The sequence below is a fragment of the Caloenas nicobarica genome, chromosome 1, assembly GCF_036013445.1.
Source record: "Caloenas nicobarica isolate bCalNic1 chromosome 1, bCalNic1.hap1, whole genome shotgun sequence".
In the NCBI taxonomy this organism is placed as follows: domain Eukaryota; kingdom Metazoa; phylum Chordata; class Aves; order Columbiformes; family Columbidae; genus Caloenas; species Caloenas nicobarica.
The window spans coordinates 189,105,567-189,215,017 of NC_088245.1; the positions used below are offsets into that span (position 1 = coordinate 189,105,567).

Consider the following 109,451-nt stretch of genomic DNA (forward strand, 5'->3'; position numbering starts at 1 on the left):
CATAGCACTGCTGAGCAATCCATGGTAATAATGTTTGGAAATGTTAATGTTAACTCCATCATACTTCATGTCAGTCCTATGGGTGCTATTACCTTCCTCCTCTAAAAGCTCTCAGTCTCAGAAATGCACACTGAGCAGAAGCGCCAACCCACCACAGTTTCCACGGGCAGGCCCAGGAGGCTCAGTGCATGTTCTTCCCTTCACACAAGACTTTGAGGCTGATCAGAGAATCTCTGAGATGCCAAAGGGTCAAAAAATTGAAATAATATTCAAATATATGTCTCTTGCTTAAATGATAGAGTTTCATCATTACCCATGTGTCTCAGTTCCTGGAGAAAATAACAGATGGATGGAAATAAGCTGCCTTGAATATAAACCAGGAAAAAGATATCTGATGGTGATATACAAAAACAATTACTTCCAGTACCTTGTGACTACAGCAGTCTCAACCTCAGTCATGGACTGTAATTTTGTATAAGCAATGCAGAAGAAAACCCAGGACTGACACAGATTCTTCACTACTACACCATCTATAGAGTGACAAGGAATGTCTTCTGCTTCTGTGGCTCATCAAATGAATTCAGTTACATACAAGAAATCTGTGACACAGTGACTCATTCTGTAACCTCTGCCTTTATGTTATGCTGCTTTCAGTCACTGAACCTCCAGTTACGTGGCTACTGTGCAAACAGCCCGTTCAAGCTGCTGGTGTCAGCTTCATTAATGACAAAACTAAGCACTGATAACCCACCTCCATGCAGACAGCTTCCCTACCTTCCTGTTTGCTTCTGCCCCTAAGCCAAAGCAGTAACGTTAATTTAAGGCCCTTGGAATGCTAGGGCCTGATAGACTGAGGTAGTTTGGCAGCTACTTAATCTGCAGAAACACTGCAAACAGAAAAATGCCTGCAGGTAGGCTGCAGGGCAGGGGATTCTCAGTAAGAGGCTATCAAGTATTAATACAATATTCCCCAGTTTTCAAATACGTTGCTAAGAATACAAAGCCCTCTCATTTGCTAAAACTTTTCCCAGAACGAAAAAGAAGACAGAGTAGAACAACTCAGGTACTGAACTGGAAAGTCTGAAAGTGCAAGGAAGGGCGAATGATGCTTTGTTCTGTAAGCCTGTAACATTTCCCTCACAACAAAAGAGCAAGCACACTTCCACCAACAGAAAATTAGGCCTCAGTTTTAAACCTATTTAATCTTCATTAATTTTAAGCCTTTGTACTATTTTTCAGGCAGTGCAAACATATGTTGAGTCATCTGCATGAAAAGAAAAATATCTGTCCTTATAAGTATATATGGACTGATTTAACTCCTCCATTCAACTTAGCTGAGTTACACCAGCAGACCATCTTAGACGTGCAACTGTGAAGAAGGTGGGAGCAGAGGGAAACCACCAAAACATTTTTGTCTAAGTGCAATCCATATTTGCTACATAAAGTTTTTTATCTCAGCAACACTTAGTTTGCCATCTGGGTTTTTAGTTGGCAGATTTGTTGCACATATTCTTGGATATACAGGGGTTGGAGAGCTATGAGTACAGATCTAACAGCTCAATTTGTTCCCTGTAAAACAGTGTGGCCAGCATGGGGATCTCCTCTGTCCAAATGACAACCCGCAGACTGACTTCCCTGGTCACTTGCTGCCAGCTTCTACAACATGTGCCTTGTCAATGACAAGAAGACCAGTTTACAGTTTTACCTTTACTTTTAAAGGAATAGTTTGTTTCATTCAAAAAAAAAAATTTTTTTTGTGATCATCCCGGGACTGTTTTTGCCTGTTTTTCAGATCATATTTCTTCATCATACATAATACATACAGAAATACATACAGAATACAAAATACATACAGAAAAGTATGGCCTGCTGCCAAAGTAATTTCCCACTCAAACATGAAAACACTAAGACATGAAAAGTCAGTGAGAAAGACATACAGTGACCCAGCAGGAAACATGTAAAACACAGATGAATGTGACTCGGAGACACAGGGTATTTATTGACAGTACTGACTGCTACGCCTCCCTCCGCAAGACATATGTCAAATCTGAACCATCCTACTCCCAAACTGAAAATCCAAAGTGAAGAACGATATTTCATTCCTAAGAAAATCTGCATGGATTTGAAAATGAAGGTGTAATGTTAGTTAAAGCAGGTTTTAACACATAAAGTACTCTAAAAGTGAGTACGCTGTGGGAACCCAAGAACGTAAAAAATGCCCTTCCAGCTACAAAAACAGGTTCATTTGATTCCATCAGTGGCCACTAGCTCCTGATTTAACAAAAAGAGCACAAAAATCTAAGGATAGAGGGATCTTCTTTTAATAATATTTTCTTTGGGCCCCACAGTCATCAGTCCAGAGACGCGCTGACCCAGAGTTTGTATCTAGATCACCACTTCTACCAGATAGGCAGAGCATCTTTCATCCATCTACCCAATCAGAAATGCCTATTTTTGCTCTTTTTGTGTGAAATTGTGCAAAGTCATTCTCTTACTCAATTTCTCTACTAAATGGTAAACAGAAAGCATGAAAATTAATCACTGGAAATGCCTTTTCTTCTTTTTACCACTGAATAAAAATGATTTAGTAAAGTTCAGAAGTTTCTCCCTATGTATGGACATATTTTATCTTTCTTCCTTTTCTTTTTTTCCATTTTAGCATTTTTCCAATGAAGAAGTTCTAAAACCTACAGAGGAGTAGAAAGCGGTGGAAAGGGGGTAAAGGGTTGGAATCAGAGAAAATAACATCTTAAATGTGATTCTATTTCATTCTAAGACCAAAAGGAACGAAGAAAAAGTGGTAAAAACAAAAAAAAGAAAAGAAAAAAAAAAAAAGAGCCCTAAACAATTTGGTCTCCCTCTTATTGGGTTTGCAAGATAATTCCAGTTGGAAGCCCTAGCTAGACTATATTACACACTATGTGGTTTTATCATTTATCTGTCCAAAGTATATCTACTATATCTGCTGTACAAGCCACGTGCAATTTGCACGGTGCACAGGATAGGAAGAGAAAGGAAAAGCAAATCTATCAGCAGCAAATCAGGCATTCCCACAACGATGGAATGACAGAATTTGTTGGGGGGTTTGGGAGTTTTTTGGGTTTTTTTTCTGAAACCTCTCCCCTTCTTTCAGACAATTTTGAGCTTTCCATTTAAGTGCTTGGCTAACTTTTTCCAGTAATTGCTCTTTTTCTTAAAGTGGAAATGATTGGAAAGGGATTTTTTTCTAAAATCACAACTGGAAATAGGAAACAATTATTCCTTCCTGGGTACATTTTCAACTGTTTTTTCTTTGGATAATTAGAACAACTCTAAAGTAATAAAATTAAGAAATAAAGTTTACTGGTCAGTTCAATTTAATTATGTGTTTTACGTACTGTCAATCAGTTGCAGTAATCATATTTCTTTTATCTTGTATTTCAGTGCAGCTGTAAAAATGAAATACTTTAAGCTATTAAAAAAAGCTCCTCTCTATGCAACCTTTTTGTTACACAAGACTCGCTAAGTCAGGACTAGACGGACAGCCTATGTGAGGAGCAGCATGTGACACTGACCCAAAGAAGACAAAGGAAAAATTATCATAAGGACTCCCAAAGAGGGAAAGAAATATTAATGTTAGCTAAACAACTTTTTCTCATACAGTTCCATGGGCAGATTTTCCTGACTGTACTAATTAATACTGATAAAATTAATAGAGTACCAAACTGATGAAAGTAGGCAGAAATCTGGAAACAAAACATGCAATATTCACCAAACAATAAAATAGGTAGCACTTTTCAAAAAACTTCTGCAAAAAGCATCTGTATGAAAAAGTGCACTGGATACACAAGAGAAATCTGGCGCTTGCGTGATGCGGATTTGCTGACATCTGCAGAGCAGATTTTCCTCAGCCAGAACTGCCTTGTTGCAGAAGCAACCCCTTGAGATAAAAACCACAGTTGGCATGGCAGTGGAGGTGACCTCAGCTACAACACGATTTCTGATTACCAGACCACGTAACCATTCATTTTCTACCAAATCGTTTGTCACTGTCTCCACACACAGACCACCGATGTGCCAACAACCAACTGTTTAATGTGTTGTTTACTCTGGGTTCACTCTCATGCATTATTCATTGTAGGCTATTCAACAGTGCTCTCAAGACAAAACTCTACATCTGGATAATTTTTCATGGTTATTTACAGTAACCGAAATTGCATCTTTCCCCTTACTGTATTGAGCATTACCTGACACTTCAAAGGAAAAGCTCCCATGGACTTCCACCCAGCTGTGAGTCCTTAACACTTCTGCAAATATAACCATCAGCTCTCAGACTGAGCAGCCATTTGTTGACCATTTATCAGGCACCAGAAAATTATTTTTCCAGTGATGTAGCACAGCCATGACAGAAACAGGGATTCCTCCAGGGCTGCAGTCATGCATATAACTAATAAACCCAACTTTCTTCTTGCAAATATTTACTAAGAGAAATCTTCCTATTTCAATAACAAGCTTTGGGTCCTGCACACTCCTGCAGATAAGCCTAAAGTGGACAGACTGTTTAGCAGGGCCTGTTTCAATAGGACAATGAGTAATGATTTTAAACTAAAACAGGGAAGGTCCAGGCTAGACATGAGGAAGAATTTTTTTACAATGAGGGTGGTAAAATATTGGAACAGGTTTCCCATAGAGGTGGTAGATGCCCCATCCCTGGAGACATCCAAGGCCAGGCTGGACGGGGCTCTGAGCAACCTGATCTAGTTGAAGATGTCCCTGCTCATTGCAGGGGGGTGGGACTAGATGACTTTCAAAAGTCTCTTCCAATCCAAACTATTCTATGATTGCATGATTCTATGATTCTAATTAATTTCCAAAGTAGGACAGGAAAGCATTGGAAGATTAGTGGTATACAGTATGTAAAGTCTGTCCCACAGCTTGTGACCAAACCTTTATTTCTTGTGACTTAGACGCAAGCAGGCTTTTTCTGTAAGAGTAGCATCTCTTCAATCTTCCTGCTTGCCCTGTTGGGAGTCTTCCTACAACATCTTGGACTGTGAGTGATACAGCCTTGACACATTATTTGAGTGTTACCTGATATGGGTCAATCAGCAAAACATTAAAATAAAACCTGAATCTAAAGGTGTCTTTATAAAGAAACACAAACTTAGGTCCCTCACACTCTGACCACTTGCTGTAAGTCTCTGAAGTCCAGGGAGGCAACCTTAGTACCCAGACAAACTCAAACTGAGGCATTTTTATTTCTTCCTCATATTGCATTCTCACTCATTTATTGCCATAAAATGTTGTATACTTTTTAATATATTATACAGTAAACAGTGCATTTGAAAGAAGTAGCTGTCCGAAATGATATAAAATTTGCAGAAGGTATTAGTTTCAGACAGAAAGAGCAAAAGGCAATGCCAGAGACTTCTTCAGCTCACAGCTGGACTGACTTCAAAAACTGATTTTTTTGTCTAGCAATTCAGAATATTCTTTGCTGAGGAGAAGAGTGAGGTTTTATAATTAAGCCTGTTCATAGCATCTGCAGAACTGGATAGCTGTCATCTACATCAGAATAATGCTGGAGTTGCTTAAAAGATTAGGTTATGGAGTCAAGAGAAAGGACATCCAGTATTTATAACCCACATGATTAGACAAATTGTATTGGTGGTAAAACCCTTATTTAAAGCAAATAAGAATGACACAGATGACGCTAAATCAGAAAGATCCCAAAATGTCAGTTAAGAATCATTTCACAAATAACTGAAATACAGCTTAGAATTATAGTTGAAAAATTCTGTTATACTATTCATAGGGCATTTCCAAAGGAGAACATATAGTTATAATATCTCTGATGCAAATTTCTAAATAAAAACTTCATCAGTATGCTTAACTGCCTGAGTATCACCATGAACTTAAAACAGGACTATTTACATGATATAAACTGAAGTTTAAAACATCCATGCAGGACCAGTGCCCAGCACTCTGGGTATGATACAAAAATCTGAGGTAGATTGACAGAAATTAGCAAGACAATGAAGGACGAAGGCTGTAATCAGTTTCAGATTTTGAAGATGACATTTTGATGTTCCCTTCCAAGTTCTAGAGTGGGATTCAGTGGCCTAAAGAGAGATTTCCAGTGTCACGGACAATCCAAAACATCTGCACAGAGCCAGCAGCTATGTCACAGAACTCACAGGAAAAACAGAGAGTAGCAGCTGAAGTCCAGGAACGTACCCCTACCACCAAAAAGGACATGAAACTCATATGCTTAGGAAACTAAATCTTCCTCCAACCTATATAATCAGTTGAGCTTATAAAGTGATCCAATTTATCTTAAAAGAAATACCTACAAGTGATCATAATAGACTATGATCAAATCACATCATATCATAATAGACTATGATCATAATAGACTATCAAAAAGACTAAATAGTCTTCTTAGACACTCGCACTTGATTTAGACAGCTGAATCTCACCCTGCTCTCTATATTGATCTCTCGTTACTGTATCGGTATGTGAGAAAACTCACATATATGTGGAAACTTCCATTGAGACACATAAGAGAAGGTATCTACAGCCTGAACAAGACTCCCATCTTAGGTTCCTGAAGAAACAAATAATTGAATGATACATGCAAATCTATATAAGATCTTAAAATACAAATAACATCTCCTGTCTGGAGCTCCACGGAGATTGCAAATGTACCAAAACATAGGAACAGATCTGAGGTTGGAAGGGACCTCTGGAGATCATCTAGTCCAACCCACCTGCTAAAGCAGGTGCAACCAGAGCAGATGACACAGGAATGTGTCCAAGTGGGTCTTGAATGTCTCCAGAGAAGGAGACTCCAAAACTTCTCCACAACTGCTCCAGGGCTCTGCCATTCTACAAGTAAAGTAGTTGTTCCCCATATTCAGACGGAACTTCTTATGTTTCAGTCTGTACCCATTGCCCCTCATTCTATTGTTAGGTACCACTAAGAAGAGTCTGATCCCATCCTCTTGACACCCACCCTTGAGATATTTATAAGCTTAAATTAGATCCCCATAGCTGTAGATAACAAGTCCTGAGCAAGAAATGTCCATTCTTTGCTTTTAAAAATACCAGAAGCCATGATACACTTCTTATTTTCCATACTAAATGTGATACACTTAATACAAAGGACCAGAAGCACCAAAAAATAGAACTTGCTTCATGATATATCAAGGGCTTAGGTAATAATTAAAAATACCATCAAGTTGAGAATATACAAACATGTATGATCTGCAAAGTCAAAAAGTATGTTATTCCCTGGGCAGTTGTTTGTCCTGGACATAGCAATTAACATTTCTAGCAAAACAAAAGAGAGACAAAACAAGAGACCTCAGATTGTGGAGAGACCCAGGTTAGCAAAAGGTGCACTACGCTTCTTCTAGGGCCACAGGCCTTCAGCTGGCCAGTCTCTTCAATTAGCCTTCCTGGTTACACGGTCTTCCAGGACTGAGGTGGACTCCATAGGAAAAAGTTCTCAGAATCATGTGGAGTAGGTGTGAGTATTGATAAGGTGTTTATTTTAGCACATAAACAAAATTATAACTTGTCATGACCATAATGGAACGAATTGGCTTTGTTCATGTAACACAGAGTCAAATACTCTTCATTTAAGTATCAGTTCAAGGTTTTGGATGTATTTAGCATTTACAGCATACTGTAGAACAATAATAACACATGAAAGAAAGAATATAAAAGGCCAGAATGAAAAGGAAGCAAATTCCAACATGAAAGCTTTCTGGATTCTCTATACAAAAAGAAGATGCAGTGACTATTCTATCTGGAAAGCAACAAAAAGAAAATGGCTTTGAGTCAAACAACTTCTTAACAGACACACTTGAGGCTCATAAAGCTGAAAAGCAGAGTCTGCCAATAGCTGGAAAGAAACATATACTCTCAAACAAAATTATGACCTGATATATAAGACAAAGTTACATCATAAGGATACTTGGCCTTCTCACCAGGTGATTTTTTCCATGCTATGTCAATTGAGCAATATTTAATTTGACTTCTTTTTAGAACTACTTCTTCATAAAAATAGCGTTATTTATACTGAATAGCATGTTAAATTGACTTAAACCACAAGCACATTGAAAATTTTAAGATTCTGAGGCATGTGAGGGGAAGCATAATGTAATGGCATTCTTTCTGGGCTCGAGGAAAAAAAAATGAAGGGCCTTGATTCCACCTATTTCAGTGATCAGTTATTACTTTTACTATAGCTAGAATTAGATTTAATAACTTCATCCAGATTTCCTTTAAGTGCCTGAGTCTTGCTGTAGATGAATCCCAGCTGCCATGTTAGGTGTGCTAATTGAAACTGTAGAAAACTTGAGCTATTTTTGATATTAATAGGTCCATTCAAATTGGGCAATTTTTCATGGATAAGAAAATGTTTTTCAAACCAGATAGGAGGAAAGAACATGGAAGAAGGTGAGGAAAAATTCTAGAGAAAGGACTGATAAAATATGAATCTAATCTGTGATCATCTTTTGAGAGAAAGGACTCAGAAACGCCTCCTCAGCTTTGCTATGAGGACTCTACTTTCAAAGGAATTTCTATGCAGTGATTCTGCTGCTGAGAAAGGTGGGAAAAGCTACAATTAACAACGTTGCTGTTTTCAACACTTTCAACAGTGTAGCATATATGATTTCCCAATCAGCATATTGGCATTCACGAAACATCTATAGGTACTTAGCTCTACCTAATTTGGACATTACAGTGTGTTTCCACTAGTAAAATGAACATGTCAAAGCTCTTGCTCTGGCCCTCCAGCAGGCTGGCACAGCATGATGTGCACCCAGGCTAGTAAACTCATCACCTTCCAAAAAAGAGTGATCTTGTGCCAGATGTCAGTTAGGTGGCAGAGGCCCAGGCACAAAATGTACCTCTCAGACCTCTGAAGTTACCCACACACCTCTCTAGCATGTCATACAGCCCACACGCACACTCATCTGCCCCACACACTGGGTAACTTCAGACTCAGAGAGGCTCTTACACGGGCAGTTATTGAGCACATTGTGTCTTAACATGCTGCCTCGGGATGTTCATAGTCCCAAAACTTTGAGTTTTTGTTGCTTAGATCCCTATTCCCAACTGCCGCTGCTTTGAGTTTTTGTTACTTATACCCGTATCAGACAGCCCTCCATACTTTCTCAGGCTTGCCTTCTTGGTTGGAGCCAACAAAACTGTTACTCAGCAGAGGCTCCACAACACTCATCCCATGTCTGGTTCTGGGATGCAATGCACAAAAGAAAACAGCTATTGAGGCCCACACCTCCCTGCCAAGGCCAACAGCAACAAGGAGGCTTCAAGTCTGCTACACATTACCTCTTAAGAGAAGGGAGGTCTAAGGCCTGAAAGACTGACACCCATCGGCAAGACTACATTGTGCTACGAGTGGGATGACCAGCAATGGATGAAGAACTTCCTCGTACAGAGGGCCAGCTTTGAAACTCTCAGTGGAAATCTGGCCCTGGATATCCAGCCTGAGACCACCACAAGCCATCAGCCTATCCCAATGGAGAAAAAGATTGTCATTCTTCCCTTTTCAGACCCTCACCACCCCAACTCTTGTCAAATACTGGGTAACCAAATTAGTTTCAGAAAGCCTCTGACATGCAGGAAGTTGTATGAGATTCCTAAGTCTAACAGCTACATCATGACTACCATCAGCTACACATAACTGCTATGTAGCAGCAATGCTTGATATTTACTTTGGCATTTATTTTGACGTAAGTAGGAGGACAAAGATGCACTGACCAAGCAACTCTTCTTAAATTGGGTGTCCTGAAAGGCAGTATCATGGGAAAAGTAAAATATGAGAGTCAAAAGGCTTAAATCAACTGAGGTTTCAGAATGGCAATTTGGTCACAGGGTAGGGCAGACAGACCTGGCAAAAAACAAGAGAGATGATCATAAACTGACAATGTTCTATAGTAAAAGCTGGATAAAGTCTATGATGCCAAATAATCAATTGGTCAGTGACTCTCTTACAAATCACTTCTCTGATTTATTCATCTTCCTTATCTACTGGAACTGCAAACTGTCTTCCAGAGACGATGCTGTACCATGTAACCATTTTTCCCTTGTGGGAACATGTAGCAAATAAGCTCCATGCACAGCATATCAAACTATACACTTTATCTGGTAGAATTCAAGCTATGACACATTCACAGTTCATTTTACAGTGTTCCTAATAAATACATTACAGAAAAGGTTCTCTGCCTTTTCTTGTGACAATATAGGCTACCCTTCATGCTGAAAGAGGTAAACAAGTTTCTTCTGCAGCATCTTATAATTGTGAAGAATTTAGAAGTGTTCACCTTGCGTTTCCCAACTAAGACAAGATGAAAATGGAAGGCTGACAAATCCCAGCATACAGTCAAAAGGATTTCCTTTGCTACAGAGTATTGCCAAATGTGCAAACCCATTACATTATATTCTCCCACAAATATCATTATCAGAGCTGCTCAAACATAATGACGACTTCCTTTGTTTGAATTTAATCAAGTTCTGTAAATGTGAGATTTTTAAAAGAATCATTAAGCCAAGTATCATGGGAAGAATCTCAGTTGTTCTGGATAAATACACAACTACATATGTGAAATTTTAAGTTATTGACCCTTTAAAAAACTTAAGGAAGGAGAGAGGTTTCACCCTATGAAAAATAATAAAAACAAATACTAGCAGATCTGTCAAACCTCTCACACTCAATTTAAAACTCCATCTTCTGGGTCTGCCATGGTCCCTTCAGTTTGTGTTTTTGCAGCTTCACTGCTCCAGAGCCCCATATGTCACATGTTACCCTAATGTGGGATTTTCTGACTACTGGTCGGGCAAAATGGCCACTGGGCTGGCATAATGGCAGCAAAGCCAGGAGCATGATCCCACTACCTGGCTCTCTATAGCAGCCTCTCTGCACTATCAGCCCTTCCCTGTGGCACCCCCAGCACACACACCATAGAGCCACCTCCTCCAGATGCAGGCGAGCATCCCTCCTGTGATGCTACATGCACAGCAAGGAACTGGCGCTGCTGTCACCTGCCTCCACTTGCAGACATAGATCCATCATACAAGCAGACATCAATCTGACAAATGAATCCTTTGTGTCTGAAGTCTGGTCGCTTGAGAGAGATGTTTTAGGTATTTTAGACACTGACCTCATAGCAAACAATGCCAAAGGAATGAGTGTCACTACTAGTCTCAGGATGAATACTGAATTTCTTATCTGTTCAGGTTTTGTTTTCTTGTCACAAGGTGGAGATAGCTATCTTGGGCTTACAGGCAATATAGCAGGAAAAGGATGTCTCATTTCTTACCCCAGAAGCGATACCAAGCTCTCCTGTCTGCCTCTCCTTGGCTTTGATTTATACTGATGCTTTCTCACAGTAATGTGGACAAAGTAATCAACCATTTGTATAGTTTTGCCATGAGCATTTTGCTTCCCTTTTACTTTAGCATGTATGAATTATACAAAAAGGATGCTATTAAAGAGCAGAATAAAACATTTTTAACCAAGTACTGATCATGTGCTATGTTTTAGTCATTCGTAACCAGTTATAAATTCTTATAACCGGCAAGTAAAGAGCGAAAGTTCCTGGACTGAGTGTCAAGCTATGAAATGTCAAAGACCTTGCCCATCCTTTGGATTACAAACTATTTCTATTGTAACCCATTCCTTCAAAACACAGCTGAGAAGGTTACATGACTGGAATTAACCCCTGTTCAACAGAACTAAGAAATGTCCCTTACATCTGTCTCTGATCTTCTTTAAGTAGACACTTAAATAACCAGCACATAAAATGCAATCACAAAGCTGGAAATAAAGCTTCAACAGTAATCAAACAGAAATTTAGAGATAGAAGGATTTTTTAAAATTAGGTATTTTTTTGTCATTGCTATATCAAGCTACATAATTTTATAATAACCATGGATCTGTCAAATGAGCCTGCTTCATCAGTATTAGACACAATGGGTTATTTAATATTAACTGAATAATATATACAACATCTTTTTAATCTCTGAAATTTAGAAGCCTCTGACAAAATTTTCACTTCTGGCAACATACTAAGAGAGATTTCTTCCTGTCTGATTTTTAACCATCTACCTTAGCAGTACAGCCCTGACCTCTAGTGGGTTGAGTGAAACAGTCATTGCAGGCAGGACAACACGCTAATTTGGTTCCATAAATAGTTTAATTCAAAGCTGGAAAAGGTAGAAGTTCCAGCAAAGCCATACAGTAAGCCAAGGACTAATTATTTTATTAAAGAAATGAAAATTAATTACAGGCCAACAGCAGTAATGTATTTGCCTTATGCCAACATCCATCTGATTGATGTGGTGTTTATGACACTCAGCAGATGAATGCTCATCTCTGTTGGGAGCTCTGTATTGAGTAAATCCCATTATTAGTTTCTTAGCTATCTGCATAGTTTGGTCAACTTATCTTTATTCTTTTTTTGTTAACTTACCTTTTGCCCAAGAAATATGTATCGTTGGATTCAGAAAAAAAAATAAGTCAGGTTAGGGATAGGTACGTTGCCATTTTTTCATAATCTAAGCATATCTGATTGCTGTGAAGACTTATGAACCCCTATCACATTGAGTGAAAACTTAACAGCTCCATGATACACTCCAGACATCAAAGATTAAGGATCTTAGGTTTCCTGTTATTTTTGTCCTACAGTGAAAATTAAATCCAGAGCTCTGAAAAGATTGCTGCAATGATTTTCCAGTGAAATATGGGAGGCTTCCATATGAAGAACACAGAAAATATGCAAGACACAACATTAAATTCAGTTGTCTCCATCCAGAAGGACAAAGAAAGACACAGAGTCATGGAAATGAGGGCTGTGTCTTTCAAATTCCTGACACAGGGTAAATGATGTAAGGACAGTCTTCACCCGATAGCCATAGTTACTCTACTATGCTCCTCCCTATATATCCTACAGTGTCTAGCACAGAAGTGCTAATGAAAGCACTCATACAGTTCATTCTCTTAGTCACATTATGTACCTACATTGTTGTAAATAATGTTGTTCTGATTTACCATGAAATAAGCAAAAGGGAATCAGACCAAACTAGACAGGCAGACCATAACAAGGGCATCATTATTGGAATAAAAAATAATAAAAAAATAAACCAAAGACAACTCTTCCAAAGAGTCACAAATGTGCTGCACGTTAACATCACCTGTATATGTTCAAAATACAAATAAGCAGAAATGTTTTCCAGACTCTGAGTATTGCAAGAGAAGTCCAACAAATCTGTTGCTTTTGAAGTCTGGAAAACTCAACCAAAGCAGCTCATCCAAAAATTAAATATGTAGAAATGGCACATTTATTTGCTTACTTATTACAGAAGCAGCTCAATAAAAGATGCATTTTTTAATCTTTGAAGGAGAAGAAAACAGCTTTTTTTCTACCATTATTATAGATTAATTAACTCAACATGCACATTAACTTTATTCACAATGGAAGTATGTACATGTATTTTGCCAAATGAAGAATAATTTGACAAAAATTTATAGGGATTTCTGAGGCTGTCCTAAATTTTGTTATGTTGAGATTCTTGCATTTAGACATCATTTTATTTTTCCAGTATGGTTTGCCATGGAAACCTCACTGTTTAGTAAAGCCAAGTTGACTGCTATGGTCTGTCGTGTGGTACCAACTTGTACTGGACAGATTCTTTCCCCTGAAATACTGAACATGTTAGAGATGGTTTCAAGGTAACCCTCTCTTTATATGCTAGCATGCTGCAGTCCATTGCATAAGCTTGGCATCCTAGATTCATACTTAATTTTCAGCTGTACCTATATTGCCTTAAGTTGTTCTCGAAGTGCCCTCAGTGCCAAACTCCTCCAACCACTGGTTCCCTGGCTTTTGGAAAGAGAATGACAGTTATCCCGACACCAAACACAAGCAAAGGATTAACCTAGCATCATGGCTGAATCCTGCAACAACATCAATTATTAAAAGCACGCTTTAGCCTTCTCATAAACGTTTCTATGTAAGCACAGGGCAGGAAAGTATAACTTGGACAGCACAGCCTCCTCTGGCCCTAGCTAACCATGACTGCCTGCCTCCAGATCATCAGGGAGCTGATCTACTCTGACCATTCTCCATCTCCCCTGTCCTCACTTCCTTCGCCCTCCCTTTCTCAAAGAAACAGAAATATCCAAAAATCACTCCTAGCAACCTCAACCTCTGGCTCTGTGGCTCACGACATTTCCAATTTACCATTGGTCTGCTATTAAATCTTCTTGCTTTATTTGCTATCCTGAGGAGGATGCTAGCTCCTAAATTCAGTCTCCGATCTCCGCATTTCTGTGTACAGAAATCCCAGGAATTCTTGCCCCATTTCATCTCGTATTGACCAGTTTGTGCTGTGCTCAGTAGGAGCTGTTATATTGAAGTAAGGGGGAAAAAATGAAGAAGGGATGGCCGGGCTGCCCATCCTGCTCCTCCTTTGTGTCTGTGAGATGCTGGTAGGAGTAAGACAGGACACAGTCCCGCCTGGACACATTCCTGTGCGATCTGCTCTAGGTGTACCTGCTTTAGCAGGTGGGTTGGACTAGATGATCTCCAGAGATCCCTTCCAACCCCAACCATTCTGTGATTCTGTGACTGAAACAGCTGAAAGGCTGAAGGAGCTGGGTCTTTTTAGCTTGGAGAAGAGGAGACTGAGGGGTGACATCATTAATGTTTATAAATATATAAAGGGTGAGTGTCACGAGGATGGAGCCAGGCTCTTCTCGGTGACAACCAATGATAAGACAAGGGGCAATGGGTATAAACTGGAACACAGGAGGTTCCATTTAAATTTAAGAAGAAACTTCTTCACGGTGAGGGTGACGGAGACTGGAACAGGCTGCCCAGGGAGGTTGTGGAGTCTCCTTCTCTGGAGAAATTCAAAACCCACCTGGACACATTCCTGTGTAGCCTCATCTGGGTGTTCCTGCTCCAGCAGGGAGATTGGACTGGATGGTCTTTCGAGGTCTCTTTCAATCTCTAACATTCTGTGATTCTGTGATTCTGTCACTGGGAAGTAAAGTGTCAGAGGTGCAAATAAGTTCACGGAAGAGCAAGATGGAGATGTTGAAAAAATTTAACTGGACTGTGGAACAGACGTTGTCTCTGGGTGTCCCATACATCTGTGATGTGAATGCCCTGTTCATCTTCCTAAGGCTCCGTAATGTCCTGCAAAGTGGACAAGGTTGTCCAGCTCTAGGTAGCCTCACTGCAACTGCCATGAGAAGAGAAAATTCAAAATAATACATGTGATTGGAACTGAGTAGCTTTGACTGTTATATTTTTCTGATAGAAATCATAAATAATTTGCAATGATAAATCAATTTCTTTAGTCGTTAAAGCAGAAACCCAACAAAGATGAGCATAAGTCAGAACATTCTGAAATTCAAGGCTGTTTTTAAGGTGTGTCTGGATGAATACCCCAAAACTGAAGCAGGAGAGCTCTTGCAGAAAGACTCAGTTTGAGATGGAGATACCTAATTTTAGGTGTCTACATGTGTTAATGCTCCCATAGTCAGAGGAGCTCATCAGCACAGTCAGGAAGTCCAAGAAAATGACTTGGTTGACCAGCTACAGGTTGACTAAAGACAGGCATGTAGTGCCATTTTAGACACTGTTAGCTAGCCTCTCCAGCTGAAGAATACAAATCTCCCTCAAGTTCCGTGTCATATTTGTCAGTCCTGAAAAAGTGTCTAAGATACCCCAGGGGAATCACAAAAGGAACTAGATACTTATCTTCAAGCAACCGAAACTTATCCAAAATACCTACTTTTGAGTAAGCTGAATTGATTGTCTTCGGTATGTTGGGCAGGAGAGAAAGTTATGAGGGTTGGTTATGTTGGAGTGCTAAAGGACACGAGACAGTATGGTGTGACTCACTGCCATTCTGACCACTTATGAACATAAACTGTTTACCTATGAGTGTTGTGAAGGATGAACTATCTTAGTGTGATATTCCTTCCTTCTCATTTCTGGTGACCAAACAAGATACTCATATTGCTTCATGGCAAATGCTACAGGCTAGATTGTATGGGCACTAGGGAATCTGTCCCCAAAGGTGCCAAGGTGAGCTAACATGACTCATGTAGATTTAGCCTTTAAGACGTAGGCAATCACAGCACCAACTGATGGACTCAAAGAAGTAATGTCATGTATGAATTTGTTTGATGAGCAATCTTATATCCAGGAAAAGAATGAGAGGAAAACATAATTTCCAGCTTCTTATAGGTTTGTTAGAACGTGTAAAATTTAAAGGTAATGTCTTACCATAAAATAGTTGAAGGTGCAGGAGGCATGGGTTTGCTTATTTTCATTTTATTTACAACACCTGCTTGGGGTGAGGGGGTGTCAGCAGAGGGCATCAGCAGGTTTCCCCAAATATTTCCAAACTCCCTATTGAATGTAACGAATACCTGTGCTTCTAGCTCAACTACTTTATGTGTCTTAACTATGCACTGAATCCTACTCCAAGTCATTTCAAAACATTTACTCCACAGTATTTCATGTTTTCTTGACTCCTATTGCCTGAAAATAAATGAAGGGGTTTCTCTATAACCTTCTGTGTGAGCTTTTATGAAGCAAAACCAAATGTTCAGACAACAAATTGAATATAAATTGAATAAGAATGCTGTTCATCTCTATTCACAAACTGTAAAATTCTATTTAAACAGTCAGATTAGAAATACATGCCTACAAAAGAATACATGGTTCTACTTGACAAGTTGTGTCTGATCTTAAAAAGAAATAGAAGCTTTGCGTCCTCAACATGTCTGCAAATCATCTAAGTCCTAAATATGGATGTACATACCCAGGGTAGGAAATGTTAGCCACAGGGATTTATAAGTACCCACACAGAAAGTAAATGACATAACTGAATTAAAATTCAGGAGTTCATGGCTCTTTGCCCTAAGTTTCATTCACATGACTATAGTCTGTCTGATCTGAATAGTTTCCTACTCATAGCATGTTGTCATTTCTTTTTTCATTTGTACTCAAATGAGAGGGACCATACTTGAGTCACTGCCTCAGCCTGAGCATATAAATCTGACTCAGATTCATATGTGTCATTTGCTATATTAACTGAGCCTTCGCATAGGAGATCTTAGGAAATGTGTAGTTGTCCTACTGCTACTTGTGTTGCCATTTCTCTGCAGTGAATCCCTGTGGGACTTTACAGCATTTGGCACAGAGCTGCTCTCAAAGGCAGCACTACATGAGCCAACGAAAGGCCTGTGCAGATGGGCACTGAGCAGGGACAGAATGTGCAGTCAACAAATGGTTGGCATCATGGTCATCAAGCTAGACTGTGGCAACAAGAATATGTTAGTGCGTGGGTCTCTCAAGGAGGATGATGATGTTGCTGGGCAGAAAGAGGCTGCCTGGTTATCCCAAGTAAAATGTAACAGTTCAAAACCAAAGGAACTTTGTGCATATTGCCACTCCGGTGGTGAGACAATGCTTCACACTCTGGGCATCCGATTAAGCTGAGATGAAATGATACTTAATTTATGCCTGTATTTCACCATGTGAAACTCTTACTAACCATATTAAAATATAAGAAGTTACAGACATAAGCAGAAATTTTTAAAAATATAAGTAATCCTTTTGAAACAAAGCCTAGATAACAATTTAACACTCTCACATTCCCAGCATTCTTCAGTTCACAGAAAAAAGTGATCAAAAATGGCTTTCATAATGACAATTATGTTCTGATAATTTTTATAGTTTCTGGGTAATGTAAAGCAGATGGCACAGAGCACAGAACTACAGAAAAAAATCAGGTTGAAAGGCAGTCCAACTGACTGCTCAGAGGTGGGCTAGCTTCAAAGTTGGATCAAATGCAGCTGCAGAACCACTGTACAATACGTCTATTAGGTGCCTGGATGAGACTAGAAGAACTGCCACCTGCTTCTGGACCAGTGTGGGCTCCTGGTCATCTCTTCTCTGGTGTTCAGGAACAGCATGGCCTCCTGACAAAACATTTTTACATGCAGAAATTAGGTGCCCGTCTTGTTTATCCCCACATCCGAAGAACACTCATCACATCAGAGGTTTTTATTGTATGTGCTGAGAACATCTGAGAGACTCCAGGTATCATCAGCAATTACGACTTCCAAATTTTGGCTTTGCTTTGAGCGTGAGACACAGAAAGGCTAACAAGAACTTGGTATTGAAACAAAAGCAGTGTCACCACACATAATACCTGGGTGGTCCTACAGGAAACTCTCCAGCATTACTCTTTGTCCAGAGCTCCCTGGAGCTCCCTTTGTCTAAATTTCATTGAGTTTTCAAGTCACCTCTCATTAGGACACGTCAGTATTGCAAGGTTAGCAAAGGCACTGAAGGGCAGTGCTAGGTGTGGTGTTTCACATTGGACTGGCTGCTGAATCACGGGGTAGCACACTTGCCCACTGCTATAAACAGTGACTCAGCCAGAAGTGCTGGAAAGGCCTGGGAACAACAGGCAACACCTCAGGGAACTGCTGTGCCCAGGGACAGCATGTGCAATGTACAGTGTGGACGTGCCTGGGAGAGCTCGGAAATACTTACAGACTCAGAGTATGGACACTGGCTTCCCAACCAGGAACCCTCCTGCCAGGGTGCCCACATGAGCAACCTATCACAGCACTGTGGGCATCTCATGTGAACCCAGCAGTAGTTTACAGATACATCCTTTGATGCTCCTGTCTGTGCTGAGGGACAATGTATTTAAAATATTTTTCCTAATTCTTATTCTTTTAGGAATACAGATGCTACTTTAAACTGTTTTCCTAGCATGATGATGTTTCAATCCTTTATCAGAAAGATATTTTACCAAGTAATACTAATGTTTGTTAATCTATAATAACATATTATTAAACTTTGCTTGCAGACAGATGTGATCATTGCTAGACAAATATCTGCCAAACACAATACAGGCATTATTTAACCTCTCTGGAGGGAGAGGTGACAGTAAATTTCTCCTCAAGCTGCCTCCAATCTCTTTGTTGTTTACTCTGTAATTCAAAGAAATTTGCAATATGTACATGATCCTATATATACCAAATCTGTTATGCAGTTCCGCTTTATTTTGTCTTATTTTACAGAAAACTGAGCATCCCAGCAAAACAAATAAACCCCAAAAAACAGACAGCCATTTTTGAAACATCAGGCTTTTAATGCAATTTTAAAATTAGCTTTTATCACTTCAAACTGACGGTTGTTTGCATATTGATCTGATGAACCACCTAGCAGCTCTTGCAAGTTACCCAGAAGCAGCTGCTAAAACACCCACAACAATCTGTTACAGAGAAAAGAGGCTTAAATGTTCCAATAATCATTCTTTAGAATAATTCCAGTATACCTCAAATGGGAATTACTTAAACAGAGAGCATTATCATTGAGTAAAAATTTCATTCAGGCACTGAGCTTGTACTAAGCAAAGCATCCTCAGCCATGTGTCCACCATACGTTTCCTAAGTAATCCTTCTTGGACCTCGAATTGCTCTCACACTACCAAGCACCCAACCTTTCCTCTCTGCCCTCACAGAACCACAGAATCACAGAATGTTAGGAATTGGAAGGGACCTCGAAAGATCATCTAGTCCAATCCCCCTGCTGGAGCAGGAACACCCAGATGAGGTTACACAGGAAGGCGTCCAGGCGGGTTTTGAATGTCTCCAGAGAAGGAGACTCCACAACCTCCCTGGGCAGCCTGTTCCAGTGTTCTGACACCCTCACTGAGAAGAAGTTTCTTCTCAAATATAAATGGAACCTCCTGTGTTCCAGTTTATACCCATTGCCCCTTGTCCTATCATTGGTTGTCACCGAGAAGAGCCTGGCTCCATCCTCGTGACACTCATCCTTTATATATTTATAAACGTCAATGGGGTCACCCCTCAGTCTCCTGTTCTCCAAGCTAAAGAGACCCAGCTCCCTCAGCCTTTCCTCATAAGGGAGATGCTCCACTCCCTTCATCATCTTCGTAGCTCAGTCAAACTGGTTTCCACAATGCGCTGCTGCCTGGGAGTCACGCATCAAAAATCTCCAGATATCCTTATGGCCCCCCTGAGACACAAGGACACCTATTCCGATCATCCCAACGGCATCAAACCTTTGGCCTGCAGAGGTAGCCAGGCACTTTACTACCACTGAACCCCACAGACACCTCGCCCCGCTTTCACGTCCCCCCGCCCGCTGCCACCGCCCCGCCCCGCCCGGCCCCGCCCCTCGGCGCCCAACGGCTCTCCCGGCGCGAGCGGGGCCCGCGGGCCGCCCGCGAAGGGGCGGGGCATAGGAGCCGGCCCTCCCGTCTCTATGGCGACGCCGCCAGGCGCTTCCCGCCCTCCACCTAACCCACCTCGTCGCCATGGCGACTGCCCCGCCTCTTCCGGGAGCGACTCGGAAGCGGCGGGGCGGAAGCGGCCGGGGGCGCCGCGGTGGGCTGAGGCGGGGGCGGATGACCGGGCGGCGGGGGCCGCTGCGCGGGGGGCAGGGCCCTGCGGGAGGCCGGCAGGTAACGGCGCTTCGGCGGCACGGGTCTCTCCAGCCCGCGCCGGGGAGGGGGCGGTTGGTCGGGTGGCGGCGGCTCCGTGCGTCCGAGCGGACCGGGGCGGGCCGCGGGAACCGGGGGCCTGGCCTGCGGCTTGCGGCGCGGCCTTGCGGTGTGTCCCGGCCCTGCCCTTTCCGGCTGGCTGCTGCGGTCGGTCGCTCCGACCGGTCGCTCTCCGCCCTCGCAGGTAGGCCAGTGTCCGCGGAGACGGCCGCAGCCCCGGCAGGCGCCTGGCGGGGGTCGCAGCGGGGCCTGGGCGGGTCGGACTCCCCATTCCCTGCGGGGCTGCACCTGCGCCTTGCTCGCAGCCGGGCCCGGGGCCGTACGGCGTGCCTCTCCTGGGACCTGGCTTCGGCGTGAGCCGGGGCGTGCGCGGGGAGGCAGCTCGGAGAGCAGCTGCCCCGTAGGATGTCTCGGAGGGACGCCCCCTGGGCCATCCCCCGCAAGCTGATTTTTACCTACCGCTTTGCCATCAGCTAGAAGCCAGCAGGTTCCAGCCTTGCAGGGAGCTCTGAGTCATTGTGGGGTTTTTTTCTACTGAAATCTGGAATATTGTGACCAGTTCTGGGCCCCTCAGTTCAAGAAGGACAGGGAACTGCTGGAGAGAGTCCAGCGCAGGGCCACAAAGATGATGCAGTGGAGCATCTCCCTTATGAGGAAAGGCTGAGGGAGCTGGGTCTCTTTAGCTTGGAGGAAACTGATGGTTGACCCTATTAATATTTATAAATATATAAAGGGTGAGTGTCACGAGGATGGAGCCAGGCTCTTTTCAGTGACAATCAATGATAGGACAAGGGGCAATGGGTATAAACTGGAGGTTCCATTTAAATTTGAGAAGAAGCTTCTTCACAGTGAGGGTGATGGAGCACTGGAACAGGCTGCCCAGGGAGGTTGTGGAGTCTCCTTCTCTGGAGACATTCAAAACCCGCATGGACGCCTTCCTGTGTAACCTCATCTAGGTGTTCCTGCTCTGGCAGGGGGATTGGACTAGATGATCTTTTGAGGTCCCTTCCAATCCCTGACATTCTGTGATTCTGTGTGAAATCGGTCCGCGGTGAAACAGCTAAGCAAGGTTTAGGCAAGTGTGAGGTAGCAAGCATATGACATTTGAAATCTAGGAAGGTGTTTGCCAAAGCCATAGCTGATATGGAATGTAGCTGTGACAGAAATATTTGCACTAATTAAAATTATGCCTGTTGGAATGACTTAAGTGAACGTTTCAAATATAGTGAGGCACTATAGTGTTCAAATGTGAAAGCAAAATTTACTTGAATTTTCACATCTCATCATTAGGAATGATACAAAAGACAGGATTTAAAGATTGGGGGTTTTGAGGTAGTTTGTTTTTTTTTCACATGCAACTATCTAGCTGAAATTAAAAATAGAGTGGCATAGGGACATTGTATCTGAGGGCAAGGACATCTAAGGAACGTGCTAGTGCTGTGCAAATTTTATTCACTTTCTAATTGACAGCCTACTGTGAGTCAGAATTAAACTAACATCTCAAAATAGAAGGCACTGCTAGTGACATTGTTGTCTGTTGAATAATACCTTCATAAAAGCAAAACAAAAAGTCCCTAATAGGGTATGCTAAACGTTCTGGCTGCTTGTCATTAAATAGCCTTCTGTGCCTCTGTGGATGTGATGTTTAGAGTGTCCAGGTAGACCGCTGCAATAGAGAAGAGTACTTTGCTGAATATTTCCAATGATGTACTTTTTGTTACTTTAATATTTAATATAACTAATGTAAAATGATTGTGTAAAGTAATAGTAGTCATTAGAATAGTAACCTCTGCACTTACACTGAATGGAATGTTTTTGTTTATACTTTTGGAGGAAAGGATACTATGCAAGTTAAATTTAAGTACAATTAGCCACTGAAAATGTTATACTTAAATATAGTGCTTGTTTAGTTTCCTAGCGATATTTTTGTCATTTTTTTTTTCAGTACCCCAGCTGTGACCATAAAGTATGATTCTTTGCCCACTGCACTAAACTTCTTAAGTACTTCTTTAGCCATTTGGTCACCTGGCTACAGCTACAATGGTAAGTTATGATTCAGGTAATATATTTTAGGATCTTTTCCCTCTAATCTGTTAGCTGTCTGGCTGATGAGGAGAATGCCCTTAATGTTTCTCATTTGCTTAAAAAAATTATTTTGCTTGTCTCTTCTGAATTCTGATATTTCTTTTTTCGGGGATGTCTTCTTTCATAGCTTGTAAATACTTCTAAACACTTAGTCACTGCCCAGTGCATCGTAGGATTTATCATATAAACCTAGTGGTGTGTTTTCAGTCACAACTGGTGTTAGACAGCTGAGTACAGAGTAGAAATCCTGCCTCCACATAGTATTCTTCTATTTACAGGTGACAATATTGCTGTGGATTTTTACCTATTGTCAAGCAGTGAGTGAATTGAGTGTCTGAAATACTGCAGTTATCCACTAGACCTCTGTAGAAAGCATGAGTATTTGACATACTCATATATCTAAAATTTTAATGTTCTGCAGTGACAGGTTCTAATGAGTAATAGCACATCCAGTGCTTTTTTTTCCCAAGAACACGTAAGAAATTTTGCATTAGAGACACTATAGGTGAATAATAAAAAGCCCAAGTATTTTTACTGTATATTTCTTTGTTGTTACTCAAGTATGCTTTTCTCCTCAGACTTCTATTCTAATGTATGAAATAACATTAGTTCCTTGAGGGTTGTGTAAAGGTATTTGCTTTCATGAACAGCTGATTGGGATGGGTTAAACTGAGAAAATAGCACTAATATAATAAATATAATATAAGGGAAGGAGTACCTATTAGAAGTGGTTTTAATCTTTACTGAAGAATGGAAGATTCTCCAAACCACTTCTCTATTTTTTGAGTAGTGTAGTCCAGATTTTCCACTTGCCATCTCTAATTGTTTTGGTTAATATTTATTATTATTATTATTACTTCTATTAGGTGTGATTTCTGTTCCTACTGTGAATTTTTATTGCCTTTCATTGTTCTAAGACTTCCTAATTCAGTCAAAATCTTGGAAGTGTAGACATTTGGTAGTGGGATTAATTACTGTTGATGCAGTTATGTGAGGTTTCAGCCACTAAGTTTAGTATGTGCCAAAGAATGTTTGAGCCCATCTTCTAACTATAAATTCATATCAGTAGTAATAGAGTTGTAGTGGTTTTTATGTATGAGGATGTTTAAATGGTTAATGTACTTTTTCAAAAAAAACCTTTGTAATTCTTGCAGCAGCAAGCTTTAGAACTGGCATTGGATCGTGCAGAGGTAAGGAGTAGCTACGTTACTTGTTTGCACTTGATATATTGTTCTCACAGTTAAAAAATAACTGTTATATTTTTATATTCTGAAAAGCTGTGGAGGAACATGTTACATAAATATATATGTATATCAATAATCACCTATATGTTTAACACTGGTTTTGCAAAATTCTCACTAAAATTGCTATGCTGAATATTTGTCTCTTACGTGTGTTGTACTGAGAAATCATCAGGTGCAATGATGATAGAATATGCAGGACTTCAGTTTTCCCCTTTCAAACACGCAAATCTGTGTGCTGTGATATAAGCAGAAATGTACAGTGGGAATCCAGAGACACCTAGCAGAAATATTTGGAAAAATCCTTTTCGTGTTTTTAAGGGTAGCCCAGTTAGAACGAAGAGGCAATTGCCTTCACACACATGCTCTTTCATGCAGACATCTGATACAATGGTGACCTTGAATCCTGTTATGGGAAATACATGTTTCTGTGAGGGAACCTCTCTGCATTGAAATTCTGAACTAAGCTGTTAATCCAAATACTGCAGACAAAAAATAGAGATTTGGAAAAATCTTGTTAGAGTATAAGCTACATTTAACATTGGATTATATTTTTATTCTTATTTTTTAATTCAAATATTTAATGTACATTAATTGTATTTATAATACACAGCTCTGTAGAGAAAACTAGTGCAAATGCAGGAAACAAAGGGAAAACTAAACTTCCCGAAGTTGGTTATGTTGAGTACTTGATTTGTAAATATTGTCAGTACGCATGAATTGGATTGTATCTTAGCACGTTAACTTTCTTATGTTATTGTCTTAACTGCTACAGTACTGTTATTTTCTACTGTAATAACAAAATATGAATGTAAAATCAAGACATTGCATGCAATTCGTGCCATAGGCATGAAATGCTGTGTTTCACAGCTAAATTGATATGAGTTCTTGCTGATGACTGTAACATACACCAGATCATGTTTAGTACTTTTTGAAACAGCTGTGTACCATAACCATTATTTACTTTCCATATCTATAGAACACTGTCTGATACTGATATAAAGTTGCGTGGTAGCTGGAATTAAATTTATTTGTAATATGTATGTTATTTTTTGGTCTACTTTTCTCTTTTAGTATATAATTGAAAGTGCCCGTCAGAGACCTCCCAAAAGAAAATATTTATCCAGTGGAAGGTAGTAAGATATTCAGTACTTAGCATTTAAATAGCATTTATTTGATTTAGTTTTGGTTACATTTTAAACTTCTTTAATTTCAGAAAATCTGTATTTCAAAAACTCTATGATTTATATATAGAAGAATGTGAAAAAGAGCCTGAGATAAAGGTAAGTGGAAATTGCTGCAAAGCTTTTCATTGCTGTCTGAACAGGCAAGTTCAGAAAATATTTAGTTCCTTTGTTAAAAAAAAAGTAAGTTCTGGTAACTGTAGTAGTTACCTAAAGCTAACACTATAGGATAAATTATTATTATGACTTTTGTGAATTAAACTGTATAATTTAACAGCATCATTTTAGTTCAGTTTGAAAAAAACCCAAACCAAACAAAAAACCACATACACCTGATAATCCTGAATCTGTTTTTAAAGGTTATAAGGTAGAATGCTGGCAGAGGATTGTAAAGATTGTGCTCTTGAGATGCTTTTCTATACATGAAAAGAGAGAATTTTGAAAGAATGGTCTAGAATGCAGAGGTGTATCTAACAAGTTTATTAGATAACAGTACTATTAAAATAACTGAGGGATGTAATATGAATAGTAAGACCTAGACTGACTTGAGTGACCTGTTCATTCTGAGTTAATCCTGCGTCACTGCAGTCGGTTGTGGTCAATTTCAGGACCAGCGTCAATGCCACGTGCATTGCTGTTTCAGAATCAGTTGTGTAGCATGACTGCCATGGAAAAAATGTGGAAATTTTTTTCGAATCTATGCCTTGTTGTAAATTCAGATTTGTTTCTTGAATAACTGACGAACTGCTAAGGTATTCTGTGACATTTTTTCATAACATTAACAAAGCAGCTCAAACAGGCTTGCTTAGCAACAATAAATCTAAGGTGTAAAAGGCACAAGCTACTTTGCTAAACCGTATCAAATTTAATGTGAAGGACAAGTGTGTAATCTGCTTTATTGCTGCTTCCCAAGGGAGGAAAACCCTATGAGACGACAAGTGGAATGAGATAATAGTTACTGAGCACCTGTAATTCTTTTTGGTGATTCTGATGTAGTTGGTTTTATTTAGCATATGATGCTGATTTTAGTCACAAACATAAGGTGTTAAGCAAATTATAGACTTGAAAAGATTAAAACATCAATAGTGAATGAGTAACAAGATATTTCAGCAGCAGGCAGAAGATCAGGCTTGTTATACTGAAATCTGGAAAAAAAAAGTAGCATTTCAATCCGATAGTTGTTGCCGACCTAGAAGGCACTCAGCAAACCTACCCAAATATAATAAAATTAAAGTAGTGAAGAGAGTTACAATATCACAGAAAATGAAGTGGATTATTGCTGATCTAGATTTGAATAAAAATTTAAATTGTTCTTTATTGAAGAATTGGAAGCTTATTATGATAGAAAAATTTCTGTTTAGAGCCCTTATTCACTGAATTAAGATGTGAGTAGTTAATAGTTATCTTGGTGTTATGGTACTGATTGTAGTTACTGAAAATGAGAAGCTCAATGACTGAGGTGCAAAGATTAGAAGATAATGCCATTGTGAAACTTCATCCATAGGCATAGAACTGCTTATTCATCTCTTAATTTGCACAATAAAACTGAAAAGGAAATAGTGTTCTGCCTAGAGTTTGGCCAATGACTTGGATGTAGCTCGAAGGTTTTAGTGCACACAACTGTCAACTTTCTATTCCAGTATTGTACCATTTTGATGGTGCAAGTTGTAATTATATTGTCCACTCAGAAGCAATTTTTAATTTGACACTGAATATTATTTTTCAGTCTTAACTTTCTCCCTTTATCTTAGCTCTTGTAATACTGCATCTATCCCATGTTCCTATTTTCTACCGTGAAGTTTACTTGGTCACTTATATCCTTGTTCTTGGTGTCCATAGGGAAGACCAGATTTTCCACAATAATTCACAAAGGACTAATTAATTACTCATCCTGTTAGTCCAGTCTATCCAGCTTCATTACTTCTTGGCATCTCTTCTATTTGTGCATATGCACACTAGAGAGGGAACTATCTACGTTGAGGTGATTATCTAGAGCAATTTGTTTCGTTTGTGCTCTCATGTGCAGCATTCCTGTACCTAAAAGTTGAAATAAATAAAAATAAAATAATTTTGGAAGCAGTCTTAAACATGAATGTGGAACCAGACCTGTGGGCTGGAAGGGTCTGTGCTAGGCAGGTAAATCTGAGGAGCTCCACTAAAAAAAAAAAAAAAAAAAAAATCACTCATCAGTTGCCTATTCTTAATTGGTGCCTTCTGACAGCTGCACATGGTAGCATCAGTGAGAAAGCATGAAAACATCTCAGAGTAATGAAAGTTTCTGAACACTGTTAATGAAAGTCACTTGAGTTCCGTGTTGGACTAGTACAAAAATAGTAAAGCGTGTATCTGCTACTTTGCTGTAGAAGTGCTTCTAGGAGATACACTGGTAGCTGTGGGGAATAAGTAGTTACAATACATGAATAAAGCAAATGGTGTCAGATAACAGTGGGTTTTTTTTTTGTTTTGGTGGCGTTTTTTGTCCTTGATTAATCTCTAATGGTGATGAATGATATACAGGGTTGGATGCATTTGCAAATTGTATAAAACGTGGTCTTGCATGCATCCTTCTATTCTTGAAGATATTATAACTAATTTGCATGGGTGAGGTGAGGAAACAATTGACTGTAAGAGTACACTTTAAACTAAAGCTAACCTCATTAGGGTGAAACAAGCAGACTTTGTTCAGAGCACAGTATTCCTGAAGTTTGATCTGCAAAAACTTACCTTAGGTGTTACCTATAAAACAAATGTTTTCTTGCCTACACCACAGAGGCTGTGTGGCCCTTGTCTTCATGAGCTGTATTAATACCAGTCTCTTAAGACTGACACAGCCAGTTACCTCCTAGTACAAGTACACTTAGTTATGAGTTGCAGTCGTCTCTCAGGATCTGATTTTGGTTCAGCAACATCCTTAGGCTTCAGTTTATTCCTTGTATTTTGTAACCAAAAAATGATACTACTTCAGCTTGTTTTGTGGAGTTGGGCTTTATTTTTCACTCAACATATATACAAAGCTCCACTTTGCTTTTTCTGCTTCCTGAAAGAACAATGCTTAGCATTGTTCATGAAGTTAATTTTCAAATAGTTAACAATGCTGTGAAGGTGAGACAAAATTGTACCTTTCCAAGGTGCATCTTCTATGCATTCATAAAGTGGTGCTGAGATTAATGAAATGTGTCCAAAGTAAAAGGAAAAACCTGAGATGGTTGTTTTAGATTTCCGTTTCACAGAGATACAGTGGGCATTAAAATTAACATTTCACTCATAGCCAAGGACGGAGGAATATCAAACATAGAATAAAATCACTACTTTGGTCTTGTTCAGCAGGAATACTCTGTATTTACTCAGTGGCAGTCATCAAAAGTTGCTGGAAGCAAAAGGAAGCACCTGTGCTGTCTCTGTGCTGCTTCTCAGCCATCAGGCGGTCACTTCGGTGCATGTTCAGGAGGGAGGAGTCCCGCTATTCTGTGGGTGAAGTCAGAGAGTTTTGGGAGTTTTAGCTGGTGTAATGGAGCAGGAAAACTGGCCTGGTTGCTTGATATCTGAACTCTTGCAATATATTGCATTGAATGCTTAAGAAATGTCATACACCTCGGGCTGCTCCTTGGTCTTTAAAATCTCTCCAGACAAGACCTGAGCTAATGCTTAATATCAGCTCTGAGCTACTATCTCTTAATAACCAACTCAAAAGAGAAACATGTATTTTGTAGTCATAAAAAATGTTCATGCTTAGTGAAATGTAGCCTTACCTGCTTATTGAAATGTTTGCACTTAAAATGCTAATTTCCTGCAATGTCTTAGAGCAGCTTTCTATTTTAAAATATACTTAGAATATGTCATAAGTTCAGGTTATATGAATGCAGTGTCAAAAATATTCTTAGGCCTGTGTTATTGTCCTCTCCTCTTTCCTTTACCTATTTTCCCCCTTCAACCTCCTAACCCCCAAAAAATGAAACACGAAAAAGACAAAACCAACCAAACAACAACAAAACCAAACAAACCCCCACCAAAACAGAAAACAAAACAAAAAACAATTTCAGCAAATACATATAAGGCAATGCAATTAAGAAAGCTTCCAAATGCTGTAATTCAATATTTTAATCCTGGAAAGAAACATCTGCTTCTGTTAGGAATATTTGAAAGTACTAAATGTTTTGTTGTTGTTAGCAATGTATAGTGTATAAATGATGCTTATAGAAATTATACTGATAGTGCACTGTAGATTTACAACATTTTAGCATAAAGTCATTCTGATTAACTGTGTTACCTATTTATTTATAATTCGATTTTTTTTTTTAATTTAAATGAGTGGGGGCTTTTTAAATCTGTGTATATAAGTATGTATAATGCGTAATGAATATACTCTGAATGCAGTCCAACTAAATTTAACTGAGCTTGTTCAGCTATATACTTCAACAATAGTCTAAATTGTATTCTAGCAATTGTTTTTATTGCTACCGATTACTTGATAGTATTATGTTCATAAGCAATGTTTACTTTTAAAGCAGAAGCTGAGGCGAAATGTGAATTTACTTGAGAAGCTGGTTATGCAGGAGACATTGTCATGTCTGGTAGTGAACCTCTACCCTGGAAACGAGGGTTATTCACTTATGCTCAGGGGAAAAAATGGTTCAGGTAATATTTTTGCTATTTATTTTTTAAAATACTCAGAATGCTCTATAAATAGTTAGAATATGTTGTTTAAATTAACTGTTTCACTTCTAACTTAAGCCTTTGTGCAGAGAAAAAAAACCCCTTCAACTGTACCTGAACTGAAAATTTGCATAAAGCTGTGAAGTGCTCAGATGCTGCAGGATAAATCAGTAGATATAAGTCTTTGTGATAACCTGCCGTTCTTTTATTTCCCTTTAGATTCCCGAGTTGCTTATCTGAGCTTCTCTTGCTTCAGGCTCCTTCTGTCAGATTGTTTCTTTCACTGCTTCCTAAATCTAGGTCTGACCAAAGGCATCTGTGTTCAAGTCAAGTTGAATCTTCATGTCACTGGTACTGTGACATGTAATAAGAGCATACAGTATATGAGCAGGGTGCAAAAATTTAATCCCACTGAACTATAAAGGCATGTTGCCTTTTGGCACAATAACAGCAAAATCAAGCTCTGGAAACAGAAAAGGATGTACAAAATTAATACTATGCAAAAACATTGCATGTTTGGATAGGTTTCTGCCAGCCCTGCTTTTTCCTGTGGCAACCTTGTTTTAGATTTCACATTGTAAAAGTTTGAAGTTGAAAGGCAAAAGAAATGCAATATGTTTTGTTTAAATTCAGATTCTGAGACCATTCGACTGCCTTATGAGGAAGGAGAGCTGCTTGAATATTTGGATGCAGAGGAGCTACCACCTATTTTGGTTGATCTTTTAGAAAAATCTCAGGTTTGGAAGCTTTGTTTTTGAAAAGAACTTACATTTTGTACCCAGATAGACCTTGATTTTTTTGAATGCTTCATGTAGGTGATTCCAACCACAAGATGTAAAACATTTGTGCATCTGGAACTGTGGTATTTAATGGCACAAATAAATACTTTATTGATATATATGAAAAAAAATAATGGGGAGAAATGGATGGAGGATGAAAGAGAGATTGCTATGGTTAAGGCTGTCAAACAACTTCAACTCTGTGCTGTAGCAAAATATCCTTTGTGCTCTGTCATTATGAAATATTTGACATGGGAATTTCTTAAAACTACGTTGCTGACATATAGGAACATTGCATTTGAAGCTTGTATTTTACGTATGTCTAGTAAAGAGTTTGTCAAAATTAGTGATCAGTTTTATTCATAGTATCGGCAAATATTATATGATGTATAACAAACTTTGGAGGCAGGGACTGAGGCAGATGGGTAAATATTTGTTTATTTACAAGTTGAGTGCTTTGTTTGTTTGTTTCAACTAGGTTAATATTTTTCATTGTGGATGTGTCATAGCAGAAATACGTGACTATAGGCAGTCTGGTAACATGAAATCTCCAACGTACCAAAGCAAGCACATTCTTTTGCGTCCTACAATGCAGGTAAGAAGTGTTTTAAGTCATCTCTCACTGTTACGGTAGTTCCTAGACTGGATATGAGCTGTTACTGAATGTATGTTAAGAAATCTTATTATTTACCTGAAAGGTGATTACCGTTATGTCTTCTTCCTCAGACTTTAATTTGTGATGTGCATTCTATAACAAGTGACAACCACAAATGGACACAGGTGGGTTAGCAGTTAGTTTAAAACTTTACAGTGATGGGGTAAATACACAATAAAAAACATAGAGTATTTATGTCTTTATTTGTTTAATAAAATCTGATAAAACTGATTATGTTTTTGATTAATTCAAACTATCAGTAGTGTGCATAGCGCTGGATGGGACATGCTCCAGGGAGCTACCAAATTAACTTGTTAATAGCGTCTTCCCACAACATGCCATTAAAAAATGATAGGATTTACTAAAAGTTTTGTAGAATCAGACCTTAGTTTTTGGTAATGCAGACTGAAAGTATTGGAGTTACTCTAACTAGTTGATCTTACATCATTCATCTTCAACATACATCCCCAGAAGAGCAGTTGAAGTCTAATGACACAATTGCTTTTCTAGCATAATTTTGCTGTTGATACTGTCACAGTAAAGAGAATCCTAAGTAACTACAGTTGTACAGTTATAGTTAGTTAAATACTGACTAGTGTGGTGTACTCAATGTGCTCATTTGTATTTCAGAGCCACAGTCATGCTCAAAACCATTTCAAATTGTAATATAAAGTCCCAGGTAGATCCATCTGTATGGCACTGATTGCCAGTCCATCAGTATAAATCGCTGACAGAAAATGTATTTCATTGCCACTAGTACTGTGTTTAAAACAAAGAAAATATAAAAACAAACAAATCATGCCCTGTACTTTTCAGAAGGATTTATTTTCCTGTTGGAAACCCCACCCAAAGCTCTGTAACCCATAATAATTGTTAGTGTTAGCTGTTGAATATTTCCTTTTGTTGACTATCCACACATAGTTATTTTTTTAAGATAATGTGCACGTATATGTAGGTATATAGTGTAAAGGTCTTCATATTTTGACATTTATTAATAGCTGTGTATGTTGCAGGAGGACAAACTCCTACTTGAAAGCCAACTTATTTTGGCCACAGCAGAGCCTTTGTGTCTGGATCCTTCAATAGCAGTGACCTGTACTACAAACAGACTCCTGTACAACAAGCAGAAGATGAATACTCGCCCCATGAAACGGTAGTTTTCAGTGTGACGCGTCATGAGACTTTCTTTGAAACGTTACTAAGTGTTTCAAAGAAAAATATAAGCAATGCTTTATGTGAAGATTTTGTTTGTCATATGCAGTGCTCAAAGTAATATCTACTTAAATATTACGAATATGAGAAACAGTCAGGAAATTATATCTTATTTTCAAGTGCTCAATATTGTACTGTATTTCCATTAGTAGTAGATACTGTAATATGCTTGCTTTTGTATGTCAAAAATGTGTATATAATTAACATGTTACTGCAGTTTTGATTTTGTCCTTTTTTGCCTACTTCAGCTGTAAGCTGAGTCAGATGGCAGGTCAGTAATGCAAAGTATATAAATGGGTATCTTGCATATTTGTCTCCGATTTGTTAAAAACTATGTACAAGTTTAACCCTGAATGAGGAAATCAAGAGAAATATTTATATGCTTGACATTTAGGCTAAAGAGAAGTATAGGCATATTAGAGTCTTAGAAAACTTCGAAGTAATGTGGGATGCACTATAAACAAAACACTGAAATTATTTCACTTTCGTGCATGGTTATTCTCTTTTTTCCACATTTGTTCTACTAAAATTGTTGCATTCACTTTATAGAATTTAAATGTACCAATGACCTGTCAGAATTACTGAAATATTTAAAACTAGATTTGCATTGAAATACTATGCCAATGTACAATCCCTGGTAATGTCTAAACAAGGATAAATAGTGAAATTGATCGAGTTGTCCTTAAAATTAGAGCCTGGTGGTCAGCAAACCTTCCACTGGAAATATAGGTGAAGTTGTTAAATGCATCTCCAGAACAGTATTAATGTACCGATGGGTTTGGCAGGAGACAAAGACTGGAGGATAGTTACTGTGTTTGTAACTTTATAGTTGCATATGCAGCACACAGGTCTTTTGACAGAACTGAAATCTAGGATAATATACAAATATTTTAAGCTTGGCAACTTTTCAGTTAGTTACTGATTTTGACAATGTGCTTCAACTACACATTTCAAAAATAAGCCCATTCTTAGTGCTGAAACACATTAACAAAATACTGGTATTTTAAAAAAAATATGAAATTAAGAGTGCTATATGAATAGCAATTTTTAATTAGTATTTCAAAACCTGTGTGTTAATCTCAATATAAGTAGCATTTCCCTGCATATTTTTGTGTTTGTACACAGGTGATGGTGAATTTCATTTTGATATTTTTGCAAGCTTATCTGTCATTTTACTGTAGGTGCTTTAAAAGGTACTCAAGATCGTCTCTGAACAGACAGCAGGAAGTTACTCACTATTCAACTCCACCTCAGCTCAGACTACTTGACTACTTACAGAAAAGAAAGGAGAGGAAAGGAGCCCAGCAGTATGACCTCAAAATTTCTAAAGCTGGAAATGTAAGTGTTCTGAGGCATAGGTGGGTATACTTCTAACTATTTATTTAAAGCATTAAACAGATTAATATTCTTTTTTCATCTTCCAGTGCGTAGATATGTGGAAGCAGAACCCTTGCTACTTGACTGCACCTGCTGAAGTGGATGTAAGTCCAGTTGTTACCATTAACAATTGTCATCAATTGTATCAAACATTGTATTGTATGGAGAAGTGACTAAAGAGTATCGACTATCAAAGAATGAGCTTTAAGAAATGGGGGTGACTGTAACGTTTAAAAGGTTTTTTTGTACTGTAAGGAATAAACACAAGCTAAACCGCATTGGAATATGTTGCACTTGTAACATCATTGTTTTAATGAGATAAACTGTGCAAACACACCTTTAGTATTGTTTGTCTGTGGGTTCAATGAGCACATGTCTATTTGAAGTTGTCTGATAATATGCAAAATAGAAAAAGAAATGAGGTAAGGAAATTATTTAAAACTGAATCACTTCTAACTTGGTGGGAATTCCTTTTTTATGACATGTTATGATACTATGGGGTATAACACATCCCATAGTTCCATTTTTTAATATACAAGAACTCTAGCTGGGAATTCTTTTGATCACTCCATGTGCATTCTTCTCTCAGTGACATTCACATTCTTGGTTTCTGGCACTGCCAAAACACATACTGCTAGGATACAGAAAGGACTCAGTAGACTAGACAAGACTGTAGCTTTGGACTTAGTAGGGCTGGCAAGAGTGTGCATTACATGTGAAATGATGCTCTAAGTTTGTACAAGCCTTCTCTCCCTTTGCACTTCAACAGTGTTATACCTGACCTAATCAGAGTCTTTAGGAGCCGCTGGTATTGTGAAATTTCTTAACCATTCCACATTGTAGGCAGTGATTTCAATCTGTAGTCTTAGGCCATGTTCCACACTTTTTTAAAGTTTAATATAGCAAATATGGTGTAACAGAATAAATACAAAGTTCTGAAGAGTTCTCCAGTTCACTTTTTCTGAACACAAAGTGGGGACGCTGTACAAAGTATCAAGCTATCCCTGTCTGTTTCTTGCACTCACTTTTAAAGATTATCATGTTAGTCACTGTTAAAAACAAGAAACTCTGCTAGATTGACTTTGCCTCTGGCCCAATATGACTATTGTTCATTCTTTTCTGATATCTCCATTTTCTTTAAGGTGGAAAAATATGCCAAAGTGGAAAAGTCTATCAAGCCTGATGACTCGCAACCAACTGTCTGGCCAGCACATGTAAGTAGTTTAGACCTTTGGCCAAACTTCTCTGCCTCTAGTTAAAATGCCTCTTATTTCAAAATCCAAGTATTGTGCGAATAGTCTTCCCTCCCCCAATTTAATTAATCTTCCATGTGTTACATAGACACAGAAGGATTACCACAGACACTTGTAATTTCATACAGTGCAGCATACATGTGATCAGTCTTGTAATTTCTTAAGGTTTTCCAGAAATACAAGGAAAAGCAACTTTAATCTCCCAAGTAACATCTGCTGTTGCTGTAAAGAAAGCATAAGAAGTTACAGAGAGCAGTAATCTGCTAAGCAAATTGCCTTCTTCACTCACATACTCAAAGATTGATGGAAAAGAGCTGCTGTTAAAATGTTAAAATTGGAAAGAGCTTAAGTAATATTAAGTACCTCTTAGAAAAAACTCTTTGTGAAATGTTGAACCTTAAGATCTTTGGCATAAATTACGTGATTTGATAAGAAGTAGTAATTTAATATAATTAGCCATAAATCAATTCATAACATCTTGCCTCTGAAATTACAAAGAATTAATCTTTATTAAGAGCATCTATCATTACGTCCTCATAGTTTCTTATTATCAAAGACGAATAATTTCCTGTAGGACTTAATCTTTATCTCCAACATTTTACTTGGAACATTTTTTTTGCCTTGTCATCATTTATATAAAACTTTCTATATACATTTACCCAGTCTGCCTTTCCATATCTAACATGATTGTTTAGCGTTTGCAATATTTTTGTATTTTTAAGAAGAAAGGACAAATTCTTTTTTCCTCTCATCCCTTTAGGTAACTTCTTCTCAAATAACTTCTGTTTTAGATAATGCACCCCTTCTTATAAAGTTTCTTACTATATTGTATGGAACGGGCATATTTTACTAGATGTTTCTTTTATCACTTGCATAAGACTTATTTGGTTATTTTTTCTGTTTTTCTAGGAAATAAAAGATGATTATGTGTTCGAATGCGAAGTTGGTAACCAGCTTCAAAAAACAAAACTGACCATTTTTCAGTCACTTGGTAATCCCTTGTACTATGGTAAAATTCAGACACTCAAAGGTGATGAGGAAAATGACAACCTATTAACTCCATCACAGTAAGTTACATATTCTTTTAATCTATGCTATGATCTGATAGATGAAGGAAGACAAACATTTCATATCATTTTCAGTCATAAAAACACTCTAGAGCTAGAGATCTGATTTAAGAGCCTTGTTTGAAAAATTCAGCTAATGAACCTAAAAAAAAAAAAGCAACCCTAGTATCTTAAATGTACTTTTGTGTTAAATCTGCCTGTTCTTTTACATTAAAGATAAAAAAAAAACCCACACCTCTCAAAAAAAGACCAACAGCTCAGATTGTGGAGACATTGTGAGACATCATTAGCATTGTTTTTCAATCTCACTCAGTTTTTATTGTGAAAATTTGCCTGATGCTATGAAAACGTGAGAATTCGTTATGTCTAGCCTTATGCAAAGAAATTTAGGCTAAATAAATGATTAAGAAAAACGTGAGCTGCTAAGCAGCTTCATCAATTTGAATTGTTTTGAATCTTCTCTTGCTAGCCCCAGTTCTACAAAGATCCTCTATTCTTGGCTTTTTTTGTGGTGTGTACCAGATTCTTTGTACGGAGTAACCTGTGCAGCAGAATAGACCCTGTAAATTTCAGTAAGGCAAGGAGCAGTGAGCCTCAGCAAACTAACTTGAGTTCTTTTGATGACAGTTATTTTTATTGCCTAGTATGTAATTTCTATCTTATTTTTTTATTAAAATCTTAAAATCATCTTAGTACTCAGGATGTTTTATCCCTAGACTGAGCTGTTTACTGTTTGTTTCCACACTGTTGTGGTTTAACCCCAGTTGGCAACTAAGCACCACGTAACCGCCCACTCATTCCCACTCACCCCATTGGGATGCAGGAAAGAACTGCAAGAGTAAAAGTGAGAAAACTCAGGGGTCGAGACAAAGGCAATTTAGTATTTAAAGCAAAAATCACACACAACAAGCAAAGCAAGACAAGGGATTAATTCACTTTTTCCCACGGACAGGCAGGTGGTCAGCCATCTCCAGGACAGCCAGGCTCCGTCACACATAATGGTTACTTGGGAAGACAAACACCATCACTCCAAATGTCCCCCCTTTTCTTCTTCTTCCACCAGCTTTATATACTGAGCATGACATCATATGGTGTGGAATATCTCTTTGGTTAGTTGGGGTCAGCTGTCCCAGCTGTGTCCCCTCACAGCTTCTTGTGCACCCCCAGCCCACTCGCTGGTGGGGTGAGAAGCAGAAAAGGTCTTGACTCTGTGTAAGGCTGCTCAGTGATAACTAAAACATCGCTGTGGTATCAACACTGTTTCACTGTTTCCAGCGCAAATCCAAAACAGAGCGCCATAGAAGCTACTAGGAAGAAAATTGACTCTATCCCAGCCACAGCCAGCACACATACTTAGTACTGATCTTCCTGGAACAGCAGCAGTGCTACCTTACAGTTGTGTAATAAGGCTGGGAATTAAAAGGATTTATAGGCGTCAGATGCCTGGTGTTTTTTGGGTAATCGCGGCTCACATCCGTTATTTTTAAGACATTACCAGTTGAAGTTCAACAAAATTTGGATACTTCTTCATTAGAAAACTATGTCATGTGAAGCAGAAGGTGCAGAAGGCATTTTTGTTGTTTTGCTGTAAAATAAAACTTTTTTTTTTTTTTGAGATAAATAAACAGAAGAGATCTGTAGTGTTTTAAAAAAAATGACTGAAGTAATAAGCTTGCAAGCCATACATATTATGCAGAAGAGAGATGCTTATTTAGGAGTTTGGAAAAATCATGAGGAACCAGAATTTGTGCAAGTGAAATCAAACAATGGAAACTAAATGTTTGTTGAAATATTACAGGTAGACATTTTTGACATACCAACAGGACACTTAGGTGTATATTTCAGTGTGAACATATTGATATGTTGATTTATGTATAACTTTTCCCTTGTACTTTTAGCAGTAACAATACCATAGCAGTTGTTCACTCCAGTTTTTTTAAAGTATAAAATGCATAACTTCCACATTCTGCCTTTTGCTTTGTAGCCAATTTACTCCTAAAGGAGACCATAATAGGCCATGTGTGTATATTGTACATATAGTTATGAAGCCACGTTTGTATTTCAAGTGTTAAAAAATACCCAGTCCATTAAATGGATACAGTATCTCCTGTATTTTCAGCAGGTCTGAAAAAAAGAGCAGCATTGACATTTGTTTTGAGTCCTGTGATTATAAAAGCATGTTCTTTTAGTCCAACTCATGACTGAAAATGTATTATACATTTTATGTTTCAGGTTTCTTATTGGTTCGAAGACTGATGCTGAAAGGTAAATTAATATACTGTGTACAAACATTTGGCTTAATGCCAAATAATGGATTTTGTTGCTTTTAACCATTATGGCTGCTGACGTTGTGGTTATGGAAACAGATGCAGAACAGATGAGGAAAATAAGAATTAATCATCATAACAAGAAATAGGATGTAGTGTGCAATTTCTATATTTGACCATCAGGGAAGAACAGAGGAAAGTGAATATGTGAACACACCTTGTTACGTAAATTTCAAGCATGTTGTTACAGTTACTTGCACCATTATTCTTGATTACATAGGTCAAAATGACATGCCCTCAGAACCTTATCATTACATTTGGTATGGTAAATAAACAATCATGGAAATAGTTCATTTGAACTTTAATTATAATCTAGGACTTCTATGTATACAACTTATTTTTGTGTGTTGTGCATTACTTGATTCTGCTTTCTTAGAGAAGCAAGCAATAAAATAGTTTTCCAGTATATATTAGTTGTAGAATGATTATGAGTAGCAATTCTGGGATAACTGAGTCAGCAAAATAAGTATGTCTTCAAATGTTTGTTAGTTTGCATCACATTACAGAGACACATTTGTGCAAATGAGCACAGAACCTTTGCAAAGCAATCTCTGTCAAAGCCAGTTGTGGTTTTGTGCCTTCCTAGGAGACCTTGAAGTGGTGCACATCCCACAGCTCTTACCCTCCCACACCCCCTTCTTACGTGCTCGGCAGTGAGACGAATCCTTGATTTGGTCAAAAACCAACAATAACCTTCCTTGTTTTAATAGATAATTTTGATCAAGAAACTCTTCATTCCTGTTTCTCCTGCCTCCTTTGTGCTGACAGAGATTTGCTGTTTGTGCTGTGAGCTGAACTGGGGGATTGACTGGCTGAAAACTAGAACAACCATAATACAGGGGTCCAGTTTTAACTGGGGTTGCTTTCCTGGTCATGTTTACCACTGGGTTGCACAATTCTTTCAATCAGAATAAGCAGTTGGGTTTCAGGAACTGAGACAAGAAGAAGCAGGAGAGGAGGAAGGAGGGCAGGACCACGTTTTTGATTACGTGGCATTTTTATTACTCTGATTCCACTGTCATTTTAAGGCAATCTGAAATCTAATTCCTGAAAAAAGTACATTGCACGTTTTCCTCTGCCATGTATCTTGCAACCCTTGCTTTTGTCTGCATTAGTCATATAGCAACATACTGAATCAGTGCTATACCAAAATAAAGTGTCAATCATTGCATTTAGGTGCAAGCTACTGGAAATAGTCCAGCAGTTTTTCATTGAGGTTCAGTCTGCCAGAGTATAAGCAGCAACAGGTCTTCAGCTTGATTTTTCAAGTCTGCAAGGTCACTTTGTATATTCTGCTCACATCTATGAAACAGTATCCCCTCAATTTAGTTCTCTCAAATTAGGAGACATGTAGTATTTGATTTAGTAGAACAGTATTTTCAACTCGTTTGCCTGATGCTATTGGTGCTTTGAATTCCTGGATACATCACTACTCATTAGTCTCTTAAAGTAAAACCTGGCTGTCCTGCTACTCAAAGAGGAATGATCACTTCTGATGTGATAAATGGTTCTTGGATGTACGTTTTTAGTATGGACAACTTAGTTCATCCCTTGCTTTCAGAGTCCTCATCTGACATAGACCTCAAATCAAAGGAGAGTTGACTGTTCCACAGGGAGCATAAGCAAAGGACACAGCTTTATAGAATATTCTGGACCCATGTGAAGGGAATGGGATCCCCATTAACTGACATCCCAAAGAACTGCAGTTGTTTTTGGAAAGGGAACTGTTGTGTCTACTCTTTTGCATATTCCTCCAAAAGACTGTTACTTAAACTTGTTTCTTAAAAAAACCCTGTATGTTGCATTAGGAAAAAAATACAGTGATTAAAAGAAAACTTAAAATGGAATAAAATTAAGAAAAGAGCCCAGGAACATAAAGTAGAGCGATATATAGAGATGTAGATTTGTTTTATATATGTGCACCTCTATATACATATATACTTACATAATATATACTTCTGTATAAAATAAATAATATATGACTATGTAACATATACAATTATGTGTTTACATACATATATATACTTTAGAAGTTCTATGTTGTTTATCTTTTTATGCCTTCATTGTTTGTTTCAGAGTGGTGAACCAGTATCAGGAGTTAGTACAAAATGAAGCTAAATGTCCTGTGAAAATGTTTCATAATTCAGGTGGATCAGTCAGTCATCTTTCTCCAGGGAAGGAAATGGAAGTGAGTTTATCGAGCCATACATTTGTTTTCACTTGATTATTGAATTATTAGAATAATTTATGCTATCCTTATTTAAAAGTAAGCCTAATTTTTTTTCGTTCTGCATGAATTTTTAAATGCTTTATTTTCATAACCATTCAGAGTGAGTGTATTGGAAAAGTTAGAGGAAAGCACTTTTGTTTTTCCTGTTCAAATGTTGTCTTTTAGGCATGTTGTTTTGTTTGGTGTTCTGTTGTTTTGGGGGGCTTTGCTCCAAGGTTTTGCTCAGATGAAGGTTCAGATGAACCTTTCACAGAGCAGTATAGTAAAATGCAGCTATGCATTTTATTTTACAGGTCAGCAAACACAGAAGCAGGTGCAGTAGCTGAACTTGTTTTCTTTTATCTTTAGAAATTATTAAGATTATTTTCTCTGTAGTTTGAAGATTAAAACTTAAAAAAAAAATACAAACCACCCTACACTTTAAAGTGCATATGTTTGCACACATCCTGTAGTAATTCCTGCATTCCCAAATTCTCATGCCTTGTGTTTTACTTGCTGCCTCTGGCTTTCTTGGTCAGATTCCTGTACTCTAGTGGTGAACTGTATTTAGGCTCCAACTAGTAAATGAATTTAGTATCCATTAGGCTATTTCCCTTGCTACATCTTTCCCCTGAATACCTAATTTTAGGCTGCAACAACATTGTTCTGAAAGAGGTAGTTCTTGGTGGCTGCCAGAAGAACACCATGCAGAGGCCAGCAGTTGCAGAAAGGAGTACGAGTGTTTCTGTGTGTGTGTGTAGACATATAGACATATGCATGCATATGTGTATATACTATATATATATATATGTCTTAAAGTCATAGAATAACCTGGGGGGAAGGATACTTCTGGAAGTCATCTTGTCTGGCTGTCTGAGACCCTAGTGTAAGCTGGACCAAAGTTACTGGGGTTACTCTACTTAATGACCTAGTCCTCTTTTGAATAGGTCATTAGTCTTTATTTTCAGAATGAACAAAACAGTTTTTAATAGTATAAGAGAAAGGTAACCCTCAGAATTATTCTCAAAAAATTCTTTTTTATAAGCGAGCTATTAGAAACATGTGGAAGAAGTGTCTCTTATTACTGAGAATGAGTGGAAACTAAGCTATCCAGAAAGATTGATTCTGCACAATGGTGGATGTTCTGATTTGTTAGCCCATGCACATCTAGTTTAGGCTCCAGCACTGAAATATTCCACTTTATTTGTTGAGAACCTCATTTTCTATAGTTTCAATAGTTTCAGCAGTTTTTGAACTCTAGGTAAAAATATATAGACTTGTAACTGTAAATGTGTTTCACTGTGGAGTCTCTTGATGGTGTCAGCTATTGGAATTATGGATTCAAGATCTGTTGTACATGATTGAGAACTCCAGATTTGATTAGCTGAAGGTAATTTATGTTCAAACCACCTGATAAGTAGGCTGTAAGAACAAAGAGAAAGGGAGCACCTTTCCTCTAAAAAGATTAGTGAAGTTCTGATCCCACTGAAGTCAATGCAGTGGGTCAGTGGGATTTGCTTGAAACTATTTAAATTCCTGCTCCCAGAATCAGGAAATCTGATCCTGTTCTCTGAATCCTTATTGGTTGGAAATTACAAATGTATACAGATAGTGAATGAATGAATGAAATTATGTTATTTTTCAAGTAAGACCAAATTGTGCTTTTATTTAAAATGCATCTTTCACTGTTGCATTTATGAAAGGTTGCAAAGAAGAATTTCAGAACTGTGGAGAAAAGTGAAACTCCTGGTTTTTTGGGTTTTTTTTTTTTTCTGGCTTTAAATTTTACTGGCACTTTCAAGCTGCCTCTTGGTGGTAAGCAGTTTATCTAAAAGGAGTCAGCCGTAGGCTATGTTTTTAAAATAAATAAAAATCTGAAATGTTTGAAGGGAATTTTGTCATGTTTTTGAGAAGTCTAGTACAAATTGATTGGGTTGTCTTTTCTGTTCAAATGTGCAGAAGCTCACATTATTGCTGTGGTAGTGTTAATTTTTCTTTCCTCCTAGCAGCCAGACAGTTTATCAGGCTCTGTTCAGTCTTCGGTGTTGGGGAAAGGTGTAAAACACCGACCTCCTCCTATCAAATTACCTTCAAGTTCTGGAAGTAGCTCTTCAGGTAATTATTTATGGACTTGGGCATCTCCTTTCTATGTGTTCTGGCTATTGTAAAATGACATGATATCCCTCTAGTAAAGATGTAATTTAAAAAAAAAAATCTTCTCTGTGAAAAGAGCATCATATTGTTGATTTCTGATTCTATTGTTCACAAAATTGTATCCTAACAAATATTTGAGTTAACATGTACTCAGAGAACAATGATGTATTTTAATTCTGTTTTTTCAGGTAATATTTTCAGTGCACAACAGTCAAGTGGCCATCTAAAATCCCCAACTCCTCCTCCTCCTCCTTCTAAGCCTCCTGGTCTTTCTCGGAAACAATCTATGGATCTTAATCAAGTTGGCATGCTCTCTCCAGCTGCCATGTCTCCTGCGAGCTCTTCACAAAGTGAGTCACGACCTAAATTCTCCATTAAATCTTAGGCTTTTGCATAAATGCTTCCTGAGATAAACTTCTTAACCTGTGGAATGATGAAACTTAAGTGTACAGTGTATCCTAAATTGTATAAGTTGTGCAGCTTTAGGCAGGTCTCTTGTTCACTGTATGTATTTTATGTTTATTGTAACTGTGTTCGTTTTTTCTGTATATATGTATGCACCCTCTGTGTATACGTTTTAATACATTTTATGAAATTAGTATGATCTCGTCATTTATGAAAGGTTGATAGATGATGTGATGAGATGAAATTCCAAAGTGTAGATTTTTTTTTTTTTCATCCAGTGTAAAAACAGTATGTTAGATCAGTTTCTGGTTTTTTAAATGTTATAGGAACTGGTGCAGTTGTATCTCTATGTATGTGTATAATCTGATCAGTCCCAAGGTGGTGATACAATAAACGATAAGATGATTTTTTAAAACACTCCTACACTGTTTTACAAATCATTGCTGATTGCAAGTGTGGTGGTGATGCTGATGATGATAGCACCATATTCTCAGGTGTTAAAATGTAAATTTCAATAATAAGTGACATCCTAGTTTAAATATTTTCATTAACACTGACAGGATCATTGTAATAATAGCTAGAGATCATAAACTTTTTTTTAAATGTATGTATGTGTCTTGAGACATTTCGTGAACAGATTTGTACAAAGAGAAATAATAGCTGCAGTTTTTCAGTTTTTTAATAATTGTAGACTGCACATTCCAGTGTCCTGCACAGTATCATAACACACTTTTTGCATTAAATAATTTTAAATCTGGATAGCTCAAAAGATGTAACTTTTCTGCCTTCTTGTTTTGCACAAAGAAAAAAAGAAAACTTATAAAAGTTATCTTCTAACCTATTCATCCTGGGGGTTTTTTAGCATTATGAGTTGTGTAAATCTGCCACACACAGTTATAAGGCTCTGGTCACAGCAGCTGGATATTCTCATTTATTGCCTTTCTTTCTGCAGGACATGAGAGCCAAAAAAAAAAAAAAAAAAAAGAACAAAAAGACACCTCAAGCTTTTTGGGGTTCTTGTTTTGTTTTCTATTGATAAACTGTGCTTACTGCATCCACAACAAATACAGCTATACATGCTACATTTAAGCAGAAGGAGCTTAAATACTAAAAAAATATTTTTATTTTATCAAAATTAGGCAAATGAGAGTTTAGCTATCTGATGAAATTTAGATCAACCCCATGATCATTGAAATAGTATATGTTCTTTGTTGAATCTGTTGTTTTCCATGATATGTTTTTAACACGATGCTATTGTGCAGACAGTGCCTATAGACTATATGTTTAACATTTTAGGACAAAAGCATTAGGTTAAAATTGTCACTAAGAAATTGTTTTATTTTGTTTTAAGTATTTCTGAGGGAGTTATGACTTAACATACGATAAATGATGGAAGGGCTTAATGGAGGATACAGATCGATGGATGGCTTATGGAGCTAAGCATGGAGAATGGGTTTTCTTTGTGGTTATGCTGCATCCTTAACAACGAGTGCGTGCTGCAACACTCATGTCGTGTAGGAATTAACACTTGCAGTCTAAGAAATGGAACAAATTGTCAGTGCTAAATACGACTCCGTTAACCTTATTCTACAAAAAGGACTGGCCTTTTATAACAAACTAGCACTTTTTATTTTTTTCAATGAGCAGGGTCTGGAACTCCTAAACCATCTACTCCTACTCCAACCAACACCCCTTCATCGACCCCACACCCTCCTGATGCTCAGAGCTCAACTCCTATTACCCCTTCTGCCACCCCTACTCCCCAAGATTCAGGCTTCACCCCTCAGCCCACTTTGTTAACCCCGTTTGCTCAGCAGCAGATGTCTCTGAGCCAGGCACTGCCTGTAATGACCATTCCTCTTTCCACCATGGTAACATCCATTACTACAGGAACAACCTCCACCCAGGTCATGGCAAACCCTGCAGGACTTAACTTCATCAATGTAGTGGGCTCTGTGTGGTAAGTTGTTTGTTATGATGGGTTCTTAATTTGCCCTGGGCGGGTTAGTGGTTGGGACGGTGGGGTGAGGAGGGTGGGAATGGTACAGGACTGTCCAGCATCCATTAGGATAGATATTTTTCAGGATCTGCAGTACAAAAAGATCATTCACTTTGTAATTATGAAGCCAAGAGCCACTAGAAACTATTTGTATTTCTCAAATACAAGGCACCTACTGTCAGAATATTGAAGAGGTCTATTAAGAAAATTGTGCTCTCAGCTTTTTGGATGCACATAGCTGAATTTCATAAGGCTTAACCTCAGTTTAAGTGGTTTCTAATGTTTTGCCCTTTAAGTTTGGAAACTTTCATTAATTGGAGAGGAGGTAGAATATCGTATGCAGACCGCTCTAAATGAAAAATGGAGATTTGATATTGAAGTCCCTATGAATGAAAGGTTGTATGCAAAATACAAGAAAATGAGAAATCTGTTTCCTAACAATTTAATTAAATATTAAGGTTAAAAATTCTTTGATTTTTAAAACTCATTTTGTGGTTTAAAAAAAGAAATGCTGTTGTCAAGAATAGATTTTATGGTATAATGTGAACTGCTTTTTAAACTGAATGAAATTCTGTGGTCAGCATAAGATGATCAGTGTAAGACACATAGTGTGCTTCAGTGCAAGTATTGGACACTTGTGTTCAGGAGTTGATCACTATTGATCAATCAGAGAGGTCTTTCATAGGGCAAAAAGGAAACAAACCTGTTCCTTAACTTTTTGCTGTAATGGTACAATCATTTTGAAGGCTGTTCATCTTTCAGTATTTATAGAATAAAAGAACCTCTTGGGTTTTTTTTCCACAGATTATACCAAAGAAAAAAAAATACATGCCAAGAGTATGAATTTACGTATTTGTTATACCCTAGGCATAATGATTTTTTTTTTTAAGCTGCCTTGATGCTTTATCTATAATCCCATTTACAGCAAATAATTGGTTTACTTGTTATGAGAGAGAGGGCAAAAATTTACTCAGATTTGCTTGTACCACTCGGGTTTGATGTGTTGTCTTTCCTCTTCTACAGTGGAGCACAGACACTGATGAGCGGTTCAAACCCCATGTTGGGGTGCAACACTGGTGCCATAGCCCCTGCAGGTATAAACCTGAGTGGCATTTTACCGTCAGGAGGTTTGGTACCAGGTGTGCTGCCTGCTGCAATGCAGTCTGCCTCTCAAGCAGGTTAGTGTGAATGAGCTGAAAAGCCACCCTTCAGGTAGGGACGGAGTGAAACATACTGTGAGAACAATGGACGAAAGTGGCCATTGTGTGAACAGATTGTGGATTTGATGGCTGGAGCTGGGGAACAGCATACGTATTTTTGCACTGGAAGTGTAGGCTATGTTTGTGATTGATTGAAAGCGATTTTGAGGAGCTAGACTGGGTTGTGTGATATGCTCAAAAGGAAGTTTGAGAGAAAGTCCAAATTCAAATGCAACATTGATAATGACTACAAGAAAAAAGGCACAACTGAGCTTAGAAAGAGGCCTCACTTTATAAATATGAGGGCATTTTATTCTATCACCGGTACTGCTTTATTCTAGCAGGACCATTAATTAGTTCCTCATTGCTTTCCAGTATGACTATTTAAATCTGTATGCCTCAATATTCATTAAAGCAGCATTTAAATTCTTAGTTTATTTTTTCTGAAAAAATAATAAGGATGAAAAACTCTAATGTATGATTATGGATTCAGAAGTATGGAAGAGACTTCAAGATATCCATCCCTTACACTGAGGCAGAGTCAAATGTGTCTAAAGCATATTGAACCAATTCTTATCTATACTGGCTTTAATTACCTTGGCTAAAGAAGAATCCAGTCTCCTTTGGTATCTGTTTGGAGTAGGTCATTATCCATACAAAATGCTTCCTTCTAATTACAATGCATCTCCTTAATTGCAAATTAAATTATTTTTTTTTCTCCTGTTCCTTGCAGACATGAAAAATAGTTGTTCACCCTCTCTCTTTTCTTTCTAAGTATCAAACATGCTGTCATGTCCCACATTTGTCTTCTCTTTCTGATAGGTCGTATTTTTCAAACCTTTCATAATCCTGTCACTCTCTTCTAGACTGTCCAATTTGCTTACATCCTTCTTAAAATGTGATAACCAAAACTGGACACAAGCCTGAACTTGGCTGATTTACTACTGTGGAGCACAGCAGAATAAATGCATCTCATCTCTTTCACAACATTCCTGTTAACATTTCCCCAAATGAGGTCTGCCTATTTTTTATTTGTATTTTTGCAACAGCATTACATTACCATAAGAATGGGTTTACTGGTTTAGGCCGAAAATCCGTCCAGTTTATATTCGGTCTCTGACAGTCGCCATTAGAGGATACTCAGGAGAGAGTTTAAGACGAGGCAAAAGTGTGAAACGTCCCTTGTATACAACCGTACCTCTTCTGGCCATCTACAGCTTTGAGACTTTCTCAGCTGAAGACAATCCACGTGGATCTTTGTGCTTAATATCCTGTGCTAGTCTTCTACTCTGTGGATTTATCTAATTGGTTTTTGAACCCATTTATATTTTTGGCATCTACGGCACCGTGTGACAGTGAGTTTTATAAATGTAAACTGTGTGAAGAGGTTCTTTTCTTTTGTGTGTTCTATTGTTCGTGGTATGGATGATTTGGATATGTTTGTGAATTGCTGTAATTTCTCTTGTCTTTTCTTGCTGTATAGACCAAACTAGTTACAGTTTTGTACTTGTTCATTTGTCCTTTTTTTTTAATTTGATGTTATTGAGTTTTGGACCCTTTTTCAGTTTCCTAGGCTTACTTTTAATTCTAATTCTGTCCTTTCAAGCACTATCAGCCTTTATCGGTTTGGTGTCATGGATTTTTACATACTATGCTGTTGCCCAGATAACAGACAGGAGTAGTGAGCTGAGCTGGGTCAGTGGCAGACCTCTGGGGGATTCTGTTTGACAGCTGCTGTCTTACTGGAGCGTTTGTATCAGTTCTATACCAAACTCATAGCATACTACACATACATCTTTTTTAGCATAGTTTTTGAAGAGTGCCATGTGGAATAATGCTGAAAGCTCTACAAGGCTGATACCTACTTCCAGAAGCCCTTGGAGGGATGAGCAGCTGCTAAGATTTTGGGTGGGATTATTTTCTGTTAATGATTGAGAAACTGAGAGCCTGTTATTGTATTGAGCCCTCAGACATTTCTGGATTTACTATACAAACAGTAAAACTTTTTAAAACCAGAAGAATCACTGAAGAATAACTGCTATGATATTCTCCATATTTGCCTTTGTGTAAATAAATTAGCAGGTAATAGGTTACAGGGTACAGTGTTTAGTAGTGGTACAGTTTCCTTTCTGTTCAGTAAGCTCTCTTTAACTTTGAGTCTGGATAACTATGAACTTGCCCACATTACACAAAATGCAGCGTTGTATTAAGTATAGATTTAAACACGCCAGTTTTCCCACTTCCAAATGTTTAGAAATAATCTCAGTGGAAAGGTGTATTAATTGCAATACACTTTTATAATTAAGACTTCCTACTAATAAAAAGATGTTTTCTTTAACAGGCAGCCCCTTTGGTTTGAAAAATGCATCAAATCTTCGGCCTTTAAATCTTCTACAGGTAATTGATATACTTGGACACAATGCTAATGATAATTTTTTAAATTTTCTTTAGATACCTGTTTAGTGTTGCTTACTGCATTGCCCCCAACAGATCTTTGCAGCCAGTTGATCAGGTGTACCATTTGCTGCAAATTTTAATCACTTAGTTTACAACAAAGCAGCTAGTTCTTAATAACAATCTAAAAATGCTGACATTAGAATTCAAGAGAGAAATCCTGAAATACAAACTTCTACTTTCAGGATTTGCCTAAGCTTTTATAGCAAATCATTCTTTAAACTGAAGTTGTTGTTATTATTATTTTTAAAGTACAAAACAGTAACGCAGAATCACTCTGGGGTTAACACATATAAGGCCTAAAAGCTGAGCTGAACATGCACAGGTGGGTGCAGGAATAGCTTTGAAAGAGCTTCTGGTAATGGAAATAGAAGTTTATGTAAGATACGGAGTTTGGAAGGTCTGTGAATGTTTCCTTTCCACTAAGCATACATACAAATGCAAACATGAGCTAAAGTTGTTTGCATTGTCAGAGCTCCATTTAAAAGCAGAACAGGGAGTGTTTGTGGAACTGGATCTTGAAGTCAGCTGGAAGTTACAGGTGCAGAAGTACAGCTTCAGTGTTCCACAAGTGTTGCACCATGCTTCAAAAAAATTAATACCGGTAAAAGATGAGCTGTAGCTTTACTATTTCCTCCTCCCACTCTTGTACACACTCCGGAAATACGGAAAAGGGCAGGCACGGGAGAGAGTTATGCCAGAGCAGTGCTCTTGTATAAAATTAAATACTTGTATATGTGTGATTCCATATTGAATCAAGACTGTTTCACTTTAGCATTTTGTTTACATCAGACCATGATGGTGTCTTCTTAATATGTAGTCTTTTGGTCAAGTTTATCTAGATCTTAGTGGCGTTACTTCATATGGTTATTCTAAAGAACCACCGCAACTGCTAGAAATGCACCGGCTCAAAACAGAGGTTTTGGGGGTTTTTTGTTTTGTTTTTTAATGACTGATAAGCCATGCAGTTTGCTTAAATCACTTATACAATACTTTATTTCCCCACTTTATGAATCAATGCATGATTTAAGTTCTAGAAGACATTGTAATTCAATACCCTTTGATTTCAGTAGACTCTAGATCAGACTCCACTATTTCCATTTGGGGGATTACTCTGAGGACCACTCTGTTCTGAAAATTTTAAAAGCAGGGTTTGTATTTTTTGTGAAATTAAGGAGTGTGTGGCACAATATGAACATATGAATGTAAATTTCAGAATTTTCACATTTTGGTTGATTAGGACCTTTGCACATGGATGGTTTCAGGTGTCACCTGAAGACTTTGTGGTTGGGACAGGAAATGTCATAAGATGACAACCATGAACTGCAGCCTCTGCTGACTGCAGGGAAGTTGGTGGGACTTCTGCTGGGTAACAGGCACAGTGCCATTTCTGCCAAAACAGCTGTCTTGGGGCATTCAGCATCCGTTTGTTCTACTTTAATAGTGACTACATTATAGCCTGTATCTACACCTGCTAGAAGATATAGAATTAAATGTTATGAAATGGCACTTCAAAAGTTTGCCTTCACATGGGCTTTTTTTACTTGTTCATTGATGCTGAAGTTTGGTAATAAGGATCAAGCTTTTCATTTTTGCTAGGGGTCTGACCAAGGTCCATCCAGTCAAGATCAGACATTATCTGCCCAACAAGCTGCTGTTATTAACCTGACTGGAGTAGGGAATTTTATGCAACCTCAAGCCACAGGTATGTGCTTGCTGAGCCTCCTTTTGCAGTTAAGTGTGTATCTTGATAAATTCACACTGAAATGAAGTTTGGTCTTGCGTCAGATCAGAACAATTTACTATTTATTATCAGCACATAAATTAAAAAAGAAACAGTGAGCTTTTACTTTCAAAGCATGCACTTTTCTGCTTTGTTTGGCAGTTAAGTGTAGTAAATTGATTATATCACGTGAAAAGAAGTCATGCTTGATAGAAAAGAAAGTACAGGGAACTTCCATGCCAAACTTCATTGAGGAATGTTTAACTGTGTGCTTAACATCCAGTATGAGAAACCTCTTGTGTCTTCACAAGCACTTCATAATCTAAGTGTGTTCTAACTAACAGAGTATGTGTATCATATATACTTGATTCTGTGCTGTTTCCAGTTTGACTCTGAAGCAAATTCTATTGATCCCCCTTTTTCTGTTTAACACTCTATTCCTGTGTCTTCCTTCCCCAACCCTGACAAACTTGACCTGACCTCTCTGACCTGCCTGCTTTCCCCTTCTCCTTTCTTAGTGTTGTCTCAGCTTGGCTCTGCTGTGAACAGACCTGGGCAAAGCCTTCCTCAGCAGAGACTCCAGCTCTCTTCTGCCTTACAACAGCAACAACAACAAGCCTTGCAGCAGCAGCAGATACAAGTAATCCAGCAACTTCACTCTGTGTTAAAAAAAAATAAAAAATAAAAAAAAAAACCAATTCTTAGCTCCAAAACCAACAACCTTGTCCCTATGACTTTTAAAAAACAAACAAAAAAATTCCTAATGTCTTTATGGTCTTGCAAATGGAAAAAACATGCATTTTGGCAAACTATGTCATGAAGGATGTGAAATATGTGGTTCTCTCAGCTTGGAGCACTGAATTTATTTTTACTCATTTAAGCCATCCACCTTCCTGATTTGCTAACATTCAAGGAGTGCTTGTGGCACATACCAAAATAAGCTCTGCCAGGTGCCAATAGATTTCAAACCAGCATGAATATAAGCACCTGTGAGTTCAAATGTAGTACTGCTACAGTCTACATGGAAACAACAGCTCTGGAAAGCATTCCTTTAGCATCCTGTCATTCAGATGCTTTATAATAATATTTTTTTTTTAGCAGAGTCTCATCTTTGTGATACATATAGAAATTACATACAATGCACACACTAAGATAATGTGTTAAGAATGTACTATGTAACCCAAACATTCACTGAAGTTGCTGAGTTACTGCAGTTACTGCAATGGAGAGAAAGGGCAAAGAAACACATCTGTCCAAGTACATGTGTAACATGTTAGATATGCCCTCAGCAGGCTCCTGTGCCACTGGTGCTGCTTGACTGTACTCATTGCTCTAGTACGTGGTGTATTCCTTCTGTCAGCCTGGTGCTTCCTCATTTTTTTTTCTTTCCATTCCTCCCCCCGCCTTTCCTCTCATTCTTTTGACATGAAAAGTAGCTTTATAGTCAACACTAACAAACTTTTTCTCTTCATTCTCCTTCATGGCAGCAGTTGCGATTCTTGCAGCATCAAATGGCTATGGCAGCAGCAGCAGCACAAGCAGCTCACCTGCATCATCAACAGCATTCAGGCAGCCACTCAAAAAGTAAAAGGAAAAGAGGCACATCAGCCTCTCCAAAATCCTGAGACTTGCCTTCCCCCCACCCCTCCAAAGAAACTGACTTAGAGGGGATTTTTTTTTTCAGCTTAAAAAGGAGAAAGCTTAAAAGCAAATGTTTTATATTACTGGTGGAAAATGAATTTTTGACATTACACTGAAATAAATGAACTGTGTTTGGAAGCCAACCCTACAGAGCTTAGAGATTTCATCTATAAAGCAGCTAGAGTCTGGTTTCCTTAAGTCACTTAATTTTTTTAACAGAATGTTTTATCTTGTATTTTTACTACTCAGCAGCATTGTATATAGTATAAGGGTGAAAAACATTTTAGAAAAAAATGAACTTTGTAAATGTAGTGTTGGTATTTGTTTATTTAGTATAAAAGGTTTGTGAACACTGTAACAAATACAATTTTTACAAATCCATTTTCGAAAAGATCTCTCTTTTTGTTCATTTGGGCTTTATACTTTTTATTACTTTGTCTATCAGCTTCTTTACTTCTTTGTGTCTTGTAATTGCTCTGGTGATACAGTCCTGAAGCTTGGCTCCTGTAAGAGGACTTCCACCTAAAAATTAAAGGCAACAATTTGATTTTCTACTTATACTACAGTTAAGTATCTCTAAATGTATTTTCCAGATGAGAGTATTAAGTAATACAGTAATTCCCATGACCAACAATTTTCACTTGGGGAGCATGCAGCAACCTCAACTCTGGCCTCAGGAAAAGAAAACAGAAAAAACCTGATGGTATAACAGGAGATATGCTCAAAAATCTGTCCTTTGCTTTATGTGGGTCTAGCTGTGACTTCTTTTTGAACTTTAAGACCATTTCAGCTGGAAGGGACCTACAACAGTCATGGGGACCTACAACTTCAGTCATGCCACCTTCTTCAAAATCTATTTCAAGAGCAAGTCATTTCAAGCAGCCAGCCTGTTATCATAAAGCACTCACATTTTGCAAAGAAAAGCAGGTACATAACATACAGGTCAATAAAAAATTATCATCTCCATAGGTTCCTGTGCAATAAACTTGGACGTACCTGGTTTGTGGACAGAACACAGTTTGCCGTCATCATCAGTTACAATAGTTACTGTTCCAGTTGCTAAGTCTTCTTCTTCAGCAGTTGGATCAACAATGAGTAATGTGCTTGTGAAAGAAAAACATATGCAGGCACGTTAGTATATGTTGTTTAAAAAAATGAACAAAAAAATGAAGTGGGAGATTTCACATATTCAAGTATGTATGTCAGTTAAAATACTAACTGTTGAAAATACAGCTTTATGCCTAAGCTTGATGGACTTGAAACCCATGTATTGCAGGAAAATGCCACTAAACTGCTACTTTGCAATATGCAGTCATTTATTTCATAGTTATGAAAAGAAAATGGCATTGCTTTTAGATGTAGGCTGCGCTAATCTCTACTAGAACTTAAGGCAAAACTCATTTCCAATGGTAAATTCACCAAAGTAGTTTTCAGTTTCTTGTCTGAGAACTCTTAACACCACATAGACTGGGAATAGTTAGCAAGTGGATTTACTGGGTTCCTTAAGGCAGCCAAAATAAGCCGTTGTATATCACGTGATGCAGATCATTAAAAGAGATTAAATATTGTTATTTTTGAACCATAAGTTAAAAATGGAGCAAACTAATGAAAAAAGAAAAAAGAGGATTTAAATTATAAGCAAACTTTGCACAAGAAAAACTTGAGCTTATAAAAAGCTGAACAACCACTGTTCAGGCTTAGTTTCTTTAGAAAATAAGTTTTAAAAATCACTATCATTATAAATTTGGCTGAAGTGCGGGTATCATGACAGGAAAGACTAACTGAAGCTTTCATGAAGCATCAGTTTATACCATTAAACTAAAATTTAGTATTGATGTAATCAAACTTGATTTAGCATCTGGAGTACACCTATGCTAAGTGATGTTTATGGCAAGTTCATGGAGGGAGGGTGCAGTAGCAAACCAATAGAAGCCGATTACACAAAACAGAAGGGTAAGCAGCTTTTCAATTTGAACTGGAATTCAATGCATAATTAAAGGTTTTTTGGGTAATTTAAAACTTCACCAACAGTTTCAGATTGCCATTTAATAGCAATAGTGTAACAAAAACATCAGTCTGTAGCTATGCTACTCAGAAATACTGCTTTATTAATTCTACCCACTGTGCAGCATCAGTGCTTTGCGTGACACAGGGAGTTGGCACACCTGGAGAGTTCGATGCACCAGACTACTTAGGTAGAGGCTGACTCCAGAGGGGCCGGCTGTGGAGCTGCACAGCACTCTGCACCAGTGCTCCTCGCCCAGGGCCACACCACCTAGCAACCCACAAGTTTTATGTATTCGAGGGGGGCTTTTACACAGAAGAAAAATGCCTCTGGAAGTCAGAGTATGTAAAGCATCATTGTATTTGTCATTTTCTACTTTTCAAATGGATACTACCGTAAATAACTGCATTTCTTAAAAAGAGCAGCAGAACACATATTTAACATACTTGGACTAATGAAGAGCTAGTAAACAATTTTAGGTGAGGAGTCAAGTTATCAGATGTGATTATTTTGAACTCTCACAATCAGATTCTTTACCTACAAGAACAATGACTTAAAGAGTTCTGGTCATACTTCATCTTGGGTAATTATGTTTTCAGTTATCCAGAGGTTCTGTTGTTCTAACTGGACCATCACGTCTTCCTCTGCTGACTAAATCCTTGGTATGAGCTGTTCAAAAACTACCATCTTTCATATCAGGTATTCACATAGGCTTCCAAAATGTTAATTGTATTGTTAACATTCTTTCGTCTTAAAGATACCGCAAAAACATAAACCAATACCTATTCCCATACTTTTCAGTGTGTCTTTTAGGTTGGGAACCAGTTCTGCTTTAAGTCACAGGAAGAAGTTGGACAGACATTGCTTTGTTTTGCGTACTCATTTCACAGAACAATGGATCAGTTCAACAAGAGAGTGGATTTAAGATCAGGTGAAATGGTGCTGCCTGAGACTGCACGCTCTTCACTGGCAGAAGGGCATAAGAACTGCAGAAACATCACTACTGCTACCGCATCCTGTCTTTCACTTCTACATAACAGTTGTTTTCATAAGTACGAAAGTTACGAACTTACTCATCAAATACAGCAAATGATGTGGCAACTGGATGTTTTCTGATAATCAAAGGATTCTTCTGTTTTAAATTAACTTCTGATAAACCGGTTTCTTCATTTATAGTAACTGATGGCAATTGTACTGAAGAGATGAAAAATGACAATAGTATAACATTAAACATTGGTGGTTTTAGCAGGCCTAGAGATGTCCAAGACTGCAGAAATATTTAAGCTGTTCTTTTACCATGTTGGTAAGCCACTGAAAACAGACCAGAATAGAGTTTGGGCTACGTTACTCGTGTTCTGTAGAAAAAAAATGTCTAGAATAGAAGGAATGCGTTTAGCTTAGAACTACCCATTTGAGAAAGTATAATATTCTCCTCAGGCTAACATTCTTCCCTACACAGAAGCATTTTCTGCTTCCACAAGGCCACACGAATACCTTTAGAGTCATATTTAACAAAAAGTACTATTCCCCAAGAGTCTACTGGACATACAAAAATCAGTGCAATCTGACCTTAAGCTAACTCTTGCCCTGACAACCTGTACAGTGTTGGAGACAAGAAAACCAAGAGCAAATCTAAGAATTCAAAGGCAAGCAACTCAGAAAAGGAGGCCTTGCTGTAAGCTTCCTTTCATACTGCTTCTGACATGCAGTTATAACCCACACACCTGTGAATAATCAATCCCTATGTTGCATGCAATAAAGCAGTTTTTTCAAACTACAATCCATTAAACTAGGAATATTCTGTTGTGACAAATAAGCAATGCCCCCAACAACATATTCTGCCTACACAAAATACATTAACAAGGTCAGACCCTGATATAGACATTAGAATTGTTAATAACCACTGCTGAAAGATTCAGATCTGACACAGAACACATGGCAGAAGAGCTATGGGTCTTGTAAGAGACCAATAATACACATACAAAAAGATCCTGCTCCCCAGGTGTTACGCACCTATGGCATCCATACCATCATCTCCACTTTACATTTGCGTTTTAGTAATACAGCATTCAAATGACAAGAAAAAAGCAGTCTTAAGGAATTGTGAATCAGTTACCTATTCATCATGATTCAAAGCTAACACATTTCTCCAAGCAACGCTAATCTGAGTGTGTCTCTTGCTCTAGAGAAGACTTACCATTTTTTAATGCTGCCAACAAAGCAAAGGCACTGGCATCCAAAATGTTTCCATCATAGTCCAGACATATGATGTCACAGTATAACACCCAAGCAAGCTATCAAAAAAGGTTTGCACATGTGAGATATTACCACAGTTAAGCAAATGATGCAATATCTAAGAAAACACTGGGCACATGAACAATGATACTTATTTCTATCATACTCTTTTAACACTTCACCTGTAAACCAAGCTACGAAGACTAAAAAGCAAAAACAACAACAAAAAAACCTATAACCCCAAATGCCTTCTTTAATGTCTCAACACTGTGATCTTGTTAGTACGTCCATCTTCATTTTGAGATACGACTTACCTTGCCACTCGCAATACATAGATCTTCTTTTGCTATCATCTGTGAACTGAAATAAAATGAGAGTAAACCAGTGAACAGAAAATCATCTTGCAGAGTTTTCTATGCTTTAAATGCATTAAGATGATTCTTACTTTTCAATCACATCTGCAATGAACTGGCTTGCTGCTTGAGCCTCTTCACCAGGCGGTCCAGAGCGAAACCTCGTTGAACAGAGGGATGGCAGTTCTACATTTGGAACTAGGTAGCAAGAATCATTAGTCATAAACTAAAGAAAGCAAGCAATGGGATACCAAAATAGAAATAAGACAAGATACACTCTTAATACCATTTTATGTACTTCAAATGAAAGGCAAGACCAAGAGTTTTTCAATCAAGCCTTCCTACTTCTCCCCTCAAAAATAAAGTTATGCATGAGTTTGTATTAAAGAACTTGTAGTACTCTGTACTCAGAAGCTATATATTCCCGGAGAAGCACGTACTCCTAACTACAATTTTCTGTTTGCAATCCTGCTATGAATAATCATGACCCCACACTAACTCTTCTTTAAGTGTTATGCATTCTTAAGCAGATCAAGAAACAACAGCATTTTCATCCTGCTGCCTGACTTTACTGGTATGCTACCTGCTTTTCATCAACTATTAAAACCTGATGCTTTAGACTTGAAGCAAAAACATGCATAAACATCTGTGATAAAAACCTAGGCATAATCAAGTTAACTGAAAACAACATACTTTGGAGATGCTTCACAAAAAGGGCATTTAGCCTAAGCTCTCAGTTCCACCGAATTATTTTATCTCAGAAGAAACTCCAAACAGGAATGAGGATGTACCCCTGGGACTTCTACCGTTTCCAAGAAATAAAAGGGTCTATGTCACTGTTTAATAGTTAAATTTTTTTGCCTACTGGAACTTCAAGACAAAAGTTAAAGTGCCTTTGCACAACCTTGCATGCTACAGTCTTTCATAGGTGAACTACCTTCCCCCTCTAAACATACATACTTTCCCCTGGTGCAGGTTTGTTCTCAGCCTGGCCTGGAATTAGTGATAAGAAGGTAGCTTTACATGGAAAATTCACAAGCAGAGCAGGAAGAATTTTGAAATTTCTGAAGTACCACTTCCTATCTGTCAATTTGGAAACTAATTTTAAGGAAAGTAATAGAATTTTACCCAAATTCATTCTTTTAAGAAGTCTTCACACCACATTCAATCTGTCCCATCATTACAGCCTTTTAGCTGAAGCAATATAAGATCTAAGTAGGATCCATACTGAAAAGCTTACCAATATATCCCTTATTAGCAGAATCTGCTGCAGGTGCAGCAAGTTCCTGGAGAAAAAAAAAAAAAGACAAGAATGAAGAGCTGAATCTTGTACAAAAAGACTTTCCAGATATTCTATCTATGAATGCTAATTTTCTTCCCAGTTATCAGTACAAGAGCCATTTTTAATCAGTCTCTGCCTCTGTTTTTCCTATGAGAAAACTCAATACAGGGACATGTAGTGATTTGTCTGAGCTCATAGCAGGCCAGCAGTAAAGTTGAGGCTACAAGGCACTTAATAGTCCTGCCAACTAATTACCAATGTACTAACTGATCGATATTCAGTAACTCTTAAATTATACAGCTTTTATCTAGAAATAACGAAGACTTGATTTTTGTATATATCTTTCCCCATATACAATACATACCACAAAAATACATGTTCTCAGATTATACAGGTAGGATTAGACAATTAAATTATATGTTAACTTTCACATCTGAAAGTAACTCAGGTGAAAGACTAATTGCAACTGACTGGCATATTATTGTAACTCAGCAGGAGATTAATTCTAAACATGAATGTACTAGTTCAACTAACAGCATAGTTCAAAAGAAACCAACCATACCGCTTTAACTCCACAAATCACTGTTGTATTTCCTAACTTCACCAGGGCAGAACCATCTGCAGTTGTAATTGAACCTGAAGAGAGACAGTGCTGTTCAATAAAATCTATTTTAACATTCAAAGGGCCTTAATTAACATCTACCTTCACAAAGTGAATCATTTATACTGAACACAGGCTAAGCAAAGTCTCAATGAATCCCAGGTGGGAATACAATCTCTCTGTTGAACGGTCAATCACACAGAACGGTTGAGGCTAGAAGGGACAGCTGAACATAGCCCATCTGATCCAACCCCCCTGCTCAAGCAGGGCCAGCCAGAGCCAGCTGCCCAGGATCATGTCTACATGGCTTTTGAATATCTCCAAGGATGGAGACTCCACAACATCTCTGGGCAACCAGTTCCAGTGCTTGATCCCCTTCACAGTAAAAAAAGTGTTTCCTTACATTCAGAGACAACCTCCTGTGCTTCAGTTTGTGCCCATTGTCTCTGGTCCTGTCAGTGGGCACCACTGGGAAGAGTCTGGCTCTGTCTTCTTTCCACCCTCCCTTGAAGTATTCATATACATTGATAAGATCCCCCTACAGCTTTCTCTTCTACAACCAAACAGTCCCAGAACTCTCAGCCTTTCCTCGAAGGAGAGATGCTCCAGTCCCTCCATCATCTTTGTGGCCCTTTGTTGGCCTCTCTCGTACTGGGAAGCTCTGAACTGGACGCATGTTGTAGAATGGAAGAGATCTGCAGCATCAAGTTTGAGCAATAACCAGCAATTATTCCATGGTGGCACACTAACATGTATTTTACTTTTAGAAATTACAGTGTTAAAAGGCAGGTAAGGTGCTGCTGCTCAGTGATAGGAGGTATCTTGTCTCTGCCTGAGACAGTTGCTCATCAAGCTTAGAACAAAGCAGAAGCTGGCAGTCACTGCCTTTCTCAAGATGCTACGACATCAATTTTGCACTGGTCAGTATACATCTAACACTGCCTTCAGCATCTATAACATATGCTGCTGATTTGAGAGACAAGCTTCCACGACCACGGAAACTGTGCTGTGCGTACCGGCCCAGGAGTAGAAATGAATAACGATGCTCAAATATACTACTGTACTATGCATTCTCTTTACAGAATGTTAGGGATTGGAAGTGACCTCAAAAGATCATCTAGTCCGATTCCCCTGCTGGAGCAGGAACACCTAGATGAGGCTACACAGGAAGGTGTCCAGGCAGGTTTTGAATGTCTCCAGAGAAGGAGACTCCACAACCTCCCTGGGCAGCCTGTTCCAGTGTTCCATCACCCTGACTGAGAAGAAGTTTGTTCTTGAATTTAAGTGGAACCTCCTGTGTTCCAGTTTGTATCCATTGCCCCTTGTCCTATCATTGGTTGTCACCGAGAAGAGCCTGGCTCCATCCTCGTGACACCTTTTATATATTTATAAACATTAATGAGGTCACCCCTCAGTCTCCTCTTCTCCAAGCTAAAGAGACCCAGCTCCCTCAGCCTTTCCTCATAAGGGAGATGCTCCACTCCCTTAATCATCTTTGTTGCCCTGCGCGGGACTCTCTCCAGCAGTTCCCTGTCCTTCTTGAACTGAGGGGCCCAGAACTGGACACAATATTCCAGATGAGCTCTCACCAGGGCAGAGTAGAGGGGAAGAAGAACCTCTCTCAACCTGCTAACCACCCCCCTTCTAATACACCCCAGGATGCCATTGGCCTTCTTGGCCGCAAGGGCACAGTGCTGGCTCATGGTCACCTGCTGTCCACCAAGACCCCCAGGTCCCTTTCCCCTACACTGCTCTCTAATAGGTCATTCCCCAACCTATACTGGAACCTGGGGTTGTTCCTACCCAGATGCAAGACTCTACATTTTCCCTTGTTACATTTCATTAATTTTTCCCCGCCCAACTCTCCAGCCTGCCCAGGTCTCGCTAGATGGCAGCACAGCCTTCTGGCGTGTCAGCCACCTCTCCCAGCTTGGTGTCATCAGCAGACTTGCTGACAGTACACTCAATTCCCTCATCCAAGTCATTGATGAATATATTGAACAATACTGGCCCCAGTACCGACGCTTGAGGGACTCCACTAGATACAGGCCTCCAACCAGACTCTGCCCCATTGACCACAACTCTCTGGCTTCTTTCCTTCAGCCAGTTCCCAGTCCACCTCACTACCCGATCATCCACACCACAGTTCCTCAGTTTAGCTCTGAGGATGCTGTGGGAGACGGTGTCAAATGCTTTACTGAAGTCAAGGTAGATCACATCCACCACTCTGCCATCATCTATCCACCTCGTTATATCCTCATAAAAGGCTATGATTGTTGAAACTATAAATAAAAATCCTTCCTCTTTCTTGTTTCAAAATGCAAGCACCAAGGAAACCAATTAGCAAGTCATCAGGGCCACTAACTATTATAATCCGAGACTAATAATATAATAACTCCCCCATTATCATTGCTCAAAATAACAACTTGCCTATGTTGACAGTGGTTGCCCGGAATTCACCTAACTCCCTTCCGTCAGGTCGACAGTTCTCTTTCTAAACAAAAATTACAAAGTTCAGATTAGAAAACATTTTATTGAATAACACACCAATATTTATGCTATACAAGTTAACATAAAATAGTATTGTCTTCTTTTTAGCAGAAATATGCAGTTACAAAAATGCTAGGGAAAAGTCAATCACATTGCAGGCAGCTTTTCATCAACTGATATGCAGTTTGTGATTGTTGGCTCACAAAAAGCTATCTAAAAAAATTATTATAATTTATTTCTGAAACAAATATAATAGATTGCCCAAAGAGCAAGTACCACAGGCTAGATTCAGAATATCATCCAAGAATGAATAATGACCGATACCTTAAAATGGGAGTTTCTACCTGTCTGCATTGCTTAGATTTTGTAGGCAATTCCTCTCCCACATCCCCACCTAGTGGAGCTTGTAAGATTAATGTTAAAGTGAGCTTCGAAAAAACACAAAACACATCCCTAAAAAAACCCCAACATTCAAATACTGTCAGTCAGAAGCTGTACAATAGCTGAACCTTAAATTAGAAATTGCACCAATTCACCATCATGGTAGATCTAAATTATTATATCACAATTCCAAGCTTCTCAAAAGCAAAGACTTTTGGTTCAATTACGAGAAACAAAACTGACGGCAATAATATCGGACCCATTTGTAAGTCAATACTACCCTAGTAACGGACAGACTAATTTAACATAACGAAAAGTCAGTGGTTTTCCTTCACAGTTACAGTGAGCATGGTTAGTAGCAATCTTCTCTATTATTTATTTTTAGTAGCATCTAAAAGCCTGGTCTGACAAAATTTTGTACTAGACACAAACTTGCATCACCATCTTCGTCAAATTTAACTCACATTCCTTTGGAGGCCAACAGAAACATTTACCCATCAAGTTGAACGGGGACACAACCTGCTGCAGCATCAATGCCACAGAGAAACAGAAAAACAAGTTCTGAAAAGTATGATCATTTTTACCCTGCTTGGTAGTTGGTTTTTGCCTTATAGTTTCAGGTTTACATACAGGCAAATTAGAAAAGCAGAAGCAAGCAAGAAAAAAATTATTACAAGCAATTTATACATGCACATCGTGTTTTACTCACCAAAAATCTTCTGTAATATTCCAATGGCTCCACCGTTCTAAAACAAATAGAAAGACAACTTCACATGTAAGCCCCCAAGTAGGTAAGAGATAGCAAAAATGATAAGCAAGCACCAACCTACAACAACAAATAATTTGAGAATCAAGATGACTGGCAAAGCTGCTTAGCAATATGGTTACAGAAAGAAAAGGAAACTCTAAAATGATCTAAGAAAAGGATGGTTTACTACATTCACTTCCAAAATGCTTGTTCCTTACAAAGAGCCTACCTGCACATACACCCAACCAGAACTACTAGCTTTCTCCTCAATACTACTATTAGTTTTAATTCATAGAATCATTTCGGTTGGAAAATACCTTTAAGATCGTTTTGAGTCCAACCATAAATCTAACATCACCAAGTCCATCACTAAACCATGTCCCAAAGTGCCACGTCTACACGTCTTTTAAATACCTCCAGGGATGTTGACTCAACCTGGGTAACCTGTTCCAATGCCTGATGACCATTTCAGTGAAAAAAGTTTTCCTGATATCCAATCTAAACCTCCCCTGGCACAACTTGAGGCCATTTGCTCTCATCCTATTGCTTGCTACTTGAGAGAAGAGACCAACCCCCTCCACGCTACAACCTCCTTTCAGGCAGTTGCAGACAGTGATCAGGTCTCCCCTCAGCCTCCTTTTCTCCAGGCTGAACAGCCCCAGTTCCCTCAGCTGCTGCTCATCAGACTTGTGCTCCAGGCCCCTCACCAGCTTCACTGCCCTTCTCTGCACTCTCTCCAGCACCCCAGTGTCTTTTTTATGATGAAGGGCCCAAAACTGAACACAGGATTCAAGGTGGGGCCTCACCAGTGCTGAGTATCGGGGGCGATCGCTTCCCTAGTCATCAATTTATAAGGAGTGTTTACTGAGACAAGGGTAGCCCAGGGCCTTACTGATTTCTACGCTGAGCCGTGCAGCCTTAAGGCTGAACAAACCCAGCTCGCTCAGCCCCTCCTCGCACATTTCGGGGCTGCAGCCGCCTCAGCACCCGGCAGCGCCCCGCTGGACGTGCCCGGGCCTGCCCCGGGATGCCCCAAGGCAGAGCCCGGCGCCACGGCCGTGAGCGCGAACAGCGGGAGCTCCACGGGAAGCCCCGACACCCGCCCGCGGCCCGGCCCGTAACGCGGGGCTCTCTCTGCCGGCGCCCACCGCAAACCGGGCGGCTACCGGCGCTGCCGCAGCGGGAAACAGCATCGTAAAGAAAACGATCACGGTTCCAGAGCACGCACCGGAGCCTCCCGGCGCACGCTGCTGGGGCCGCGGCGGTAACGGGGTAAAGGCCTCAACGGGCGCCGGGCCGGCGCTGCGTCGGCGCTCAGGAGCGGGCAGAGGGGCGCCCGCCCGCCACGGCGGGCGAGGAGCGGGCGGACACCCCAGCGCCGCGCAAGCGGGGCAGAACGGCCGCCAGGCCCCTCACTTACTTGAAAGCCGTCGCCATGGCGGCGCCGCTGCCGTCCCGGATGTGCTGCCGCCTCGTGACCCGGCGGCCGGAAGCCTTTGCCGGCGGTGGCGGCGGCGAGAGCGGCGGGGGCGGCGCTGGCGGGCGCGGCGCTGGCGGGCCCGCCCCGCTGGGGGGCGCCGGCGGCTGGCAGCGGCACGCGCCGGGCGGCGCGGCCGCTCTGGGCGCGGGCGCTGAGGCGATCGCTTCCGCGTCGCTGTCGCTGCGCGATCGGGCGCCTCCCCGCCGGCCGCGGGCTATGGCGCTGCCGCTGTCCCTGCCCGGCGCCGCGGCGGTGCTGGCGGGCCTGGCCGCCCTCCTCCTGGTCCTGGTGAGAGCCGCGCCGCGGTCCCCGCGGGCCCGGGGGGGCTCCAGGCCGGGGGCGGTACGCGGGGCCGCCCCGTCCCCGCCCTGCTGTGTGGGGCAGGGGCGCTGGGCGGCCCTGGGCCTGCCGGGGGCTGCCCGGCCTGCGGCGGGCCCGGGCCCGGGGCCGGGGCAGGGCCGGCCGGCAGCTTGGGACGCGCCGGGTGCGTTCGTGCGGCAGCTGGTGGGGCGCTGGTTGTGTCCGGGTGTGTGCGGGGAGCGTGTTTTCATAAGGCCTGGGGTGAAACACCTTGTAAATGGGATAAAACCGAAGGATTTCATCCTTGTAGTACCTCTTGTAAAACATCCCGATAACGCGCTTTCACGGTAACCATCGGGGAGTCCTGCGCCCTTCTGACTGAATCACCGTGCGAGTTTGAGAAGTTCGGCACCTGGAAAGGGAAATTCTGCTGCCCATCAACAGTGCCACGTATGTGGTGTTCCCGAGTGAAAGTACTGGAAAAAACATGTTCTGCAGATTTGTTTTAGCCATGCATAAAGATCATCAGAGCCTCGTTTTGGAAGCACGCATGGCTGGCAGGTCGCAAGTAGTGTCATTGATTTCGGTGGCTCTGCTGGGACCAGCGGCGGCGCCAGCTTGTGTGCTGGAGATGACCTGGGGAAGGGGCAGTGGGGCTTGGACCGCATCTTAGAGACGTCTGTGTGCTTTGCAGCTGAAAACAGCAACAAGACAATGATGCTGACAGTGCTCAGAGTAGGTGAAATGGAGTAATCAAATGGCATGAGAAGGTTCTGGTCCTGTGCGATTTGGTCAGGGGATGAGGTACTGTACCAGTGACCCACCTCATTACTGAAAAATACTTGATTGCGCCTTATAGCACATTCAACAGCTAGGTAAACCTTTATTAGAATGCTCAGCAATTTTTCTCTTTTCTTTTTCATCACAGGTTATTATGATTGCTCATGTAACTGCCGTAAAAATGCCAACCCTTCATCGACATGAAGAAGAGAAATTCTTCATAAATGCTGAAGGCATGAAGGAATCTGTACCAAGTATACATGATCCTCCTACAAAGGAACTCTCTGTTGTTGTGCCTTCATACAATGAGGAAGACCGGTGTAAGATTTTTCTTATTTTGGGAAAAAGAAGAAAATCTATCTGTTGTTACTTTAATAATGCAAAGGTCACTTTATGTCAGCAGTAGATTCCGGCATGCCAGATTATGTGTCTGATTTTGGACATGATTGCCAGAAAACAGTCCAAGTACATTGAATTTCAAAATTAAGACACTGTGTAACTTGATTTCTGCTGCTAAAAATAGCACGGGGCATTTGTAAGAATCTTCTTTATTTAATGAGGTCCAGCAGAATGGCTACTCATTGCCCTGGTAAATGCTGTAAGTGAAGAAGTAGAAAAAAGACTTTTAAAATTTATTTGAGAGCTTCCCACTCTGTAAGGAACAGCAGCAGCTTCAGACAAGCAGAAGAAGGATGATCTCATTGGTTTCTGTTTGACTTTTGACTTGCCCATACATTTAAGTACCTGATATTAAAAAGTGAAGGCTTTCGGATGCGATAGAAATAATCAAGCCGTAAAGCTGTACTTGGGATTGGTGTGGTAGCACGCTTCATTCGTTTTCTTGGTGAGTGAAAATACTGAGCTGTTTGGGATTCCATTAAGAGAGTTGTGGACAAGTAAAGTGTTTCTGGACACAAGGTAGATCTGGACCTTTCTCAAGTCCAGTGCATTCCCCGCTCCTGGTTCTATGTACCTATATTTGGTAAGCAAGGCCTTAATATACTTCATGTGATTTTCATTTAGTTGTCTCTCTCTTTGGAGATAGAATAATCGCATGAGATGTGCTCTGGAATGAGCGCACACTGTGAAGACAACCATAAGATTGAATATTGAATGCCTTTCCAATCCGCAGATAAATCGGCTGCAAAAGTTGTGTCTGTTCGTTGGCTGAAGCATCATGACCAGCAGCCTCAGTAAGAGAAGGCATGTTACTGACTGGTGTTAGGAATTCCTTTTGTGGCCTTCTCTGCCAGGTTGCTTAGGTAGAGAGTGTCAGTGCTGGCTTGCCGGGTCAGTCATGGAGAATTATTCTTTTTTCTTATTGGGTAGAGAATTACATGTTTCAAAATGGAAAGCAGGTTCTCTAAAATAAATGTTTTTATCCTGTCTTACAGGTGTGATTTTTTTCCTTTTTTGCATTCAGAAAGGACAGGACTCAGAGTTGCAGGTGCTAAGTTGCTTTATTGAAGCTAGTGTTGTATGAATGACGGAATTTGCTCAGCTTTGCGTTGTGCTTGTTTTCAGCTTGCTCGTGTGCTTTTTGGTGCTTTGCCTGTTATAATCTACTAACCTGACCTTCACCTTTTCTCTAGTGCCTCTTATGATGGATGAAGCTTTGGATTATCTAGAAAAAAGACAGGTATTTTCATTTCACACTCAAAATTTGTTATCTTTGTGTTATGTATATAATAAGTCAGTTATCCACTGTGTTATTTTGGTATGTATTAAAACAATGTTACTTAGGCACTTAGAAGTAGTGTCCTTTATTTATCAGTTATTTTTAGACTGGATGCTGGAAGTTATTTTTAAATTAAGTGACAATTTAATTTACTGGTGTATGATGAAAAATTTTTGTATGCGTGATATCTCTGCAAGACAGAGATTAGGGATTAACCATGCATTGAACTTCCCAAACTAAATCCCAGTTTGTTCCACTAGTTTTTTAAGGATCTGTTCTTCAATAGGATTTGTTCTCTGGGTAAGAAGCCCCTTGTGAAGGTTTGTGGGTTTCATTTTGTTTGGATTTTCTTAACAGTGATGTTGTTCTGAGCTTTCATCTTTTACAACTAGATTAGTTTTTCAGTTCTACATGGTAGCTGAGGAAAACTATGACAAGCCAAAGTAATGAAACAGGTACAAAAGATGGCAAAATTCTTTAATTTTAATTGCCATCTTAACAAATTTGATGCCTCTTGGCAAACATGAATGAGTTAAAAACTGCTAGGGAAAAGAGTGCTGATGTTTGGAAGACCTACTACCTACTTAAGAAATTGAATGAAATGCATTATTTCTGTTTTTATTTTCAAGAAACAAGATCCTTCCTTCACTTACGAAGTAATAGTGGTTGATGATGGTAGTAAAGATCAAACCACAGAGGTAAGAAAAAGATGTGTCTTACTGAGTAATCAGAGGTATGGATTTTTGTACTGCATTTGTGAAATATAACAATGTTTTGCCTTTACATTTTGGTACTTGAAGTAGTTGACAATTAAAATGCATGTTTCTGGATACTTTCTGTCGTCATTGCCAGTACTAGGATTTTCCAAATAGTTTTGCATTCTTCTGCTTCAACTTTGGTGTATGTCACTTTTAATAAGAAGGAAGACTGGCCAACTTGAGGGATTTTTACTGTGGCTTGGAAGATGTTTGAGTTAGCTACTGAGTGCTGCTTTTTCATTTACTTACCTTAGTCTTGTCCATTAGGTATTGCTTGCATATATTTTTGACTGCTTTGCATTCCTTCTAGAGTCACTTCTAACTGAGCACACTGTGGCCATGGGCCTCTGGACTTAAAAGAACTCGATACAACCTTTAGAAAAAAATCGAGGAGAAAACTCGTGCTTTCTGTTCCCCACAAAATGGCACAAAAAGTGCTTATCCCTGCAGTGTGAATGGGATTTTAGATCACTGTGAACTTTTGTTTAAAAACACAGCAGCAAGACAAAGGAGAAATAGGTAGCAGTAGTAGAAATTTTTTTATTAACTAATGGCGTTGGTATAAAAGGTCTATAATATTAGGTTGGTGCAAAAGTAATTGCAGTTTTGGACCATGAATTTTAAATCATTATAATTAGGCTCAAACACTACTTTATTAATCAAAATAGGAACTATTACAATCAACACATTTTTGCCAACAATAAATAAGTTTGTTTATTCCTGTAGCCTAAACATCCATGCTTTGGGATTCGACGAACTCTTGGAAAGCATTTTCTGCATTCTGCTGGTTGTGGAAGCATTTTCCCTGCAAGAAGTTTTCGAGATGCTTAAAGAAGTGGTAGTGGGTTAGCAAGAGGTCAGGTGAATATGGCAGATGAGGCAAAACATCATAGCCCAGTTCATTCCACTTTGGAAGCATTGGTTGTGCGACGTGCAATCGGGTGTTGTCGCAGAGAAGAATTGGGCCCTTTCTGTTGACCAATACTGGCTGCAGGCGTTGCAGTTTTCGGTGCATCTCATCGATTTGCTAAGCATACGTCTCAGATGGAATGGTTTTGCTGGGATTCAGAAAGCTGTAGTGGATCAGAGTGACAGAACACCAAACAGTGGCTGTGACCTTTTTGGGTCCCAAGTTTGGCTTTGGGAAGTGCTTTGAAGGTTCTTCTCAGTCCAACCACTGAGCTGGTCATCAGTGGTTGTCATATAAAATCCACTTTTTATCACACATCACAATCCAGTTGAGAAATAGTTCGTTGTTGTTGTGTAGAATAATAGAAGATGACACTTCAAAACGATTATTTTTGGTCAGCTCATGAGGCACCCACTTAGCAAGCTTTTTCACCTTTCCAATTTGCTTCAAATGCCAAACAACCATAGAATGGTCAACATTGAGTTCTTCAGCAACTTCTCATTTAGTTGTAAGAGCATCAGCTTCGATGATTGCTCTCAATTGGTCATTGTCATCCACTTGGCGGCCACTATGCTTCTCATCTTCAAGGATCTTGTCTCCCTTGTGAAACTTCTTGAACCACCACTGCACTGTACGTTCCTTAGCAGTTCCTGGGCCAAATGTGTTGTTGACGTTGCGAGTTCTCTCTGCTGCTTTATGACCCATTTTGAACTCGAATAAGAAAATCACTCAAATTTGCTTTTTGTCTAACATCATTTCCATAGTCTAAAATAAATATCGACAGCAAGTAGTAAGTCTGCAGCGGAAAAAACAAAGTGAGAAAAGTGCATTAAAATTATGTATAACGTAAGCACATTTATTTAAGAATGTATTCCAATATCACACAGCAAATTTCAACAATGCAAAAAGTGCAATTTCTTTTGCACCAACCTAATAGTATGATATAAATTACATTAGTATTGAGGTTTTGGACTTGAGTGAATGGGGTTTAGAATTGCTTGGGGGAGTATCCTTTTTGAACACAACTAGCTTCTTCAGTCTTCTTGTGTTGACTGTGAACTGGTTTTTATTTTCCCAAACAGACTCCAGCAAACGCTGGCAATGTATTTGTGCCAACTGAAGTGGTCATAGCTCTGTGCTGTTAATTTTTTTTTTAAAAAGGGTGAGCAAATGTAAATTTCTACCTTGATTTCTGGTTTTGTTTTATGCTGGTTTTTTGTGTGTCTATCAGGTTGCTATGAAGTACTGCAAGAAATATGGAAGCGACAAGGTGCGAGTGCTTTCTTTGGTAAAAAATCGAGGGAAAGGAGGAGCAGTCAGGATGGTAATTGATACTTCCATCTCCTTCTCTGTCTGAACTACCTTTGCCCAAATATGCAGAAGATGGAGCTGTGCTGATTGACATTTTGAATTCAATACAGAAACAAAATGATTATCAGAAAACTGAGTACAGATTCTATAAATTAAGGCAAAAACTTTTTTCAAAATAAGCATATTTTAGATCTTGGAAACACTATTTTCTTGCCAGGAAGATTAATAACAAAGAATCTTTTTCTCTGAGAATTCAAAAGGAAAAAATTTTAGACTTGGATTTCATGTTCCTATTAGTTCCACTTAGAAATAGGCTTGCATTTAAAAAGACCAACCAGCGGAAAAAAACTTTACGATTGAAGTAAAGCTTTTGTAGAGAAAATAGAGCTAAATTTGCAAACATTGCTTTCCAGGTCATAGTTGTGGTTTTAAAAATGGCTAATGACCAAACACTCTCATCCAGCAAATTCGTGTTTACTGAAGCCCACTCCTATCACCTACATTCAACAGTAGAACCAACATAATTTATGCTTTCACGTATTAATTTGCACAGAGATACTATCATAAAATCATTATGTTCTAAAAATAAAATAGCTGTTGCACATTTAGATGGAACATTTTTTTAAGATGAATGACACCTTTTATGTAAAGGAGTGGTATCATTTACAGATTATTAGTGACTGTATATTTTAAGCTCTGTCGTGAATATGTCAATTTAATTTTCATATGATGCACAACTAACTATAGCGAATGGAGAAAACATGAAATTAGAAAGTGTGCAGGGATATAGTTTTTAAGTTATTCCAAGAGAAAGTGAATGATTCTCTGTGTGATACAATTTTGCACTGCAGAGTGCAAAGTGGGTGTGCATGCTATTACTTGACAGGTTTTTCCAAAGTCACACATGTCTGGTTGTGACAGTATGTTTGGCAAACCCACTGCTAATTGTTTTCCTCTCTGGATCCCTTCAAAAATCGTCAAAAATCTCTGACCAAGAATAAGTCAAAACAAGCTGTGACACCTAGTGCATCACAGACATTTTGCAGTGATATTGTGACTTAAGACTTATTTCTCAAAACTGATTTGAAATTATCTCATGAATTCTCTTGAAACAGTATTAGGAAAAAATAGCACTGCGTCCTCCTTTCCGTAGCTCAAATGACAAAGCAGAGCCATCCAGTGCAGTGGCAGCTGCTCATCACAGCTTCTTTGTGCTCCCCTGTATAGCTGATTGTAGCAACTTGTTGCCTCTCATCATTTTGGTTTGTAAAGCTTCTAGTTTGCAAGCTTCTCTGGAAAGGAATTGTTAACCCTTCATGTTCATGCACTGTCTGTCATTGTGGGATGCTACTCAGTGTGTGAAGTCTCTAGATGTTGTTATAATATAAATTGATAAATTGTTTTTAGTAGCAGAACATTAGGAGTCACTCCTTGTGTTGAATCTTTGAGTTACCATTGTTCTAGCTACTACACTAGGTCTTTGCAGTGCCTTGCAGCTAGCTTATGACAAAAGCTGATTTTAGAGGTGTTGATCTTTGTTGATTATATTGATTGCAGGGTGTCTTTATTTCTCGGGGGAAAAAAATTCTTATGGCTGATGCAGATGGAGCTACGAAATTCGCAGATATTGAAAAAGTAGAAGAAGGTCTAGAAAATCTTCAGCCATGGCCAGTGAGTATAAATTTTTGTGGTTTTAGTTTAATACATCTGCATACAGATTGATGTTTATAATTCTCTTCAACCTGAGTTCTTTGAGATCTGTGTGTAAGCCTGAAGACTGAGGTGTGAGCTTAGAAGCTGCAAGAATGGGTTGCCAAGAGGTAGTTTCCACAGAGTTCTTGCCTCCTTTGCATTCACTGTGCCCATTTCAATGCAGTACATAATGTTCTATTTACCATTCTTCCTTTGAAGTTTCTCTACTCTGTATAAATACCATGTGTTGCCTACTCAGTTAAAAAGCAATTTTTTTCTTTGTTAACTGCTTTGTATTTTCTTTTTATCTGATGTCATCCTATGTACCTTTAAGGATGCATCTTAATTTCACCCTGTTTTATAGAGGTTCTCTTTTCTCAGAGCTGTTAGTTTAATGACAGTATTTGCAAGAACTTTTATTGTAAATACAAATTCAAAAACCTGTGGAACAAGACCTCCTCCCTGAATAGTCATTCTCTTTTGCGTGCTTGACTTGAAAGGACTGAGGTTTATTTTCTGCTCAAATGCAGATGTGTGAGGTACTCGTAGCTGTTTTCCTGGAGTACCAGAAGTGGGAGTGCCGGACTACAAGTGCAGGAGCCGCGGAGCGGCGATGTTTCCTGGCGCTCTCTGCTACCAGGGTAACAGCTGGTTCTCCAGCATCAGTCCCACGCTCTCAAATAGAGCAGATTTGAGAGATTTCGTGTGAGGAATAGTAGCGTGAGGATAATTTTAAGTCTTCTGTTTTGATTGAACTTGAGGTTATAATTTTGGCTGGTACCACAGCATTTTATTTGTTTGAAGGTACATTAGTGAAACAAGTACTTTATTCTGTTATTGCTTCTACAGTGTAATATTTTCAGAAAACATACATTATATCATTAAGTGCCTAGGAATGCTGAATGCATATCTGCACTGTTTAACACCTCTAGTGTATGCATACCTCAGAGAAACAATGTAAGCTGAATCAGACCTGAATAAATTGCAGTAATTTGTATGCACCACATACAAAATGTGATAAACTTTATATGATCTGTTAATTGTAGAAAAGACTGATTTTTAACCTCAGAATGTATCAGTAGAAAGAATGCAGCTATAGGAAGCAGAAAAATATACTGCTTTGAAGTTTTTATTGTACAGTTCTCAACAGAAGATTCCACTGATCCAGAAAATATGAGTTTAAGTAATAACTCTGTAATTTGTATTCTTCTGCAGAATCAGATGGCTATTTCCTGTGGTTCTAGAGCTCACCTGGAGAAGGACTCAATAGCAAAGGTTTGTTTCCCTTTTCTGCTATGTACTGATACTCAAACACTTGTATTATTTGACTATGCTCTACAGATTTTACAGTTAAATAATCAATATTTGTAAAAGAATGGAACCTAAAAATAGGAAAAGCCTGTCATAAGCGTAGCATATGCACAATTGTATGCAAAAGGTGTGTTCTAGATATCAGGGACTTTGAACTGGTTTCAGTTAGTGTTTCGATTTATGAATTTAATTTTTCTAGTTGGGAACATCTTACAAGCAGAGCCTCTGATCCCTGACAGAAGTGGTCGCTAGTACCCAGTACTGGGGCTGGAGTGGAAGGCAACCGATGAGTTTATCTTCATTGATTCTCTCCCAGTGCAAGAGCTTGATCTGCAGCTATTGAGACCTGTTTAAAATGAGTTAGAGATAATTAGAGGCAAACTGTTTGAAGAGTATCTCAAGTCGTGGGAAAGTACTGTAATTTTTCTCTATTACTCATAGTACATTTTTTGAGATTTGAACACACAGTGCTGTTCTGTGTGTGGCTCTTGTGAAATAAACAGTGATGCATAGGCACACAGTCTTATCTTGCATCTGGTTTTCTGATGTCTTGGCAGACAGTAGTTGACAAAGCACAGGCATGGAACTTGTATTGCACAGACGCATTGCTGGACTAATTTTTTCAGCATCATTGGATGTGCTCATCATGTTGAACGTTCTCAAGAGTAAGCTTTGTTTATACTGATATTTGATATTTGAAATTATTCTAAAATGTATACACAACTACTAAAATAGTTACAAAAGTTCAAAAGAAGTTACACTGGCAATGTTCAGCCCCAGGTAGATCTTTAGGTTTTTCTTCTGGTTTATCAGGCAGTGTTGGAGTGGTTCATTGGAAAGAGTTCTTGTAAATACTGCTGCGTATATGTTAGCATCCTCAAAAGAAAAATCCAAAACTTTCATCATTATCAGAAATTAGAATAAATGTTCAACGTGGTACTTGCATGCTTGTAGCACAGAGTATATCATTTGCAGTTATTTGTCAGCTGTGCAGCCAGTGTATTCTGGAAATGTTCCTGCTACATGGAGACCATGTAGCTGATAAATTTGAGCCTAGAAAAAATGCTTCATTGTGTGGTAAGGTACTGAAGGTAAATACATTTTCTTTAGTCCCTTCATATTTCTTTTCACCTTTGAAGGTCCTGCTACATGAGGGAGAGGAATTGGAACAGGACTTTAACACAGAAATACAAATTTTAGGATGAATATGTCCATCCTTTTCTTCCTGTTTCTCCCCATATTTCTAACTTTCTGATAAGGGATTCACCGGCTGGTTACATAGTAGTGCTCTGCTTGAAACCTGTAGCCCGTCTCATCAAACTTTGAAAGTTATCAAGAAACAGGATTGTTGTCCTGTAAGCCAGCTCTGTTCAAACACTTTACTCATAGCTTAAATGAAACCATCTAACTACTTGCGTTTTGTCCACAGCGCTCTTACTTCCGAACTCTTCTTATGTACGGGTTCCACTTCCTTGTGTGGTTTCTCTGTGTCAAAGAGATCAGGGACACGCAGTGCGGATTTAAACTTTTAACCAGAGAAGCTGCTTTGCGGACTTTCTCAACTCTTCATATAGAACGCTGGTAAATTCTTTCTTTTTTGTTGTTGGTGGTTTTTTTCCTAATTGAACATGGTTTTGAAAAAGTAATTTCAGTATTGCAGCTACTATGAAGCATGTGATGTCTGTGTATGAATCCTAGCTGCTCAGTGAAACCAATTACAGGACTACCTGCATGGCACTTTAGGTTTCTCGTTATGCTAAAATATCCTGGTAATTGCTAGGAATTCTATTCTATTATTAAGATATACTTTAGGAAATAGTTGGGTATTTAATTTTCTTTTCATGATGATAGGGAGAAGGGGAACAGATCGGCTTACTAGGCTGGGGTTTTAAAATAACACCCAACAGAAATTGCAAGAAGGATTTTAAGACTACATTGCTGAGATTCTAGGTGGCAACAACTAACTCCTGGCAAATCCATTTTACTTTGCCAGGTGGTATAGAAATGTGTAATACTAAGTAGGACATTTTGGTTTTGCTTTGTCGGGGCAACTGGTAATTGATTAGGAGAGGGGAGTAAACAAAAAGAAAATCCCAATAACTCTTCTCTCTTCACCTCTAAAAGAAATTCTGAAGAAAATTTTTTTTATTGTGTTTTAATCCACTCGCTATTTCGGAGAGTCCTGTCTCCTTTTACAGATATGAGCCATGCAAGCAGAATAAGAAATAGAGAGAGGCCCTTATTATGATATGGAGAACTGAAGAGTTATTAATCCTATTCAAAACTTTTATCAGTCTATTTTTATGCATTATAACCTCCATAATTCAGTGCTGTTTAACCAAAACATTTTACCTAACCTCCATATCTGATAAGATGTTTGTAATTGCTGAAGGCTCCGAGTGCAAGGAAATGCCTACTCTTTGCTTATTTTCTTGCTAGAATATTTCATGAGAGGACTACTGATAGATCTTATTAATTTAAGACAGTAGAAAATGATGCATAGTCTTTAAATTACTTGAGAGCTCTCTTTTGTTATCATTTAGCTAAAACAGTTCCCTTAAGAGAGTGATACAGTCATGACTACTGTTATGGGACCGAAACACTCTTTTCACACAAATATCATAATTTCTATAAATTTCTTAACCACAACTGTTGCTAAAAAGTATGGCTTGACTAAGTGTAATCAAATCTTTTGAAACTATTGTCTTCATCCAAGAAAATCTAATGGGCTACTGCTTCCTAACAGGGAACAGAATTAATTAACAACGTTCCCATACAAAAATGTGTGTAATTCTACAGTCCTAGTCAATTCCAATACACCTAGTTTTAGGTTGAGCTTTGGCAGTGATAGTTGAGCTATATTGTTCCTCCAGAGTGGGGTTGCAAAGGTAGTGTTTGGGTACACAAATCCAGTGTGGAACGCAGAGCTTCTGTTGAATTGAATCTGGAATTGTGAGTGGTCACCATTCAGAAAATCATTTTCCTAGCTTAGTGGTTTGCTTATTGCCCTAAAGAAAACTGTAGCTGAGCTGGACATATGATTTGTGCTGCTACCTCCAAAACCAAACTTGATCTATAAAGTTCTGTGAATTTCATGTTTTCTAAGTACATGGTTAAACCTAGATGTGAGGCCTAGAAGTGCACACCTCAAAATTACCCTGTTTAACTTCACTTTACAAATTAACTGCTTCGAGAAGAAATACTGAAATAAATTAATGAGGATAATCAGTTTAATCTGTAAAAATGTAAAAATAATATACTATTTTAAATTGAAGATTTTTAATATAATTGCACTTATTGGTCAGACATATTACGTTACAGTGTTCTGGTTTTTGTTAAAAAAAGTCTTAGCAAGCTTTCTTCTGCCACCCAGCTTCTCTAGCAACAGAGGAATGAAAGAGTAAAAATAATTGTGCTATACTCCATTATCCAGGAACAGGCAACAAAAAAGGGATATTGCTATACTTATTTTTTACTAATTATATTGCTGGTGTGGAACACACCAGATCTTCATGTCTTGGTGTGTTAATTCATTGTGCCTATATGTGCTGCTATAAAATTAGCCTTCTCTTCTTGCTCATTTATTTACAGTAATCCATAAACTAATCCCCTGAGTGTTTTCTGATTTATCTGAAATGTACTGGTTAGTGACGAAGAATGTTTGTTTCTTTGTCAAGAAAAGAATAACTCAAATTCTTCAAATAAACAGCTTTCAGATACTTCCAAGTCACAAATTTGCCTAAAACAACAATAGGGTTTCTTTTATTTGGTTTAATTTTCTGCCAAAGCAGACAATATGTTGTCTGGTTTTATCTTCTTCTGTCCTTCAGCAGTGTCTATCCTTCCCTGCCTTCATTTTCATACTTATTGGCTAATTTAAACCAAATCTGACAAAACAGTAGAGATTTCAAGATAAAGGCTTTGGCAAGTTTTGTGGAAACTGAAACCCCCAGAGAGGAGAGAATCTCGGATTATTCCCACTGCTGAAGAAAAAAACTACAGCAAGAACTCAAAAGTTACTTATCACCTTCACGGGTAGCCATTCAGCATGTGTAACTGGAAGGTAACATGTCAGTGCACAAAACAGAGTACTGTCCCTTGCCCAACTAATATTTATAAGATCTGGAAATAAACTGGGAGATGGGGAGGTATGAGTATGTGGGGAAAGTGGCTCTAATAAAGAAATAATAGTCATAAGTGAAATTTCTGTGTTGTTCAGACACTTGAGATAATTGCACTTGAAAATTATATGGGGACATCAAACATGCATCCCACAGAACCATACATTGGACTCTTGCATGCAATAATGTAAGAACCTGACATAGCCTAATAATGGAAACTTCTTATTTTAAGCAAAACTGGCCCATAATATCTTTGCATTGTATAGCATGTCTGTAAAAAGGAAAATAAAAACTGGTCAGACATTGTGCCATGAAGGTTCTGTACATATCATGAGTATGAAGGTGTAAGAGGAAGAAACAGCAGTCAGTATTATATTTCTGCTCACCCGGAACAACGGTGAGTCCCTAACTGGGTCACAGAACAACTCATTCATACTGACATCATCAGCAGGGGGCTGCAGAGAAACCACTATCTTGGTATTGGAGAACAGGCTCTGAAATCTGGGTTTATTCCCTCCTCTGCATCACTGCATTGGGGCTATTTGACATATGAAGAAATTGATTTCTTTTGAATCTTAAAATCCCACTGGCGAAGTGCAGTTCTACTACGTATTAAAAGAAGAATTCAGTTCAGTATGGTCAGTGCTCAGATATTCTGGTCACAATGGAGGTGAGTGCTGGTGAATATCCAACAAACAAGCAGCATTTAATAGGATAAAAGCCGTCTGAGGGCCAGCACGCTTGACATTGAGTCTGTCGAGGGCTCTCCCGCTGCTGAACTTGTGAGCTTGTGAGCTGCTGAAGAGAATGAACGTGATTCAGTTTCTGCAGAAGCGCCATCTGTCCTGTCCAAGTTTTGTCAGGCTCAGATATTTTGAGGTACTACAGTGTTAAATGAGTTCTTACAGGAGGACATAATAAATATTTAGACAAAACATTCGTACCTAACATAGTTGCTCATGATGTTAATATAAAATAGCTATAAAATTTGCTATATAATAATTCCTACCCTGAACTGTCAAGTTCACTGCTCAGCTAGAATATAAATATGCACACACAGTGGACAAGATTTTCTTCATCACATCTAGAGTGCATCTACTTGTCATCTAGCCTCCCTTCTTAGACAACAGAAGAAACAATTTTAGGATATAATTAATTTCATCCTAATATAGGCCTCTAAAATACGCCAGGTGAAATGCAGCTGACAAATACCTGTTTCTTGCCCTCGACTGTAAAGGGACTCTAGACAATTTGTACAGAAGGTGTTATCTCTGCTGTAGATGGCTGAAGTTCAGCAGGGCAGATTCAACTCACAGCGTAGGAATTTGTAGGAAAAAACGTGTCAGGTTGGTGGTGCCTCAACTGCATCGATGGATAAACTAGTCAGTAAATCCTGAAAGTAGTAAGTTTGAAGAAAAACTACTGAAGCAATTTTGTATCAAAGGCAGCTCAGTTTCTGGGCTGTACAGGCAGTGCCAGTTGTTTCTGGAGACAAAAAGCCTGGAGAATTCTTCCCTTTGGATAAAGGAATCGAGTAGAGTCTGTGCATGCAAGAGAGCACCAGTGCTGAATTAGCACTGGACAATAGGACACTGCCCTGAAGTGCTGGAAATCATCAATACTTCTCCAAAAGGCAGAGCAATAATACAGGTTTTATTCCTGTTTCTCTCAGCAGGCTGGTAACATATCTCACTCAAAGAGCAAGTGTTAGGGGCACAGTCTTTTTCTCGGAAGCTGAGCATCTTACACTTTGGTAATGGATATGTTGATGTAAACAACATGGCTACCCTGCTGCTAGGTCAGGCAGGCTGACAGATTTCTGTTTCCATACTTTACAAGCTATCAGAGACACCAAACAAAAAAAAAAGAGTGTTTTCAGGGTTTTGCCCGCACCACATATAAGATGGAGCCTTGTGTTTCCATATTCACCTTTCATAGGAAAAGCAGGGGGAGAACATCAAGATCTTCCTTTAAATGATCTTATGTGCATCTTTGACAGTTTCATTATCAGTTTAATCACAAGGAATAACCTGTATCAGCTGCATTACGAATGAAAAACTAATTGCTTAGAATTCACTTTTTTCTGCTTACTTCATGCTCTCTCTATTCCAGTTGACATTGAATTGAGTATCATCTCTTTAATGTTAAAAATACTAGAAAACTGAGACCGCAGTTTTATTCTTGCTGTGCTGAATTTGATTTATAGATGCTTATATTTAGAAAATCTTAAAAGCAAACTGAGAAATACTGTTTTATTATTATGGTGATAAGGACCATTAACACTTTCTAAAGAGAAACCAAGATATTTCCTGTAATATTTTGTTAATCTAACTCTGAAGTTTAGAAAGCATTTGAAAATCAGTAGATATTGCAAACTGTTTATATATTTGATAATGAGAAATCATGCCCACATCCTAAACTATCTTTTTTTGAGAGTGTTCTCATTGACTTTTTTAAGTGCCCTTCCAAGAACCAGCTGTCAACATACGAATACAAACCAAACATTCTTGACATTTACTTTCTAAATAGCAAAGTTTTGACATCAGTTTGAAGTGAGAGCAACCTTTTGAACACAGAACATATGCTTTGCGTTTTAGGTTCTGAATCTGATTACACCACTAATTATTTTTCAGAAATGGATGGAGCACATTTTTTAAATTAAAACTTAAAATTGAAAGAGATCTTTTAAAAACATAATAGAGACAGTTGGAATTACTTGCTTTCAGACTTGAAAAGAAGCTCTAGTTCTGCATCTACAGTCTTGACCTGAGAAATGTAACTGTTTTATGTTAAATTTTAATGCACAGGAGGAAAATTGGAAAATGAAGTGGTCTCAACTGGCAAAATTTTCCTGTCCTAAATTTGGTCATTGATTTCTTCTGACTACCCAAAAAAACATTAATTTTCTTCCAGCCAGAAAATGTCTTTCCTTACCAAGGAGAACTAGACATGGCAGCAGTTACTGTCCTACCTGGAATATTGGTAAAATAAAGGGAAATTCAAAACGTAGTTCTAGTCCAGGCTTGATTGACATACTTTTGTAAAGTGGCAATTTAAAATTATATTAAGCAACTTGGCAGATCAGTGATTAGATCAAATTGTTGCTATTACTTTTGTCTATAAAAATTACCTTGTGCACTGAACAAAACATGCTCTTTCACATTTAAAACTCAAAAGCTCAGTATAAAAAATTAATGTTTGTTTCTCTAGTTTGTCACTAATCTCTGAGTCTCTATATAAAAATTACAGAAAAATAAGGATTCCTACTGCTACAGGGATTTCTTTTTCCACTTCTTTGGCATTGTAAACCAACACGAGCAGTGGAATGAATTGTTTTTTCCTAGTTTTGTGCATGACAAAAATTGTTTATGAATGTCTAATCAACGCAAAAGTATTTTGCTGTTATAACTATGTTTGGTTTGTCTTTTAAAAAAATCCTATTCCTGACAGACATATGTGGACTTTCAAAAGCCCCAGTACGGTGACAGCAGGACTGGCAGTCTAACCCTCTTGACATCTTGTTTCATTCTTAGACTTCTTTGGCCATTGAAAGTTTTCTCTGTCCATTAAGAGTTTACTGGGTATTTACACCCAACAAATCTTGGGTGTAGAGAAGCCCTGAATTCCAGTTAAAACAGTATTACTATTAGAGCCACGAAGATGATGAAGGGAGTGGAGCATCTCCCTTATGAGGAAAGGCTGAGGGAGCTGGGTCTCTTTAGCTTGGAGAAGAGGAGACTGAGGGGTGACCTCATCAATGTTTATAAATATATAAAGAGTGAGTGTCACGAGAATGGAGCCAGGCTCTTCTCGGTGACAACCAATGATAGGACAAGGGGCAATGGATACAAACTGGAACACAGGAGGTTCCACTTAAATATGAGAAGAAACTTCTTCTCAGTGAGGGTGCCAGAGCACTGGAACAGGCTGCCCAGGGAGGTTGTGGAGTCTCCTTCTCTGCAGACATTCAAAACCCGCCTGGACGCCTTCCTGTGTAACCTCATCTAGGTGTTCCTGCTCCGGTGGGGGGATTGGACTAGGTGATCTTTCGAGGTCCCTTCCAATCCCTAACATTCTGTGATTCTGTGACCTGAAAGCCTAATTTTGATATTTGAAACACTTAATATTGGACCAGTAAGAGGAGAGTTCTACTGCAATATTAAAATACAGAATAATTTTGCAGGATAGATATTTTATAAGCTGAAGCATTTTAAGGGGTCAGTTTAAAAGGGTTGAATTCAGTTAAACACCTATGAACTTGGTGTTCAACCGAATTTTAGTCAGCATCATCTTAAACTGTAACTTAACCAAAAGTCATGTGGAGAAGTTTTTCTCTTTCTGTATTTTACACTTCACGTTTGTGTTAATTAACACTTAATGGAGCCAGCATTAAACATAGGTGGGGAACTTGTTTGGGTGTCTTCATTTTGGTTTCTTAGACTGGAGCCTGAATTTAGTCAGGCTGGAGCCAAACCTCGGTGTTCCGAGCTGTGTCCCTCCTCCCCAGAGGCTCCTACTTCCACTTGCTGCAGCGGGATCTGGTGAAGCAGACGGTGTGAATAACTCCCTGCTATTTCTAAGAGCAGTTCTGTCACACGATAACTAGTCACCAGTGGCTTCATGTCAGAATACGTGTTGCATTCACCAACTCATCCACTCGTGTTGCTTTGATCTCCTCCAAGGTTGGCTCCAGCTCACATACCCACACTTAAATCCGGACTATAGAACCTTTTGTGTGGTTCTTCTGTACCATCTGCATCTGGTGATCTGCAGTACGGGTGTAATACTGTCAGTGTGTTGAGTACACTGCGATCTACATGGACCTGTTAGAGCAGGTCCAGAGCAGGGCCATGAAAATGATCAGAGGGCTGGAACACCTCTGCAAACACCTCTGCTATGGGGAAAGGCTGAGAGAGTTGGGGTTGTTCAGCCTAGAGAAGAGAAGGCTCCATGGAGAGCTTATTGGGGCCTTTTGGTACTTAAAGGGGCCTATAAGAAAGATGGGGACAGACTTTTTAGCAGGGCCTGTTACGGTAGAACAAGGAGTAACAGTTTTAAACTAAAACAGGGAAGATTCTGGCTAGACTTGAGAAAGATATTTTTTATAATGAGGGCGGTAAAACCCTGGCTCAGGTTGCCCAGAGAGGTGGTAGATGCCCCATCCCTGGAGACATTCAAGGCCAGGCTGGACGGGGCTCTGAGCAACCTGATCTAGTTGAAGATGTCCCTGCTCATTGCAAGGGGGTTGGATTAGATGACCTTTGAAGGTCCCTTCCAACCCAAACTATTCTATGATTCTATATTCCCCCATTAACTATTTTGGTATGCATATGAGGTGTACTGAAAGGTGGTGGGGAACAGGGAAAGAAAAGAGGTATCCCAGTGGTTCCTACAGAAGTCATTCTCATTTCAGCTTTGAATAGGGTGTTTTTAATTTCAGGGTATGTCCGCTTTTGCACAAATGGCAACCACATGTAACAATATTAGCGTTCAACCTGATTAAGTAAGTCCTGTGCTTTTAATCTTTTACTTTGAGCACTGTAGTTCACCTATTTAATGTTTTTGTACTGTGATGTATATGCTGATGTTCCAGTAATCACTTGTCCATTAGGAATTGGTGCAAGTAACTATTAGTTCACTAGGCTAATACTTTTTGTAGTAATATTTTTAGAGCAGCTCATATGGTATAATTCATCAGACAATTATTCTGTGTCTCTTAAGATTTTTAGTCAGTTAAGTAGTAACTATTACAAAATTGGATTTAGTCTTAATATACATGACTCATAAACATTCAAAGGTGAATACATGGGAGTTTTGGCTTACAAATATAGAATGTCAGCAAAAAATAAATAATACAACTTCAGTAGAAAAGACCATGGCATAATTAATAAAATAATATTCAACCCGCATTTAAAGATGTTGCCAGTTAGTGCTGGACCAGCAGCTAAACAGCAAAACAGCTGCTCACTCACCTTTCCTTCTCTGGAGGGAAAGAAGGGAAAGAGGAGGATAGACTCCTGGGCTGAAAAAGAAACAGATTTAACAAAATGATAATAAAAATGACACAAAACAAATACTGAGACATTAGAACGCATGCTCCCAGCAGTGAACACCAGAAGACGGACACTGCAAGCACAGCGAGTTCAGTGAAGATGCGGAGAGCAACAGCCGGGCACAGGGAAGGTTCTGGAACCAGCCCCTGGGAGCAGCAATGGGAGCAGGACCCCCCCAGGGACGGCAGCCATCGAGGAAAGAGGGCTGTTCCCAGCAACTTCCCGCTTAAATATGGAATGTGCCCATCATCATATCGAATACTTGGGTTGGCCAACTTGAGTCATCTGTCCCGGATCCTCTCCTCTTCACATTACACACCTGCTTACTTGCAGAAGATGGGATATTAAGGGATGACCTTGGCTTCCCAATCAATAAATATCAACGTCAGTGAGCTCGTACATTCTATCATGCCAAGTCCCAAACATTGGAGAGTTACTAGAAGAAAACATTACCTCTATCCTAGAGTGTTATCTTCTTATTCTTGTACTACATTCAAAACAAAGGGCCATGCCAAATATCAACAAGAAAATTAACTAACCTCCTGGAAAATTATGTTCAATCAAACCAGCACAAAAGAAAAGTGTGAAATGGCAAGGCTGCTTGGAGCAGAATCGGTTCACTGAGGTAAAAAAACTACATCCTGTAACTTTTTTGTGACAATAAAAAGGCCTATGTCCTAATCAAAATCAGATTTACAAAGCGGTTCTAAATTCTCTATACCAAATAACTGTAGTTTCTGTAGATAACCTCTGCTTATGCTGCCTTTGCATGTTTTACTGCTGTCCAGAGGGATATCAGTCGCTGTCCTGTAACACACACATGTATGGCGTGAGTTCAGGTTGATGCATGTTTGGTAATGATTTCACCAGCACGCCAGCGTGTTGTGGTCTGTACTTCAGTGGGAACCTCCATGTATGTGTCAGACCAAAGTGAGCATTTCAAAGTGGACTTCTGTTGTTGAATCATTAATAGTTTTGCAGTAAGGTACTGCGCTGCTTTAAAGGAGAGAGTGGCTTGAAGCAGAAGGAATTAACATCTGAACTTGGCTAGCCACCTGCTCACGTATGTCTTTTTGCCTGCTCTTGATCACCTATCTGTCCCTTTCTACCCTTTCTGTACTGTTAAATGAGATTACCAATTACTTCAAGTAACCCTTGAAGCATGAACAAATAGTGGTTTTTTTATTGCATACATCCTCTCCAGTGGCAAAAGTTTTGGTGTTTTGGGTTTTTTTTTCATTTCAAAAGAAAACTGTCTTGGACTTAGCAATGAGAATTTAAGGAGATTCTAAACTTAGGAAGTTACTGAGAGAAAAGTGTTGAATTGTACTTGACTGCCTCACAGATGCATATTCAAGACCTGTGTACGCTGGTTTGGAGCATCTGTTCCATTGAGTTCAAACTGGAAACCTTACCAACAGCTTGGCCAAAACGTTTTTGTTTCCTTAACATTGAAGGTTTAGTTCCCTGGGAAAAACAAAACAAAACAAAAACAAAAACAAAAACAAAACACCCCAAAAACAAACAAACAAACAAAACACAAACCAAAAAAAAAAAACCCTCTATGTTTGAATATACATTGAGTCTAGTAGAAATCAAATATGGATAATGTTGACAGTTTTTTCCAATACAGACTAGTATTTTTTTAAGGTTTTTATTGGGAGGGAAGGGTAGCTTAAATTCCAATTAATAGAACTCATTTAAGAAACAAGAACACCCATATTGACATTTGGAGACTACAAAGAGGGGGAAAAAAAGACCTAGCAAACAATATATCTAAGAAATGTAACCAAAATCACCAGAACTTTCATAATTATGATTTGCACTCACCCTTGTCAATAGTAGCTACTGGTGGTTTCATATGCTGATTTCTACATGAGCATTACAACCTGTAGTTGCCAAAACACTTTTCTAATATCAAAAGCCTCAGTGTCTTGGATCCAGAAGGTCTGCTTGACCATGCAGTTGCAATAATGAAACACACCAACAATTCTCTGTGCAGAGAATGGAGAGGATTAAAGCGTATTTTAAACAAACTGGGCAGGGAGGGGTGGCTGACTTAGAGTAGGATCACTTCCCCGACTCATTTTGCTGCACAACCTGCAAAAAATTTTGCCAGCATTGAGGTGCTGGAGAGAGTTCAGAGAAGGGCAACGAAGCTGGTGAGGGGCCTGGAGCACAAGTCTGATGAGGAGCAGCTGAGGGAACTGGGGCTGTTCAGCCTGGAGAAAAGGAGGCTGAGGGGAGACCTTATCGCTGTCTGCAACTACCTGAAAGGAGGTTGGAGCATGGAGGGGGTTGGTCTCTTCTCCCAAGCACCATGATAGGACAAGAGGAAATGGCCTCAAGTTGCACCAGGAGAGGTTTAGATTGGATATTAGGAAAAAATTCTTCCTGGAAGGGGTTGTCAGGCATTGGAACAGGCTGCCCAGGGAAGTAGTGGAGTCACCATCCCTGGAGGTGTTTAGAAGATGTGGCACTTAGGGACATGGTTTAGTGGTGGACTTGGCAATGCTAGATTAACAGTTGGACTCTATGATCTTAAAGGTCTTTTCCAGCCAAAATGATTCTATGATTCTGTGATTGTTATCTGTGTATTGGCTGTGTTCTGAGCTCCTCAGTCAGGGACATTAATTTCCCTTTCGTGTGCCTCTGACCTGTAGAGCATTAGTATCAACTCCATAACTGAACACAAACCTCCTTAAATCAGGCAAGGAATTTAATTAACAGTGCCACCATCTTTATTCTGGAAATAAGTGTGACTGTGTTTGCTATTTCTTGTTCTACTTCAGGGCGTTTGATGTGGAACTTCTATATATAGCTCAGTGCTTGAGAATACCTATAGCAGAAGTTGCTGTCAACTGGACTGAAATCGAAGGTATGGAAATTGTTTATATTCTGGTAATGTTCCTTATGTGTCAATGCAGAATAAAATATCCAAGGATCTTTCTGTATTTTACCCAGTTTTGATAAAACACAGCCTTCTTTCTGTACAAATTTTGAATTTCATGTCCTCTCCAGCCTTCTGCCATGGCATGGTACAGGAAGAGTAGGTGAAGGGGTAGCAAGGGAGAGAAACTTTGCACTCCGACTGCACACAGAAGTAGGTAGTTACACTGCTAGGACAGAGCACTACTTGAGCATGTCCTGTAATGCGTTAATAAAAACACTGTACAAAAAGTCTGGCCATCATTGTTTATTGATTCAACTCCACTGTGTCTTGCCTTCAAAAATTCTCAGCCCGCCTATTAAGGCCTCCTCTAGGGCACCCTCTCTTCTTAAGATGTGATGTTCTTTCAGACCTGTGGGGAGGTCTCGGTTACTGGGTTACTGGAAAGCATAGCTCCATACATATTTCTTCATGGTAGAGCCAGCCAAGAGGTTCTGCTTCTGCTCACTTTTTCTGTCCCAGCAAATACAGTTCCTTCTTTTTTCTTTTTTCTTTATTGTTGTGGGGGTTTTTGGGGGGGGAGGGGGTTGTTTTTTTGTTCTGTTTTTTTTTGGTTTTTTGATCTGGATCTCTTCTCAGCACAACCCCTCAACAACAGAAGGTATAATGAACTGCAATGGTGATGAAGGGTGCAAGCAAGTAGAGAACATCTTAAACCGACTTTACTAGAAATGTTTTCTTTCAGTGCAGTTCCATATGCGTTTTGCAGCTAACACAAATGATAGCAAAGATGGAAGAGGGCTTGGTTTCACAGTGTGGGTTCCCTACCTTGCCTAAAGATTGGCACATTGATATTATTGCTGTAAGACAGCAGGTGGTGGTCCTCTTCAAAGTCACTAAGAAATCATCTGCTTGCTTATTGGTGTTTAGGTCCCTATTTACTTGAACAAAACCTTGTCACAGAGAAGACTATGCACTTTTACTTCTTAAAGCATTTCCTTTAAGTTTTAGTCAGCCCTGAATTGGTCAGACAGTTGGCCTAGGTGATTATTGTAGGTCCCTTCCAACTGAAATTATTCTATTCTATTCTATTCTGTTCTGTTCTGGTCTGTTCTATTCCATTCCATTCCATTCCATCTTCTGACATACATGGAATTACTGTGCTGCTTACAAACTAGAATCTCCCACTTACGGTATAATATAATTACTGTAAAGCAATAACTTTCGCAATATAAATGTTTATTAGTGCTCAGGTCTAGGTTGTGGGGCTGAATGTGCTGAGAATGCAGAGGTTCATGACTACTTAAATGTGTGTCTGGCCCATGCTCATTTTTTCTAACAACGTCCTTCTGATTTTCTTCTCCATTAATCACAGGTTCTAAGTTAGTTCCCTTTTGGAGCTGGCTGCAGATGGGCAGGGATCTTCTTTTTATACGACTGCGATATATGACTGGTGCCTGGCAGCTTGAAACAAGAAAATGTAATTAGGTTATTTACATTTTCCAAATATATCATTATACTTAATGGAACATGAGAACAGTTTCAATCAAGTGAAGTGGTGATGAAAGCTGAGGTAATTCTTCATTGCTCCTGTTGTATGTTTCATTTTTGCAGCATGTATATGTTTTATAAGATTGTCAGCAGGGAATTTGTACGATGCTTTGAAAAGCCAACACATTTCCAAAAAGGTTTTCTTATCTAGTAATCAGGTTTTTATTTTAAAAAGTAACTTTAACATGTCTTATAAATTCACTCAAATAAATATATCTGCTTTTGTCTCATCATAAATTTGGAATTTCCTTATAAATATTAAAAAGAGGCACTCTGTTCTACAGTGTGCAATATTGTGTTGTGAGTGACCACAACCATTTGTTCCTTTAGTATCTGGAAACAGATGGACATATTGCAACTTGGTATGATCAATCATGGTTCACGCTGATGCATGTTTGGATTCAATGTTATGGGAAACATTAATGGGTTTTACTGAGTTGTAACAGTAATATTCATAAGGCTGTTCTAAGAACTTGCAGTAGTCTCTTGACATTCCAAGTGTTTTTGTCTGAAGCTGAAATAGTTCGTCTGAGATGAAACTGCACATTGACTCCAGACTATAGAAGGTCCAAGAAAAAGCACATTTTGTTTTAAAATCTTGTCTTTTATAAATATCTTTTGTTCATATGTACTAAATAATACTGCATTCTCAAGGCTAGGAGTCCTTGGCATCTCCAAATTTGTAGTGAAACGGTACGGAAAGCTAATTCAGAGCGTACAAAAATGAGACCAAATGTACATTAGGGGCCTGTGCGTTAGCAATGTCAGTTTGACGTTGTCAGCCCTCAAACAAGATCAGAGAGGGAGGGAGGGATCTGGTGTCTTTCTTAGTAACGTCTTTCTCTGTTATAGTGCACAGGTTTCAATGGTGCTTTCAGAACAGTTGTGGATTGCCAACAAACTAAGCCAATCTTTCTTTTGGAAACACGTACAAATATGAACAGATTTAACGAAGGAACGGTGTATGGTTATACTTTCACATATGATTTCACTGGTAATTTTTCTTATTCTTTCTGCAATATTGAGTTTTGTTCTTTCTAGGGTTACCTCAGTTTTCTATAAATTGAAGTGTTGGAATAAATTCTCAAAAAGCATCTTCAGTTTGATTTCGCAGGCTTTATTCTCTTACCTAGTCCACATACGTCTCTCTCACTTCTGCAGAATCAATCACATGACTCATTGTTGCCATTGCTAGAATAAAATACCAGCTTCTCAGTTTTTGATCAAACCAGGACAGCAATAGCTCTGCCTATAATTAATTGAAGTTGCCAACCAGATCTCAAAAGCAGATTCCTAAAATTTTCCTCATGTCTTACCTTAAAACTGAGTTTATTTGAAATTTTAACCAAAATAGTTCACCGTTTTCAACTTATGAAGCTTAAGTCATGCATTATTTTCTGCATGATAAGTAAACATCTGGTGACATTTTCTTTAAAAAAATCTGCTTTTGAATTGGATGCCAAAGCTTGCAAGGGAGTTGCTAAATTTATGATTTTTTTAAAAAAAATTAATTTGTGCATTTTCTACAAAGTTTTTTCAAAACTTTGCAGATAAATTCTCCAGTACCTCTCCCCTTATTGAGAAGTCTCCTTTAGCTGCTATACATATGTCAGTCCAACAAAATACTTGGTATCTTCCACCTCAGAGATGCAGAGGTAAAGCTGGATTTACCATCTGTGAGCTTTGTGGGGTTGGATGCTGGTTTACTTGCAGAGGTGTAGCCTGACACATTCTGTTGCAGTGGGGATAAAAGCTGAACTGGGATGAAAAAACAACAGGAGTAAACTGGGACAGAAGGAGAATGAGGAGAAACAGAAAAGAGACTCAATCTGGGGTGGAGACTGAAAGCCTGAGAGTGAAATGGAAGGTGGGAAGTACTGAGACTGCACGAGGAAGGGGATGGAAGAGCAATGGCCTTGGCAAAGGGACTGGAACAAGGGGATGGGGAACGAGACAGATCAGTGAAGGACAGAAAAAAGGAAATGTTGCTAGTGAGGGAAGGGGAAGCTGACAGGGCGCCCTAAGCCAAGTTCTCCACCAGAATAGGGTGAGGACAGGAATTTTCTAAAACAAGTTGGAACTGAGGAGAGAGTGATATCCAAAGTCTGGGTTAGAACCCAGAACCCATTTTTCAGTGTTTCTCAGTCATTATTTAACCTCTACAAAATCTTTTGGCAAATCATATCTCATCTTCTTTCTGTGCCAGTCCATAAAGATCATAACTGGCTACTGGTATCAGTTATTCTTCCAGCCCTGGTCACTGAAGTCTACTGTAGATCTGCAGGCTCCGATTCTGAACTGCATGAAGGAGCAATGGAATCTTTGACAGCAATGTGGGACATTATACAAACCAAGTGTCAATGAAAACTCAGTTTTCAGAGTTGGAGGGCCAGGTAGGAAGAACATAAGAAACAAAAGTAGCCTTTCTGACTCATTCCCACATTGTGTATATGTGCTATAAGAGGAGATACTTTCTTATCAAAGGACTGCTTTTCCTAAAAGTCATACTTTTAGTGCATGGGACTGATTCAGGAATCAGTAAGTCGTATGGCAAAAGCAACCTGATTGATTGATTGGCCTCCTGTTTAGAAAATGCAAGTTTGGATAGAGTATAAATGAGAAAGAGGATTAAAGAGAGGCAATATATTCCCCTTCATCAGATAAAATAAGACAGGCATATGGTTCTTTTTCCTCTTTGCCCAAATTGTCAACACCTTCAAGAAGGGTGTTAGAGGTACAGATTCCATTCTATTTTTTAAGCCCACATTCAAGCCCACATCTTAAGAAATGGTGAAAGGATTCCCAAACCCTTCTGCAAATCACTTCAGAGGGATATTTGGATACTTAAACACACTCCTGAAGCAAAGGTGCACCTGCTTTGTGCCTCCCGACAAGGACTAAATAAAAGATTAGCACAAAGTGGCTTTTCACTGTCAGAACTAAAGTGCATAAGAGCCTGTCTCTAGTGAAATTTAGTACACCTGAGAAACTTCAAAAGATTTTAAAGTCTGTAGTGTATACGTGTCTTCAGGTTTGGCCACAGCAGAGTGAAGCTTTTGAACACCTGACAAATTTCAGGTTTGGGTCAGAGATCTTAAGTCCACTTGTGTTTTAAGCCCTGTATCTATATGTGAGTCAACATTAACTTAATCCAAATATTTGCTGAATGCAGAGAAAAAGGAGAATTACAAGTATGCACTGAAAACTATTAAGCAAATGTGAAGGATAATTAGATATTTTGAAAATCAGCTATGCAATGGCTATGAATTATTTAAAGACATGACCACATGGCAGGGACCCCAAATTACTGCGTTAATTACACAAGCAGAAGTCTCTGACACCAAAACATTTTACACTAACCTAAGAGTTTTCTAGAAATGTCAGAGGCAGAGTGATGGGAAACATATAAAATTGCCAGAAATCAGGTCCTCTAAAAGTTAAGAACACATCTAATAGAAACATGCAGCTATCAGAGATCAGAGATGCCCTGTCTTTCTCTGAAATATATATCCTAATATTCATTCCCATCCTCATCTTCCTCAAGCTTCTACCTTAATAGGGAGAGTTAAATTTTCTTGTTAAATCCATAAATTTGTAGGTATTATACTTACTAATTATTCAGTTTAGTTTATTACTGTCATTTTTCTGTGTAGCTATCTGGACCAATGGTAAGTTTGGAATCATGTATCTTGATTTTCTCATGAAGATCATCACATCAGGTGACAGAGGTTTTGGACCAGACCCAACATGTGACTTCAGAAGTTAAGAATCAGGTTCCCGGGTGCCTACGTTTAAACTTACTGGTATCCAGAATCTGAATGAGGCACCTTTTACCCATGTGAAATACTACCCGTCCCAGGCCACCCTGCTGGCTTTAGTCGGAGTTGTCTGACATCAGCCTGTTCAGCATGCGGGGAGATGTCTGTCTGCTCACTGCACAGCCCAGAACCCTTCTCTTAGGGTAGGAAGGAGGTAGAAGCTCTTCAGGAACCAGGTCTAAGGTTTCCCTGAGCAGACCAGGAGCCTACTTAATAGTCTACGGACTCAAATCTGTATCTAAGAAATGTGAGACCATCAGTAGATGCCCACACTGGAAGGAGATCAAACCCATATGTCCCATGGGGTGTTCTCCAGCTGGTTTCTATTTAAGCTGTTCCACAGTGCACTGATGTGCATAAAGCCCAATAGTGAAACACAACTCTGCAAGAAGACCTGGGTTCCAGCCCTTCTCTTTGCGATATTTACTGTCTGTTTTCTATATATTTACTATACTTACGGTATCAGGAGGTAGATCTCTTGCGAGCACTACTCCCCTCTGTGTTCCTTCAGGCCCAACATACCTCAACTGTTGCACAGCGATCCCAGAATCAGTAGAAGATTCTCCTTGGTACAATTTCAGAAGCAGCTGTGCTGGTTTAATTGCAGAAAGCCATAAAAAGGACCATTCCTGCTCCCTCTGCACCTGTTCTGCAGCAGTTTGGAGTTTCCCTCAAGCCAGTTCAGCTCACTAGAATGGCATGATGACAGCTTCCACTTGTTTGGGTTTTTTTCCTTTCTTCTGAGATCATTTTCTGCCATTTCAGTGATTCAAAATGAGTCACTGAGTGGTCCAGCAGGCACAGGGTGCAGCAGCAAAAGGAAAACTTCCCCTTTGGACAGCTGTGAACTCATCACAAGCTTATAGAGTGACTTGCCACCTGGAGGCTAGGACGCTTTTCTAAGGTAAGAAATATGAATATAAATTCCTCCTTTTTTTAAGCATAGGCAAGACCTGAGGTCTTTTTGCCCTCTCAAAATGAGACCTTTAATTATGGAGCTCCAGCAAGAAAGTGCTGGCTCCATCTCCTGATGTATTGCAGAGCCCCCATGTGATTTTATGGAGTGCCACAACACGGCGTGGGAGGCTCAGTTGGAACATTTCCCGGTTGTTCCTACTAGGAGAAAAGCTGTTTGATTCGCACTTGATGAAGTCCTGCTTGATTACAGAGAGTGTGTAGAGAACCAAGTTCCACCGAGCAGAAGAAGACAACTTCCCTGATCACAAAGCCTGTCGTTCAAACCAGTGCTCTGCCTAATTTGCCCTCGCTCTTTTCTTTATGGACTCACAGAGATACAAAAGGTCTCCTCGATTCTATTTCAGTGGAATCTTAACCTTTATGATTTCCTCCTACCCTTGGATATGCAGGGGTGACCTATGCAGATGTAAGTCTTCTAGGTTACGCCCTGTCCTGCATGACTCAGCCTTCCAAAGACACATCAAAACAAGGTAATTTCGCAGACCTTAAAAAGGAAATAAAAACAAGTAAAGAAAATCTACATGGCAATTCTGCAACATTCTTACCAACATCAATGCCTGCATAGTTAGTGCTTTAATAAATATAGATTTCACTTTTTTTAAGTGTTTTGATATCTTTGCATAAAAACCTTACCTTTCTCTACCGTGTTACTAACACTTCATAAGACACTTTTTCAATAGGCTACTTGATATCAAAGAGTTCTCTTTGAAAAACACATACAAAAACCCCCAAGTTACTGAAAAAGGTTCAGTAGTTTACTCCAATTTCTTCGCTGTTCAAATTTTTTATCATGACCCTAAGCTATGGGAATGCAAAATCCCCGACACACACTTAGCTTTTATCCTTACAAGCCATTTTTTAACTCATCTTTTAAAGATGGCTTGGAAAAAGCAGTAAAAATTCTTTTTACTCTGAGGCATGTCCTGCTGGTGGACAGTATGTTTTCTGTGACAAATTTAGCAGTCAACTTAAAATCTCAACTGGTTTCAGTGACACTGCAGCATTATCACAAAGCAGTGTAACTCTTAAATGAGTAACAACGCAGAGGAGTCCAGGTTAGTTTTTCACCATGGAAAATGAAATTCTATTAATATGTATAAGCACAGCAGCATCTCCAAGCCATCAAGTAGTCCCAGCCAGTATTTAACTTGGATCCTCTGCTAATGTTTAAGGCTCTGGAGACCTGGCCATAATTATTTATGTACCTATTGTCCAAGTGTTCCTTCGGTTCACAGTCGTAATGCTGACTGCAATCTAAAAATAGTCCAAATGAAGAGACAGGCAAAGACAGAAGGCTGCAATGAAGTTTCTGTATCTCAGTGTTTATTACTTAAAATAACATCTAACCTTATTTATGATCCGTGAATGTTTTTTAGGGATGCAGTGGCATGTCTGTTGTAGCTCAAGGGGCATGAATTAAAGTAGTGTTGCAGCATTGCTGAAGGCTGCACCCTGCCAGCTGAACCATAAGTTATCTACCTCTTCGGAAAAGGGATTCAGAGGTTAAGAATTGGATGCTACTATGTCGTGCCTATTGCGTTAGCCAACAGCACATAAGGGAGTCTCAAGCACACTAGCCCAAGGGGTCATCTAGGCTCAGGGGAGAAGCTACAGACAAACCTTCGTTTCTTACTGGAAAAAGAGATGGTATTTTTGTATGACCAAGCTTAAGTAATAGTTGTGAGATCATAGCTGAGAGGAGTATGCTTGAATATGATTTCGTTTAAAAGATCCATCAGAAAAGGAAGAGCAAACTAACCTCCATTTTCCTGGATATTTTTGAATCCATTTTGCTTTATACTCTTCATAGATCTGTTCAACTGCCCTAACTGTGTAAGTAGCTACTATAACAAAATGTAACTACTCCTACATTTATACAGTCCTAAAATTACATTCGGCCCTTTGAAGGCAACTGTGAGGCTGACGTGGCCCTCGGTGAAAATGAGTTTGACACTCCTGGTGTAAGTTATCTATCTGCCAGATTCCTATACTACACACATACACATACAGCCTTAGTATGTGCACATTAGTACAAAGGGTAGATCATTTTTTGCTAAAGCAATGAGCTCCATGTCTCCCTTTTTGCAGAAGGAGATGAATTCTTGCTGGATGTGGAATCCATGGGTACTAGCACTCCATACCTGACAATGTAGGACACCCATTTTAAAAGAAATAAGTCGAACTATCTAGCCCGTTTCAGACCAGGAGCCTGTTCAGAAGTAGCTCTTCAATGCCCTGTACATGCATTATTGCAGTTATTAGGAATAATCTGGCTTACTTGAGGCAAACAGCAGCAAGCAAGCTGCAGCAGCACAGGGTGTAGGTCAGCTGGGCGCGTTGGCCAACTGCAAAGTCAGCATCATTGCAGCAGTTCACCAGGCCCAGGGGAAAGGCTTCCAGCTTCTCTTAGGGAAAGCCACACCAGCAGGGAGTGCTCTCCTTCAGACCTCCTGCACCTCCCAGGTCTTGCAGTAAGGTCTCCTAATTCTCATACCTTTTCTAAAGACACCATCTAGCATCAGTGAGCAGCATTCAGTCATAAGTTCTCCAACAGGCTGTGGGCAGTCATCCTTTGTCTACATTTACGCTACCATGCTTCCCAGCACTCCCATGAAAGCAGCAAATTATATAAGTAACTTACAGTCTTCTTCTACATGTATACTTAGTGTTCAAGGAACAGCTGCAGACCAGATAAAAATCCTCCAGAAATGGCTTAGCCACAGGTGATCCTTCTTACCTGCATGACCTTAACTCTCTTTCAGGTCCATGCCTTTGCATCACTCAGGCTCTACCTTCCTTGGGTCTTCATGTCCTGCTGTCAAGATCACTGTCCTCCTTTGAAATTTCGTCAGTTTGTTGTTTTAGCAGAGTGAACTTCAACATCTAGACTCAATCCAAGCCTTTGTCGCTGGCATGTTCTACACAATATGCTTTCAAAATGAGGTGACATTAACTCTGGAATTTCCATCTGGTTTTGCCATGTTCTTGTGTTTCATCTGGGGTTATCCTGAAGCTGTTTAAAGATCCCATTACAAAATAAAGGGAAATATGAGTGTCAGCTTTTGGACTGGAGATCAGAAGAGCTGTTTGAACCACAGGATGATGAAGAATCATTAAGTTCTGCAAAGAGTTTTGGCAACTTCACTTTGCATGGACTCTGGAAAGCAGCCTTCCACATGTGGGACAAATCTTTATCTTCCTATCTTTGTAGAGAAAGGTTAGGTAATTATGTCAAGGACAGGCTTCATCCTGTAGCCACATTACAACCTCAGTTGCACAGGCTGTCATAAACTACCTGGCTGCATATTCTCAATCATCTGCTGTCAAACCCAGAATTAGATCAAAACCACAAGGCATTGCTAACTCTTTTTGGCTGGCAAGGCCTGATGCCATTTCAGGGCTCAACAACAGAACTGCTGATAACTTCCATATCTCATTGCCAAAAACAAAAAACCAAAACCATATCCATGGCCATCTTCCAGTCCTTAAGCCAAGTCATAAGTTTTAGAAATTGTGTCAGCTCAACTGTCAATTGTGTCAGCTTTTTGGTGGTTTTACAAGTCTGGCTACATTCTGCCTGGTAGAAGGTTTCATGATAATCACAGCTTAAGCACAGATGAGCTTAGAACAACCTTTACTGTTTCTTAATCAGACAATAAAATTCTGGTCTCACAAAAATGTTTTCTGATGTTATGTCTAATTTTACTATTCTTGACAATTTATTTTCTTGATAAAATGCTTCATAAGAACAGGAACAGAAGAAAAATAACCAGTTTTCTGCAGGAGTACTGCAATGGAACTACAAGAAGGACCAATTATTCTCATCAAGGAGACAGCAAACAGTATCATCCCAGTATTTGCTAGAAAGCTAGAAAAAAGAATGGTTGACTGCACAAGAATATATTAGAATAAGCAACTTCTGTGTGCACTATTCATGTTTTCATGCATTGCCTCAACTTCCATGATACCTATGAAATTCTTACACCCACACCCATATCTGCATATAATGTAAGAAAAAAAAAAATGGACCTTTTCAGTTCACTTATCAAATTAATTAATTATTGGGAAAGACTGCTTACCAAAATGAATAAATTTAACTAGAGCCATTCATCTTTAAGTGGTAAAAAAGGAATAAGGAATGCCGTGATTTGTCAGACCCTATAGAAACACTGCAGAGTGAAGAGGTTACTCACCACTTTGTCTACATGTATGATGTTTGTCTGTCACATACTTGCCAGTGCCTTCTGTCGTGGTTTAATCGCAGCCGGCAACTAAGCCACACACAGCTGCTCACTCATTCCCCTCTGGTGCGATGGGGGAGAGAATCAGAACGGTAAAAGTGAGAAAACTCACAGGTTGAGATAACGACAGTTTAATAGGTAAAGCAAAAGCCCTGCACAAAAGCAAAGCAAAACAAGGGATTCATTCACCACTTCCCACAGGCAGGCAGGTGTTCAGCCATCTCCAGGATAGCAGGGCTCCATCACACGTAACCGTTACTTGGAAAGACAAAATGCCAAAACTCCTTCTTCTTCGCCCAGCTTTCCCATTGAGTATGACGTCATATGTTATGGAATACCCCTTTGGTCAGTTGGGTCAGCTGTCCCAGCTGTATCCCCTCCCAACTTCCTGTGCACCCCCAGCCCACTCACTGGTGGGGTGAGGAGCAGAAAAGGCCTTGACTCTGTGTAAGGCTGCTCAGCGATAACTAAAACATCTCTGTGATATCAACACTGTTTACAGCCCAAATCCAAAACAGAGCCCCATACTGGCTACTAGGAAGAAAATTAACTCTATCCCAGCCAAAACCAGCACACCTTCCAAAGCCTCATACTATCCAAGGAAAACCTGTCTTCCTCTCCTGGAGATCACCTTCTCCAAGCAGTAGAAGAGGACATGATAATATCCCAAATACAGCGTCACTGTTCAGGTACCCTGGAAGTGAATTGCATGTGAACAATCATTCAAAGGAGAGAGAATGTGGTCGCAACCTACACTGAAAAAAGTAGGAAAAAAAAGCCAGTGCAAGGCCCACACCATTCCCTGAAACCATGGATGCTCTGCCTCTGATGCTGAAACAGTTTAAGGGAAAGTATCAAGGAAAGGTTGATCTTGCTGCATGCCTCCTCCCCATCACAGTGGAATTTCAGGAGTGGCTTGAACAGACCTGCATGTTTAAGGGAATCTAATTTTACATGTACTGATTTCTCTGGGTTGTCAAATAATGAAGCATTCTTTCTATTCCTGGCTACTTCTGATTTACTCAAGATTATACAGTACATCAGTCTAGCCCTAATCTGGAAGATGGGTATGATAATTTGTTTACCCTCAAAAAAACCCTACTGAATTTTCCAGTGGTAGGGCAAAAGATTTTAATATGTTAGGATAGAAACTCCTTACTGTGAATAGCAAACATTCACAAGGGGATATGAGGTGGTTTTGCTGATTATCTGAGTCCCCAATTACCCTGCCTGCAGGCTGCACTAAAAATCCTGGGGGTTTAGCTCCTTTCCTCCTAAGATGTTCTCTATTAATGTAAGGATTATGCACATAGCTCTGTCAGTGTGCAGTCAACACCAAACAATTACATTCCGTGCTTTAAAGAAGTTTTATTATGCACAGTGATTACTTTGGAAAGAACACCATCCTTGTGATTAAGTGCAAAACTAGTGCATAATATAGTTGCACAAGTTTGAGCAATGTGCAAGAGCTTTTAATTTTCCATCAAGCAAGATGTTTGGGGAACACATTTGCAGAGTGGTCATTCATAAGGCTACTACTGCACTTGCTCAGATATATAGGAATCAGGAAAAGTCAGCAAGCATGTAGTCTGCTGTTCTCAGCTGTGCCTAGATAATAATTTACAGGAACCTTAAAAGCTTCTTAGGAAACTCACATTCCCAGCTTTGCAGAAGGCTCATTCTTTCCATGTTTCTTTTGCAAACTTGTCAACGTTTTGCCGCAATCCAATCTCTATTTTTACTTCCTCACAGTTGAATCCCATACAGTCCTTCTAGACAGGACTGTGTCCTGTAAAGATTAATTCTTCATTCTTGAAGAAGAGGACAGATCAAAGTGAGCGATGCACCTAAGATGGCTGTTGCCTTTGTAGACAGTAAGACACTAAAGAACTTCAAAATAAATTGGCTCGCATTTGCCAGGGCTTTGCTTGACACAGCATAAAAGCTTATAGGAAACATTCCCTGAACGTAAAGTCAGTGGCATACATTATCTTTCATATCTGAGAGATAATGTAATTAGAAATAAAAAAGATGTATGTATCATTTTGCCAAGATGCAAACCTGACATCAAAGTGTTATGTGGCAACACACCATTTGTGTTTGATAAGTGCCACTAAGTCAGAGGGAACAGACCTTCACATAGAAGAAAGGTTTGCAGCACAGGAGAAGTTCCACACAAGAAACTCACCAAATGCCGGAACAGAGACACAACATGGTAGTGGTACCAGTATTTCGTTTTCTCTTGTGAGAAATGCACACAGTATTTCAAATATAGATGTCATTTAGTAGATTGATTATATTAGTGCAAGGCTTCTCAAGTTTTATGATGCCATGGCTTTCTCAACAGCAGGGAACAGTCACTCTTACAGATCTACTGCATTTTTGCCAGAAAATAAAAGGGTAATGACTTGAAATATGAATGCCACAGTAAGGCACATGATTAACAGCCAGTGAGTAATAAAATCATTGCTGACAAAATATGTTCAATGAAAAGTTTAAATCTTTTCCAATGAAAAGTTTAAATATCCCCTTGAGAAAGGAGTCCTCAGTCTTGTTTCCAGTGCTGCGGAGGCAATTTATTCAATGGCTTGTCAGGCAAGTGTTATGAAGCAGTTCCAGGCACATGGACAAGAACCAAGACTTCCCATTCTCAGACACATTCCTCTGTAAAAAATGAGGCTGTGTACCTCTCCACTTTGTGTCCTCAAGAATCCTGCACTCTTTGCTGAACAGCAGCTCAATTTCAACAAGAGTTCAGTGACCCCAGGCTACACCTTTCCATAGCTCAGTGGCTATTTCAGAAAGGAGGTACCATGGATTAAATTCCTTTAAACTAAGGAGGACCCACAACCCCACTGCTCCATTTTGCTCTAACTATTATGTTGCTGTGATAATATAGTCCCTACTTGCTACCTTCCTCAGAAGACGGTTTGGTGCTCATTCTCCTACAAAAAGGTGCACATGCCATGTGAAGCCCTGAGACAAGTGCCTCTTGAAGCACACATTTCAAATGTGTCATGTGTTTTCTAGCAGCTGACTCCAAATGTCTTTGCTCCCACACACATGAAAACAAAACCAGAAATTGCCACGTAGAGGCATACAGAGCCCTCATACCATCAAGAGACAAGACACGTCACTAAGCCTACATAAGGTTTCTCTACTGCTGTAAGGTGTGGTCTTGATCTACTTGTCTGCCTGCCATCCTCATCTCTTCCTTCATGTCCCTACTGCACAACCACATCTACATCAGCATGTTGTCCAGCTCAATGCTTACACATTTGAAGCATGCTACATTTTCAGCTGGACCTTTTACCCATCAAACTCCCCATATAGAGACCCAATGATGAATGCTTGTACAAGAGAAGGGACAAGAAGTCACAGCCAGGGAAAGTGGGACAGCCCTTACCAACAGCAGACCTGCCTTGATCAGCTGAAGACCAACGTGGAGCTGCACACGCACTGTACTGACCTCACTGTGGGAGCATCCAGCCTTGCCCATGGAGAAGAGCCCAGCCACCTACCTTATGCTGCGAGAATCGCCCTGCTGTGACCAAGCACCTACTCCGATGCTCAACAACTTTCCACTGAGGGGCTAAGGCAGGCAGAGAGAACTGTTACAACTGCCATCAAAACTTTACCAGAAGGGAATTCTACAGCCATGTTTTGGAAATGAAATCCATTCCCAAACTCTTCATTAAGGCATAATTAATTGGGAAACCACTGCTTTGTAGCATAAGACTAAAAGTAACAAAATGAGCAGTTATGTCTACCAGAGAAAACTAGATTTAGAGTATCATGGGAAAAGAAAACAAGCTGAGCAAGGAAATTTTTCCAAAATATGCTCTGTCCATAGTCTCATTTCTTCATCCCCTGAAGAACCACTGTGCAGTAGTTGTTTATAGCAGTCAATTATACATCTTCTCTTCCCAAGATACACAGTACAATGCCCCTGTAAATGGCACCAGGCCATTGGAAGTACCAAACAACATGAAAGAAATGCAAAAGGAGAAGAAGCTTCAGCCAAGGAGAGTATGGGCCAGGTGACAGTCTCCAGCTCATGGAGTGGCTGCCCCCACCAGAAGACCTCCTGATGCTGTCCATCACATAGTCAGCCAGAACACAGCCCCCTAAGCCAAGGCAAAGATCTGACCTGGCATCTAGACATGGGGGGTATCACCACCATACCCTGGCCCTCACCTACACTCTTTTCATGTTCTTAGCATCCTTGACCTGGTGCCACCCCAGTTTAGGCGCAGCTAACTGGGATATAAGGGGGAAAGTATCATCCACCTTCTCTTCTAAGGCTTTTGATTCTCCTTGCCTGCATCAGTTGGTCTCCTGGACAACAAGCACCAAGTGCCAGCCCCTCATCTACCCTATCCATCGCTGTTCGCAGCAAAGCCCCACAAGGCTGCACCTGTCCCACCACCTGTTAGTTGTAGTGCAAGCAGCCCAGACTATAATTACTGCTGGCTCCTCATTGCTTTCAGTGGACCTCTGCAATGACTGTAACCCTCATTACTGAACCAAAAACAACAGCTGCTGGTGCTGCTCTTCCCGCATCAGGATCTCTGAGTCCTTATTTCCCTAAACTGCAGCTTCTCAACCTGCTTCTCCACCACCTGGAGGCTGTTACACAACACAGCAAATACCTCACACATGCTGGTAAGAAACTCTTCATCGATTTTATCGAACCCTACAGGAGAACAGAGTAGCCCCATCCAAATTCCAACAGCGGCACAGCAGGCCCTTGACCCATTGACATCGGAAGTGTTTTCCAGGACTTCCCCACACAACCTTCAAAAACCAAGTGAATGAAAAATCACTCACCCCCAGGAAGCCTTTAAGAACTGCCAGGTAGGACATAAATCCCTATGCCGATTCCTTAACACCTTAGTTTTTCTGCACAGCTCAGCTGCCGGTGGTCTAGATCATTAAAGCACCTAGATGCCCTAATGCAGGCACATGCCAATACAGCCTAATATACAAACTGAATTAGAGGTTGTAGAGAGGTCGGTGTTGGTCTCTTTTCCCAAGTAACAAGCAACAAGACAAGAGGAAACAGCCTCAAGTTGCAACAGGAGAGGTTTAGATTGGATATTAGGAAAACTTCTTCACAGAAAGGGTTATCAGGCACTGGAACAGGCTGCCCAGGGAAACGGTAGAGTCACCATCCCTGGAGGTGTTTAAAAGACACGTAGATGAGGTTCTTAGGGACATGGTTTGGAGATGGACTTGCCAGTGTTAGGTTAACGGTTGGACTCAATGATCTTTAAGGTCTCTTCTAACCAAAGCTATCCTATACAGCCCTTAGTACAGCAAAGGGTAACTAAATTGTGGCACTGCTGCAATATATATTAAATATAAGGCATCTTTGCCTGGGACCTGGTATTTTACACAGTGTTGGGATTTGTTATTCACACCAAGGCAGAGATGCCCAGGCCACATCATCTCTCCTGTAAGAGCTTAAGAACTCTGGCTTCCCTAAATGTAAATGGAGAGCTTGAGGAAACACAAGCCTTTGATGTGAGGGGGGAGATGTAATGCATTTAGGCAGAATATTTTAATTATGTGAATTACAACAGGGCAGCCTGCTCTTTTTATTTTTTGCATGCTGAGTCATTTCCACTTGGACTCTGCAAACATGGACCCATGCACTGAGTGTTTAAGTATTTGGAATAAACTATTAATGCTGTGCTCTAGCTTTGGCAAGCCTTAAGCAGAAAAAAGAAATCGCTCCTTTACTTCTTTATTTCACTGAGCTTGTTAGTGCCTCCTTTGGAAGAGACTGGAGCTAGAAGAAGGTCTCAGTTTGAGAGATACAGTGCCAAGGGCCAGTATGCTGAAACTATCTCACCCAGTTCTCAGGGACTGACTGCTGAGATGTCTCTGAGGCTTTCGGTTGCCATCCAGTCTCATTTGTGTACAAAATATGGAGCGATGAGTCAGAGTAATTTCTTGCCCTTTATGAAGAAAACCTGATATCTTGTGCATAGTTGTGGTATTTCTATACACAGTTTACAGACTTGCCACCAACTTAGTTTTATTTTTCTTCCGAGTCTTTTTTTTTCCATATAGTAATTGTTTTGCTGAAGTCTGTAGCTGAGGTGTTTATTCAGCATCTGTGCCTTCTAAATATTTACTAATGAAGATTTTTCTAAAAAAACTTTTCCCTAAGCCTGTTCCCTAGGCAGCGTAACATTTTCCATTTCTTTGATCCTGAAGCCCCCCTTATTTTTAATTTTTCTTCCCTTGGCAGCGGAAGGAAAATGTGGCAATATATACCAAGCCCTTCCCCACCCCTCTAGTTAACAAAGATACCAGTTGCAGATCAAAGAACCCATCAGAACAAACTGCTTCCTATGCAATAAGCCCTCTGTCTCTGGAATAAGCAAGTTTATCTTCATTGTGCATTCCGATAAGATGTTATTATAGTAGTGACTTTAATTACATTTCTCATTATTACATTAGTGTGCAGTAACATAGGGTTTCACTGTATCTAAATGTGTTAGTTTGCAGAATATGGTGCCTTTAAGTCTTGTGATGGAGGGAAGTAAAACTTCAGAAGCCACAAAACAACAACAACAAAAGGTTCATTTTACACTCAGTTGTGCAGATGTCCCTGTGGAAGGAATGAGGAAATTTTTCTGGAATATGGACTGGAAGGCGGAAAAAGGATGAAGAGACATCATAAAAAGGCAACAGTACATGCACCCCTGTACATTCCTGTAATGCAAATGTGGTAAGATTCTTGAAAATAAGTAGCTGCTTTATGACTTCAGGAATAAATAACTTTTTTTGTCTGAAGTGATATACCTAGAAGTACATTTAATGGCAGATCATTAAATATTGATCTATTTTCTTCCCCAAGAAAACAGCTTCTTCCCCCTCTATATCTTTTTTTTTTAATGGTAAGACTAGAAGCTGTAAGATTAATGCGCTATCTCGAAGTATTACATCTTAGGCATTAAGTGAGTTAAAAATGTAGGTATAAAAATATTCTTTAAGATTTATACATTTTGGATGTCGAACAAATAGTCACTGAACTGACACTCAGTAAAACAGATTTTCATGTAACTCAGCTTCTCTGATAACTTGATTAAATGTGAGGCTTGGTATTTGGTGCCAGGTGATTCCCAGGGGAGTGAATTTATCACAGGCTTAGTCTTGCAATCCTTAGTCAATAACTGCTTGATCTGTAACTTATTGAAAAAGGTGGGAGTTCCCATGAACTGCAGTCAACCTTAAATCAGGGCATAAATTACCAAATGCAGCTCCCTTTGAAAGGCACAGACCTCCAAACAGACCATCGCTACTGGCCCTACAGAGCAGTAATAACTCCACGATCTCCAAGACAACTGCTATGAGCGTATTTGCAAGGAGTGGATCGGAGCACAAGGGTTTTCTTCTTGAAACTCCTAGGCAAATTATTCAGTTGGTCCCCAATTTGTTTTAAAGCAAACACATGGTAAAATGATGCATTGCTTGACCCCTATTGCTTGAAGCAACTGTAAGTTTATGAGGCTCTTTTTACTTCTGCCAGATAGTGAAAATACAGATAAATCTGATCCATATAAATCAAGTTTTTAATTAAAATACAGTGAGTTTTCTAATATAAATGGCATTTTTCCTTCTCCTCACTGCATCCTGCTTTAATGCCAAGACTGAACAAAAAAGCTGTGCTTATCAGTACAATGTTCTTGTCTGTCAAATATCACTGAGTTTGGTTTTTGGGTTGTTTTTGGTTTTGTTTTCTTTCTCTCTCTCACTATATTTTGAGTTTTAAATAATGCAGTTTATAAAGATGTCTTCCCCTCCTACTCCCTGGAAAGCACGTACACTGTCTTTGTTTAAATCATGGGAGTGTTTTAAAATAAAATATTATCAAGAAGATGTTTGCCATCAACATTAATTGTGAACATCTTTTCATGTTTTCATCTGGAGAGGGAAGTCCGAGGACACCACTTTGTGAAGAGAGTTTCAAATGACATTCCAAGATGGGCTTTCTCAGAAAGTGAAACACATCTTAACAGCCTCTGTTTTGAGACATCTGTTAACGAGACAATAAATCCCTGAATTAAAAAGGAGAAACAAAGCAAAACAAAACAAAACCAAAAAATGTGAAGTGGCCTGTTTTGTGACCATTATTTTCCCCTTTCTACAGCAGGAATATTAAGAAACCACATAATCGTGTGAGGATCCAAATAACCATATCTTCTAAATAAACACAACACATGAGGGCTTTCTAGGGATCACTGCTGCACTATGAGTGGCTTATGAAGATAAAGCATGGTAAGAACTATTAAGTTGACAGGTGGCTAAGGTAACGGTTCCATATGCCCATCCCTTAACATTATAAAGACAAAAGTATTTTGTTTATATTTTGCACCAAACTTCTGTAGATAGAACTGTTTAAGCTGAGTTTCAAATGGAAAAAGGCCCACAAGAACTGAAATTAGCATGTTAAGATGATCCCACTCTTAATATTTCCAAAATGTGCTGATCCTTTTCATATCTCTTCATCATTGATAACAAGGCCAAGTGAAAAACCTCTCTATGGACTTGCTTTTAAATGTACCTTCAGGAAGCATCAGAAAGGATATCCTGCAAGGTCATTAATTTCTTGTTAAAAGTTCTGCTCACTAAGGATGGCTTCCCTGGCCCCCATGATTCAGCATCTAACACGAAAGGAATATGTGCTAGACTCAGTCTTGACTGGTAAGAGAAATCTATCACTATGTTAAAGAGATTGCTTAAGTGCAAGGTACTGTGACTTGATTGCATTTGTGATGTGTGACCAAAAGACAGTTCATACAGCTATACATGTTCTTCGTATTTTAAAACAAAACAAAACAAAACCAACCCAACAAAAACCAAACCAACAAACAAAAACAAACAAAAAATCAAAACCAACAACAAAAAAATCACACCACCAAAGCAACCCAGTCTTACAAAGCTGAAAACAGTTAAAAGATAAATCAGCTGAAAAGAAAGAAAATAAATAGGAAAGGGAATAATAATTAGAAACTGCTTAAAACATTCTAGGAGATGCTTTAAAAACCACAATCCAACTGAGAACAGAGGCTATTCTGGTTAAAAGAGAACAAACTGGCTCAGAAGGGGTATGAATGCAAGTATATTCTCTAAAACACAGGAGACAAAAAATAAATACAGATTTTAGAAAAAAAATACAGAAACAAAACAAGGAGAAATGCATAGCTAGCAGAATTAACAGTAAGAAAGGAATTCAGCATCCCAGAAATTGAAGGAATTCAAACAATGATTTGCATCACTAACAGATGGAAATGAGAGAACTGTGAATAATAAAGCAAAGGCAGATACTTCAAAAAGTATCTGGATTAAAAAAATATATATAATAAGATAAGATAATAACATATTTTCTAATTTAACAATAACTTGAGACATTTTTTAATCATCACATCCTGACACCTTGCTCTCAAGAATTTTAAATGTGAGCATCAAGGAGCTCTCTGACCCTCGCACGTTGCTTCAAGAGATTTTAGAAGGCTGGGAACATTAAAGTGGAAGACAGCTAATATTAATCCAGCATTCATAAAGAGACATATGGAATGGGTGGTATAATTAGAGATGGTTTAGAGCTAAAAGCAATTACAGGTAAACCCGCAGAACAGTTAACACAGGTCACAGTTAACACAGTTGCTAAAGAATTAAAGGAGGACAAAGTAAGTACCACCAGCCAACAAAAATATCTGGTGAAATTAAAACTGAATTAAAAGTTTAGCTGGTAAAGGAAATGGGTTTGGTATCAGAGGTATTCAGCTCCATGCTACCTGACATTTTAATTAGGAAATTAATGTAAACTGTATTGAATTTGTATTATTCTAAATTGATTAAAAACTGACTAGTTCCTAGGTCTGAAAATGTCACCATAAATGCGGAAAATTTTATCAACCTGATGGGATTTTAATGAGGGCCCAAAGATATCATTCCTTGACCTTGCGGTATTTAACTATGTTTTTAAAAGCGATGCATAATAAACTATGAAGTTGTTACTGAGAATTTTGCCAGTGACACAAATTATGGCATTGGTAAAAAGGGGAGAGAAAAAAATCAAGGGGATGATGGATGTAGTCAGATTGTCAATAGGGCAGGTGAGGACCTCAAGGTCACTTCATCCCTCCCCACTTCCAAGGAAGGACCAGCTGTTCTGACAGATTTTTGCCTAATCTGCTCTTCAGGGAGAGAAATTCCTCCCCACCCATAGGGAAGTTATTCCAGTACATGCTTGTAAGCCTCGTGCAAGAAAACAGTGCATGTTTCTGCACGTCAAAAATAAGGTGATGTGCAGGAGCAAAGAACGTTTGCAGGCAGAGGTTTGAGAAGATAGAGAGTCTAATCTATAATCTAAAGAGATCTTGGGCATCATCTCAGCAAGAGCCAAAAATACTAAAATGCTGATGTGATCTCTGTAGGTTGAAATGTAGACATAGTAAGGCTAAAAAGTTGGCTGAGCTCTGTATATGTCCCCTGATGTCTGGTAGAGCTGGAGAGCACTTAGTTCTTGATGCTGACAATTCAAAAAGATGCTGAGAATTTGAAAAGGGCTGAAGGAGAGCCCAGTCACTCTTAAAATGATACTTAAGGGCCGTTCTCAAGTGTATGAAGGACAAGGTAGCATAAGCACAGGCTGTAAAGGAAGAGCCACATAGTAATAATGAGCTTTTAGCCTCGTGTGTGTAGATAAAAGATCAAATTGCTAGAAGCTGAAGCTAGAAAAATTCAGAGCAGAGAAAGCAATTTTTCTTTACAGCAAGGATAAGCCTAACCACAGAACAACTTAGCAAGGATAGTAATGGATCCATCACTAAAGATTTCAAAATCTATGTTCTTCCAGAAGATTTGCTCTAGCTCAACCATAACTATTGGCTTTGATGCCAAAGTTCAGGGAAATACTGGGACCTCTGGGTGTGCGTGAAGTCAGAGGACAGTGGTTCATTCTTACTGTTTATGAATCTTCAGATAATTGTTTCTTTTCCATACTGTTTATTTTCATCCAAGCAAATCCTCAACAACAAGAAAACTGTTCAGGTTAGTAAGATAAAGAGTGGACTCAGGTGAAATGGCTGACAGTTCATCTGATTCTTCCCAACATTAGGCGTGAAGTTTAGAAGGTGAAGTGAAGGCAGAAGATTACAGCAGCTCTTGAACCAGTGCCAGCTGAGACTGAGGCACATAAATATTTCAGCCAGGTCAAGCAAACAGCAAGGATGTGATTTCTTATTACACATTTCAGCCAGTGCTGGCTAAAAAGAATGGAAACAGAGTCCTGCTAGAGTTTACCTTCTAAGATTCACTATGTCATCAACATTGTTATTCAGAAGGAAAAACAAATGCAAAAGTAAGTCGTCTCTGTCCTCTTCCTCCGTGTAGCCTCATCGTTTTGAGGAGAAAGCAATAGATTCTGCGAACTGAAAGATCTTGTACTTCAAACTAATCTCAGCTAGTCTAAGGTCAATCCACATCTCTCGAAATAAAGAGACATCCCAACAGTCATGTTGTTCTGAGCATCTGAGAGTCTTACTCTCTGCAGCACAGAACAAACTCAGCACAAATAACAAGACAGGTAGCTGGATCTCAATGCATTAAAAACTTCAGTGGATTGAAGTCAAATCTTTGTATATGAGAAAGGAAGAAACCCAAGGGAGTCTATGGAGTTTGAGTATAATAAGATGACAAATTTCACTGGAATTACTTTAAATGTATGCTCTTGTAGAGCAGAATTTTCCCCCAATATCTTTAATCACAAATAATATAACTTCCTTCTTGTGCAGCTGCTTCAGCAGGTACTTACATACATGCAATAGCAAAAATCTTTAGCTCAATTACAGTGCTGCGTAGAAAATGATCCTTTCCAGTTCTAAAAACTGTAATAACCTGGCCAGTCCAAATGTTTTCCTGAGTCTTTTTCGGTTGGTAATTGAAAGTTACCAAGAATGTTTTAAGTCCATTTGTCCATATCACAGTGAGCTCACTCCTTGACACCTCTTTTGACTCTGGATGAAAAGTGCCACGAAGCTAAATGCTAACTTTTAGATCTTACCGGTTGTCTGACCCAAGATGGGCAGAATCCACATTCTGATGGCAGCGCATGAAGCCATTCAGTCGGCTCACCTGTGTCTCTCAGTATTTCTGAACTGTTGCTTTAGTCTTCTCAGGTTAAATTTGTTACATGTCCACTCCACCGCTAATTCCCTTTTCTTCCTTCTCTGCCTTTTAGCATGCACCCCTGACCTGCCTGCCTACCTCCTTCTTCTGCCTCTCTAACTTCATAGCTTCACTTTTAGAGTCTAAAGAAAAGAGTAGCGAGATGAGCAATTCTAATACCTTTGCTGTGAGAGAGCAGAGAACACAGCTGTCCAGCACTGCCTCTGCAATGCCGCATTCACCAACATGTTGCACAAGATTGCAGCTGCTTTTTCCACCTGTTTTTCTTCTGAAAATTAGCATCTTAAGCCACAAAGATGCAGTAATTTGATGTGAGTAGCATCAAACATGTTTGTGTGGAGCAAATGTTTTATCCTGCTTGTGCTGGAAAAGATGTGTGACAGAAGATTCCCTGATGGTTTAAGTGTTTATTGTTAAACCTGATGCAGATGTGTCCAAACTGTTCAGACCTTAGGATACTGACATACTCAAGCTGCCTGTGAATGAGAAGCAGGGTAAACTGAGCAAGCTCCAAGCTTCTAGACAGCACAAGCAATGTCAAACTTTGCCAAACCCAAGGGTGAGGGGTTGTGGCTGGCCCAGTCCTACCCTGGGAAGAGGAGCAAAAGGTGTGGAGCTGGGCATCCTGGTGGGGTTTGGGCTTGTTGTTCATGCACCCACTGAGGGAGTGGGATAGTGATTGCTGCTGCTTGAACAGTCAGCTTCTCCTTTTCGGCAATGCTGCCCTGCACCTCTGACTCCACCCTGCGATACAGGAACAGCTCTCACTTTCCAGGGCTCTGGGACAGGCAAAGCCGGCAGCAGAACCACAGCAACGTTGCTGTTCCCAAGAACCTGCTGCCAGAGACAAGTGCCTGCTGTGTCTTTGCCCAGAGAAACCCCATGAGGAAAATGTAACTCACTGAGTAAATCCATGACACAGTGGCTTGAAGTCTTCTCGTGCCCGTGCCAGCACACTTAGAGCCATTGGAGGTATCTCCATCGTGCAGCACACGGCGCTGCTGTGCTAACAGTTATTTCTTGGGCGGTGGTGGACAGTGCCAGTACTTCACTGGAGCCCTGGGGCGGAAGATACAGAGT

The 109,451-nt window shown here is 39.4% G+C and overlaps 3 protein-coding genes and 1 pseudogene across 15 annotated transcripts; 2 read left to right on the plus strand and 2 right to left on the minus strand.

Moving 5' to 3' along the window:
- Positions 1-20,452: 20,452 nt before the first annotated feature.
- SUPT20H (SPT20 homolog, SAGA complex component) lies at positions 20,453-52,582 on the plus strand. Of its 9 annotated transcripts, none has more exons than XM_065635525.1 (23): positions 20,453-20,541; positions 22,526-22,623; positions 23,820-23,855; positions 24,981-25,039; positions 25,123-25,189; positions 29,596-29,725; positions 30,377-30,480; positions 31,001-31,117; positions 31,249-31,302; positions 32,191-32,330; positions 33,571-33,727; positions 33,814-33,870; positions 34,909-34,980; positions 35,929-36,086; positions 38,319-38,351; positions 40,490-40,601; positions 42,629-42,737; positions 42,965-43,126; positions 44,829-45,141; positions 46,204-46,358; positions 48,721-48,776; positions 50,433-50,538; positions 52,047-52,582. In XM_065635525.1, exons 2-23 carry the CDS (start codon positions 22,621-22,623, stop codon positions 52,142-52,144), a joined length of 2,298 nt encoding a protein of 765 aa, XP_065491597.1. In that variant the 5' UTR covers positions 20,453-20,541; positions 22,526-22,620; the 3' UTR covers positions 52,145-52,582. The 9 variants fall into 9 exon arrangements, with proteins under 9 accessions (XP_065491597.1, XP_065491623.1, XP_065491585.1 ...); XM_065635551.1 differs by having other exon boundaries at positions 23,823-23,855; positions 52,044-52,582; XM_065635513.1 differs by having other exon boundaries at positions 52,044-52,581.
- EXOSC8 (exosome component 8) lies at positions 51,133-63,763 on the minus strand. Of its 2 annotated transcripts, none has more exons than XM_065635600.1 (11): positions 63,713-63,763; positions 62,254-62,290; positions 61,104-61,167; positions 58,635-58,708; positions 58,031-58,076; positions 56,883-56,988; positions 56,752-56,797; positions 56,400-56,496; positions 55,276-55,396; positions 53,194-53,300; positions 51,133-51,215 (listed from the first exon to the last, which is right to left on the minus strand). In XM_065635600.1, the coding sequence occupies exons 1-11, from the start codon at positions 63,727-63,729 to the stop codon at positions 51,211-51,213; spliced, it is 720 nt and encodes a 239-aa protein (XP_065491672.1). In that variant the 5' UTR covers positions 63,730-63,763; the 3' UTR covers positions 51,133-51,210. The 2 variants fall into 2 exon arrangements, with proteins under 2 accessions (XP_065491672.1, XP_065491663.1); XM_065635591.1 differs by lacking the exon at positions 51,133-51,215 and adding an exon at positions 52,505-52,719.
- Positions 63,764-63,969: 206 nt separating this feature from the next.
- Positions 63,970-88,195, plus strand: ALG5 (ALG5 dolichyl-phosphate beta-glucosyltransferase). 4 transcript variants are annotated; one of them, XM_065643905.1, is made up of 10 exons: positions 63,970-64,060; positions 65,001-65,172; positions 66,445-66,491; positions 67,160-67,228; positions 69,430-69,522; positions 71,067-71,180; positions 72,417-72,476; positions 73,942-74,093; positions 85,479-85,564; positions 86,952-88,195. In XM_065643905.1, exons 1-10 carry the CDS (start codon positions 63,989-63,991, stop codon positions 87,062-87,064), a joined length of 978 nt encoding a protein of 325 aa, XP_065499977.1. In that variant the 5' UTR covers positions 63,970-63,988; the 3' UTR covers positions 87,065-88,195. The 4 variants fall into 4 exon arrangements, with proteins under 4 accessions (XP_065499977.1, XP_065499995.1, XP_065500003.1 ...); XM_065643923.1 differs by having other exon boundaries at positions 69,430-69,468; XM_065643913.1 differs by lacking the exon at positions 63,970-64,060 and adding an exon at positions 64,815-64,876.
- Positions 67,944-68,960, minus strand: LOC135984894 (histone-lysine N-methyltransferase SETMAR-like; annotated as a pseudogene).
- Positions 88,196-109,451: the final 21,256 nt, after the last annotated feature.

Coding starts and splice junctions, on each gene's coding strand:
- ALG5 (XM_065643905.1), top strand. CDS start 63,989: ATGGCGCTGCCGCTGTCCCTGCCCGGCGCCGCGGCGGTGCTGGCGGGC. Junction 71,181..72,416: donor AAAATCTTCAGCCATGGCCA/GTGAGTATAAAT, acceptor ATTCTTCTGCAG/AATCAGATGGCTATTTCCTG. Junction 72,477..73,941: donor AGAAGGACTCAATAGCAAAG/GTTTGTTTCCCT, acceptor TTTTGTCCACAG/CGCTCTTACTTCCGAACTCT.
- EXOSC8 (XM_065635591.1), bottom strand. Junction 56,497..56,751: donor TATGTATTGCGAGTGGCAAG/GTAAGTCGTATC, acceptor CTTTTTTGATAG/CTTGCTTGGGTGTTATACTG. Junction 55,397..56,399: donor GTTGGCAGCATTAAAAAATG/GTAAGTCTTCTC, acceptor TCATCTCTTCAG/TACAATTGCCATCAGTTACT.
- SUPT20H (XM_065635513.1), top strand. Junction 25,040..25,122: donor AAATATTTATCCAGTGGAAG/GTAGTAAGATAT, acceptor CTTTAATTTCAG/AAAATCTGTATTTCAAAAAC. Junction 43,127..44,828: donor TCCTGCGAGCTCTTCACAAA/GTGAGTCACGAC, acceptor TTCAATGAGCAG/GGTCTGGAACTCCTAAACCA.